Genomic DNA, 137,997 nt, shown 5'->3' with positions numbered 1-137,997 from the left:
TAGGAAAGGAAACATCACCATGCAGCCTGGAAGCAGCAGCCCAGGAGTGCCCCTGCCCTACCATCATCACCAAAGGAGGACTATAGCATGCTCTGAGTCCTGCCTGATGTAAGAAGGAAATAAGAAGTCCTGGAGAAGAGAGAACTCCACTGAAGGCTGCACAGAGGAGAGAAAACCTCTCCCCTCCTCTGGCTGGAGACACCACACACTGGAACAACACAGGACTCAGCAACACCTTCAGACAATACAAGCTGGAAAAGGCTTGGACTCTGGGGCCTGTAATATAATTCCTTACCTGCTCTCCCCACCTCTTTCTACATTTGTTTCTCTCTCCCCCTCTCTCCTTCTCTCTCTCCCCCCCTTTCCCCCTTCCTCTGTTTGCTTTATGCTTTAATAAATAGGCTCACTTTTTATATTTGGCCTTGTTTGTGCCTTAATTTTACAACATGGGAATGTTTAAAAAGAATGTAAGTCTCTCTCCTCCTCTGGACCAAGACAGGCACATGTCCAAACTAATTCAAGGATAAGAAAGGACAGGAGGATTCATTAGAATCATGAGCTCCTTCATAACCTGACTTACAGAAGAAAGCAAAAAAAAACCTTAGATCATATAAAAGATTTGCAGACATCCTGGAATGAAGTCCAAAAAAGGTAAGCATGATGTGAAAATCAAGAGCTGGTCTAAGTATATGGATACTGGAAGAGAGACTAAAAATAAAGTTAGTCTGTTCTCAATGGAGGAGAAATCTTTATTTCTTCAGGTACCAGATTCTTTGTGTTCATCAAGAAAGAACTGAGTTGCTTCAGTGAGGGTCAAATCACACCAGTCTCCTCCACAGACAGGTTAACAGGCTGAGTGGCTGGAAAAGATGCACGCCATACATACCAGGTCTCTCAGTTTCTAACATAATTTTATGTAGTGCTTTCATGTCACAGAAAGAGAAACCTGCTCTGGATTAAACTACTGTATGTTTGGTGCACATCTGGTTGAGAAACCATACTAAGTGGTTGAAAGACACTACAGACTGCAGGGCTCCACACAGGTGAGCCTGAGGACCTCTGGTACTTGATGTTTTCTGCAGTGAGCGGAAGAGAGTGTTCACTCTCTGCATCTAGCTCACTTGAGACTGGAAGGATGCTAAGTCAAGACAATCTTGTGAAACTGGAACATTGGTCCAACATAAATAGGAGGCAATTCAGTAAACACAAACTCAGAATTTTACTCTCAGTCCTACAACACAAACCCAAGGAAATGTGTAAAATACATAATAAAAGCAAGAAGTCTTCTCCGTTTTCATGAGGAAGAACATCTATGACAAGAAGTAATGGGATCATGTCAATCTATGGGACACTCAGGTTAGACATTAGGAAACACTTTTTAAGCAGTATAAGGCCAGTTAAAGAGCAGATTAGGCTGTGTGGGTGGGCTGTGGTATCTCATGGTGATTCTGTAGGTACTGGTTAGACAGCATCTGTTAGGACTGTTTTACTTCCCATTGCTCTCACACTGTTAGTGCCAAGAAGAACTCTCCCATTTTGTCTGTGATCTTACAATGCCAGAGACTGAGCTAAGATAGGAGTGGGATGAGCTATATGCCTGGAAAAGGTCTACCAAGAGCCTAATACTTAATTTATTACTGTTATTTTAATAGTTGATTTTAGCCTCTTAGTCATACCCACAGAATTGTACAATGGTTTGGGATAGATGGGACCTGCAAAGGTCATCTAGTCCAGTCCCCCTGCAGTGAGCAGGGACATCCTCCATTAGAATAGGTTGCTCAAAGCCTTGGCAAGCCTGACCTTGAATGTCCCCAAGGATGGAGCCTCAACTGCCTCCCTGGGCAACCTGTTCCAGTGCTCCACTACCCTTAGAGTAAAGCACTTCCTCCTAACATTCAACCTAAACCTACTCCTCTCTAATTTAAAACCACTCTCTCTTATCCTATGACTGCTAGCCTTTGTAAACAGTCCTTTGCAGCCTTCTTGTAGGCCCACTTCAGGTACTGGAGCAGGTCACACAGGAACACATCTGGGCAGCTTTTGAGTGTCTCCAGTGAAGGAGACTCCACAAAACAACTTGCAAGGACTCACTATAATTTAGTATTAGTGATATAAATATGATTGCAGTCACATGTCACTTGTTTCCCCTCAAATACCACATAAGGAAAAGCTTTTTCACTGTGAGGGTGACAGAACACTGGAACAGGATCCCCAGAGAGGTCATAGAATCAACCAGGTTGGAAGAGACCTCCAAGATCATCCAGTCCAACCTAGCACCCAGCCCTAGCCAGTCAACTACGCCATGGCACTAAGTGCCTCATCCAGTCTGTTCTTGAAGACCCCCAGGGACAGTGCCTCCACCACCTCCCTGGGCAGCCCATTCCAATGCCAATCACTCTCTCTGGGAAGAACTTCTTCCTAATATCCAGCCTAGACCTACCCTGGCACAACTTGAGACTGTATCCCCTTGTTCTATTGCTGGTTACCTGGGAGAAGAGGCCACCCCCCACCTGGCTACAATGTCCCTTCAGGTAGTTGTAGACAGTAATAAGATCACCTCTGAGCCTCCTCTTCTCCAGGCTAAACAGGCCCAGCTCCCTCAGCCTCTCCTCATAGGGTTTGTGCTCCAGGTCCTCACCAGCTTTGTTGCCCTTCTCTGGACATGTTCCAGCACCTCAACATCCTTCTTGAATTGAGGAGCCCAGAACTGGACACAGTACTCAAGGTGTGGCCTGACCAGTGCTGAGTACAGGGGAAGAATAACCTCCCCTGTCCTACTGGCCACACTGCTCCTGATGCAGGCCAGGATGCCATTGGCTCTCTTGGCCACCTGGGCACACTGCTGGCTCATCTTCAGCTACTATCTATCAGTACCCCCAGGTGCCTTTCCTCCTGGCTGCTCTCCAGCCACTCAGTCCCCAGCCTGTAGTGCTGCTTGGGGTTGTTGTGGCCAAAGTGCAGAACCCTGCACTTGGCCTTGTTCAATCTCATCCCATTGGCCTCTGCCCACCCATCCAGCCTGTCCAGGTCCCTCTGCAGGGCTCTCCTACCTTCCAACAGATCAACACCTGCTCCTAGCTTGGTGTCATCTGCAAACTTACTGATGCTGGACTCAATCCCCTCGTCCAGGTCATCAATAAAGATATTGAACAGGAGTGGGCCCAGCACTGGTCATGGAGTCTCCTCTGAGACACTCAAAACCTGTCTGGATGCATTCCTGTGTGACCTACTCTAGATGGTCCTGCTCTGGCAGGAAGGTTGGACTAGGTGGTCTTTTGAGGTTGCTTACAACCCCTGACATTCTGTGATTCTGTGACCACCTGTTCCATTTAAAAAGAATACAACCTGCCTTCTTATTTTCTTTTAAAATGAGGACTTTTGCAGCTCCATGTAGTAAGCTAAACAGGTGAATATCTACTGACATCGAATTTAAATCCACCAGTTTTGTCTGCGTTCAAAGTGAACATCTCTGCCAAGTTGTTGGCAGAGAGAGTGATTGGCATTGGAATGGGCTGCCCAGGGAGGTGGTGGAGTCACCGTCCCTGGAGGTGTTCAAGAAAAGCCTGGCTGAGGCACTTAGTGCCATGGTCTAGTTGACTGGCTAGGGCTGGGTGCTAGGTTGAACTGGATGATCTTGGAGGTCTCTTCCAACCTGGTTAATTCTATGATTCTACGATTCTATGATTAACAGTTATTAATCTTAGTCTATTATTCTGTCTGATATTTGTGATTTAATAAGAAATTGCTGGCATGAGTTTATAATTCCTAACATAGAATAGTTTGCTTTGCTTCCCAGTTACAAAAGATCTAATGGCAGCAACTACACAAAAAAATAATGAAAGGTGTTTAACTTTTTATATCCTTTGAAAATGCTGAACCCATTTGCCCACTTGCTCCAAATGGGCAAGGTCTGGAAGTGGAAAATTATTTTCATTTTTCAACCATTTTGGTTCAGTTGCAGGTGCAAAGTTTTTGTTAGTGTCATGAAAAATCCACCCAGGCCAACTCTGATAAGTGAACCATGTAGCAATTGTGTAAGTCCACACTGTCCACGCCTCCCATGTCCTGGGAGCTGTGTTTTTGGCAGGAGCCACTTCCACCAACCAGTTACATCTATCTGGGCTGTGGGTGGAAGCTCCTAGGTGCTGGCTTTGCACTGGCAATTCTGAGGTCAAGTCAGGACTTCCCTCTTGCTGAATCTCTTGCAGAGGAAGTGACTGGCTGGTCACATAAACACCTTAAATCACATCTGGACACAGCTGTAGAATTGCTGCCCCATGACCTCAGAGGTAAGATTCAGGCAGAAAGAATGAGGAACTAAAAAACAGCCTAAAAACTCTGAATTCCAGGTAAACTCCACATCCTTATCTCTTCATTGTCCAATTCAGATTGTTTCAGTGCTTCAGGAGTTTGCCTGGAAAATCCTCTGTTTAGGTTTCTCTGTGAGCTACCTTTACACATTTTTATCTTAGATTCCAGGTTAGGGCAATGGGAAGAAGTTATCAGAGAAAACCGGGGCGGGTGGGGGAATCATCATCCAAATGGCACAGACTCCAAAGTGATTTTCCTGCATTTTTCACAAGGGATGAGGATATTGCTCACTTTAGGGCAGAATTAACCATCTTACTAAGCACTCTTAGTCATCACCAAAACTGTACCTGGGAGCTTAAGTAATTGGCTGTCACTGTGACATGCCATCCTCTCTCTGTCCATACTCAGTTTTTATTGGTTGTGGTTTTGGTAGGGAAAAGGATAGCAAGATAATAGGGGTCAGGGAGAAAAGATAAAGAAACACAAAGTGGAAGAATGTATTTTGATAAATTAAATGTTAATAAAAATGTCTACTTTTAGCAAAATATATGCAGAAACAGAAAAAAAACATCAAAGCTTGCATCTGCAGAGATCATAGAATCACTGATGGGTTTGGGTTGGGAAGAAGCTTCAAAGATTGTCCAATGCAACCTCCCTTCCATGGTCAGGGACACTTTCCACTAGGTCAGGTTGCTCAAAGGCCCATTCAGTCTGCCTTTGAACACTTTTAGGGGTGGGGCAGATAACAGAGTAGTTCCAAGGTAGCTTCTGTTTTCTGTATCAGGCTGTCTGAAGACTTGCACAACCTTGTGGCTAGACTCAAGTCTCCACCATGAGAGAGAATCAGGGATCTCCAGTGTTGCATTCCTCCCTCTTGCCCTGCAATCTATAACCAAACCAGAAGGACGGTGCTGATGCTCCTCCAAAACAGCTGCTTTTAAAAATGGTGATGCACTTTGGATTTGGCAAGAAAACCATTTTCTTTCTGCAGGTGGTGAACAGAAAGGGCTGATGACAGCACAGGTGTGTAGCTGAATTACAACTCATTTTAACTGCACTAAAAATTAACCCTGTGCAGAGTATGTGCTTCCTCTCTGCTGGCTGGGCAAAGTTAGCTGATATTATTGCAGCTTCTGTAGACACAAAGACCTGTGCTGCTTAGAAGCATGAGTGCTAAGAGCTGCGCTGCATACAAGGAGAGTATGAGTTGGCATATAAATGGCATTACCTTGTGTCACTCTTTGATAGCTCCTGACCAGAGCTACATGTGATCACAGTCACCTGTTTTGGACTAGCTTGTGTCTAGTCAGGGCTGAGGGATGCACGCCCGTTTTGCCCCTAAACAGTTCCCTGCAAGGGAGGGTATCTTCTCCAACTTTAAAAAAGTTGTCCTGTATTCCTGAATCTGCTGCTTCCACTTCTGTATTCTCTACACAAAGAATAGCTTAAAGCTCCATAACATATCTGTCCCCAAAACCAGCCCTCTGACAGAAGAATTACTGACTTAAGCCACAGTTATAGCCTGGCCTCTGCCCTCTTCATCTCTTTGGAAATGACAGCAATTAGCTATGATTTTCCTGTAACCTCTCCAGGGCTCTTCCCTATGGGGAGGGAGAGATCAACCAAGCAGGGGTTGCTGATCCTGGTGCCCTTCTCTGTCTCAGGCAAAGTTATCAATAATCAGGGCAGAGGACAATTTTTTTTCTCAGCTTGTCAGGCATAACATAATGACATGGAGAACAAGGAGTTGGCTTGCTGTAGCCATGAGAAGTTTAACAAAAAGGATGACAGGGCCACGGGGTTCAGCAGTACTGTCTGCTACCCTGTACCACATGGGGGTGGAGAAGCATTGCTGGGGTGGGCAGTGGTACAGTTGCAAATAATTTCATATCACACCTGCTCCTACCTCATCACCCTGTCAGCTGGGACTCTGGGCAACCTGGAGCAAGGAGAGAGCACAGAGGAAGCCGTCAGGATTTTGAGGATCATACCACGGGCAAACTGGGGTAGGAGAGGAGGCAGAGGCATGAAAACTTGCCACTTCCATCTGCAAAACAGATGTCTCAGAGCAGAGAGGCTAGGGGAGGCCATTCCTATCACCTAATTTCCAGCAAGATGAGATTTGCCAGGACACTAACCATAAAATAACACATCTCTACACACATCAAACACATCCTTTCATTTTTTCCTGCCTCCACACTCCCAGAGCTGTGGTCTAGCAATGAACACAGAGGACCAAGATGGGGGGCAATGGTACAAGACAACGAAGGAAGGGTCTGAACCTTGTGGGCCCTGTCCTGAGTCTTCCTCCTTCTCCCAGCCCTGCAGCAAACAGCTGTGGACTTTCCCTTAGCCCAGGACTCCCAATTCCCCATGAGAAATGATGCCAAGAGAAGAGGCTGCAGAGAGATGAGGTAAAGGAGAGGAGAGACTGGCACTGCTCCTGCAAGTCTGCACCTCCTGACACGAGGTGGGCATGCCACAGCCCACTGCACCTTGAACAATTTTCAGTGTCCACAACACACAAACTGCTGTACCCGAGCGCCACTGGGTGGGAGGACACACCCAGGGAGAGATGTGGCTGCAAGCCCAGCCAGCAGCTTTTGTTATTTGCTTAGGGCCAGGGTGACATTCTCTGGGAAATGACTGCTGTCCCTTTCCAGGAGCTGAGGTGTGCGTGTCCAAAACGCACGTGGCAAGAGCTGCTCCGCACAGCTGCCCCTGACCACCCGCGCTGCAGCAGGGCTGACAGCCAGCCAGGGTCTGCAGCAGCATAAGGTGGGGCGACATCAGCATGTCCCTATCACTGTCCCATCACTGCCTGGGCAGCTGGTCTGCAAACCCACTTCCCTGGCTTGCTGCGCCACTAGGGGTTGACTTCCCTGGGAACCAGCCGCTAAAGCAGAGCCAACTCACTGAGTTACTCCTTCCTGAGTAACTGCAGGTTTCATATCTGCCACCATATGCAGGCTTCAAGCTGGGAAGAGTAATCACCCTTCAAGCAGGAGGCAATCCTTAAGTGAGGCTGCAGGAACTGGAGCACGGGACTCCTTAATGAAACACATCTCCACCTGCTCACTGCGGTAACTAAACAGTAACTCTTCAAAGAGAGGTGTGAGGAAAGGTCTGCCCTTGTAAACCTCTCTCTTCGTGCAGTTTCCCTTAGTGAAAATGAAAATGTAAAGCCTGTTGCATTGATACCGACAGAAAAAGCAAAGTCAGTGCCACAAGGCACTGAGTACACTGTGGTCTGTTCCCAAGGACTCCACTGCTCACTCAGGGAATACTTCTTGAAAAATAAAACACACAGTAAGGAAAAAATGACCTGGTGAGAATACAGTTTCTGAAACTCTTTGTGGTTAACATTAACCTAACTTGAGTAATTGCCTTACACCTGCAAGAGTTCCTTAATTTACATAGGTTTGCAAACTGTAAACAGCTTGGTTTGAAAAACAAAACAAAGCAAAAGAGCAGATTTGCGTTTTTTGTGCTGGGCTCTGCAAAGTCCTATGCTGACATCAAGTGGTGACATGTTATTTTTCGTGCTCAAGAGAGAGAGACCTGCCAGATGCACAAGGATATGTTTGTTATCCCAGGAAGGCAAGGACAAGTAAACACAGGCTACAGGGAGACTACAGCAGCAGCCTCATTGCCAAACACTCCCAGGGGGTTGGACAGCCATAATATAGGATGGCAGAAACCATAGAATGTTTTGGGTTGGGAGGGGCATTTAAAAGTTATCTAATTCAACCCTCCTTCAGTGAGCAGGGACATCTTTAACTAGATCAGATGCTCAGAGCCCCATCCAACCCAACCATGACTGTATCCAGGGATGAGACTTCTACTCCCTCTCCAGGCAGCCAGTGCTGGTGTTTCACCACTTTCATTGTAAGACATTTCTGCTTTATATCTAGTCTAAAATCTACCCTCCTTTAGTTTAAAATCATTACCCCTTCCCCTATGACAAAATGCCCCACTAAAAAGACTGCCTTCATCTTTCTTAGAGGCCCCCTTGAAGTACTGAAAGGCCACAATAAGATCTCCCATGGAACTTTCTCTTCTGTGGGCTAAGTCAAGCTCTCTCATCCTTCCTTCATAGGAGAGGTGTTCCACCTCTCCAGTCATGTTTGTGGTCTTGCTCTGGAACTACTCCAACAAGTCCGTGTGTTTCTTGTGCAGAGGGTTACAGAGCTGGACACAATACTCCAGGTGAAGTCTCTCTCCAGAGGAGACAGGCAAAATCACTTCCTTCAACCTGCTGGTCATGCATCTTCTGATGCAGCCCAGGGTATGGTTAGCCTTCCAGTCTGCGAGCCCATGTTGTCAGCTCATGCCTGGCTTTTCATCTACCAGTACCTCCAAGTCCTTGTCGTAGGGCTACACTTAAAGCCTTTGTTGATATCGAGGGTTTCCTCAACCCAGGTGCAGGACCTTGCACTTGGCCTGATGTTTACCTGAGCCCACTTCTCCAGTTTGTGTAGGATGGCATCTGGATGGCATCCCATTCCTCAGGCATGTCAACTGCACCCTCGGTTTGGTGTTTCCAAACCATCTGGGGGTGTACTTGGTCCCACAAGGAGAAGAGAGGAGTACTGAAAAGCAACATGACTGCCACCACGTGCAGCGGGAATTAACGACCTCTGTGAATGATGACTACTCGTTTCTGTATGAATATTAACTGTTGTCATTAATATTCAAAACTCGGGGAAATTCCCTGAGGCTCTTTGGGTTTCCGGCCAACGGGAAGCAATTGCACAGAATTACACAGTTTAAACAGCCAGAACTTGGAAAACAGCAACGCGAAACCAGAAGCATTCTAACTGTGCTCACGGAGTCCTGGCGTTCGCTCCAGCACAGGTACTCACCGTGCCTTTGGTGCCGGAGTCAGTCTGCTGTATGAAAGACGCTTTCAAACTCGTGCTGTGACCCCTGAAATACAAACGTTTCAGGCAGAGGGAAGAAATGCTGCTAAGCCCCTGGTGTGAGCTGCAGCACCTGGCTGCCTGCAACCCGCCGCCAACCAGGAGAGGTGGGAAGGGTGATGCAGACGAAGGCTCCTGTAGAAGGGGTGTGAGGAGGGGGAGGTGTGCAGAAAGGCAGCTGTAGAAAAGTGCGGTTTCTAAATCATCCGCCTTTGTATACTTGATGTGAAAAGCAAACTGGCCAACAGGCACCAGCACCCTTGCTCTGGGCGATGAAGGCAAAGCTTCCTGCCTCCTTTGGCCGCGCAGGCACGGGGAGGGCAGCACAAGGCACCTGACAGGAGGTGCTAAGGCCCCCCAGCCCTCACGGCCTTGCTGGGGTGAAACCCTCATTGTTTGCTCATCTTACTCACTCCCAGACCCACAATAGGAGGAGGAGAGCCAGGGTCAAACCTGCCTGGCAGCACTGATGCGCTACCAGGACACCACGCAAGGCAAGGAGGATGAGGTGAGACTGCAGGAGCTGCTGGGCACACGGTGCGGGCTGTGATCCCCAGCATCCACCAGATGTGACCGCTGGGTTTTAACTCCTCCAGGTGAGCTTCTCGAACAGTATCACTGCAGAGACTGTGCGGGAATGCCCTCCCATGCGGCGGCTGTGTTTGCTGAAGGTGTCGGGTCTGTGATGCGAGCTGTAAGAGCAGCCGCGGGCAGGCAGGGGCTGCCCTTGGCGAGGCATGCCGTCTGCGTCGCCCGCCGCCTCAGCACTCCCTGATGGCTGCTTCAAAGTCTGCCATTGATGGGATGTGAGGTTTTATGTGGGGATTTATCCATGAATCCCCCCATCAGTTGTACTTTATTGAAAGAAATGCAGGCTGATGATTTATGACACGAAAATGCAGAGGGGTCTCTATGGGTCTAACTCAAACAAAGACACCAAATACTGCTCCTCTGGCGAGTTGCTGCTCTGCCTGTAGAAATGGGTTCCTGCACGTCCCAGGAGCCTGCCCGTGCTGGAAGCAAAACAGTTTCCTACAGCACCGTTTCCACTGCACACCAAGCAGTTTATCCTTCTGCTTGTGCTAGGCCAGGCTGGAAGGCCCAGTGCATGACACAGCAGCCCAGGGAGCTGTTCCAGTCTGCTCCATACCTAAACCTCCTCTCACAGACAGTGTGTTACTGTGTGTGACTGGGATGCTGAAGTCAGGAAGGAGTTTCCACGCTGTGCTTCATGGCTGGGCAGTACAAACCTAATAGTGAAAAATCAGGATGCTGTGTTTGTTCAGATGCATCCCTGTGGGGAGAAGTCCCACGGTTACTTGGTTGCTCCATGTGTGGATGAGGCTTTGACTAGTGCAGCTCAGCCTTGGCAAATGTTTTGTATCACAGTATCACACAGTATCACAGTATTATTAGGATTGGAAGAGACCTCACAGATCATCAAGTCCAACCCTCTACCACAGAGCTCAAGGCTAGACCATGGCACCAAGTGCCACGTCCAGTCCTGCCTTGAAGTGCCCCAGGGACGGCGACTCCACCACCTCCCCGGGCAGCCCATTCCAGTGTCCAATGACTCTCTCACTGAAGAGCCTTCTCCTCACCTCGAGCCTAAATCTCCCCTGGCGTAGCTTGAGGCTGTAGGGACAGTGTATGAAAGAGCCACACATTAAAATCGATCCCTGCAGTCATCATCCAGCTTTGCTTTGGTACAAAGAAGTGTTCATACTGTTCCGTCACTGCCCACTCCGTGTTACGTGAAGTGATGGCTGAAGGGTGGAGCAATACCCAAATCTTGGAACAACTCTCAGCAGAGCTGGCAAACCTGCTCCACCTTCAGCCAGTGCCATGAGAGAAGGGACACTGTTGCACTACTAAGCAGTTTTGTTGTGGGGGGTTTGTTAGTTTGCTTTTTTTAAGACTTTCCTTTTTTTTTTTTCCTCATATGTTGACATCGAGGCCAGGCTTTGCCCTTAGAGGTTTTGTTTTCTCATGAGCAGATGGACTTTAAACTTCAACATCACTCATGCAGCCATTTCCCTCAGGAGCTGCGAGAATGCAGGCAGGTGGCCATTAGGCTCCAAGGGCAACAATGGCAAGGTGCTCTTGGACAATATTTCTTCTCTCTGCCCTTTTCCTTCAGACAGAGCAGACAGGTATGGCCTTTGTTTTGTTGTAGCTCTAACTCTGATATGTGCTACTGCTCTTCTGAAAACACCTCTGTTTTGTACCTTGTACAGTGTTTACTTTGCAGCACAGAATGGCATCACTAATCTTCCTGACGTTTCTCCTGTTTATTTCATATTGCTCAGTAAAAACTGTGGTAGGTTGCTGAGGCAATGTAATTTTGCAGTGCCATCATTTACACATTTTGTCTTTTCTTATCATTCTTAAAGAGTTCACCAAATAAGAAGGAGAATTTTGGTTTATATTTCTAACTACTCCTGAAATAATACTAGAAGAGGCTGAGATGCATGCTTGCTTGGGTGTTTCTGTATTAATCCTCCATGATGTGTCAAACATAAGGAGGAGATGAGCAAGGAAGAAAAAGATGATGACCACTTAAGTAGGTCAGAACACCCCTGGTAAAAGTAAGAGTGCACTGCTGGTTATGTTGATCGTGTTAGAACTGCTGCACAACAGAAATGCGGCTTGAGGTGTCAGATAGTATTTTAAAGTGCAAACACAAGCACGAAGCATTTTCTTTTTTAATAACACATGGGAGCCTCTTGCTTTTCAGATATCTTTCAAAAGCATAACTAAACATTTTTAATGCAATATCACCATATTTTTGTTATCTCTTACTTCTTCTGATTTTAATGCTATTGATTATCTCGACTGTTGTGCCTAGCACTGCTGGGCCTCCAGGCACTGTACAAAATAAAATAATATAAAAGAAAAAGAAAAACTCAGTACCTACCTATCTCAGTCCAGAGGACAGAGATTTGTTCTAATACGTTCCTGTGTTGTGGAATTAAGGCACAAGCAGGGCCAAATATCAAAAGTGAGACTATTTATTAAAGGATAAAGTGAACAAAACAGAGAAAGGGGAGGGTGGAGGGGAGGGCGGAGAGAGAGAGGGAGAAGCAAGAGAGAGAGGAGAAGAAGAGCAGGAAAGGAAGTATATTACCCTCACCCAGAGGAGGGGAGAGAGTCTCCAAAGTCCAAGTACTTTTCAATTTGTGTTGTACAGAGGTGTTTCCAGAGAGTGATGTCTTCTTGAGCAGGTATCACTCAGGTCTTTTTATACATTTTTTTAGTCACAGTCTTAGATATGCATCCAGGTATAGCCCCCAGGGAATCTTCCTGTGTATTCTCATGCACTTGCAGGGATCTGGCTCTGGGGAGGGCCTCCACCCCATCCTGTGCCTTTTACCTGTGCATACACCAAGTACACATCCGGGGCTAGTCAGGCTGGGTGGCGAATCTGTTGCATAGTCCAGAAGCCTTTTACACCATCCCCCCTTTCTGGGGTAGCTGATGTGTAGTGATGATCTTGTCTTTGCTGCATACTCCAGAGGGTCTCCTACCACACCCTCCCAGGGTAGTCATTTGTCTGGTGTGTAGGTCTTATCCTTTGTTGGAACATATCTCAGTTCCTGATACAAATCACATGGTGATTTGCATCCAGACAGAATTCCTACACTACCCTGTGGGTTCCCTTTCCAAGCACAGCCAAATACTGCGTAGTGTCAAAGACAGTGGGTTCTACCAAGGCATCAGCCATCCAGCTGGCAGGCAGGTTTTTTTGTGGGCATGTCCTGTTTTCAGTTGGGATAGAGTTAATTTTTTTCCTAGTAGCTGATGCAGTGGTGTGTTTTGGATTTACTGTGAGAATGATGTTGGTAATAGGCTGATGTTTTAGTTGTTGCTAAGCAGTGTTTATACTAAGTCAAGGACTTTTCAGCTTCTCATACCACCCTGACAGCAAGAAGGCTGGAAGTGCACAAGAACCTGGGAAAGGGACACAGCAAGGACAGCTCACCCAGATTTGCCACAGGAATATTCCATGCCATATGACATCATGCTCAGTTTATAAATGGGGGGAGTTGGTTGGCATGGGTGATTGCTGTTTGAGGACTAGCTGAGCATTGGTCAGCAGGCAGTGAGCAACTGCACTGTGCATCACTCATCTTTCTTGGGTTTTATTTCTCATTTTATCTTCCTTTTCATTTCAACTGTTATTGTCCTTATTACTATTTTTTTAAGCTTATTTTTATTTTGGGTAACCAACTGTTCTTATCTCAACCTATAAGTTTTACTTGTTTTTGATTCTCTCCCCCGTCCCGCTAGGAATGGAGCAAAGTGAGCAAGTGGTGGTGTGGTGTTTAGTTCACCACAACAGAGCATTATTGCAAAGAGGAGTTTTAAGATCTAATAATTCTCATGTCCTTCATCTCATCTCTCTTCCTCTTGACTCAAAAAGATTATGGTATCTTCCACATAAAAGAATGGCATATGATATAGACCTCTTAATTTTTTAGCATTGCTGAGCTCTTATTTATTCTCACTAAAAAAAAGATTTGATTGAGAGCTTCTCAGAAAAAAACAAAACCAAACCAACCAACCAAACAAAAAATCCCAAACCAAAACTTGTGAAGTCAGGGGATAAAACTGATGAATATATACAAAGAAATGAGTCTAAGTACTGACATTAGCATTTTGCCGTACTACATCCCAGTCTTTATATCAGCTGATGATGCAAACAATGTTATCAAGAGACAGCGGCGTGCCAATTCCCTACTTTTGGAGGAGATCCTCCAAGGCAGCTTGGAAAGGGAATGCCTTGAAGAGAGGTGTACTCATGAAGAAGCAAGAGAAGTATTTGAAAATGATGACATGCTTGTAAGTATTTTGTTTTCATTTGTGCATAGTGAAAATTACTGTGTTGGCCCCTTACTATCAAATACAGTTCCACAGCCTGCTTAATTTGTTTAGGTTTCTCTCCCTGTGAAGTCTTTGCACTTTTCTCCTCAGCAGGAAGAAAGCAAGTGTCTTCAGTGGTCAAAATGGAAATGCAGAGGTCAACTCTGGCACTTCTAGAAATCTATGTGACCTGTGCCTTATATTGCAGAAACATGTGGCTGTTGTCTCATCCTGACCACTCACAGAAATACAATTTCAACATCTCTTAGGGACCAGCATGTGCAAGAGGGTGTTGGGATGGAGGGAAGCAATGTACCAGAAAGTATGTGGTAGCTATAGAAAGAGGCTCACTTGGTCAGCAGCTGCAAGTCTCCTTGTACAAAAAGCCCTCCTGACACAACTAGATGCTGTGCTATTTAATGGGAATGTGGCCAGAGATAGTTTTTGAAGGGAAAGAAGAGCCAACAGCCATCAGACTGCCCAAAGATGGTCCCAGTGTTTTGCAGAAAGTTGTTGGTGACACACAGCTCCACTCTGTGCTGACTCCTCTGCTTCCAGCAGCTTCTGCTGAGGCACAAGCAGGACAGGATGGGACAGAATCACTTCCCAGACCACTGCACACCAGAGAGACAATGTCTGGCCCTCTCTTACCTGCAAAATGTTTCTCACAGCTTCTTAAGAAATAATTAAATAAGCAGGATGCAAACCCTTCTCCCATCATGTCACTCAAGTTTTAATGGCAGGGCAGAATTTGTAGTTGTGCACTGGCATAAATATTTAACCATAGTATGTATTATTTCATGCAATATTTTGTTTTATGAAACTATTTATGGATGATTATATTATCTGAGAACTAAAATCTCATTTCTCCCTTCTTTTTTTGTTTTCTTTTTTTTTTTTTTCCCCAGGAAATGTTTTGGGATGTCTACTACGGTAAGCTGGTCTCTTGATTTCACTCCTTCATTGCAGTGTCACTCTAAGAACAGAGTGCAGTGCTGGTTTTCTGAGAGTTTTTAGCTTTATTCTACACAAAACACCCAGTTGCTACTTGTCATGTCTCTAGTAAAGCAGAAGTGTTGGTGTGAAAGGATTAAAAAATTAATAAATAGGGGGAAAAGACTTTAAAGTGAAGAGTTTTCTCATAGGAAGCAGGCTGTTTATTTTCTTGAACTTAAGGCTGTTCTGAAACAATCTTGGACCTATGAAAGTCTGCTTTGCTGATGCAGTAGAGCATCACAGCTTTAGCAGCAAATCTCCCAGATACAAACCTAACACTTAAACCTGGGTGGTGGTGATTCATTTCTGTCTTATGGCATTTCTTCAGGTGGTAGGAAGTGCTCATCGAGCCCCTGCCAGCACAACGGTGTGTGTGAGGACAACATTCGAGGCTACACCTGCACCTGTGCTGAGGGCTATGAGGGAGAGAACTGTGCTTTGGGTAAGACATCACTCACTTCTGAGAAGCTCTACCCTCGTAGGGGGCCCTCAGGCATAACAGCAATCTTCTTGTGACCAGTTACTATATTTTGGGTTAAAACACAGTTCTTGACAAAGCAAGGGTGATACATGCTGCCCTCTACCAGAACATGCTGGCATCCTGAGGTTACATAGGCTGTCTCAGCCCCCTGAACCTCTCGTCTCTGAGGATGCAGCAAACGGGCTGAAGCAGGCTTTCCCCACAGATGGGCACCGAAGGCAGCCCTGCCACTGCTACCTGCACTCCCTGGATGTATGTCCTGCTGTCGTTCTAAGCAGCAGCAGCACATGGTCTGAAGAGCTAGGGCTGTGGTTCCAGGGTGCTTGGAGAGGCTCCGAGGCACACACCCACAAGACAGTCCCTCAGGGCAGCAGGACTCTAGAAAACAAATTGTTTTCAGTGGAAGTGAAAAAAGACATAAAGCAAAACATACTTTCTGGCATGTAAAACACCCCGGGCTGGATCCTCTGTGTTTACATGTGCCAGGTTCTACTTTCCAGCCCTTACATCAGTATTCCTACTGACTTGGAGATCCCCTGGGGTGGGAGACGCCCTGGCTGCCACAAGGCAGGGTCATTTTTTTGTATAAGGGGTATGACTGAGCAGCTTCTGGAGGAGCACAAAAGGTGACATAGCTTAAAACAGTGCTGGGAGCTGGATCTGCTCAGCATGAGCCTTATAGAGCCATACTATGTGAGGGGTTTTGCTACTTCTCCATCTGTGCGCTAGAACCACCCTCAAATTGCCATTCCTTGTGTCACTTTGTGCTGAAGCTTAAGTGTTTGCTCACCTACGGGAAGTTGCCTGAGCATGTTGCAAATGCAGTTAATAGTCACTTCCTTTTTTTTTTAAATCTTGGACAGTTACTAATTTTCTTAGCACAAGCATGCTAGGAAGCTTCAGGCACAGTACAAGTTATGCATTTCTTTCTGCTTGAAATCAGAAAGCTTTAGCCTGCTTCCATAAGCGATGCCTGCCCACTTAGCATGTGCAACAGCTCCTTCCACTGCGATTGGTCACGTGCTGTAAGACAGCAGAAAGAAAACCTCTGACATCCTTCCACAGGTTCACATGGAAAGCCTGATTTGACCCTTTGCTTAATGCTCCCCAAAACTTGGAGGAGCTGACAGTTTGGTGCAAGGAGGTACAGGGTGACCACAGTTTGCAAGGAGAAGTGGGTAGTGCAGAGACCCATCTGTTTCAGATTTCTGCTTAACAAGGGGAAAAGCAATGTGGTAGGAAATACTACCTGCCCAGAGCCTATCCACCTCCACAAAAAGCAAGTAAAAACTTAAAGCTCAGTGAACAGGACTCAGGCTGTGCAAGAATACTCCAGCTGAACTGCTCCCAATGCTTTTTCTCTGCTTGTTCTTGTTTAGCTAAAAACGAATGCCACCACCAAGCAAAGGAAGGTTGTCACCACTTCTGCTACCCAGGAAGTAATTCCTACCGTTGTTCCTGTGCTGAAGGCTATGAGCTTGGGAAGGACAAGAAACAGTGCATTGCATTAGGTAGGTGTGAGCACGTGCTGAGTTCTGGGGGTGGGCAGAGCACCATCTGATATTCAGATGCAGTTGTTCTACTTGGAGATTGAAGTGATGGGAATATTACTGGGAAGAAAAGGGAGGAATTTGACCTGAACATTTAAACATGGATCTGCAGAGACGACTTGCATCATCCTACCTATCATTTGCAGACAGGTTTTCCACTCCTGTGCATAGTAAAGAGCACTGCACCAACGACTTTTGTTTGGGAAGGAGATTTAATTCTATCCAGTTGGGCACCCGATGGTCTGATAAACAAGTGGTAACATTTGCTAACATATGAATTAGTTTGAGGCAGTAGCCCTCTTCATTTTTTTCAATCTCATCTGGTAAAAACACAGTAGTATACTTAGGCCCTTGTCCATATTAGCAAGTAGGATAGCTGAGGAGTTGAGCTGTGGAGTCATGCTTTTGGTGTTGACAGCTTGACAGCTATAAGCCTTTCAAATTTCAGGTTGGCCATTACTTTAGATTAGCTCTACTTTGGTTCTGTAGACTAAGCACTCATTAGCTATAACTGTACATTACGTATGCTCCTAGCAAGTGTCTTCTGGTTTAGCTTCACCTAAACAGAGCCCAGTTTGTGTGACTCAAGACCATGCCTCAAGGTGAAAAGAAAGTGTGATAAATGCAGGTAACTGGGAGATCCACTTGAAAAGCAGGTGTCCTGTTTGAGGGCTGTGCATCCCTAGAGCTTTAATAAGGAAAACCCAGCATTTACCTTATCCACACTGTACCACACCTGTGAAATATTTGGTGCAATTTGGATACAGGAAGATGAGGATGCAAGCTGTGCTGATGGTTGGCTGGGAGGGAAGCCAAATTTCATTAGTTACAGACACAGTGAAATCTGCTCACCACAAGTCCTAAACCATTCCGCACCGTCACTAAGCTATTAAACTACAGGTGCCAACCAAATTACTCCAGTGAGAAAGAAAAGGCAGCTAAGAAACTACTCTTCTTTTGCTTGGTACAAAACCAAAACCCCAAAGTCAAGGTGGAAGCAATATAGTATTTGTCTGGAAACAATACAGCATGAGGTTTTGATTTTTTAATATTCATTTGCTAGATCAATGTGCATGTGGCAGACTTCGAGACAGCAATAATCTGTTACGTGAAGCCAGGAAGAAACGTGATGAGGGATTTCCTTGGCAGGTATTTCTAACAATTCATTAAGTCCACCACTCAAGCTCACGGGGACAGCTGTCTACTGTCTTTTTGCATTGTCGTAGGTCCTGCTGCTCAACTCAGAAGGGAAGGGCTTCTGTGGAGGAGTGCTGCTAAAAAGTAACTTTGTGTTGACTACAGCAGAGTGTGCCCTTCTGCACAGCCAGTTTGAAATCAGGGTTGGTGCGGGTAGGTGTTCAAACACCCTTTTCTCTTCTTGCAGCAGAGTTTAGTATAGACTAGCTAATTGGGGGGGCAGAAGGAGCTTACTAAAATTTCTGCTGCATAAAAAAAAAATGTTAAAGGAATCAAATCTGCTATCTTCTAAGTATCTGGAGTTAATTTTACACTTGCCTCAAATTCCCCTGCAAATCCAAGCAGAGAGACAACTGCCTCTTGAATGCAGTGCAGAATTCAGCACCTAGGGATAAAATAAACCAGGTGTGTTTAGAGGTGGCATTTGTATCATACCAAAATCCAGTGTTCATATTGGGTAAATTTGGCCTTCTCCATGAAACTATTCATGCTTCTACACAGTATTAAAAAATGTTCCTGCAGTGGTCTCAAGAACACCTTTAGTTTCTCTATGATAATTTATTCCTGAAAGCACTGAAATGTCTTTGCTTCACAGGGTCTAATGGAACAAATGGAACTGTGAAGACAATGCAAGTTAGTGAGAAACACATACATATCCGGTATGATGAAGACACTGGTGAGAACAACATTGCATTACTACAACTCCAAGAGCATGCTGATTGCAACAAACACCAGCTTCCTGTTTGCACCCCTGAAAGAGACTTTGCAGAACATGTTCTAATTCCAAAATTTACTGGTACAGTCAGTGGCTGGAGAATGGAAGGTGATGACTTGCAAGGGGAGGAGCTGCAGGTTTCATACCTTCCTGTTGAGGACTGCAAGCAAATACTCAATATGAGCTTCACAAATAGGCAGTTTTGTGGACACCTCCAGAAGACCATGGGAAAAAAACTGGCTGGAGGAAGCTTTTTAGCTACTGAATATAAGGGCACGTGGTTTCTGACTGGCATCTTGGGATCCTGGCCACTAGAAGACACTGACTGGGAAACACTTCTGTTCACTAACACTGCGAGGTATACAGTATGGTTTAAACAAAAAATTAAGTGAGACACAAACACAACCAACCATACAGCACCAAACTGCTGCCAAACACACTGCAAGGAAATGTTTGGATGCAGCCATTACACTCATCTGACACACTGTGATTTGCAGCAATGGAAGCTGTAACAATGATAAACAGGTAACTCCAACGCATACAGAAAGCTTGGTTTTCCTTCTGCTGATATGCAGTAATGTGAAAGTCACAATGTAGTAAACTGAGCTGGTTTACCAAAGATTGACTGAATTTTAAGTTTCCTAGAACTGTTCATTCTAAAACTAAAAAAGCTTGGTATTTGGTATTTTTCTGGGATTGCAAATGTTGCTAGAAAGAAATCAGTCTTTTTAGTTCTTGCTGTCCTGAGGTTTGACTCTGGAAATTCATATTCCTACAAGTAAAACTTCTAAAGAGCAGGGGAACTCCAAGCTTTTAAATACCCGTGTTGATGTAGGACTTGACATTTTCACCACTAAAAAATGCTTCCCTTCATATATGGTACCTGCATTTTCCCTTATGAATCATGTTCACATCAATCAGTGGATAAAATAAACCCCAACTCTTGAGGAGGGAAAAAAAAAAGGTGGTTTATTTCCTTTAAAAATAATCAGAAAACCCCCAAACTACCATCTTGTCACTACAAAGTTATGTTGGATCACCCACAAAGAAACAAAACTCCTAAGGAAGTAACACCTAAAACTATTGGATCCAATGGAGTGTTTCCCAGAAGCAGAATAAACCAGAATATGGATCAGTTACTTAGATAAGCTTTTGTTCATCATAACAAAAATGAAACAAACCCCCACAAACTCTTTCGTGGGCATCAACAGAAAAAATCCCACATTTATTGGAATCCATAAGTATCATTGACACATTTTGGTGTCAAGCACTTCTCTGTTTTTTAGAGAAAGCTTGAAAAGAGTATTTAATACCAGCAAAATTATTGAAGAGACAAAAACCCATGGAAACCATGAAAGAAAACATCACTGCCACTCTGAAGAATGGATGAATACAATAACAAAGGATGGATACTTGTTCTCTCTGAAAGATAAATGCAAGAATAGTAACACAAACTAGTTTATAAAAGCTTTAAAATAAAACTGGAAGGATTTTGGAATGCTTTTCTTTATTTCCTCATTAAGTACTTTGAATGGTCTGAAAGCCTGTGAAACTATCACTCAAAAGTTAGCATTTCAATCCAATGCACTTTGTAACACCAGCAGCCTTGGTCATTCCGGGAAAGGAGCCACAAACAGTTCCTGGTATTCCAGTCCTGGACATGAACCAGGTCATCTGCAATATTCCCAGAGTGATCAGAAGCAGCTCCACTGGGCAAGCTGAGTATCTGAAAAGTACTTCCATGGAGAAGATGCAATACTCAACACACAGTTGACAGTGGAGGAAACGGGTTCTGCTTACTGACTACAAGCTTTTGATGCTGATGTGATATATAGCCTTTAATGTGACCCTGGCAAAGGGAGAAAAAGACAGCATTAGTACTGGAAGCTGATAATACAATGCCTATAATCTCAGCTGTCTTCAGGCTACATCAAGCAAAGCTACATGTGTATACTCAGTCACCACTGTATTTAGTATCTGTAAGAATCCATTTTTTTGTAAGTAGGTCAACTCCCAGAGGAATCTGAGTTGGAACCCTAACTGTGTGCGTGTGTATATCACGGTGCTGTTAGACTGAGAGCCCGTTGCTACGGCCCCCTACTGGGCTGCTTACATTGCCTTGAAAAGACAGAGCTCTACAGAGTGTGTCTGAATTCTTTCTTGCTCACTTCAAAATGAGGATATTAATGACTGTTTCATACATAATAAACTAAATGACACAGTACTTCCTTTTCTGATGTAGTGCTGTAACACTGAAAGAAATCTTCCAGGGACCAATTTTTGTTACTCCTACACCACACCAAACAATCTGCTTCAGAAAAGAAGTGGTTTGTTTTCTTGCTGGCATTGCAATGCTGCTTCAACACCTCTGATGTACTGGAAATCTCCAGATTACAAGTATTTATCTGCTCATGAGTAGTTGAGATCCACTTAAGAGAAATATAAAATGTGAAACAAAACCACAGAATTCTAGTTTGATTTTTTCTAATATTAGAATGATAAGGATCTCCTCAAATGCATTTAAAACTTTTGCATTTTTAACTCAGTTATTTTTGCATATTTAGATCTGCCAGAAGTGGATTTTTAATGTAAAATTCAACTTCAGTTTTACCTGATATCTGCAAGAGAGGCAGGAGATAGAAAGGGCCCTTAGGGCCAATGAAAACATTTAATTTTGGTACAAATATATATATACATATATATGTAACATAAGAAAATTTGGGATTATGGATATATGTTTTCTAATAATCTTTTATTCTCTACCTAATCTTTTTTACTATCTGAAGTCTAGAAGGACTAGACAAAAAGTGGTCAGCACATACCATGTATATAAGGTTAGCTAAAATGCACTGGACTTCATCGATATCAACATCATCAACTTGCATGAATTTCAGAGCAATCAGAAAGGCATCTAGAGATAGCTGATGGGTTTTCAGTAGTAAATACCTGAAAGAAACAACAGGGTAAAGAAATCTGCTACTGAAAAAAAAACCAATTACTTAAAAACTGTGGTCATCAGAAAAATGGCATTTCCACAATAAATTCACTAATTCAGTTCTCTCAGAGAGAACTAAGGGCTATGTGTGTTCGTATCACAATCCTAGGTGAAAACACATTAAATATGCTTTTAAGAAAATACAGGGTTTGTTATGCTTACACTTTCTTAAAGAGATTTCTGTACGTGATGATTTTCAGCTTCTCAAGGATAAGATTCCACATCGAATAAAGAAAGTCTCATGCTTCGTCAAAGCCTCATTCAGTAGGAGGAGATTGCCTTCACTGCAAGGATGAAGAAATAAAAACCTGAGTAGGTCTCACCCAAACAAGAAAAGAAAATGCCTCACTTGGTAGGAATACTCTCCCCTGCCTCCCTCAATCATCCCAAATCAGTACACAGTATCACCAAGGTTGGAAGAGACCTCATAGATCATCAAGTCCAACCCTTTACCACAGAGCTCAAGGCTAGACCATGGCACCAAGTGCCACGTCCAACCTTGCCTTGAACAGCTCCAGGGACGGCGACTCCACCACCTCCCCGGGCAGCCCATTCCAGTGTCCAATGACTCTCTCAGTGAAGAACTTTCTCCTCACCTCCAGCCTAAATCTCCCCTGGCACAGCTTGAGGCTGTGTCCTCTCGTTCTGGTGCTGGCTGCCTGAGAGAAGAGAGCAACCTCCTCCTGGCTACAACCTCCCCTCAGGTAGTTGTAGACAGCAATAAGGTCTCCCCTAAGCCTCCTCTTCTCCAGGCTAAACAACCCCAGCTCCCTCAGCCTCTCCTCGTAGGGCTGTGCTCAAGGCCTCTCCCCAGCCTCGTCGCCCTTCTCTGGACATGCTCAAGCATCTCAATGTCCCTCCTAAACTGGGGGGCCCAGAACTGAACACAGCACTCAAGGTGAGGTCTAACCAGTGCAGAGTACAGGGGCAGAATGACCTCCCTGCTCCTGCTGACCACACCATTCCTGATGCAGGCCAGGATGCCACTGGCTCCCTTTTACTTAAGACTTTTTGAACTAACATGGAATGCAATAAAACAATCGTCATACCTCACAGCCTTTCTTACTTCAGCAAACTGCATAAGGTCATACTTTTTTAAAAGCTGAATTGTTGGCATATGGCCCTGAAAAATAAACAGTTTCCGAGTTTTCCAGAGTAAAGACAAATGCATTTCAGGTGTGATCTAGCAAGCTATAAAAACATTTGTTAAAGGCAAATATTTAACCACAATTTATTTTCTATGAAGAGGTGAATAAAAGTATTTGTAAGACAAGTCCCCTTTCCCTATCAAACACCTTGCAGCTCAAGTCATCATAACCTATTTGTCATTGTTTAAGGAGTCTTAATATACCTTAATGTTGGGGAACAGTGAACAAATTCTAAAACCAGGATCCTGTGACATGAGGTTTGGGCAGATCTAAATTTTACATTATGGCTGTATGATCTAAACTGCAAACAGAAAAAGCAGAAGAATCCAAAGCATTACTAACATTACAAGCAATGCTTCAGCCCTGTCAAATGCTAGCTCGGTCTGTGCTACATTTTTTCCTTCACTACACCTTCAAGCAGAAATAAAAAATGTTCTCCCAAGAAAACCCCAAAACAAAACAACAAAAAAAGAAAGTCTAAATTTAAAGAAACAAAATTAATTCTTATTGCTAGATCAGGTAAGACAGAACACCTACCCTAACAAAAAGAAATTTTGGGTTTTACCTCCCTGCACAGCAGAGATCAGATTGCATACTGACTTGGGTCACACTTTAAATTTAGTTACCATCATGCTATGCTGTTGGTAACTCCTTTCCTGGTTGGAGGATTAGCTGAGGGCAGAACTCAGCTACATGTTTACTGAGAGCTGCTGGAAATAAAAAAAGACCATCCAAGCTATTTTAGTGCAGTTTAAGGTTAGTGTTAATGTTTAGGCTCTGATTTAAAAAAAGCAACTGTGAAAACAATGACCTTTATCTAGTTTCTCTAGTGCTGCTTGTACACTAGAACTGCTCCAGATAACTTTCTTACAGAAGTAACCTTAGGTTGCATCTTTAGGAGGGGTATAAGGAAAGGTAGGGTAAAAGAAGGGTGAAATTTCTAGTTGGGTGGGTTTTTTTCCCACCTTCTCCTTTCCTATGTGCCATAAATGACAATTCAGTATTTTTTGCCCTCACAAAACAAGGTGAGCATATGCTGGCTCCCATGGGGCAGTCATGCACAGATAGCAAATCAATTCCAATAAGGAAAGAAACAAGAACAATACTGAGCAATGATTTGGTTCTCTGCCTCCAAAGATTTATTTAGAAAAGTAGTATCTGCTCACCAGCAACATTTTTACTGGCAGCAGGTAGATCAAAATCATTCTTTTGTTCTTCTGGCTTGAGCGGTGGCAGTGCTCAAAGGCAAATGACAGATACTCCTCAGCTGCAGGAACAAATGAAAATGCCAGTAACATAAGTCAACAGCAAAAATGGGGTTAAGCTGTAACCCAAATTCTGTGTTCAATGTCCCTCTCTAGCTTGAAAACATCATATTTGAAATTAAGGAAAAACAAAAATCATCACACCAATCAAAATAAATTCAGAAAAATGCTGTAAAAATTATTGAAGATTCATATAAAATACAAAGTAGTGCCAGAAAAATAAGTCCTCCTTCAGAAAGTCAAAGACAATTTGTCAAGGTTGAGATGTCACAGATAAGTTATCAGCAATATTGACATTTTCAGCTCATTCCAGCAATACTGTTGTGCTGCTATTAGAGGAGGGGAAAATCCCAAGAAGCACTGATGAAAACAGAGCCCTGCATTCTAAATTCAATTAGGTTCTTGAATGGCATGAGCTGCATGCAATGCACACATCTGTTGAGCTGCAAAAGCATGCTAGTGAAATCACAAAGCATGACAATGTGAAAATCTCTCAGCAGTTTTCACTGAGAGAAAAATGACAAGCCAGACAGGCAGAAGACACTGTTTAGAGTAACAAAACTGGCTCCCGAATATTGGCCAGAGGCTTCAGTTAGCAATGCAAGTTGTACACCCTAGCTCTAGAAGTATTTCTATTAGTGAATCTACTGGAAATTTCAGAAATGGGGTTTCTGCATCTTCCAAAATCAATGCATCAAGAATCTAGTTCTGCAGTACAGCTTGCTGAAGTTTTCCTATATGGCACACAGTACATTTAAGAGGACAAGTGAGTCACAAAGCCTCTTTTGTGAAACATTAAAAAAAACCCTATTGTTTTGGATGCCCATACATTTTATTAAGCACACATATGATGCAAAAGACTAGGGAGAGCTTTGCTGACAGAAACATTTTAAAACTGCTGGACTTAGAAGTGTCATGTAATCTCATCTCTGATCTGATTCAGTCTGTGTGCCTTTGATCTTTCAGCATGACTGTTCCTTCCATCAGTGCAAACACAACTGCACTTTCTACACACAGTTTGAGTCCAACACACAGGATATCAGCCAGATTTCACACCAAGCAGCAAGAAGTTACATCTGTCTTGCTGGTGCACAGTACCTTGTTTAAAGTCACTGTCAAACATGGCTTTGCGCCCCACATAGTATCTGTATGTAACTCGCTGGGCCATGCTATATTCATCCTTCAGATTTGAGCTGTCGATTGCTCTAATTAAGGGCTTACACAGATGGAGCTTGTTGATCTGTTAAAAAGATAAATTAGATGCATTGATTTTACCCAGTGGGCGAACAGATAGTAGCACATAAAAAGGAGTGGACTTGACTTAGAATACAAAACACAGAACAGAGCTTACCAGACCTGAACCCTACCTTAAAATAAATTTTGAACAGCTGATTCACAAGAAACAACATGCCCCACTTCTTGGAATCCTCAATGCCTGCTCGGCTGTCATATGAAAAGTAAGAAGAAAAAAAACTGTCTAGTAATGATCACTGTAAAAGAATTAGGACTTTGTCTTTCTGGTAAATTCCCTCCATAGCTATTGTATAGATTTTTAGGGTAGAAATAGGTGTCTGAAATAAAAGTCAAGGCCAAACTTCTCTTAAACCACACCAACACCATCAAAACAAAACGTGTTCCTATTTTACATTTTAACAGCTCTGCCACATTTCTTTTCCACCAAATGAAAAGATGTCATGCAATGTATTATTAATCTGTATCAGGGTCTTTACTCCAATCTGTAGGTAACACATCTACTAGGATAGCAGTTTCTTATAATATTCACAGTGAAAAAAAAAAGGAACCAAAAAAAAAAAGTATTTTCTTCACTTAGCAATTTTAACACTTCCAGAGACTGGAAAACAGAAAGTCATCTCTTTTACATCTAATCATAATGAAGCAAACTTCACAACTGAACAGGGGACAAAAATGAGAAACAGTGACATAATCAATCCCTCCCAACAACATCTGCTAGGAATGTTAAACCTGAAAGGAAAGCCTCTCCAGCTGTATTTAATAGTCGAGAACAGGCTGTAAATGAGAGGAAACCAGCCTCAGAAGCGTTCACTTTTACCCTAATATGGTCTTAGTAAGTGGAAAAATCTTATGTAAAGTTCATTAAGTTCTTAACAATAGTGCAAGTTCTGTAGAGAGTCTTTCACTTACGTGTCGCTGGCACAGACTCGAAAACAGCTCATCAGGAGTTCTGCTGCTTTTTCCAACATGTCACCAACTTTGCCTTTCCCCTTCTTCACTAACTGTTGATCTGCCTATTATTACACAGCAAGAAACAATACATGATTCTGTATCCCGCTCTGCTGGGTTGCAAACAGTTTAGTTCCTTAACACAGCATTTTATAAAGTATTACAGCAATAGACTTTTTATGCCTGCTCCTCCCCAAATCTAAAAGGCAGCCAAGCTCAGAGAGCTTCAGCCTCCTGAATGGATACCAAACATAATGCACAGGGGGACAGTCTTTTGAAAATAGCACTGACTGCTATTATCTTTAGTACCACTAAGTTTAATGCAGCTCTCAGGATCACCTGATAGCTGACTTGGAGCATCAACACTTCAACTCAAGTTTTCAAAGACCAAGAGTCTGGGAAAAAATATCTTTTGAACATAGGCAAAGTAAAATGATTTCTCTTATACAGTTTTGAGTTTTAGCATTTATAATTAAGCCTCCCTCCAAAGCCACAAAGGCTAAGGTTTATTTCTAAACTATATTCAACACTTTCTGGTAGTAATACACACTGAGGCTTTCAGGAGAATTGGAAAACATGTTACCTATGATATAGCTGCAAGAGAAAAAAAACTTAGTTGCCAATAGGCACTGATTAATGCAGAGCTTAATGAAGAAGAGCAGAGGTTAAAAAATAGTGAGTAGATATTTACTATGTTTTTGCTAAAAAGATTTATTATAATGCTTGTATTGTCACTAGCTGAAAAGTAAGGAAAAAAAATGGAAACACATCCTTTGCTGCAGAAGTCTTCTTTGTACCCCCATCCTCTGAATATACCAAGGTTAGAAGAGTTCAAACACTGCCAGCATGACTGATCCCACTTCCCCCTTTCTTACACACCTCAGATACATGAATTTGCCTCAACCTGGCTGAGAATCGAGACTTGTTAGAGCAGGCACATACACAAAATATTATCTGTGCAATCACGCCAAACATGTTGTTCTGTAGGTGGCTGTGCTAAAGGGGCAAACACTGAAAATACATCAACCTAATTTGAACTCCAGCTTCACTCCTTCAGGTAAAACAAAGAAGAACAAGATCACAGTCCTGCCGCTCACCTTGGCCTGGCAGTTCTTGATAGATTCCTACACAAGCTACTTCAATTCACTAGTGTAACAAAATAATGTAAACTTGGTGGTATTTTGCATGTCAGCTGTTGTGTGGGCTTAGCAGAAGATCTAACAAGCATCAAAAGCCATACACATAGCTGGAAGAGGGTAAAGGTGGCAGAAACCTTCTCCTTCCTATGTGGTGAGTGGTTACGTTAGCTCAGTTGTGTGGGATAGCTCCACTCATATAAAAATCTCCATAAAGTCACAAAGGTAACACATGGAAATAGTGAATTAAGCCACCATGCTACTCTGCAAAGACACTTAATCACTTCACATGCTCTGAGCAATTTCTGTGAATTGCACACAGGTCCTCAGAACCTCTCTAGTTAAAGCTGCAAATAGGGGACAGGCTAAAAAACCCCCAAACTTTAGTTTTTCAACAAAGCTGGATGAATTCAGAGCATCAATAAAATCCTCAAAAAAAAAGTTAAACAGTAGAGAGAAGAATTGGGCTACGTAGTACAGTCTGAAATATTTCCACCATGGAAACTCCCAACAGTGAAAAGTAACGAGGCTGCTAATCACATCTACTTACATTGTTAGCAAAAATCCGAAGATCAAGGGCTACAGCATACATAATAGGTAAAGCCCTGGAAAAGCAAAACAATATACTCAGTATAAGCAAATCTTGCAGTAAGACAGGAGAAACAAGCATATTTATTTTTTTTTCTATTGGGTCACAAAACTAGAGAAGTATTAATTACAGTTAAATAAAGTTGGAGTAACTTTTTTAAAGGAAAGGCCTTCAGGATCTCAGCATTTCAGAAATCCTACACTAGAGGAAGAATTAATTCAGGAACCCTTTTTATCGTGGCTTCCATAAAATACGATCTAACCTTGAACAAATTGTTTGGGTGTTTTTACTTACAGATCATTCTACATAATTAAGCTCAGATGTTTGGTTTTCACACTTTTGGGCTTAAAAACTCAAACAGGCAGGGAAATCAAATTGGCTCCATTTAATTATCACTGGGGATAAATAAAAAATAAAGGCATAACTTTAGTATGACTGCTATGGCATTATACTAGGGAAAGGTGAGAGTTTAGTTTCTGGCAGCTCTCTCTGATGTACTCACCAGTTTTCTTCTTTATGTGCCTGAAATGCTCGCAGGAAAGATGTATCCTATTTAGGACAATTTAAAACGTTGTGAAATGAAGCACAGATTTAAAAAACATCTCTGAATGCTACCCTATGTTACTACATGAAAGAGCAGAAACAAAAAAGGAGCAAGTAGATGAGGAGTTAAGATGCAAAGACACAACAAGGATACCATATATTACAACATGAACCCTAGAACAAGGGGACACAGTCTCAAGTTGTGCCAGGGTAGGTATAGGCTGGATATTAGGAGGAAGTTCTTGCCAGAGAGAGTGATTTGCCATTGGAATGGGCTGCCCAGGGAAGTGGTGGAGGCACTGTCCCTGGGGGTCTTCAAGAAAAGACTGGATGAGGCACTTAGTGCCATGGTCTACTTGATTGGATAGGGCTGGGTGATAGGTTGGACTGGATGATCTTGGAGATCTCTTCCAACCTGGTTGATTCTATGATTCTATGATTCTATGAAAGAGCAGAAACAAAAAAGAAGCAAGTAGACAAGGAGTTAAGATGCAAAGACACAAGGATACCGTATATTACTACATGAAAGAGCAGAAACAAAAAAGGAGCAAGTTGATGAAGAGTTAAGATGCAAAGACACAGCAAGGAAGAACATAAGCAAAGTAATACAATCTTTGGTGTGCCACTCGGAGGTAAGATAGCAGTTCTCTTTACCAGCATCTTCCCCTTTAGCCAAGTACAAACTGGGAGATACATTAATGATTTGAGCACCTTCTATACTCTGTGAGAAATTATTGTTTAATTTTAAAGCAAACTGTCAGATTCCCTCTTAGTCCTACAGAAAGCTGAAAGGAAGAAAGTGTACCTCACTTAAGAACCTAAACTAGCTGAAGAAGACCACATTCCACTTATTTTAAAAGGGGTAAAGAGATGTTGTTCTACAAGAATATATACAGTTAAACTGAAAATGATGCACATGCTTTATGGAAAAGGATATTGGACAATAACTGTTTGGCATTTGTATGCTTCTATAAAGTCATGGTTTCCAACAGCATATGTACACCTGTGAAAGAAAAGATGCATTAGTGTAAATACCATAAATGTAAAGACAAATATTTACTTTTGCCTCTTAGCAAGCACAGAACTTAAGTTTGTCTAAGAGATACTGAAATATTAGAACTGTTTCTAACAACATTGGACAAAAATGTTTTAACAAGTGTTTTAACACAGCACTGAGCTTGATAACTGTAGAAAACTGATTCATCAAGATAAATGAGCATTTGTTTCTGCAGTATGTTCAGTAACAACTGTCACACGTTGATGCTTAATGAAACCAAGATGAGCATGGATAAGAAAAATTCAGTGACTGTTGGAAGTGAACTAAAGACCAGGTGAATGCAGAATTTTGTAAAATGAAAACTTCACAGGATGACTTAGGTCCTAAAATTGTCTTAAGAGTACTTTTTATGACTAAAATTTCCTTTTAAAAAGAATTATTTCCCTTACTTATTTCACTCTAAATTCTGGTACAGCTAGTAAATGCAGAGCAAAAGAAACAGTGCACATCACAACCAAAGCTCTGCCAGACAACTGCTAGGCATGGAAAGCAAACATTACCTGTAGAGGGTCTTTATTTCCTGTGGTTCTAGCATTATTTATAAATACCAAGCTTTCAGATGCAAGACCTTTAAAATAAGTAAGTAAACTTAAGGATCCAGCAGGGATGGGGAAGTTGTATCTCACAACTGACTTTACGTTCCTGGCCCATCTTTACCTTAAGTGGGCTGCAAACATTTCATCATACGGTGGTTCCAAAACTTGTTGGCACTTCTCCTCTGGAGATGGAAGCTAAGTAGAACACAAATCAAGGATGCATTAAAGGAACATCCAATGCACAATAAACATCGAGTGGATATCGTGCCTTGGCAGTTTTATACATACATGCCTTTGCTATCTACCAGAACCTTAAGTAATCATCACATCCAGGGTAGTGAATTCATAGAATCATTGAAAGGCTTGAATTGGAAGAAACCTTAAAAGTCATTGAGTTCCAACCTCCATACCATGAACAGGTACATGTCCCACTACACTAGACCAGGTTGCTCAAAGCCTCATCCAGCCTCGTCTTAAACATTTCCAGGGATGAAGCATCCACAACTTCTCTGGGCAAATTATTCCAGTGTCTCTTCACCCTTGTAGTAAAGAAAATCTTCCTAATGCTTAATCCAAATCTACTCTGTTCTAGTGTAAAACCACTGTCCCTTGTCCTATCACCACTGTGGCACTGCTGGTGTGAATTCTCTCTCCAGAATCTGATTAGAGCTGACTTTAAATAAAAGCATCCCCAGCCTACTCGCTGGTGGGGTGAAAAGGTGAAAAGTCCACAACTTTCTGTAAACACAAGAAAGATGCCCTGGGCAGCATTAACTCTAGCTTGGCCAAAACAAATACAACTGCTTAGCAACAACTGGAACATCACACTCTTCTAATCCTAAATCCAAAATGCAGCACTGCACCAGCTACTGAGAAGAACACTGTCTCAGCTGAAACACAGCACAAACACCGGACTCTTGCTATCCTCTGTTCTTCTCTTTATGGTTACTTTGATGTGCAATGTTACCAATGCAGACCTGGCCAGAAGAGACTTTATATACCCATCCAGAAAACAATACAAACTGGAATACAAAAAGCCATCCAGGGGAAAAAAAGACAAGGAAAAAAAAGAGAGAAAATACATAATATCCTCATAAGAAGAAAAGGGAAGCAAACCTACATGAAGATCCTCCTCTGGCCTGAGGAGGAGGTTTATCTCCAATGGAAAGGAACACATAAGAGAGAGAGCTATGAAAGCTGGGCAGAACAAAAGAAATCAAAATCAGATCTCACCTGTAGCCTTGGGTTTGCAACATGTGGATGTTTAAATGATACCAATTCTGCACAAAACTGTCCATCTCTGCTGTCAATGGCTTCTTGTACCTACAAAAAAACCCAGCCACATTACAGAATAAAATGCAGCTGCATTCATACAAAACATTTACATAGGACTTCTTGCCACCTTCTTGCTACCACTGTTCATCCATATCAATATTACCAACTTAAATGTGAGGGTTTTTTAACTTTAAAACTGAATGAATCAACATTGCACTTCACTACACCTGTTTTTCAGATTTATACCAGGGATAAGGTAGGCTAAACACTACTGTGTTGTTTAACTTATTTGCAGGATATGACCAAACCAGACAGTTCCCCATGCACTTACATGGATTTAGCATTGTAAAATAGCAGTTGTGAGAGATAGGTTTGGTTAAGCTTATTTTAAATTCACATTGAATTTATGGGCATCCAAACATATATGTAAAGGCATAAACAATCTTTGAGCAGTGCTTAGAAATGAAGACAGGTGCATTAAACACATAGCTGTTATTAGTCTGATATAAGACTAGCATCTGGATAGAATACTTCTAAAACCTGCCAAGATTGTAAATACTATATTCTGTGGGAGAAGAGTTTAATTCTGCTTCCTACTAAATATAATTCCTGGTAAAAAAAATTGTCTTGTGCACCTTTTTGTGGCATCAAGCTACAAATTTCTTCAATCTACTTGTGGAAGTAGCTTTAAGTATTATGTCTTAAGAGATCACAGAATGACAGAATGTTAGGTGCTGGAAGGGACCTTGAAAGATCATCCAGTCAAACCCCCCCTGCCAGAGCAGGATCACCTGTAGCAGATCACACATCCAGGTGGGTCTTGAATATCCCCAGAGAGGCAGACTCCACAACCCCCCCGGGGCAGCCTGTTCCAGATCTTTTCCTACTGCTTGTTTTTTTCATATTTTTGTGCTCATACAAAAATCTTTTTGCTGTGTGGAATGATCATGCCAAGTAGAAAAAATCAGACTAAAACTGCAAGGGAAGCATCAGAGAAGGAAAATCAGCAGCTTAAACACTTCCAGAGATTCGGGGGGAAGGGAGTATATGATGTTTCTCAAGTAAATAAGAATTAATTATTTTGTTTGGAAGCATTTTTTCTTATTAAATGTTAAAAAGGCTGTCAAGTGGACAAGATACTGACTTTTCAGAGCAGACCACTGCCATGAGAGACCTCAGCTGCACCATTTTTGAGACTAAAATCCAAAGTTACTTTTTGTGCCCTTCAAACATCCCGATTGATCTTGACTGAAGTGAGATGATAAGAGCAACAAAAATATAATGATTCAGAAAGAAGCAGTAAGAGTGATCACACTTGAAGCATTACACTGAGGGTTCAGTCCAGCAGGTATCCTTGTGACCCTGCTCCTGTGTGTCTGTTTTCTGTATGTGTTCTCCACATTTTTGCACCTCTTGAATTCTTGAGCTGCATTTGTTAATACACACACACAAAATCCTACCACATCAGTCCTTAGAAATAACTTACTTTGATATCCATTGTATCAGTAACCATCACACTTTTCAGAAATTCCTGATATCCATCCTTGGAACACAACTGGTATTTTTAAATTAGACTCAAATATGTTTCATTACCAGAATACAAATTCTGGGTTGATTTATTTCTTAAATTAGGCAGCATATTTACAGCAGCATCCATATAATCTGTGTCCATAAGTACGAAAAAAAACAAACAAACAAAGAAAACCCAACTGGCTTACTTGTTGCAAATACTGATTTATAGTGATGTGTGCCATTAAAACATAGGTAGAAGTGCCAGGAGTCTCGAATAAAGCGCACTTGTGTCACATCCTGCAAAAGGAACAGGAGCCTAAGAGAAAAGCAAAGTGAGAGCATCCCACACAGATTCCCTCTTCCTTCCAAGGAAACACAGGATGACCTTACTGAATTTGACTGCTGCCAACCTACGGGTACGGGGAAGGCAGAGCAGAGAACAAACGCGCTGCCTGCCGAGAGGAAGCGTGCGGGGAGAAGGAGCCCTGGCACAAAGGCCCCAAGGAGGGCGGAGCGTCCCGGAACGCTGGGCAGCCGTTAAGGCGCGTGGCGGGACGTGTCCCCGCTCGTACACAGCTGCGCACCGAGACACCCACTCGTCCTCCCCGCGCCTTCCCCGCATCCCCAGCACGCCTTCGGTAGCCGCTCCAGACCTTACCCTCTACCCCAGCAGCCCTATCCGGTCCTACCGCGTCGCAAGACCCCCCTCAAGCCACGGCACGGCATGGCACGGCACTTCCGACAGCCGCTACACTGCTTCCGGCAATTCGCGTAGCACTTCCGGTACCCGGGCAGGCAGTGGGCGCGAAACGGCTGCAAAGCGGCGTACACCTGACAGCCCGAGGGGCCGGAGCGGGGAAACGATCCGCCAAGTCACGTCACACACACCCCCCGCCGGTGCCGATCCGCCCGAGCCGCGGCCGCTCCTGTCCTCCGCCCACCGCAGCGCCCGGGAGGCGTGGCCTTGCCCCAGTAACCAATGAGAAAGAGCGATGGGCAGGCCCGAGGCCGTGCGTCACGATAACCCGCGTGCGCCGGGGTGCGCTGCACGTTCGCGGTCGGGGGTTTGTCGGGGTCTGCTTGCGCTGGAGGTGGCATCGCTATCGCGGGGCGGAATACCTGCTCCTGCTCACGTTTGTTGCTTCACTTCTTAAAGGAGGGGGGCCGTAAACTCTCTGAGCCCGGGGCTCTGCGCTTACGCACAAGTCCCCCGTTACAGGAGTCCCGTGTCACCCCACAGAGTGCCCGAGCTCGGCCGTTCGGCTAGCCTTCCTCGTTGCTTCCCGGCCGGCCGATGGCCTCTGTGCCCAAGAGGTGGTGGGGTGCCCACGTGAACTTCGGTACAAGAAGTTCAGGCATTTAGCTCTTGAAGCCGGTGCAGTAACGTGAGGCTTGCAAAATAAGAGCTCAGACAAGTGTGAGGCTCTGGCATGTTTTCTTTGAGTCAGAGGTTGCCGGTGACAGGGACGCGGGTCCTCTCGGGGCTGATGACTTCGGGGTGAGAAAGCGAGGTCATGCTGGGAAACGTCGGCTTCTCCAGCTGCCCCTTGGCACGGTGCCTTTTTTCGCCAGGTACCAACAAACAGAGCCAGGCGAAGCCGGGTGGAACTAAAGGGCTGCGAGGCGACGAGCCCCCGTGGGCGGCCGCTCGACCCCGTTGGGGACTGCCCCGGCTGCCAGTGGGAACGGGAGCCATCTTGTGAGCGGGCTTGGTGTTGCCTGCGTGCCTGGGTGCCGGGGGCGGCTCAGACGTAGACCTGCACCCGGGCTGGGCGGTGCAGACGGCAAGTCGGCCGCCGACGCGCCCCAGCGGCGGTAGAGGAGGGTAGCTGCCGGTGTGTAGTGGGCCAGCGGTACTTGGCAGCTTACCCGCGGGCAGGGCCGGGGAGGCCGGCACGCTGAGGGAGGGAGGCGGTGGAGGAGGAGGGGAGCGGAGGCGGAGACCAGCTGGCCCCGGCTCAGCCCAGCTCAGCGCCTTGCCCCGGCCGGACGCGGCAGCCGGGGCGGAGATGGCGGACGAGCCCCAGAAGAAGCCGCACTTGTCGGCCTTGGTGGGGCACACCAACGGGCTAACCAAGCCTGCCTCGCTGGCCGCCGCCACTCGCGCCGGGGGAGGAGGAGGCGGAGGAGGGGGAGGCGCGACCGCCGCCTCCAAGAAACTCGTGATCAAGAACTTCAGAGGTGGGTGCGGGCCAGGCCCTCGGTCTCGGCAGATGCTCTCTGTCCACTGCCTGGCCTCGTCCCGTCCTTTGTTTACCGCGGGCCTGGCTGCTCTCCGCCCCTTCTTCGCGGCAGTAGGGCTGGCAGCAGCGGGGCTGGGCCCGCGGCAGGGGGGCCCCACTGCTGTCACCCGCCTTGTCGCCTTATCTGGGCGAGCGGAGGCTGCTGCCGTCCTGATAACCTCCCCGTTACCATCACTATCCCGGTTTAAGGGCTTATGGGGACACGCGTGGGGCTCCGTGCGTGGGCGCAGCGTGAGGAGCAGCGCAGCGTGAGGAGCAGCGCAGCGACGACTTGCGCCCTGCAGGAAGCAGGCAGAAAGCCACCTTAGTGTCAAAACTAATTAAAGCAAGGCGAGGGTTACCTTGCTAAAAGTAACACGGGCGTAAACACTCAAACGAACCTGCGGCCGGAGCGGCCCTGAAACCGTCGGGCTTGAGGTGCCGGCGCTGTCCGCGCTCCGGCCCTGGATTCCCCGGCGTGTACGGAGCAGGCTGGCTGCGGGGTCAAATGCCCCGTGCAAAGGTTTCGTCTCTCCTTTTGCCAGACCTCAACGGCGACACGCAGCATGGCTTGGCAAAACTTAATGCAGCAGGGTGAAGAGGATTGGTAGAGACTGCCATTGGGCGGATAGTTTTCAACTACCTGTCTTCCTTCACAGAAAGGCCCAAATTACCAGATAATTACACTCAGGACACCTGGCAAAAACTTCATGAAGCGGTGGGAGCCATACAGAGTAGCATTTCCATTAAATACAACCTCGAAGAGCTCTACCAGGTGAGGCACGTAGGGGTTTTACCAGTTTACAAGAATGAAATTCGTCTGGTTTGGTACTTTCACAGAGCTGCACATATAGCGTTTTAGTTTGCTAAAAGCTCATTGTATTTTCTGAGCTGTTCTCTCAATGCTCCATTTCTAGTCAGTTTACAGTTTTATATAGCAGCTCTGTGAGAGATAGCAGGATCTGGGCCCATGAAAAAGCAGTTTATGTTTGGAGACATGGAAAGCTGTGCCTGGGCAGGGCTGAGATTTAAGGCTTTGTCTCTTCACTATAGTGCCTACTGAATGTACTGAAAACGAAATATAGGTCTGAGTTAAGCAGATATATATTTTATGATTAATTATTTCTCTTTTGTACATGCTGTGGTCTCTTCTGAATAGTAGCGTTGAAATATTTGTTAGGTAGTAAGTTAGGCTTCAGCATCAGTACCCTTCAGGGAATTAAAGAAGTATCTTGACTGGGCAGATGACAAACTGTCCCTGTACCTGTGTTTCTGATTACTGTTACATTTTCATAACAACCAGGATCTTAATTAAAATGATGGAAAGTATTTCTGGAACGACTGGACTACTGGAGCTGGGGCTGTGAAGGGTAAAAGAAATTACTCATGAGCCATTTCTTTCTACCTTCTCCATTTATATATGGTTTTGTTCTGTATTACTTCACTGTATTTAACTGAGGTAATTAACTGAAGTAGTAATTTTTTTACAGTGGTCATGGACTGTTGTGCTACACAGCTTAAGTTAGTTATGAGCTTTCTGTGGGTGCAGATGCTTGATCTGCAGATCGTTGCCAAATCATCCTGTAACACATTATTATGCTCACCTAGAATTGTTCAGTTATGTTTGTTGTCTGCAATGTGCAGGCTGAGGGAGGAGGAAGGCAGCAGTCAATACTTGGTCCATGCTTAAGAAAATTAGGATGGATTGGAGAGCTGACTGTACTTGTCTCTGTGATTAGCATATGTAATACATGGATCTATGATGGCTGATTATGTAAATGCATATTAATTTAGTATGATTTCTTTAAATAGATAACTGTGATATATTCATCTCAGTACTCGAGTTTGAATTGCATAAAACGTTCTATAGTTTTAAACTCAACATTTGAAAAATCCTGCCTTTTTTTATACCTAGCTAAAAAAAACCCCAACAAACACACAGATGCTTGGAGCATTACCTAACTTGTTTTCAGAAGCTCAGAAATGGGATTGTGGTAATATGGCTCTGAAATCACCAGGGTACAGACTCGAGTTTTGGCAGAAGAGGAGGAGAGAGATTTCAGATAAGCTATGAAGGGAGAGCTGTACTCCTTGCTTTTTCAGTTGGCCTGCTTATTTGTAAAAGCTGCACAAGGGCAGACCAATAATCTGCAAGGCAGCAGTGCAAATCAGCAAGATTTCTGCAGTGAGTGGGGGTGGTTAGTGTGCCTGTGCATACATAGGTACTTGCTCTCCTGCCAGAGGAATAAAAGATGAAGTTCAGCATCCGTTGGAAACCTGATCTTTACTTACAGATGGGTTTAACTGCCTGTTGGTGAGTACCAAGTCATCCACAAGGGAAAACTTCTGTGTGTGCACCATTTCCTAGTATCAGGGCTTGCTTTGTCTTTATCTGACATTATGGGAGGAAGTGAGAGGCCTGCTAGACTTTAGTGTGGTGAGAAGGCTGGTGTACCAGCTTGCCTTTGAACTTTCTGATTTATTTATTTAATTAATTTGGCACAGTGGCTGAGGCAGAATGAAAGAACAATGACAAGGTTTTGTGGGACGCCCTAAGGATACTCCTTTCCAGGCATTAAAGGCAGTCTGGGCTCGGGAATGAAGGTGCTTGGCAGAGACACAGTCAGTGAGCAATGGAAGGGTAGCAGCCAATTTTTTGTGACTAAAATAGAAATGATGTCTGGGATTGGAGGTAGATTGCACAGAGTTTGATAGAAGTAGCTTGTGCTTGATGGGATGAAGTGGGGCATTGCAAAAATTTGCCAAGTGAGGCAACTGAGTGAGAGATAAAAATAATGGAAAAAGAAAATTCCCTCTGCAGCAAGGTCCTACATAATCTGTAATGAGGCAGCACTGCCCTTCTGGAGGACATAGAGTAGAACAGTGTAGTAGTGAAGGCAAAAAAATTAGGAGAGCCCTGACCAGACTCTTGCTTAGATTAATGGATAGATAGGGAGGGCTATGACTTAAGAAACAAAATTAACTATCTGCCAAAATGGTTGAACAGATATAATTTGTTAAATATGTCACTTTACTTATCTGGCTTAAGGCCAAATGAAAAATATAACATAGACTGTTTGATATTTTAATTTTATTTGTTTGCTTGCTGAATGTTGTGTCAAAACTGAAGAAAACCTAGTTGATGTGCGCTTAAATTACAGCAAGGTAGTTTAGAATTACCCCATGGGAGATCTCTGAGAAGGAAATTCACTTTGTGTTTTTGAACCTAAGGAGGAAATCATACAAGAATAATACAGTAATTTGCATACTAAGTGTGTTTTAAAAATGAGAAACAACTAGTGGAGGTAGCACTGAAAGAATACAGCTACAGTTTGAGATAGACGTTAAGTCAGCACTGTTGATCAAAGAAGCAGCCATGCTTCTTTGACCTCTGTCTCAGCCTATGCACTTACTACCCCATATGTTTGGATGATCTTAAGCTGAAACAGTGAGAAACATTTACTAATGATTTGACAAACTGGCACATGCTGGTATTAGGCACCATAGCATTTCATATTACAAAGAAAAAGCTAAAATTTTGGGGAAACCAAGTAAAGCCTAGGCCTGGGAAAACACTGAAACTTTGTCAGAGTTCATTGGTACTATCAGAAAACCAAATGTGATGCTATAAATACTGTGGATCGAAAGAAAATATTCCTGGGTCAGTTTTAATTACATAGGTGAAATAATACTTTAAATCTTAGGTAGTGTTCTCTGCAGTATCACCTCAGCATAGAGGCAGTTGAGAGACAAAGTTACAGGAAGAGACACCTGGATTTTTGTTTCTGAAAATCACATCCAACTCCTTTGGATAATTTTGTCTGAAGCACTGAATGTGCCAAAATACTTACTGCAAACTTTATAGTTCTCACAGAACATTTGGCTGTCTTCATTGTGTTTAATTTCAGATGCTAAAGTCTATTAATAAAGTAATTTATTGAAATGTAGCACTCACTCAAAGTGTGCTTGGAACAAAGTCTAAGTATAGACAATGGTAGGCTACATTTTGGGAGGCAAAAAATGTGAATGTAAGACAACATAGTTACTGAACAGTTGAACAGTGACAGTATTCTAGAGATGGCAAGAGCTATCAGTGTAGTCTGGATCAGCTGCATAACAATCAACTTACATTATTGACTGCAAGAATGTTTAGTTTTGGGCAGAATAGTTCTTGGGTAAGGATAAATACTCAACTAAATCCTATGAGATCTCACTAAATCAAAGTCTTTAATGGTTAAATTGGATTTTTTAAAAAGTTTATCTTTTAAAATATTGTTTTCCCTTCAGTTTACCTCAGAATGAAATATTTAGAAAGAATTAAGTTAATAAGATAACAGGAAGGCTGCTGTATCCATTTACCATTTAGAGTGTTTGAAGTGTCTACCTTAAAGTTATTAAGAAGTGAAAGTATGTGCAATGATGGCATCCCCTCCTAAAATACTCTGTATCTTTGTGTGCTGGGGGATGCACAAAATGAATCTAGAGGAAGAATTCAGCTGCTGAGCTGTATTTGGGGCGGATCTGAAACTGTAGTACACCTGAAATATGACCTAGATGGTGATGGTGGACCTTGTTTGTATGCAAAAAATAACAGTATACAAAGAGACCAAAATCAGAAGGGACTCATGAAGCCTTAATTTTTCTCTTTGTCATTGGCCTTGGTTACGTAGGCCTTATTCATAATTTTTGTTTCATTTTTAGGCTGTTGAAAATCTCTGTTCTTACAAAGTCTCTCCTACACTGTACAAACAGCTGCGACAAGTTTGTGAAGATCACGTGAAAGCACAAATCCTTCAATTTAGAGAATATCCTTTTCTCATGTGCAGAAATGGTTTGAATGGTTAGTTTAACTACCTTTTAAAACAACGTTTTGTAAAAACTATCCCAGGAATTGCCAATGTGTTAAAGAGATTCTTTGCTTGCATATTTTCAAATTGGACATAAGCAACTTTAGCCGTCTGGGTGAATAACTCTTGTGTAGTGCTAAGTAGCATGCTAATTACAGTTTACTTACTATTTTAATAGGAAGGCAAATTTTACACCTAATGTGTAAACGTGCATAAAGCTATGAGATTTGACAGCAGACCTGCATTTTTATGACAGGTGAGTAGTGGAGATGATTACAGCAGCAGTAGTTTAAAGAAAAAAAAATTACTGCAGTAGTTTTCAACAATAGTGTCTTTTGTAAAAGAATTCTCAAGTGTGGAGTATGCTTGATTGACCAGTAACAACTACTGGTCACCAGCAACATGCCACAGAGGCCCTGGGAGAGTTCTAAGTCCAGGAGATGATGTGGCTGTCTTGCAATGCACAGAAACCTGAAGTTTTGCAGTAAATTTCCCCATTGTTTTCTGAAGTTGTGCTGATGAACTTTCATCCTAGATGAACTGGTCACAGAAGTGCCTGTAGAGCTTCTCTGGCCATCTGGGTGCAGGCAGCTCTATTTTCTGAATCCTACCTTGCCTTGCATGCTGAGACTGTGCTTTATGTGGTAGATGTGTTTTGTATTATAGCCAGGGGGCTGAGCTTGTTCAGGTAGAAGGATAAATAAAGTCTATGCCCACTTGGCTGTCCATGCATTTCTGGAGAGTGCCTTAGCGAGCAGATGCTGGAAAGTGCTGTGCTGAACAGATACTACAGTAGTTTGCATGCTAGCAGTGTTTCCCAAGTTTCTGCATGCATTTTATTAGCAGAAAACATTAGTTAAAGTAGAAAAAAGTAAGGGACTGAGGCACATAAAGAGCCTTCTTTTCAGGTGAGTGCCTTAAGTGTGCTGGATTGTGACTCTGAGTTTCTCAGTTCACTGCATTTCTCTTGTAGGTGCCTACGTTCATAAGAAATATTTTTTCCCCTCTGTTAACTAGCTCTATTCCAGCATGGTTTGGGGTTTATTTTTGAGACCTGGTTAAGGAGTCTGACTTCTATAAAAAACAGGTATATAGATCAACACTGTGAATTCACCTCTTATATGGCAGCTGATTTTTTTTCATTACATTTATTTTGATGCATTTAAAATCACATTTTACTAAGAAATTAAACAGTACAGTAGTTTCTTAAACATCACTGATCTCTGAAAACTGAGTATTGCAGTCTGCTTTGAAGGAGTGTACAGTCAACCATTTTGGATTCCCTGCCTTTTCAGACTTAAGATGATCTTCTGAAGAGATGCTTTAAAACCAGTTGTTTAAAACTTTGCCTTCTCACAGAAGGACAGAGTATTTCTGGTTGGAAAAGACCCTGAGGATCATCCAGGCTGGCCTTTGACCTAGCACTTAAGGATGAGCACTAATCCATGTCCCTAAACACCAGGTGCATACACTGCTTTAACATGCACAGGGTTGGTGACTCCACCTCTGCTATGACCAGACCATTCCAGTGTTTGATAACTCTTTCAGTGAACAAATACTTCCCAATATCCAGCTTAATCTTCTCTTGGCACAGCTTGTAACTATTTCTTCTAGTCTGGTTGCTTGTCATCAAGGAGAAGAGGCTGGCCCCCTCCTCACTCCAACTTCCCTTCAGGTATTTGTAGAGAGCAATGAGGTCTCCCCTCAGCCTCCTCTAGACTGAACAACCTCAGATGCTGCTTATAGGTCACGTGCTCTAGGCCCTTCACAAGCTGCATTGCACTTCTCTGGACACACTCCAGCACCTCAATATTCTTTCTGAACTGAACACATTACTCAAGGTGTGGCTTCACCAGTACTGAGTAGAGAGGGATGATCACATCCCTGTTCCTGCTGGCCATCCTTCTAATACAAGCCAGGATACCATTGGCTTTCTTGGGCACACTGCTGACTTACATTCAGTTGACTATCAGTCAATACTCCCAGGTCCCTCCAACCACACATCTCAAAATGTGTAACTTGCTGTGGGGTGGTTAGCACCCAAGTGCAGGACCTGGTATTTGGCCTTGTTGAACTTCATACAGTTAGCCTTGGCCCATTGGTCTAACCTGTCCAGATCCCTCTGTAAAGCTTTGTTATTGATAGCTAACAGTTGGATCTGTTGTGTAATGAAGAAAACACTATGGTTTGCTTAGGGAAACCTGGAGATGTGTATGAAAAGAGTGGTGTTTGGATTTGTTGAGGATTATTTAGAATCGTAACTGCTTTTAAGAGATTAGGGTCATGCCTGTTGTGCACAGTGTGAACTCATTATCCAAAATAGACCTTTGTATCCCTCTCACCTCCATTGGTGAGAAGGTTATTTTTTGACATTGCTAGGATTTCTGGTCTAAATCTATTTCAAAGTTATATAGTGTGGCCACTAGATGGTATTACTGAAGAGCAGTGAGGGTTATTCCTTGAAAACAGAGGGAGGCCTTTTGGAGAAATGCCAGCCCCTCTGCTCTGCCCAAGCTGTGCAGTTAACGATTTATCCCTGGGCAGTCACAGTGACATCAGAATATCCATGGAGCAGCTTTGCTTAATGGGTGACAAAGATCATCTCCAGAATCTGGCCTCAAAATACACCACCAAGCTAGTTTTTCCTTAATAGGTGCTGTACAGATTCCCTGGATAGCCTTTTATTTTTAAAGAAGATAAATAAATGTTGGCAAGATCATTGCAGACAAATGGTAAGTTGAATGCTTGTTTACAGTTGGGATGTGAAATACAGTTGGGATGTGAAATCTGGGAAAACTATTCCAAAATTCAGCACTGATGAAAACAGAATTGAAGTTTATTGTCCTGAGAATTTAATTAAACTGGACCTGTGGTTTTTATGTAAAAAGGCTTTTGCTGTGGACTTTGTTCACTTCAATTACTTTTGAGCATGCATTCTTTCTTTGTTTTTAGCTCCTCAAAGCAACAACCTGTAGCATGTGGTTGCCCATGTCCTGAGTTAGCACTTCTGGTTTTTTAAGAAATAAAAATTCAAACCCAGCCTTGCTGCTGTGTTGCTTTAATGCTCCCTGTCAGAAACTATGTCAACTTGAGAACTGCTTCAGAAGCAGTGAAATCTTTTAGGGGATTAGTAGGTGGACAGCTGAGTATAGAAATTCCTGTATATGGCCTGGGGGTGAGTTGGTTACTGACAACTTGAGTTATGCTATTGCTAAACTAAAAATTAGGTAGTCTTTTTAGTAGAAGAGTTTAAAATGGATTTGGAATGTGGGAGAGTAATAAGCTAAACCCCCACTTTTTCAATTTAAAAAAGAAATTGTATACAAACTTTCCCTTGTTAGAATTAATGTGTCTCTATTTTCCTCGTTACTTTTGGCACTAACTTCCATTACAAAAAGTCCATTGCACAGCTTATTACTGTCTCTGCTTTGAGTTCTTTTTAAAGAGGTGAAACCCATGTCAGCATGCTCTTTCAGGGTGTTTACTGAATGTCATGATTGTATTGCTTGAATGGGTTATGTATCTCAGTGGCAGTAAAACTCACAAGAGGCCACTAAAGCTATTTAGTTGATAGTTAGGAATTTGCAAAATATATTGGATGTACTTGGTGATACAGCTTACTAATAGGATTAACACCAATGAATTCTATACCAGTGGCTTTACAAGTCACTGCAAAAGTTGGAAGTAGATGTCAGTAATTAAGATGCATGTCTCTGTGGTGTAGTTTCTCAGAAGTTGATATGTAATTTAAAATACCATGCAACGGCAAAGAGAAAAACATTTTCTTTATGCATTTTCAGATCATGATCAGAAGCATTTTCTTATTTTTGGATCGTACATATGTGCTTCAGAATTCAATGCTTCCTTCTATATGGTAGGTATCCATCTAAGTATTCCTGAAGTCTTTGGAGTTGTGCATGCTATTGTATTTGCAAAGGTGGAAATTGAGTTTTTTTCATGTGGAATAATTTTTTTTAATCCATGCAATAGGACTTGAAAATGTTGTGTTAATTTATGGCAATAGGTGTGCCAGCATGTGCACATGTTATTTCCTCCTTTCCCAGGAGTATGAATTGTCAAGTGAGAGTAAATGAAGAAAAAGGTCTGCGAACATATGCTTAAAAGTCAAGGCATGCATGTTGCTGTAGTTGTTTACGGCCTGGTTGAGGCTGAATGTGTGAGGAACTTTCTTAGGATGCTACTTCTGCATCTTGGTGCTGGCCTGACTTTATTTCAGGTGCTCCTCATTTTCACAGAATTCACCGCTTTGGAGTAAGTTGGACACTGATAAAGGTGCAGTGTCTTTCCAGCAGTGGCCTCTTGAGAGTAAAGACCTGTGCTTCCAAGTGTTGAGGTGCTGCTGCTGTAACTTTCAGTCACATCTTTGAGCATTCTCTTCTTAAGCATCTCTCCTGAGGGGAATTTTGTGTCATTGCTCAAACAAACCAACCCAGGCTTTGTTGAAAATTCATGGGATCATTACTCCATCTAAAGCAGAAAAATGGGTAGGTGGAATACTGAAGTAAGAGCACAGCTTTTTTTTTCCCCCTGTCTGGCTTCTGTGCTCTGAGGAGTTCCTCAGGCTGTCTGAAGAACCTGGCATCCTTCTCTCAGCCCTGGATTGTCCTATGGATGTCTTTCTTCCCAACATTTGCAGTAGTTTTCTTCCAACTTGTTGTGTTAGGCTTTATTTTAATAAACGTTGAAGAGGTTTCTTCATACTTTGCGTTTTATTTTCCTTACACTGGGAAAATTCCCTCGATTGAAATCCTGATGCATAGGAAGAAGTTGAAGGTAACAAGTTTTATCTAAGATGCTTTTGTTTTCCTTGGCCAAGACAATGTTTTGTAATTGGCTGTGACGTAGCAGAGAAGCACCATTCCTCACCCTCTTAGAATGAAACAATCTGATACAGCTGATCCTAAACATACAGAGAATTCATGCTTGTGAACAAACAAGTTACACAGAGATTGACTGATCCAGGGGATCTTATGTTAATGTGTATGTCCAGCTTTTCAATTATTTTTATGATAGTAATTTTTTTTCAGTAAATAGTGTTGTGTTCTGTTACATGAAGCATAGTGACCAGGTTGGTCAGAATTGTCAGCTGAGGTGTGTGCACCTGGTAGCACGTGGCCTGCTATTTTATGGTAGGCTTTGTAATAAAGTTTTCTTAGTGGGCAGTGTCAAAAAGAATTTACACACTGTTCCTAAATTCTCTTCTTATATAACAGGTATCAACATACACACCATGCATTTTATATGTTCTGATTTTTCTCAAACCAAAGTGGAGATGTATTTGAAAGAATCAACAGTAATTTATTAACATTCAATATTCACACAGGGATATGGGGCTAGAGTTATTTAGAAATCACATCATTAGTGACAAGCAAGTGCAAAACAAGACTATTGATGGAATCCTCCTGCTGATTGAACGAGAGCGAAACGGTGAAGCTGTGGACCGAAGTCTTCTGCGGAGTTTGTTGAGCATGCTGTCTGATCTGCAGGTGAGTACAGCAAACCTTGCTGGTAAAGGCTGTGTTCAGAAACAGTTTGGACTTTTCTCATTTATGTATGGTACAGAAGTAATTTTATTCTTCTAGAAAATGTGGTTCAGAATTCAGCTGTTAGATTGGTAAGATCAACTATTCTTTACCTGCAATAATGTTTTTAAATGAGAATTCCTTTGGCTGTTTTCCTTATCAGAGCTTGTGGCTTGCAGACTCCTAAGTAATAGATTTGCAAATATTTTAGGATGTGCAGTGTTTTGTTTGTGTTAGTCACTTTCTAAGCCTAGTGCAAATTAAATTGGAGTAAAAAAAAAATACCACCTCTGCCACTGTAAATAGGCATCACCTTTTGGAATCCAGATCCTGAGTATCACAAAAACATCACTGTATTGGCAACTTCTTAGCAGAAGTGCCCAGGATAGAAAGCAACGCAAAGTTTAGACAAAGGTTAAACAAGATGAGCTCAAATCTATAATTTACTCGAACTTTCCATTAGCATAGATACTAAGTAACGAAATAGACTGAAAAATGCTCTTCTGACTTTGGCATAGGTTGTCCTCTGGTTGACAGTGTAGCCGTGTGTGATGTGCAGTTAAACCTAGAAGCTGTCTTGGGTTCTTTGCCAGAGACGTATTGGTGGGACTTGACCTCAAGTGAATTGGATGTCATTGCTGTACTGTGGTATTGGGTACTGGTGCTGGGTTGTGCAGCTTAAACAGAAGTCTTTCAGTTTGGGCAGTTTGGGTACTGATGCCCAAAGCATGTTATTTCTGCACTGGGGAGTTAGCTCTGATCTCAGTCTTTCTAAAACCAGTGGGCAGAGAACTTTTGTGTTAACATAATGTTACTCTGACACTTCTGAAGATTTTACTTGCCCTTACTGGGAGCTTAATGTAAGTAACTAAATTAATTTCTTGAGTAGGTTTACAAGGAATCATTTGAACAGAGGTTTCTGGAAGAGACAAATTGCTTATATGCTGCAGAAGGCCAAAGATTAATGCAAGAAAGAGAGGTAGGTGCATGCTTTTATGTTAGTTTTATCTGCCCTCGGATTATATGAGAACTTTTGGTAGTGTTGTGATACATTAAAGTCCAGTAAAGTTTACTGGTAGTCAGGCACACATGCAAACATTCACATATTTTGATGTGGACCATGGTAGTGTGTCAAAGTGAAAAGCAGAGTCCAAATTGCCTTGGTACTTAGAATATATAATTTAGAAACCCAGTGACATTTTGTGTAGCTAAAGTCATACTGCCAGAAACTCATTTCCACATAAAGTTTAAAGGTGTACTGTCCATATTGGTTTTGCCCAAGAGCTGTAAAATACTACACTGGCTGCTTAGTACCTAAGTAAACTGTTTACTTTTCTACTATTTTGTTGTGTTTCTTTTGCTGTTTCATTTCTTTATTGGTTAAATAAACTTAAGATGACAGAAAACAAAGATGTCTCAAGGTAAAATTATGCTCTGCAGCAGGCATGCTACAGGTCTCTGGGTTATGTTTTCAGAGATATGTAGAGAGGCATTTGTGTGTTGGTGGTCCAAAATGCAGAAGACTACTTTTCCTACTTCCATTTTGATACTGAGTCACTCCAGTTTGGCAACCCCTGTTCACATGGCACAGAAATTAGTCCTTGTGTCTAATCCATTTGCTTCATTCCTTGGTTTTTCACTGTGGCCTGAGGCAAAATGCATTGATGCAGATTTTGAGTCCACAGAGCTATAGACACCTAGTAGAAAGCTGTGGAAAACACAAAAGTAGTAAGGCCCCTATCTTACACGGTACAGATGTGCATGTACTTGAATGCATGTGCATGTAATGCATACACATACATGGATGTCTGTGTGCATACATGTACAGACATGCACAGATGCATAACTGTTTTGGTCATTTGCAGCCTGAGTTGTAATTTCATACCTGTGTCTTAATACATGCTGAATGTGTTAACTTTCCCTAGGGACAGACACTATACTGGAGAAACTACCTTTTAAATAATAGAGCTATATAACTCACACCCACACTGAAGATCTGTTCCATGGTACTTTAAGAGTTAGCTTAGCTCAGAATAGTTTTGAGGAAAAAATGACTTCTCTGAAATATTCTCAAATTCCAGTTTTTCTTTCTGTCAGATGTGGTTACAGTACATTTAATACACAGCAACATTGATTTACTAAAAATAGAAACTATGTGGGATATAACAACATTCTGTTGGGATAGTCCTTTCTAATTCATGTTCTCTTTAAATTTGTGGTTTGAAGTAATTGTCATGGAACAAGATGATGTGCCTTGGAAGCGTTCAAGGCTAGGTTGGATGAGGCTTTGAGCAACCTGTTTCAGTGGGAGGTGTCCTTGCCTATGGCGAGGGCTTGGAACTAAATGATCTTTGAGGTCCCTTCCAACCTAAACCATCTTGGGATTCTATGATTTGTACTATTGCAGCTGAACTTGATATTCTCTTGTCTCGCTAGGTCCCAGAATATCTTCACCATGTTAGTAAACGCTTGGAAGAAGAAGGAGACAGAGTAATAACATATTTAGACCATAGCACACAGTGAGTAGAAATGCAACATAAATCAAGCATCCTTCATAAAATTCTGATTGTCCATGGCTGTAGAGAGGCAGAGGTTATTTCTGCATTATCTTAAGGTATCTTGGTGGCAGTGCTTGTGATACAGCTTGGTTGGTTTTAAGACTGTTTTTACCAAAACAGTTTTCTTTAAACTCAAAATATACTTTGAGTAAGGGGAGAAATTGGTCCTGAAAGACTTCACAGTGTGTGTTGAAGTTAACAAAATACTGTGTAAGAACTCAAATTTGCATTATGGAAGTAATTACTTCTATCCATTCATGTACTGATAACAACATTAACCATGAATCCCTTGAGGGCAAGAAAGGATCATTAGGCAAAAAAAGGAAAAAGTTAAATTATGGTGTAAGACAGAGGGCATGAACATCACTCATAAGCAGTCTGGGATGTAAACTTAACAGCAGATCAGCTTTGTTGCAGCTGCTGTCCATGTATGTTGCGAGGCAGCTTGTCCTTTCTTCACTTGGTTTTTGAGTAATAACATGTGTTTTTCTGGGGTAGGAATGTGCATTTAGGAAGTACTTCAGAGTCACTGACACACTAATCCATTGTCCTGCAATAGGCCATTTAATTTTTTTAAAACAAAGAGCATAACTTTTTAATTCCTTTTTTTATTTTTCTGGATTACATATTGGCATTTCAGTGGGTGTTAGAAGGATAACTAAATGAAAATTCTTTTACAGTTGTTTTCGTCAGACTTGTATATAGTCACACATGCATTGCATGTTGTGGCACATACTTGTACTGGAATTTTCTTCCTCTCAATGCTGATAGCCTTTTCTGGCAAAATTGATCATATTAACATATGGGAAATTACGTATAAAGTTAAGGCATATATGTATTTATTTACTGTTTAAGTTAAAAAGTAGGTTGATACAAGGTTTTCAGTCTACATATGCATCAAGTCCTTGCTTTGGATCTCACCTCTAGTTAAGGCTTAGGAACTTGCTTTTGGAAGGCTTCACATTTATTTCCTTTATTTGTATTAAGAAACAGCAGTTCTCAAAATTAGTGCCTTGAGTGGTCCTCAGGTCATACTGCCTCTTTGCATGTGCATGAAAAGAGCAGAAAAGATGTTAAATTTAGTTACTGAGTTTGATCTTGAGATGGATATGATAATTCCAGGACAGAGCCATCATGGGAAACATAATTGAAAATACTGTAAAGCAGATTTGTGCAAAACCCAGAGAGTGCTTTGTTGTAGCTCATAGAGGGACTTGTTCAGCTCATCAGTATGTATCTGTCCAGACATCTGACCAGATAAAGCCTATCTCCTTGTCAGTCAGTAGCTGACTAAATTAAATGACTTTGAGGCTGTACCTGAGAAGGCACATTTAGGCTGGTACCTGGATCACCCCTGTTCTGTTCTCTGAACCTTTCCAAATTCTTATTGAACCTTTTTGAGATGGAGGGACTAAAGCTGTGTATTATATAGGAGGTCAGGAAAGATGCTGATAGATTATTTGAGGAAGGGTGGTGTTTAAGCAAAGGTAGGGACATAAAGTGGATGCCACTACATAAAAGGCTTCCATCAATCCTTTGTTGTGAAAAATCTAAATTGAGAGTTTGAGAACCAGTTCTATAAAATTTAGCTCAGAGAGAAATGTTTGGGTTTTTGTCATATTGTGAGCAGAAGCAGAAATTTAAACACTGAAATTGCCATCCCTTTGCACTTCAGACATTTCTTTGTTCTTCTAGGCTATGAAAAACATGAAGGCAAACTTGCCATTATTTTTCTGTTTGAAGTGACTGTATCAAATAAATATTGATAGTAAAAAGTAGGGAAAATTCAAGGACATGTAAAATACTTTGCAGTTGTGGTTCTAGCTCAGTTTGTGCTTATGTAGGTACGTAGTACAGTTAGATGGATAGTTTGAGTTTTGAGCACCACCAACATGTATTGTGTTGTTTTGCAGCTCAGACCCAGAGAAGTCTGTTTTGTTTTGTTTGTTTGCAAGAAAACATCAATTAGACTTTTTTTACAGAAATGTTTTTGTGCTGATTTTGGGTTTCTCTGTTCTACTGAGAGTACTTGGGTTTTAATATTCAAATGGAATCTATTTTTTTTTTATTGCAGGCATGGTTTTTATTCTTTCTTGATTGATATCACATGCAACGTTTCTCTTAATTTGCAGCTTCTCTTTTAAGCAGGAAATTGTAGATTTGTTTTGTATGATGATGTAATAAATGATTCACAAATGCACTGTGACAGAAAGCAATTTTCTTACATTCTAATACTTACACATTTTTCTTGCCTTGCTTAGGAAACCACTGATTGCTTGTGTGGAGAAACAGCTACTAGGAGAACACTTATCAGCTATTTTGCAAAAAGGTATTTTTAGAAAATGAATTTAATGTGTGATAAGCAACAGGTTCTCTTACCCTTCAATAACTATAAACCCACAGTGGTTTTTCTGAGGAGGTATACTAGCCATGGGAAAAACTTCCACAGATACAGAAAGACATCCTTATGACTGTTACAGCTACTGTGACAGGTAAATTGTATATGGAGAAACAAATATTTAACATCATTTTCCGTATTTTTAAAGGTTGCAAAACCCTCTAAATTTTCTTTCACTTGGGCTTAGGAATTAAACCTTTGGTACTGCTTATTTCCTACAATTACATAAACATCTAATTGAAAGCTGCAGTTACTGTCGTGCCTTCTTTTATGTGATAGTCACACAGTTCAAGTGCAATAGCTTCACATATCCCTGTGGGTCTTACAGTTCAAGAATCAGGAGCTATTCCAACTGACAACATTCCAAGGCAATGAACTTTTATTATAATATTTTTTGTCTCCATTTTAGCTTTTGTCTGGCAATTTCAGAGAAAAGATGCAGTTTTCTGAGGAAGTCCTTATTCAGCCATTAGTGTCTCCACCATCTCTTTGTTCCTCTTAACTTTTAATCTGTCCTTTTTCACTGAATTTCTGGGTTTGCTCAGTAGTCTATGACTTTTCAATACTTTAATCCTTTCGTTTTCTTGCAGAAGCCATATTTCAGGTTTTAAAATACCTAGCAAATTGTTCTTACATCTTTGTTTCACTTACTGCTCCCAAACAGATGTCCATAGTAGTCTTTGAGCTAAATCATATCCATGTTTGTTGATACTTCCAAGTTGTTGCACACGTGTCTTTCACTTTTTTTTTGTCCACTTTAAATATAGACATAAGCTCACAGGTTTCTTTGAACTAATCTGTGAATAGGCTATTTCAGCTTCAGTATATTCATAAAAATAAGCATGGTCACTCCATCTTAGCTATTCTTAAGCTTATCATAAATAGCATAATAGTATTATTGATTGTATTGCTGATACAAGTACTAAATAACTTCTCCAGTGATATGTGTGTTTATCAGCTGGCTTAAAAACGTTACTCATTTTAACCTGAACTCTTTCTTGGGTTATAGTGTATAAGTAAACACAGAGGCATTTGTACATTTTCTTAGTTGCTACATTTTAGGACCATAGTATTGTTGGGTCGACTTTGCATTCTGTCTGCACTGGGGAAAAATGAAGGGAGTGGGTTGGAAATAAAAAGGTAGTATCACTTGACTTGCATACCTTTCTGCTTTCTCTTGATCCAGAGCACATTGTAGTTTGCTTATATCATCCTAGCATTCCATGCAAGTAGAGGAAGATACTTTTTATAAGTTTTGCTTAGGAGAAGGCATATGATGTTTGATATGGGGTGAGGGGAAAGCTTACAGATGCAGAGTCTGTGTAAGGAGCTCTTTCTTGTTTTACTACAACTGTCATTGACTAGGTATGAGTGATTTTTTTTCATTATGAGTATAATAAATTTACCCAAGGTTGTGGCAGTGCTTTCTCAAAGTTGTGAAGGCTTATGGCAGAAGACTTTCCTGTGTGTCTCATTTGTTAAATATGTGATGAAATATTTTTTTCAGAGAGCAAATATGCCAGAGGAAGAAGCAAAGTTAAACTTTATCATCTAGGTCTTTAAATGAATAGAACGTGATGCTCAAATGTGGTGGAATGGGTACTTCTTAATTCCAGGTTCAGTGAGAACCCCAATTTTATGTATTCAAGACTTTGTTGTTTTACATTTAAAGTATGTCCAGTCTTCTGATACCTTAAAAGTTTAGGAAATCTCAAAATAGGAGACTAAAGTTTACCTGACATTATTCTTGAACAGTGGTTGCCTCTCTAAAGCTGTAACTTTATAATAGTTAGTGAAAGTATTTTTAAGATGACACATATAGTAGAAAATGGGATTGAAAATCCTTTGTAATTTAATGCCATTTAAAAGTTGGCATTAATGAAGTGTACTCTGTGTCAGCTACATTGATGGTGTAAATTGTCAAGCTTCCAGGACAGAAAAAAGAAAGCCGTACATCTTTGTGCTGCCCTCCCATATTACTAAAGCTGCTGTCGCCAACACCAGACAGAGTGTCTCTGATTACTTTTGAACTACATTAGCATATTCTCAGATGTAAGAATGTGTACAGAATTGTATGCTTCACATTTTGCCTTAGAGCATCACTTCTCCATTTGTTAGCTTTGGCTTAGCCTCTTGTAGGTTGAATCAAAGCCAAAAGGTGCTTGGAAAGAATTTGAAGTCTTGTGTTATTCCAGCAGTATACATGAAGACAATTTACAGCACATTTTTAATCCAAAAACATGGTCTACAGAAAAAATCTCCAAGTATTTATTTGTACTTTAAATCTGCACTTTGCTTAGCTTACTGTTTTCTAACATTCCTTAGAATGCTAAAACTGTACCCTTCAAATCATGCACTGTTCATAAACGTTCTGCCAGAAGGCTTGTAATCAACACGAAGTTGGCAAAGTACTTCAGTTTAAGCAGTTTAAAATATTACACCATAATTTATTTCAGCCAGTTTAAGCAAGGGGATGTGTTAACCTTGAACATATCACTTAATCATAGATTCATAGAATCAACCAGGTTGGAAGAGACCTCCAAGATCATCCAGGCCAACCTAGCACCCAGCCCTAGCCAGTCAACTAGACCATGGCAGTGAGTGCCTCATCCAGTCTCTTCTTGAACACCGCCAGGGATGGTGATTCCACCACCTCCCTGGGCAGCCCATTCCAATGCCAATCACTCTCTCTGGGAAGAACTTCCTCCTAACATCCAGCCTATACTTTCCCCGGCACAACTTGAGACTGTGTCCCCTTGTTCTATTGCTGATTGCCTGGGAGAAGAGACCAACCCCCACTTGGCTACAACCTCCCTTCAGGTCACCCCTGAGCCTCCTCCAGGCTAAGCAACCCCAGCTCCCTCAGCCTCTTCACATAGGGTTTGTGTTCCAGGCCTTTCACCAGCTTTGTCACCCTTAAATTGCTTTCAGAAATGTAGTCCTAAAAATCTCATACAGCTGTATTCAAATTTTCTTGGTGTTTCTTTTTTTAGGACTTGACAACCTGCTTGATGAAAATAGAATATCAGATTTGACCCAGACTTACCAGCTGTTCAGCCGGGTGAAAGGTGGGCAGCAGATCCTTTTGCAACATTGGAGTGAATACATCAAGGTATTTCAGAGAGCTTTTACTAGAGTCAAAATTTATGCATTTACCATGTATTTCTTCTATCAAAACCAAGAATAATATGTAGGTATATGCATTAAAATTCTGTTTTAAGCAAATATGGAGAGAAATGTTAATGCTTTCTTCCCCCAGTAACAGTCATATGATGAGAAACAGCAACACTGAAGTTTTGGGTTTAATTTTTTTCTTGGAAATTGCTTTCCTTCTAGGTTTGATCATTGTACAATAACTTACTTTGGTTTGCTCTGCTTTTAAATAGAACCACATGTACATGTGTTTGGAGTATGCTAGACTGTACTGTGTTGTGTTTTGCTACAGATAGACCCAACTGTTTGCGTATCAGCAAAATCAGTGAAACATTAGAACATAGCTATTGCACTGCAGATTAGCACTGCTAGATGTAACCAAGCTACAGCAGTGCTGATGAATGCTTAAGCTATTTGGAACAAAATACTTCTCTTGAAAGTAATTTGTCATCAAAGTTGTATTTAGATGCTTCAGGTTGTTTTGTTAGGCATAATGTATGTAGAGTATGCTGCCGCATAGAGCTTGTGCTCTTGCAATATGGAAATCAGAAAAGGCTCACAGAAGACATTTCTCTCTGGAATTGATAATTCTTGATGTGGTGGTTCTCCCTTGAGTCATTCATATGTTCATCAGCCTTCGGGTTGAAGTGCACCACATCAGTTAATTTCAGATGTGCCTTTTTTCTGTGCTTCCATGTTTGGAGTTCAGCATGGTCCATCAGCGTGCAGCCGGTGGGAGTGGGGATAGTTACCTCTCTGCCCTCTCAGGACCAAGGTGGAGTTTGGTCTGTGGGTTGTCCCCATACATAGCCCATGGATCCAGAGGCATGTGGGTTGATTTGAACAGCTTGCCATGGCTGAGAAGGAATGTCTTTTTTCTTCCATGCTCCCACATCATACTCCTGACTTTAAACCCTTGTTCTGCCTGCAGTGCCATAGACTTTGTGATCTGTTTTAATATGGTTCCTGGGCAGGGTTGGTTTTATGCCAGTTTAGTGAGCTGAAGAGGTTAACAGAAAAGTCCATATGCTACCCAAGGAAAGAAGCAGGAGTTTGGGACAGGTAGGAAAATAAGGGGGACGAGAACCTCTCTTTTTGCAGCAGCAAGTTGTTAAGCTTGCTTATCATACCTTATGTCTCCAGAATCAGGCATTTTATGACTTTGTTTTTAAGATTTATTTTTTTTAAAGACTCAAAAAATCTAGAAACAGTTTTCTAGTGTCGGGAAATTTCTTCCTTGCAAACATTCTGAGTGATAGAAAGTGAAGCTCCAAGAACTTCATTTTATGAGCCAGTATAAGAAAACTCATGAATGGTATGCCAAGTTACTGATGTGAACACCTGAGTTCTACTGTAGCCACCTTTTTATAATTTCAGAAGTGCCACTTAGCTTTCTGTATCTCAGTTTGCCATTCACAGAATGAGGGAATGCTCTGCAGTTTATGTACTTAACTGATAGGGGCTGTGAGATGTCCAAATGTTGTATTACAAGGGGGAAATTGTGCTAAGTGTAAGATACGATGGACTAGATGATCTTCAGAGGTCTTTTCCAACCCAAACCATTCTGTGATACACAATTTTGAGCCTAAGGACCTCAGGCAGACTTGAATTTGGCTTCCCTCTGAAATGTTATTTGAGAAAAATCTCAATGAAAGATCACAGTCGGTAGCTAGATATTGAAGTGGAAACTGAGATTTGGGAGGAATTTCCCCATCCCTCTTTGACTGTTGTTGTGGCTTTGTTATATTTGATAAAAATACACTGATTGAATACTGGTTTGCTGTTAAAGTGCAGATGTTCTTCTTTCTCACTTCGGAAAACTGATCATTTTCTCCAGGGTGCTCATCATTGTTACTAAGCAATTGTAGATTGTCCAGTATAGAATGATAGAATGGTTTAGGTTGAAAGTGACCTACAAAAATCATCTAGCCCACCCCACTCTGCAGTGAGCAGGGATATCCTCTGCTAGATCAGATTGCTTGGAGCGCTGTTTAACCTGACACTGAGTATCTCCAAAGATGAGGCCTCAAGTACCTCCCTGGGCAACCTGTTCCAGTGTTCCACCACCCTCATTGTAAAGAACTTGTTCCTAACATCCCATTTGAATCTACTCTTCTCGAATTTCAAACCATTGCCCCTCCTCCTATCACTTAAGGCCTTTGTAAACAGTCCTTCTCCAGCCTTCTCATCTGACCCCTTTTATGTACTAGAAGGCTGCTATTAGGTCTTCCTGGAGTTGAGTCTTCTCCAGGCTGAGCATCCTTCCCTACAGGATTATTTTGGTTCACTAGACAAATGGTGTTAACATCTCTAAATTTAAAATAATATATGTGGGAACAAGAAAAGAAAGTCAAGTCTGTGGCTGCTTTTTTTGTGAATGGGAAAGTTTTGATGTATTGCAAGTCAGCTAGGGTTTTTATTTTGCTTTTCAACCCTTGTTAGAAGAGAAGAATCTTGGAGTGATGAGCAGCAGTTGATTTTTTGTCACTTGTTCCATCAGTAGAGCTTAAGAAAAATAGTGCAAAGTTTTCCATTACACTTAACATTTCTGAGGCAGTTTCCATCTAATTTCTTTTACATGAATCATGTAGTTCTGTATCTAACTGTAAACTTGCACGTCATACAGTCATGTCTACTGTGTAATTTATTTTAGCTTTTGTCTTAAGTGTATATAATCTTCAAATCAAACACTAATGTTTGAAATCCATTGATGTGTGTCTTAAGTTTTTATTTTAAATTTCAGTGCATCTCATTCTTTGAAAACTTGAACTCACCTCAGTAGCTTTGTAAAAAAATATATATATATATATTCTTTCTGATTATAAATTTTATAAGGGTGAATATGTCTGTTGGGGGAGATAGGCAGCACTCTAAAATATTTTATTATCAAAAGTGTTTGTTTTACAGAACTTTGGGACAACAATAGTGGTTAATCCTGAAAAAGACAAGGATATGGTGCAAGAGCTACTAGATTTTAAGGATAAAGTGGACCATATCATAGAAGTGTGCTTTCAGAAAAATGAAAAATTTATAAACTTGATGAAGGAGTCCTTTGAAACATTTATCAACAAGAGACCAAATAAGCCTGCAGAATTGATAGGTACACAAATATTTTTCTGTAAAATGTTTCACAAATCTGTAGAAAGCATGATAAGATAATGCTGCTGAGTGTGCTAGTGCAATAGTGATGCAGTATGCCTTCTGCTTCAGGAGACTTGTTTTGGGGTACAAGGCAAAAATTAACCTGGGAGTGTTGCAGGTTCAAAATGCTTGGGTGTGCTGTTAGGTGTGCGTGCAGCATCCCGATGGAGCATGCCAACTCCTGCTGCCCCTGCGCTCTGCTTCTTGCACTGTGCCCGGTGCTAACCACCGCTCAGAGCGCAATGCTGGTGCTACCAGTGGACCAAATAGTTAGGGAATAGCTGTGGTAGTGTAGCAGCTGTTTTTAATTGTGGTAGTAAAGGAGTTCTTTGGATGTTATGGATCTCTCAGAATGGACTACGTGCAGCCCATCTATCTGCCTTAAAGGCTGAAATTGAGAGAAGAATTTTAAAGCTGTCAGATACAAGGAGCTTTACTAGAGAAAAAGATGTTAATATCTTGAAGGGGAAACTGGTGCTCATTGAGATGGGAAAATAATGAAAACATCTTAAAACTACAATTAGTGGGTTTATCCTTGATCTGGCAAATGCTGTTCTGACTGTTTTGCCAGCTGCAAAATGAGCTGCAGTATTTTACACCAAGAGAGGGTCTTGCTCTTTGGTTGGTTGATTTTCCTCTGTACACTCTTGTTTTTATTGAGCCTGTTTTGTGGTTTCTTTCTAAACCCAGCTTTATGTAGGACAAATAGCACGACTTAGCATACAGGTTCAAGTATGGGCTGCTGTCACTTGTGGATTGTGGTGTTTCAGCTCCTGCAAAGGTTTCCTTCTTACACAGAAGGTTGTATAAGTATGCTAATATGGCTTAGTAACTACTTAGCTACACTCACGGTTTAACCTTATTTCTGGCTTTCTGAAGCGACTAACTTGAAAGCATTGCTTCTGTTTAAATAATTTTGGTATGCTTCTACCAAGAAGCATGAGGGACATAGTAATGGTCTACAAAAATAGAGTCCTCTGTGTTGTTTGTTTCTGTTTCTCATAAAATACATTCATATGCATTGTACACCTCCAAAACATTGTCTTTCAACAAGCGTGCTTTCTACAGCTATGATACAAAATGGGGGAATGGTTAATGCATTAATTTTAAACATTGTACTGTATTTTTTTTTCCTTAGTTCCTTTTTGTGATATTTTTTCCATTATGGCAGTAACACAGTAGTATAATTGCAGTGAACATAGGGGATGAGAAAAAAGGGAAAACAGAAAATGTAACACTTATCCTATGTTTTAACATACAGGATTATTTAACATACAGCAATGTTTTGGTTGAATTGATTATTTTTGATACTGCTTTTTTTAAAAACTGTTAAACTGTTTTATTTATAGCAAAATATGTGGATTCCAAGCTAAGAGCTGGTAATAAAGAAGCAACAGATGAAGAGCTGGAAAGAATCCTTGACAAAATCATGATCATATTTAGATTCATTCATGGTAAGAGATAGATATTCACTACTGATGCAATTGGAAGTGTTTTCTTTGCCACTAGCAGAACTGTATACTTCTGGATGTAAGAGATATTTTTTAGCATGAATTTCTAATTTCTGTTCAATTTGGCCATAAAGTCAGGTTGCTTTGCATCTGAAGGAGCACAAAAAACACGTGAGGGAGGACAAACTTGTTCTATGGAGACTGGCAAATTACAAACCTTTTAATCTGCGAATGGAGACCTGAGAATTAGAGCTGTTGCTAGAGATGTTTACACATAAATTTACCACATCTGCACCCATAACCTCTCCTCCTAATTAGAAAGAACAGAAAGGTTAATACAGATTTTTATTTCCCTGCCTTGTTAAGCATGCATAGATACAGAATACATGAAAACCTAGCAACTAGTAACTTCACATCATGGCTGGGAATGAACACAGAGGAGAGCTCAAAATGATGGGAGAAAATGTTATTGCTGTGTTTTACTGCCTTTGAAATGCTTTTCCCTTACGTATGTCCATATCTGAGCCAAACTCTTGAATGTGTTATGAGAATTAATTTCTTTTGGTCAGATGGAATATCATAAAAAGAAGTGGTTGAGCCCAACAGAGAGCATGGTCTCTGTGTTGAGGGAAGTGAGAGATGTAAACTGGTCTGAGGTTGAGTAATCAGGAACTACCCAGTTCTGTATTAGCTTGTTCTGGGATTCATGGGGTTCTTTACTCATAAAATCTAAACCAAGTATGATATAATGGGAAAGCTGAGAAGAAATCAGTCATAAAGTAATACAATTTGCATTACAATTTCTGTCAAATGAAAAGGGTATTGAATGGGAATGGCAAATGAAAATAGTATCACTGGCAGCTTGTCAGCCTGAGATCAATTTCTGTTGATCTGAAACTTTTATCAGCTCTTTCCTAATATGTTTGGTAGTACCCAGTCAGATGTGCACATTTATATTGAACTATGTGGTGTATAAGAGTCCTTTTTTAAGAGGAGGTGATAGGCATGGGACTTGTCAATAGTGTGTTTGAGCTGCTTCAAGAGAGAGGATGGAGAGGGGAGAAGAAAGTCAGAGGAATCACTGTACTGGGAACGTGTTTGCAAGGAATTAGGAGGAACCACTGTAGGCAGCAGAGATAATGCCTTGAGTTGCAGTGTCTTTAAAAAGTGGAGCTGATGCCTTCACACTATCAATAGAAACAAGATAGGGAAGCTCTAGTTTAAGGTGTGAAAGTTTGACTTCTTTTTCTCAAATGACTATTGGCAACCAAGTAAGAAGGTTTATGACAATTTTTTCCACCCTAGGCTTTTAAAGGACATTAATACATATGAAACCTTTTATTAATATATTTATTTATTAATAAATCAGACCACTGGAGGGAAAATGCTCTTCTGGAATCCAGAATCATTTCATGTGATTTCCATCTGATCCAATAGGCAATACAAAGCAGACAAAGTTTCTTTATGGAATAATAAAAAAAAGCGTTATGGAAGTAATTAAAATACTGTGTCAAATGTTAGGCTCCCCAGTGGAGAGCCACAAGGATAACTGGAACACTAGAGCATCTCCCCTGTGGAAAGAGACTGAGAGACCTGGGGCTGTTTAGTCTGAAAAAGAGAAGACTGAAAGAAGATCTGATCAATGTGTACAAATGTCCTAGGGGTGGGTGTAAAGTGGATGAGGCCAATCTTTTTTTGGTGGTGCCCACGGCAATAAGACAAGGAGCAGTGGCTACAAATTGGAAAACAGAAGCTTTCACCTCAACATGAGGAGAAACTTCTTTACAGTGAGGGTAACGGAGCACTGGAACAGGCTGCCCAGAGAAGTTGTGGAGTCTCCTTCTCTGGAGACTTTCAAAACCCACCTGGATGTACTCATGTGCATACTACCCTAGGGGATCCTGCTTTGGCAGGAGGTTGGACTTGATCTCTGAAGGTCCCTCCCAACCTCTAATGTTCTATGATTCTGTGAAAACATGGAAAGAACAAGTTGTCTGTAAGTATGGTTTTTTTTCATGGTTGCTTAGTGAATATTGTTCTGTTGATGAGCATAGCATGAGCAAGGCTTGTGCCACAAACCTGTAGTGCAAATACAATGGTGTATTTAATTTTTGTTTCCATTTCCATACAGGTAAAGATGTGTTTGAGGCATTTTATAAGAAAGACTTGGCCAAAAGACTGCTGGTTGGAAAAAGTGCATCAGTAGATGCTGAGAAGTCCATGTTGTCAAAGCTTAAACATGGTGTGTTCACTTTCTATTACTTTTTACATGAAAACTGAAATCCTTCTTTTCCCGTGCTTTAAGAAGTGACAAGCCAAATTTTAAGTAATAACTGAGCATATTGCAGCTTTCATTGCGTCCAGTGAGAGCTGTTGGGCTGACCTCTTTAAATAACCCAGTCCTGTATCTGAATGTATCTACAGAGGAGCAAAATCATTAAAACATGTACCTGTAACTCAGCAAATCTGGCTCAGCTGTCTCAGGTTAAACTTTTATTGCCTGTTCTGTGGGGTTTTTGTTATAACTGTGTGATCTTTGCTTTTATTCGTGCGTCAGAATGCGGAGCCGCTTTTACCAGCAAATTGGAGGGCATGTTCAAGGACATGGAACTGTCAAAAGATGTCATGGTTCAATTTAAACAGGTACTTAGTTCCTATTTAGTTCCTGGTTGTGTACTAAGTTTTCAGTAGTGGTGGGGAAGCACTTAATGGTGTTATATGTTGGATTAGGCTAAAATTAAAGCCCCAAAAAAGGCTTTTGAGCAGTTCCTGGACATAGTAACAGCATCTACTTATAGTTTGGTTTATAGAACAGAATTTATTCATTCTGAGATAGTCTTATTTTGCAGTTTTATTTGATTCTCTATTGAATAGATCACAATCTAAATATTAGCACATACTTAGTTGTCCAACACCCTTTAAAGTCCATGCACCTTCATTCTGTAAACTGTTGCTGCTGTGATGAATTCTTAGCAAATGACCTACACCAGAAAAAAATACCTGAAGGTTGCAAAGTGCACAGAAACTGTTTATGTCTCAACCTCAAAACTTCTAACCTGCCGGTGACCTAGAGAATGTTTGGAAGAAATCCTGTATATGCTCACTCTGTTGTTGCATTTCTGTCTGGATACCTGTTTTGGGACCTTATTGAAGACACAATACAAGGGTAGAGATCTGAACCTGCTCCTGTAATAAAATACTGTAGTCACTTTTCTGTCTCAGGCTTTGCAGCCTGGCTTGACTGATGCTGTGTTCAAATTCTGTGAAAAGGCTTTGTCTAACAGATATGGAGATCTCAGGAAGATGCTTTTGATCTTTTAGTCCTTGCCCTGGCTTCGGATTGAAAGATTTTCATTTATTTGAATGCAGCTGAAGTTCCTTGACGCTCTTTAAAGACAGTGGTCTGGAATACTTCAGGTCACGTTCTTTTCATTTGACTTCCAGCTGCCTGCTGTGTTTTGTAATTGGGGAAGGAGAGCATCAAATAGTTATTCAAAGTCCTGGTAGAGCATGACTAACCAAGGAAGTGGCCTGTAGAAATTTTTACCATTTTTATACTACTTATAATTTTCTAATTTTATCTATTTTCTAATCTAGCATGCAGGCAGTATACTCAAATAACTTTTATCTTTTCTATTTTATCTCTTCTATTTTAGTATATGCAGAACCAAAGTGACCCAGGAAATATAGACCTGACAGTAAATATACTAACTATGGGCTACTGGCCAACTTACACACCTATGGAAGTTCACTTAAATTCAGAGGTTAGTGTTTGAATTCTTCTTCTAAATGCATTTTACAAAGTGGAATCATAATTGCTGTGAACTAATGCCCTTCATTTCCTGGTTTTCTACAAGATATTTAAGGGGTTTACCTGATTTTAAAGATTCAAAATTTTCAAAAAAGTAAAATGCAGTGGGCAACATCAATCTTTTTTTTTTAACAGATTGTTTCACTTCATGTGAAGTTTTTACCTTTTTAAGAAGAATAATATAAAAACAGTACTAATGTAAAGTCAGTGTCATACATAACACTGCAGTCAAGCACTTAGTAGTTTAAATCTGCTAGTTAATCTTAACTTAGTCAGTCTTTAGCTATGCTGGTTTGGCTTTTTAATATAGCCAATGGTTATGTTCCTGCACATCCTTTTTTTCCCTGTAAGATCCTTCCTCTCTTCCCTGCAATGTGTGACACAAATCTACCCCTGTGTTTAAACGGTGTTTGCCTGAAAGAAAATTGATTCCAAGTTGAGAGATTTTTTTTCAAGGCTCCTATCAGTAACCATTTATGTTGAGCAGTGTGGTTCGAGTCCCTGTTTCCTACGATACCTTGCTTAATCTGAAATGTGGGAGGCACTTCAGAGACCAAAGGTGGCAGCTGCATTCCTGTGGAGTTCACAAGATGTGGATGCTTTTGCGCTCCCGTGACACCTTTTCCTCCATAGCAGACTGCTTTGGAAGGACTCGACCTGAGCAAATAGAGGGGTTAAAAAAGTCTTACATGGAAGTAAGAGGGTATCAAGTACTGGAATTGGACTTAATGCTGTACAAGGCAAACTAAAGAAAAGTGTGAGATGGGTGCATTTTCCTGGTGACTTCTTGGTGATATTAAAAGTCCGGGACAAAAGTAGCATTTAATTTTGAAGTGTAAAACCTTTTACCCTGGGGTTATTTTACTTCTATCAAAAACAATTTTAAAAAGGGAAATCAAAAGCTAATTTTGAATTGAGACTTGGTTTTGAGCATAATAGTACCGGAATTTTGCTCTTGGGATTTAGTTTTTCACACAAAAATACTTACTAAACATTGTTAAAGACAATAAAGCAATTACTTAAATTAAAATCATGTAATGTCATTGCACTGGTATAATGCTCATAAATGGCTTTGTCTCTTTGCTTTACAGATGATAAAGCTTCAAGAGGTATTCAAAACCTTTTATCTGGGAAAGCACAGTGGTCGAAAGCTCCAGTGGCAGACCACTTTAGGGCATGCTGTCCTGAAGGCGGAATTTAAGGAAGTAAGTTTGCTGGTTTAACACTTAGCCTTGGGAATAAAATTTGAGTAAATTATTTGGAATCTAGGCATTTATTGTATTTTTTTATAAAGTTAGTAACAATTTTGTGATGAAACAGTCACAATTCAAGGCTCATTGTGATCTCATTTGAATAGAGTTGTAGTAAAGCAGGGAATCAACAAAAGAAAAGGAATGCAGCATCTTTGTGTTTTTAATATGGAATTAGTTTTATCATAGAAATACTGGTGACACTTCTGGCATGCTTCACTGATACAAAAAGAGACTGAAGGCTATTAGTCGTGTAATGACTGGTTAAAATTTAAATGCTTACTGAATTATTGAAATCTTAACCACATTGTTTCTTAATGTGGTTTTCTTTTGTCTCATGGAAGATCTTGCTTTGCTAATAATGCAGCATCATCAAGACAGAAAAGAAAGCTTGAATTGTTTCACTAATTCATTGTGGATATGAAACTTAGAGATTCAGGCATTACATAACAGCAGGATACATAGGTTTGTAGTCAACAATTGACAGACATTTACAGCTGTATGAAGAGTTTGAGTTACTTAATTTGTTTTCCCTTGCTTGTCTGTAGAAGCATTATGCTGCTGATAACATTGTCACTCTATAGCATAGCAAACCAAAATTATCTTTAGTTTCTTTTGTGTTTGATCCAATGTCAAGTTTTCTTCTGTATTAGTTTGCTCATCTCTGTAAATACAGTTTGAGTGAATTGTGAAGAGATTGACTATTGGTAGTGGCAAAGCCGGAATTTTACATATTGTAATTAAAATTAAGTCCGTGTGAAGTAAATACAAGGCCACTCTAATGAGTTGCTGCTGCATGCTGTGTTGCTACTGTTAGAGAAGCAAAAAAAAGGAGATGTAAAAACTGTCCTGTTTCCTCAGTACTGCATTCAGGCACATTTCTTTTGTGTGTTAGGCATTCTGAACTGCCCATCTCTTCTTCTAGAAATAGAAAAAAAAATGTGTAGTTTCTGAAACTCGCCAGATTTGGGGGATGCAATAGAAAATTATCTGAATATTACTTCTAACTATTTTATACTTCTTTTTTTAGGGAAAGAAAGAATTTCAAGTGTCACTCTTTCAAACCTTAGTGTTGCTTATGTTTAATGAAGGAGACGAATTCAGTTTTGAAGAAATTAAAATGGCCACTGGTGTAGGTAGGAAGACTACTTGCTGATTTTTATATTTATCCATCAAGTGATTGCCAATATAGATTTAGTATACCAAGGCCTGATTTTGAGGAATTTGACGTGATCTGTTGTAGATGCTGCCATTTTGGGGTGATTGTGATTCAAGAGAGTATTTTCAAATTAACTGTTCTGAGACCTTGTCCATCTGTTTTGCATTACTGTTGCCGGAGTGCCCCATTCACAACAGTGTCTGATCTGTTAAGAGAAGTGTCCTGTAGGTTGTATACTTTGTAGCTGTCTCACTCTGCACTTGAAACGTGAAGGAGGAAAGGACAAAGAAAACTGGAAAAGTACAGTTTTATTTTGAACCATCTTGTCTTCTTTTGCTCTTGGGTGGTGTTTGTTGGTTGCATTGTTTTTTGTTGGGTTTGTTTTTTTATTGAGTTTTTTTCTGTTGGTTGAAATCTTATCTGAAACTACTTTTAGAGAGAAAGCTCACTGCGGTAAGCCTGAGCATTTAACCTGTGGAAGATGTGTAAGACCAAGCTTGAGGGATGTGAATTGTTATCTACTTGGAACTTAACATAAACTCAGTAACTTTCAACTGTATTTCTAGACTGATGACATAAAAACTCTTGTTAATGAATGGTTTTGCTTTCTCCCATACTTTGAACTTCTTTACAGAGGACAATGAATTAAGAAGAACCTTACAGTCTTTAGCCTGTGGAAAAGCACGAGTATTGATTAAAAATCCAAAGGGCAAGGATGTAGAAGATGGAGATAAATTCATCTTTAATGGTGATTTCAAGCATAAGTTGTTTAGAATAAAGATCAACCAAATCCAAATGAAAGAAACAGTATGTATTTATTTTTTCAGTTCATTCTGTTTGTGGTAACTGTTTATCCACTTCCTACATGGAGTAGCAGTCTCTACATGCCTCTTACAAGCTTTGCATATGGAGAAAGGAACCAGAAACTTAAAGTTTTTAATAATTTTAATAAAGTTTTTAATTGACTCACAAAGGCAATAAAGATTGTAAAACTCACTGAAATCATAGAATCATAGAATGCACTGGGTTGGAAGGGACCTTTAAAGGTCATCTAGTCCAACTCCTCTCTAGTAAGCAGGCACACTCTTAACTAAATCAGGTTGCTCAGAGCCCTATCAAGCTTGCCTCTGCATGTTTCCAAGGATGGAGGCCCCATCACATCCCTGAGCAACCTGTTCTACTTTTCCACCAGCCTCATAGTAAAGAACTTCTTTCTTATGTCCAACCTAAATCTACCCTTCCCTAGTTTAAAACATTGCCTCTTGGCCTATTGCTTGTAAATAGTCCTTCCCCAGCTTTCTTGTAGGCCCACCTTCAGGTGCTGGGAGGCTATAAGGTTTCCTTGGCTGAACAACCCTGACTCTCTCAGCCTGTCTTTGTATGAAAGGTGTTCAGCCCTCTGAGCATTTTTGTGGCCTGCTGGATGCCACTCCATCAGGCCCATGTCACTGTATCCAACTCAAAGACAAATATACATGAGTTTCATTTCATTGTAAATGTTAACTACAGAAATATACATGGTTTTAAAACAAAAGCAGTAAAATGTGATATGATTTATGGTGCTCTAGGTTGAGGAGCAGGTCAGCACAACTGAAAGAGTGTTTCAAGACAGACAATATCAGATTGATGCTGCTATTGTACGAATAATGAAGATGCGAAAGACTCTTGGACATAATCTCCTTGTTTCTGAATTGTATAATCAACTGAAATTTCCTGTGAAGGTAAATGATTTCCAAACCTTCCTAGAATTATCTAACGATATGTAAAATATTTATCTGCTTAGTTGCTCATAGAATAAGAAATTGGTGTCCAAATCAAAGCCAAAGGTGAAGTTACTAAAATGAGTGTGTGAACAGAAATAAGACAGAGTATCACTAGGAAATTATATTTAGCTATTTACTTTCGTGCATTTTCTTATGTAGCTGTTAGCAGTCCTACTTTTAAAATCTATTCTTAATATCTATTTGTATGTATTTAAGAAAAAATAAATACTTACATTTATATTACTAACTTGGACAAATCACTTCTTTCCTTGTAGCCTGGAGACTTGAAAAAGAGGATTGAATCTCTCATTGACAGAGACTATATGGAGAGAGACAAAGACAACCCCAATCAGTACCACTATGTTGCATAATGAAGAAGAAATGCTTTTATTTAAAACAAACAAACGAAATAATACCAACCAAACCAAAATCATGCACATGTATCTTCAGGACACCAAATACCTATGCTGTTCCAGACTTTTCCTTTTTGCAGATTTCAGGTTGATGTATATTATTCAACCAGCTGCATGCACTGCTGTGGAAAAAGAAGCAAAATGACGTGTTAACTGATCATCCTTGTCGAGACTCCTTACTAATTTTAAATGTCATGGTTTTATTTCTTTTATAACTCTTTTGTTCTTTTGGGTTCTTCAAAAATGAGTTTTACAGTTTTGTTGAACAATGTCATTGAATTGGATGGGAAGGTAATCACCTGTGCGAGAAATACTTCTGAGATGGATGCAAGTCTGGTTTCTTCATTTGTGTGTCCCTAGATGCATCCATAAAGACCCTATATGCTGCATTCTTTAGCTACAGTGACAACTTGGGTAACTTTTTAAAACCCTGTAATTGATGAACGCTTCTGTACAAGCAGTGTGGTTGAAATACACTGCAGTTTTGAAATTATGCACCATGAGAACCCTTCAACATGTGTTCAGTTAGTTTTCTTTCAGATGATTATTAACTTCAGTCTGGTTTGGATAAATCAGGTTTTGAAGTGAGATCCTTGAAGTGCCAAGAGGACAGCTGCGTTCATGTGTGTAGTGAGACGTTGGGTTATTTAGCTAAGATATGGAGACTTACTTTATTACAACTTCTGCTTGGCTTGGGTGGCAAAGATTAGATCTGAGTCAGAGGCCCTACCTCGTTTTAGGGCAACTGGTGTTTATCACTGTTTATGTAATTGCCGTAACGTTTAGTTTTGCCTTGAAAATAACACACAGGGAACCTACTGTACAGTGTGCTCCACTTCCTAAAACAAAACCTTTTTTAAAAAAGAGTTTTATGGTCTTGATATTGTGAAAGCCTAGTTTTTTGTCTTGAAAGACTAAGGATTTTGTGGGTAATTTGTTACATATTGTATATAAGCAGGTTGATCTAAATTAAAGAATGAAAGACACTGTAGATGTTAGGTACTTGGAACTGTAAGGGAAACACCTCTTGTGGTAATACAAGACTGATGATTTTTTGGATTTGCATACCGGTGTGTTTCATTCTGAAAAAGAGCTACCAAAGGAGTTTGGATCATGGTATAAATGAGAATTTAAATGAGCAATATTTTCATGAGAGATACCTTACTAAGTTTATGTAACATGGGGTTTGTGCATTGATTTGAAAGGCCACCACCTCTTCTTTAAGTAAACATTGCAAAGAGTTGATATCTCGTGGATTTACATACTGAAGTCCTTATTTTGTCATCTGGTGTCATTAATTGTACTGCATTCTTCTGAACTATTTTTGTTCCCTTGGTGTTTAGAAACTAAACACATTTAGTTTATTGTATTTAAAGCATATTTAATATTGTAATTTAATGTAGACTTATTTTAATATTTGAATCTTCAATTAATGCAAATAAAATCTTTGATGCATATTAAATACTTCTTAGCCTTTGTGAGAAGGTGGCACTTCAGTTTACTTGTGCAGTTTGTTCTTTAGTGTACTTGTGATGGTTTGGGGGCTACCCCGCCCCCCCACACTTTTGTCTTTGCCCCAGCTAACTCAGACGGACCCTGGGAATATAGATGAAGCAATTTATTTACAGCTAGCAGAATTTACAAGCAGCTATTTACAATATATACAGTTATATACAATTATATACAGAAATATACAAAGGATAAACAATACAAAAGCACAACTCCCCTCCCAGAAACCTGAGTCCCCAGGAGGGGCTCTCAAACCACCCCAACACCTCCCCCCGGCCCTCTCAACCTTACCCCAGTTCTCAGGAAGAAAAGAGGTGCAGCCAAGAGGTTAGGGAGCAAGGTTAGTAGGAGCAGGGTTAATGAGATGTGACCAGGTCTAAGGCAAAAGCAAGAGTGAAACAAAACGGAGAAAAAGTCTTTCTTCTTCCCAGAGTTCTCAGCGTGACTGTGAGAGAAGTAGACACAATTGTTTTTCATTTCACTGCCCGTTATCTAGTTCTTCTACCAAAACATTCCAGCTTGCTTCAAACTAGCACAGTACTAGAGCGTTCTTTACACCATTCACCTTGATTCGCTTTCTGTGCATCTGGAAACTGATCAGCTCCATCTTACTAGACTCAAAGCAAAACAGACTATGTGTCTCACAGCAATGTAATCACCAGAGGCTCTATCCACACAGAAGAATGGGCAATAGCATGCAGTAACTGATACCAAGCAGTGAACGCCTAGACTTCCCTTTCTGAACTCTAAACTTTCCAGTTCAGCGGTTTTAAGCAATAGATTAATAGCAATGGTGTCATCCTAAAGATTACTGAAATGGTTCTGCCTTAGGAAGCAAAGTTAATTAAAAGTGCTATGATGTGCATTTTTTCTTAGTTGTCATAGTGTAGAGGTCTCTGGCCAGATTACTCTGGTATAGTAATTAAAAATCAGTTGTTACAGAAGCAGTGGAAATAATGAAGCCTGTCTTTCTGTGAAGGATGCTCTTGGAGCCCTTACAGTATCATACCCATCAAATAACCTCAAGCTGCAATACTGCCGAGAGATTTTCTGTTCAGTTCTGTATTTTTATGTTAAGCATTGGCTATGTTCTTTATTCAGCTGCTCATCTCCACCCGTCCTCGTACTCCCTCAAACCTGCAGAGAATGTATTGATCTCTGAAGATTTTTTTACTCTTCCAAATCAGTCTGAAGGTGGCTTCAGATGTTCTGAAACTGTGGGAGAGATTGACAGGCCAGGTGACTATGACTCTCTTTTTCTCAGGTCCTCAAATTATTAAAGTACCATTTCCTCAAAAATTTCTACCTGCTATTTATGTACTGACCAAAGAGGTAAGCAGCTTATTAGGCAGCAGGATAATCACTTCTTCATAGCAAACCAGCTGCATTTGAGTGCTTTTTGATAGCTAGTGATAGATGCTGACCATCCAGTCTCAGACAGCTGTTAGTTTGATGCCAGCTATTTGGGTTCACATCCCCACATACCCCCTCCCTACCCTGAGGCTATTTGTGTCTGTAGGGCTGATATTGCTCAGCATTTCTTCCTGTAAAATTGACCAGTGTTGAAGGCAAAATCTCTAGCAAAGTACCAGATTTTCTCTGCAGTACATCCATGTTCAGATGTCATGACACTGTAGTATGCTTGGAACAAATGGTGTAGCAGGTTATGTGGAATGACAAAAATAACATCAGGAGTCTGGGATACAGGCACAGTGTCTCAAATTTTGCCAACATTTTTCAGTTGAACTTGAAACTTTAACTCCATTTAGCTTAAACACTGAGATAAATACACATAACATATGTCTGAATGAGTTAAAAGGCCATGCTTTGTCACCTAGCCCAGCATTTCCAGAGGAAAAGCAAGAGTGACAACTGATGGCTGACTTGCAGGTGCTTCCTGAGCCTAGCAGTTACAGCTCTCCTCATTGGCCTCCAACAACCACCTCCTAGCCTGCTCTTTCTGTCCTGTTTTAGTTCTGTATTTTAGCTTCCCCTGGATTCCTTCACCTGAACTTCAGTTTTTCATTTAACAGACTTGGTCTGCTGCAGCTTCTCTCTTCTTGTCTTTATGAAAGGCATAATTGGAAGAAAAAAAATTAGTAATTTGAGGTATGGATGTTGTGGTTTAACTCCAGCTGACAACTAAGCACCACACAGCTGCTCACTCACTCCCAGTGGGATGAGGAAGGGAATCAGAATGGTACAAGTGAGAAAACTCATGAAATAAAAGACAGTTTAACAGGTAAAGCAGAAGTTGTGCACACAGGCAAAGCAAACCAAGGAATTAACACACTACTGCTCATCAGTGGGCAGGTGTTCAGCCATGTCCAGGAAAGCAGGGCTCCATCACATGTAATGGTTCTTTTGGAAGATAAATGTTTGAACATCACTCCCTTTCTCCTTCCTCAAATTTTATTGCTGAGCACGATGTCATATGTGGTGGGATGTCCCAGCTGTGTCTCCTTCCCTACTTCTTGTTCAACCCCAGCCTGCTCACTGCTGGCATGGTGTGAGAAGTGAAAAAGCACTAATGCTGCGTAAGCAGTGCTCAGCAATAACAAAATAATCCCTTGTGTTATCAACACTCTTTTCTAGCACACATCCAAAACACAGCTCCATATCAGCTACCATAAAGAAAGTTAACTGCCCCAGCCAGGTCCAGCACAATTGATCTGTTACACAGCTGACCCATTTTTCAGTTCATGGTCTTTGGCAGGTGTGTTAGGGAGAGTGGAATGTGTACTATAACCTTGATTATCTGCTCCTACCAAGTCTACTTAGAAAGAAAATGACAGTGTGAGGTCAGGCAATACACAGCAAAAGGCTACAGGAGAAATTAAATACTGTTTTCTGGAAGTTCTTTCCTGAATAAAAATCCCAAACTCAATACTGCCTTCCAAGTTGATACTCTGCCTTGTCTTTGCAGATCAGTGTGTATTATAGTAATGGGTCTTAGATTCTACAGTGAGGGTGGTAAGACACTGAAACAGGTTGCTCAGGGAGGCTGTGGATGCCTCCCCCAGAGGTATTCAAGGCCAGGCTAGATGAAGCCTCGGGCAACCTGGTCTAGTGGAAGGTGTCCCTGCCCATGGTGGGGGGCTGGAACAAGAAGGTCTTTAAGGTCCCTTGCACCCCAAACTATTCTACTAATCTATGAATCTAATCTATTAATTTCAAATAGATCTTTTGAATATTTCCTTTTTTTTTTTTCTTTCCCCATAAGCATCTGTTCTGCATCCATGGCTCTGAAGAGGGACCAGGAGGGGCACCATGGTTAATGTGAAACTGCACATGTTGGTTGGCCAACAGCTCTGTGAAACAACATGTATAGGGTCTGGGTATGAGCTGTTTTCCCTCAGTGAGCAATTTGAATCTCAGGGCTGTTTCTATACCAACTTTTACAGACGCTGTAACTTCATGTTTGTTTATGTCTTATCCCACTATGAAGTTTGACTGACTTGAGCCAACAGATCATTCAACACCGAGGCTGGTGGACATGGTTGCTGTGAAGGTTTGGGTGTTCCCCAGCCCCCCACACACACACTATAGAAATCACTCAGACTAGGCTCAGCCGGATCTGGAAACACGAATGAAGCTTAAATTTACAGCTGGCACAATATACAAGCAGATATTTACAGTATATACAGTTATAGACAGAAATAGACAAGGTAAAAGGTAATACAGAAACACAACTCCCCTCCCAGAAACCTGAGTCCCCAGGAGGGGCTCTCAACCACCCCTGCACCTTCCCCCCGCCCCTCTCAACCTTACCCCAGCCAGTCCTAAAGGAGAATAGAGGTTCAGCCAAGAGGTTAAGAAGCAAAGGTGGGTTAGGCCAAATGGAAGGTGAGATTAGGGATTAAGATGTTGCTCAGCCAGCAGCCCAAGCAAGAGTGAGAAAATGGAGAGAGTGTTATCTAATGTTTTCATTTCTTGTTCAGCAAGACTCTGAGGGAAGTAGACATCACCATTGTTTTCCTTTCACAGCCTATGATCTAGTTCTTCTCACCAAAACATTCTACCCTGCTTCAAACTAGCACAGTTGCATAAGGCTTGTTCCATTAGGAAAACAGGCTAACAAACCCTCTGGTAATACTTCTACTAACAATGACATGGCAATTGGTTATTGTGCAGTCTCTACACCACTATAAAAGGCTTAGTAAACTAATGATCAGCAGTACATAAGATCAACACTTTTATCTGCTGATAGGCTTACATTCTTTACCAATTTTGTGCCACAATATTGCTGCTTGACGCAACTTACATATTGATATTAATTGGTAGTAAGCCAAGCATCTGTGATTTTTCAATTCATAGGCACATGCCTATTTTCCAGTAGAGGGGCAGAGTACTGCACAGCATGTTTAAACATGATGTGGGCCTCCCTCTCTAGTCTATTGTCTGTCAGACTTCAAGTATTTTGCAGACCTCCCTCTACTCCCAGTGTAAGCTCCAAAAGCAGTGATCAAATAAATGAGAACAACCCATGACCCACCTCCATTAACCTCATCTCCTCTGCAGATGACTCATTCAAATACTTGACCAGAGTCAAGTAGTTCATATCCTTTTTCAAGCTGACTTCTTCTTTTGGCAATAGATAGAATAAAGATTGCTAGAAATGCTACAGGGAAAGGCAAACAAATGGAAATAAAATACTTTGGTCTAAAAAACCGCAGAGACACAAATGCAGCATTGAGAAAGAAATGTCTGTTTGTAGCAACAGCATTAAAGAAGAGAGACAGATTCCAAGCCACCCTGATCAAAAACCAAGTAAATTTCTCAAGGACATTTTGGGGAAACAGGAAGAGTAAATGAACTGAGACAAACATCAGGGAAAGGTTATAAAATTTACAGTAGCTAGACTTCAACTTAGCAGCTGGTAGTAGCTAAACTGCGTTTCAAATTGGTTCAAAGTTAAAATGTATGAAGGCAACTTGGGAGCATAAATGATTCTGTTTCAGAGCTGATCAACCTGGAGTACAATCTAATGAAGACAGGGATGATATGGCAGTTATTTTGAGAAAGCAGAAGCTGCTACTGGCACACTTTTCCTACAGTACTAGAAATAGGATTTCAGTAGCAAAATAAGTACTTCTGAGGTTTCATATGAAGGAAGTGTATCCTTAACATCTTAGATAAGAAAGAGCATTGAATTACAAAGTGATCAAATGGCCTGGGCTCCCTATCTTCATTACTATGCTAACACATGAGAATGTTTATAGATGAACTTTGCCTCTTTTTTTCTAGTTTGCTCTAAGAAAAAGAGATTTTTTTTTAATCTTGTTTATAAAAACATCAGAAACTACGTGAAAATGCAAATAATTCTATCTATGCAAGCATGAGTTGTTATCACTCCCTGTTTTGGTTTGGAATACACATGTGGGTCATATTTATACACAGATATACATAGGCACATCACTTTGGAGATAATGGACCATAAACTTTCAGCACTTCTATACACCTGGGACTGAATTAGTTCTGTGCAAGAGAACTGTACTCACCTTAGACTGCCCTTAAACTCAGAAGCAAGAAATGCATCCTGGAGGCAATACAGTTCTGTATTGCAGGTTAATTGCTCATCAAAGCCATTTTTCATCTTCTGTCACCTCCCCTTTAACACAGGGGTGCCTGTGCTGCATTCCCCACTGGGAACCACAGTTAAATGCCTAGAGCTGGTAAGGCTGGCCTGAGCTACGATGTTCTTCAGGGCTCTCATCTGAAACACTCTACAGGGCTAAGATATCTGGCAGTTTGCAGAGTGACCCCAAACCTCTGAATGCCCATTGACAAACACTAGTGAAGCAGGTGAAGGGCTGGGCAGGTGGCCTGTGTCCACAGTTGTAGATGACACCAGGATGGGTCAGAGTGTTGATCTGCCTGAGGGTAGGAAGGCTCTACAGAGAGAGCTAGACAGGCTGCATGTACGGGCTGAGGCCAGTGGCATGAGTTTCAACACGGCCAGGCACTGGATCCTGCATTTGAGTCACAACAATCTCATGCGATGCTACAGGCTTGCTAAGGAGCAGTTGGAAAGCTGCCCAGCAGAAAAAAACCCCAGCACCTGGGGGTGGTGGTTGACAGCTGGCTGAACCAGGACTAGGGAAGTGACTGTCCCCCTGTATCTGGTACTGGTGAGGCTGCACCTTGAATGTGTTTTGGGACCCCCAGTATGAGAAAGATAGAGAAGTGCTGCAGGATGTCCAAAGAAGGGCAGTGAAGCCAGTGAAGCCTCTGGATAAGGAGTGCTAGGAACATCTGAGCAAAACGGGGTTGTTTTGCCTGGAGGGAAAGAGGCTGAGGTGAAACCTTGTTACTTTCTACAACTGTAAGAAGGGAGGTTGTAGTGCAGTGGGTGTTGGTCTATTCTACCACCTGATAGGACAAGAAGAAATGGCCCTAAGGTGTACTAACGTTTAGACGGGACATTAGGTAAAGTTTCTTCACCAAAAGGTTTGTCAAGCACTGAACAGGCTATCCAGGCCAAGTGGTGGATTCAGCACCCCTGGAAGATACGTAGGCAACTTAGCAACATGGCTTAGTGGTGGACTTAGCAGTGGCAGGCAGGTATGGGCAACTGTGAAAGTCCTGCGATGGTATCGATCTACTTCAGGGCTGATGGCGACAGAGGCCTGGCACTGAACCACAGCAGCTTGTGACGCCGCTGTGCTCACGCACGCACCCCTGCATGCAACCACACACAACAGGCCTGCAGCCGCCCCTCACAGTGTGGCGGGGACGCAAACACGCGCACCTGCGCGGAGCACGAGGAGCCACGCACAGCCCCGCGCCCTGTCCACGCACCGCTCTGCTCCCGCACAGCCCCGCGCCCTGTCCACGCACCGCTCTGCTCCCGCACAGCCCCGCGCCCTGCCCACGCACCGCTCTGCTCCCGCACAGCCCCGCGCCCTGCCCACGCACCGCTCCGCTCCCGCCCGCGCGCGCCCGCGCCTTCACTCGCCCCGCGGCGCCTCAGAGGCGGACGTGGGAGCGCGATGGAACCTAAGCCCGGCGCCTGCCCTCGCAACATTTCCCCCTGCCCCTTCCCTCGCAACGCTCTCCCCGCCCTTCCCCTGCCCCTGCCCCTGCCCCTTCCCTCGCAACGCTCTCCCCGCCCTTCCCCTGCCCCTGCCCCTGCCCCTTCCCTCGCAACGCTCTCCCCGCCCTGCCCCTTCCCTCGCAACGCTCTCCCCGCCCTTCCCCTGCCCCTTCCCTCGCAACGCTCTCCCCGCCCTTCCCCTGCCCCTGCCCTCGCAACGCTCTCCCCGCCCTCCGCTGGGGACGCGGGTTGCGCTCAACGCGAGGGTCACGTGGCGGCTCCCGGGCGGTCCCGGTGACGTTACCGGTCATATGATCGGCCGGGGCCGTCGCCAGTCTCCCGAGCGCGGTGTGCCGCCGCCGCCGCTGCTTCCCCCGCCCCCTCCCCGCCGCTGCCCTCGCCCCTTCTCCGCTCTCCTGCCAGTGCCGCCTCCCTCTGCCCCTGCTATGGCTCGTGTCCAGGGCGCGCGGGGGCTACTCGCGGCGGCCACCGTGCTCGGTAAGAAGGGGAACGGAGCGGCCTCGGCCTGTCGCGTCCGGCAGGAGGTAGAACAAGGGGGGCGGGGGGTTGTAGTGGCTTCGGGCGGGCTCGGAGCCGACGGCGGCACCTGCTCGACGGCTGCAGCTGGCAACCTGCCTGCGGGCTTCCACCTGCTGTTGCCATTCCGGGACAGTAGCTCCGACCCTGGAGATCGCAGGCCTCCGTAGGGACGGCGGCACGGCGCTCTGCTGGGCCGCGGCTCGGCTCGGCCTGGCTTGGGGGCAGGCAAAAGCGTCCGACTGCTGGGAGACGGCGGGACCTTTGGGGAGGTCATCTTTTCTCCTCCTTGCACCGGGCCCTTGCGGCGCCCGGGAACGTCTATCAGCTGTGGGATGTAGGAGGATGGTGGGGAGACGGCAGCGACTGCCGCAGCTGTGCTTGGGTGGAAGAGCCTGAGCTTGGGATGCTCTTCAGAGCATCTGCACTGGATCTAGGAGCAGCCATCCGGGAAGGATTCGAAAATACGCCTTTACAAAAGGCTTTGGAGACTCAGGAACAACTGATGTCATTGCTAGGAAGTAGCCTTTTCTATAGGCATGTGATGTCCCCTTACTTAGTGGCTTTGGTTCTGCCGTGTCTTGAGTGAAATCTGAAGTGTCGCTGTAATAGAAAGATTTTAGTGCCATGATGAGAAGATTTTTTAGTGCAGAAAACCTGTTTTTATGAGGAAGTGTGTCAGGTTTGTTTACTGATAACTATTATGCTTTATACTTCTTGCACTGAAAGCCGTAACATGCAACAATATTACATTTCTGAAGTGTGGCTTTGAAGGCAGAAGAAAACTTCTATACCAGCTAGCAAAAAATATTTCCTGAATAAAACAGCAATTGAAGGTGGTTATCTGATGCTGTTTTGGATAGCCTTTGGAACTAGTTTAAATTTCCTTTGGTAGTCAGTGTCATTATCCTGGTTGACCATTTCACTGAATCTGGGAAATATCACTCACAAGGGGCACTGAACACTTCAAAACCTCAACTCTTGCAAGCCAGTCTGGTGAGTATGGTGTCTTACAGTGCTGTCACACTTGCTTTTTAGGATTGGCATAGTCAGTGATGCTGAACTGGTGTTCTATGAGGAAGACTTAGTATAGTATGTTTAATATAGGTATGATTTTAATGAAGAATTGTATTATTTTTTTGCCCTCCCCCTCTCTAATCAGTCTGTAGCTCAAGTGGTACCAGAAATCGTATTTTGTAGGACTGTGCTGCCCCTGCTTAATTAGCAGTTTCAAACAAAATTTAGTGCATTATCTTTGTTACTTTCTGGTATGTAAAATGTGTTAGACTTCTGTAGCTGAGGCAACAGGATAGTTTATTTTACTACAGAGTAATGCTTTACTGATCAAGGTTTTGTACCAGTGTCTAGCTGCTGAGTATTTCTACATAACTTTATCCTACAGTCTCAGGTGAAAACTTTGTGGTACAAATAGAGACCCCTTCTAGGAGTACAAATAGTTTCCACTATCTTCTGGCCAAATGTAGGGCTTGGGTGGTGGTAAGGGGAGAAGACTATGGGAAGGCATGACCTGAATTCTTTAGACCTTTTTATTTCATATGCAGCCTTTTAGTCATCTGAGTGAACGCTGGTGAGTATAAGGTAATGGTTACAGGAGGCTGTCGGATTAGCGTGGGCGGGTCAGATGTGAAAGCTTGTTTGGCAATGCTTTGACTTTGGGACAACAGAAAAAAATTCCTCCAGAATACCTCACCACACCTCACTTAAACAACTTTCAGTTTCCCATTCACACTGAGTGGCAAGCACTAAGCTGAATATTTTGTATGTCAGCATTAAGTATTTCATGACAAATTTCCAAATCACAAATATCAAGCATGCATATGGAATGAAGAGGAGATTTGGATAGTACAGTGATGAATACAGGGAAACAGGGCTACGGGAAGTGAAGTGCTTCCCCTCAAGCTTAGCAACTGCTTTTTTGAGATGCGTAAGAAGATGGTGCATGTGTTGTTGGCGCACAGTGGGTCACCTGGGTTGTGTGCCAAGCCCAACAGACCTGTAGTTTATTTGTTGTGGTGTTTTGTTTTGGGAGTTTTTTCCATGCTGAAACACAAACACATCAGAGGAAACATTGCTGGAAAACTAAACTTAGTCAGACGTGGACTCACTATTAGTGAGTAAATAATGAAGTGTCTGAGATTTAGGGTAGGAAAAAGGAGTGTGACAAGGTAGCGTGAAGCCATTTCAGGGTTATTGACGCATAATCCACGTGTTTCTATTGCACAACTCTAGTCCAAAGGGGAATTTCAGACCTTGCTAGCTGTCTAGGGATACTTGAGAGAAATTTGGATAGTAAATCCCAGTCAGTGAGTAATGAAGATGTTTTCTTCAGTTTTGGCATTGCTAGCTACATGGAACTGAGACTGAGTATAGGTTAGTTTCCACAAAATACTACAGCTTTTGTATTGGGCAATATTGGAAACATTGTTTTGCCAAATATTTCCCTTAACAGCATTCACTTGTTAGATTCTTTGAGTGTGTTGACACAGTCACTTAAGGATCTGAATTTGTGTACTAGTTTCAAGAATGTCACCGTGTCATAGGTTACTCAGTTTTGACTTTGGCAACTTTTCTGACTTGCAGTGTAACTTCTTATTTGCTGCATAAGAGCTCCACAGGCTCCCTGACACAACGTTTTTTTAGACATGCTCTCTAAATTCCTGTTCAGGCTGACTGAGAAGTTTCTTTTTTTTTTTTTTTTTGTGTAACCTACTTCTAGACTGTTCTGCAGTAATTAGTGTATTTTATAATCACTTGCAGATGATAAGCTGAAGAATTGCCTCTCAAGGAGGAGATGGGTATTTTATTGAGAAGTTAACTACTGTTATCTCTGTTAAGCCTTTCTGTGTCTTAAAGATAACTTGTTTCTAGCACTAAGAAGGCACACCTTGCCTTTGCTGATTGCAGCTTAACTGCAACAGTGTCTTTTCAAGTTAGACATGATTATTTAGAAATTTATTGAGGAAGTTTGGTGCCATGACAGAGTTCTTGGTATTTAATCTCTTAAGCTTGATAGGGCACCCTTTGGGTACATGATCAGCAGTAGTACAAAAGCTATTTGAACAGTTCATTGCATAGTCTTAATTCTAATTTCTATATTTAAAAATGCACCCTATGCTTTGGTAAATCAGACTTCCATTTCTTCTTGTATCTGACTTCAAGATGGAGTGTTGTCACTTTCAGTCTAAGGGTTACAGTTTCTTAACCTTCTCTGTCTTTTGACAATGCCACTGACTGTCAGTACTACTTTTTCCACTGTAATTCAACGTGTGAGTGTTAGAGTACAAACTTTCTGATGTAGTTCTGATCTGTAGAGTGGGCATTTGTGTAGCTGTTACCTTTCCAGTGTTCAGATGAGAGAATGGTAGTCCACACTTAATACAGTTCTGTTTTATTAAACTTCAGTGGCTTCTGATGCCTACTAGGGTACAGTTTGGTCTGTGTAATATGGGAGCATTGGTATGTATTTAGTTCCTTTGAGAGAAGTGAGATTTGCGCTATCCTCAGTAGAAGTAGAATGGTTTTAGTCAAGCAGTTAGTTTATTGTCTTTTTCCAGTAGCATCTCCTGTGGGGAGGCTTTTACATTGTCAATACAGTGCTCCTTCCTCCAAAATGTTGTCTGCGACTGCCAGCTACCTTGAAGGATGTGTGTTGCTTGTGCAGTGTTCTACAGCGTCTCTAACCAGAGTAGGTGTGAAATAGACTTCTGTGAGTGCTGAAAAGGGTCCCGACACATCAGTTCAGATCTCCCAGTGGACTCATGTAATCAGCTGCTGTAGACCTACCCCAAGACTTCCTTCTTGTAGATCGGAAACCATAAAGAAGTTTCATGTGACTGAAGTCGATGCAGTTATGCAATTCTCTGGCCAAATGTCAAGTGTACAGCTGCTAATAATGCTTTTGTACCTGTTTTTAAAGATGGAAGTTATTGGTCTGCAAACTTCAATCAAAAAACAAATGTTTACTGCCATGATGGAAATGGCAGTAAAAGCTAACCCGAGATTGCATTAATTTATCTCTTAGTTGGCAAGCATGGGCTAGATTAGAAAGTTGGTATGATCAGGTGCAGCTGACTATCTTCTCCCCTGAAGTACTCTCATCCATCCTTGAATTAAGTTCTGTTCCTCTTTTTGACTACTGTGTATGTGTTTGTGTATTCAACAGCACTTCTCCCCTGAAGTGAGTCCAGCCTTGTCTTTTCTTGCTATGGTTTCCAGGTAGCCAGTGTCAAGTGTTGTGAGTCTGTTGGGGACTTGGGGAATTATAACGCATTATTTTATGAAGGCAATCTAGTCTTGTGCAAAGTGGTTCATGCATCAAGTCTGCCAAGGGATTTTCCTGCATTCAGTTGTTGTAATGTTAGGGTTGGTAAACAGTGTGATCTTTCAAAAAAAAAAAGTTATTTTTAAAGTTCTTGGGGTTTCTGTACTATTCCTATGTAATATAGATCCTGGATCCTAGCATGTGATCTTCTGAGAAAGGGCTTGTACCAGGTGCCCCTCTGGGATTGCTGCTTACATTAGAAGGCAAACAATTAGAGGAGAGAAACACTCCTTGGGATTTTTTACCATACTCTTCTCTGGCATAGATTTAGGAGTCTTTGTTCACAAAATGACACTGAGATGATAGGATCCTTCCAAACAGTCAGAATTAGTAAATTACTGGGTGCTTATTTTCACATGTGCAACAGAAAATAAACCTTTTTTTTAGACAAGAGCCAGCATTTCTCCTTGGATTAATGTCCTGTGTATATCAGCATTGCTGTGTGCATGGTGTCAACATCTGGGCAAAGATGGAGAGCGAGATTCTGTAGCTTAGGCACAGGATGATTGTGTAGTGCTAGCATCACTCAGCTGCTCCATAATCACAAGGTGTCACACCCACTGGGTTGTGGCTGTGATGCTCTGAACCACCGTCATAATGATTAGCTGGGCTATGCTGCAGCCGTGGCTTTCATCACTCAAAGTAACTACAAACAATCTCGTCTACTAGATATCAATCTTGTTTGGACTGCTGATGATACGGAATAGGTGCCCAATAGGTTGCTTGCTGTCCTTTCTTCCAAGAGGGAGGAAGAAAAATAGTAAAGAAGTTTTTACTTATGCAGGAAACAAGACTACAGTAGCAACCCCCAATTTTATGTAAAGTAACTTTTGTGTTTGAGATCCTTTTTGTCCAGGTTTCTAATAAAAATGGGAGACAAAGCAAGTCATTAACTGTAGTAACTAAAGATGGGGTTGCAAGCAGACGGCATGAACAATTGCTGTTAATGTGTATTGCTCTTTTAGAGTACAACAGTCATTCATCTTTCTCCCTCAGTAGGTATCCCTTATGTGGGAGAGTAACCCAAGAGTAGCTGTGCTTGGCTAACAGGATTTCAATTATAGAAAGTTTGAAACCCAAAAGCATCTTTGTGTGGCCAAGAGGTGGGGAATCCAGCCACCTAAGATCCATATTCAAAGGGGCTTAGGTTTTAATTGTCCAAATATGCTAGATTGTTTTGTTTTGTAGTTCGATGTAACTTTTTGAGGTCAGTTTCTTTTGTTTCATACTGTTAATAGTCTCTGCTTGGGTTTTTGGTGTAGCTTTGTTAGCTGTAAGGTAGGATGCTGGATTTAATTCAAGTTATATATCTAGCTGTTACTGCAACAACTCTACCTTCAATCATTTTGTGCATGAGACTAATTTCAGAAATGAGGTATAAAGGAAGTTATTATTTTAGGATTTTAAAATATGCAGTTAGAATAAATCTGTAAGAAGCCCTTTTTGAGGGGGAGAACCTACTGGAATATAAAGGAAGCATCTGAAATAAGTGAAGTTTCTTTGATTCTGGTTTTTTTTTTTTTTTTTTTATGATTCCTCTACTAGGATAGAAATGCTACGTTACAGATATCAAGTGAATAATTAACTTCACAAAATTTGCATTTTGCTATTAAAAAGTTTTAGTTCTTCAGCTTGTGTAAATCTGGAATACCTTGCTTTATTACAAGTAGTTGTCAAATAGGACACTGTAGTTAATACTGAGACAACTATTTGAAGTTAAGAGGCCAGAGATTGTATCAGTTTTTGTGTTGAATAGCAGAAAATTGCTTCGTCGGTAGAAGTACAAGCAACATTATCAATTTGCACAGATGCTGTGATAAAATGTAGCAATACTTTATGTAACGTAGTTAGAAACATTCCCAGGACAGACTGATTCAACATCAGCTTGCTTTTTGATATTCTTGACATTTTGACTGTAGGCTCTTACTATTTGTGGGCTGGTGATGATTCACACATTAATCACTAGTTGACACTGAAGCTGCCTTCACAAACTCTGCAGCTGCTTTCCTGCAAAACCCAGGGAGCTGTTCCTCTGCCTTGAAAGCTGGCTGTAGCGAAGAGTAGGCAGGACATTCTCTCCTTTGGTATCTTGATTTGTTCTTCAGTGGGTGTTTTGCTAATTTTTCATTGCCCTACGTTTCTCTTTATTTCATCTGCATTTCTCCAGGATCACACTCTCTCCAATCACCGTCCTTGTGCACGTCAGCAGACTTGCAGCCCTCTTGTCACGTCATCCAGGACAGCTCAGTGTCTCATGCTGGGTCTGTCTCATCACTGACACTGCAAATCCAGTAACTGCTGAATATTCTTAAAAAGGAATGGGGTCTTGCAGTGTGTTTGTTCCATACTTATGAAATTGGGATTTGTGTCATGGTGTGAACTCAACCTTGCAAAAAACTGAACATTTACAGGGGTAGTATTTTTCACTGTTTGTTCCACACTCCTTGTTCTCTATCATTAGATTTACTGGGAGTGATTTGTCTGCTTTTCATTCCCAGAATCTGCCTTCCATTTAGTGCTTTCTGGTACCTTGGCATTGTCTTTTGTTGTCTTCTGAGTCATCTGTAATGGGCAGCTCTGTCACATTTTCCTTTAGCTCAGCAATATTTTCTTACTTGTTTTTCATCTTTCCCTTGCATTTCTTTCTAGAACTGGGCTTGTGTTTTTTCTTGGGGTTTTTCGTTTGTTTTTGTTTTTGTTTCTTCTGTCATTCTTTTACTCCCAGTTGTGTTTTAGCTCTAAAATCACCAAGATTTTTAATAGCTATCAAACCTGAGAGTCAGGGTGCACACTGAAGGCTGTAATTCTAGCATGTTTTTCATTGGTAGTGTTAGTTCAAGGAGCCATGAACTCTTCTTTCCTGCCTCTGGTGTTTTCTACTCTCTGCTTCAAGAAAGTGTAAGCAGCTTGCTTAGGTAAAATGCAAACAAGATCCAGATTTACATTCAAATTGAAGGAAACTTTGTAAATTGATATTTGCATGTGGAGGGGCATTGACTGCTTCGAGGATTGCTCCAAACTGCAATAAATATTTTTTTTGTGAGTATGTGTTCCTTAATGGAACAATATGAGGTGGACACAAAGACAAAGGTTAACATAGTTTTGCTTTGAAATACCTATTTTCTACACAATTCATTCTTAATACTATTTTTTTCTTCTCTGGCTTGAATTCCAGCTTCAGTTTTGGCACGCTTTGATGCTGGGGGGAGGCTCTGTTGTTGCTAAGGAGTAAGCAAGGAGGGGAAACGGCCTGCAAAATGCCAGAGGAATTGTTTCCAATGTGTTTCTATGACTAAAAGGCCTTCTGCTAAAGTTTATTTGGCAAAAGTCCAAATTTTCCTAATAAATACAGTTGTACACACCATGGTTTTGTAGTGAAAATTTGGAATTGGATTTTTCTGTTTGAAAGCTTCTTGGGGAAGGAAGCTAGCTAATGGATAATCCCTCAGATCTTTTTGTTATATCAGCAGTTGAATGGATTAGCATGTTTGGCTCTTTGAAATTTGCTTGAGATAGCAGCTGCAAGACAAATCACTTTTTTATCAGAATTTCTGCAAGACCAAAGTTGTTGCAAATGCAAGCTGATAAAGTGCATGCTTTCTGCAGTGAGGTTTGTGTGTGGTGACAAATTGAGAATCAGAAAAATAACGTGCTCTATGATGAAGAACTTGGAATACTTTGGTATGATTTGGGATACAGGGGCACTGCCTGGTTAGCCCTTACCTCAAGTGAAGTGTGTGATGACAAACTTTGTCTGTACCCAGCCTGCTGTAACACATCTCCTAGGTGGAGCTTCATTGGCAGTGGATGCTGGTCTAAGTCCATGCTATTGTCAGAAAACGTACATGATCTGTGCTTCTCTCACCACATGTTTTTACCCTGTGTCTAGGTTGAGTTTTAACCTCTTTACACGCTGTTAAGTCAGTACTCGTATGGTCAGTTGTACTAGTCCTGAGTGCTGGGGCTGGAGGGGAGTGAGGTGGGGGGAAAGCTGTGCTTTTGTCAGCAGCTGTTTGTGGTTCAATCAGTCAGGAAAACAACCTCAGTCTCTGTCAAGGTCTTGGCCCCCATCCCTCCTCTCAAGTGCAGGGAGCATGGTGACATTAAAGCTCTCCTGGCAAGGGTGGCATGTCCCATCACACTATTTTTGGCAGTCCCTCCAAAACATCTGCAGTTAATCCAAGCTTTCTAAATGCTGCATTCAGTGCATGTACAGCTGAGTGTCCTGGTACAACGGGAATGGAGACTGCGTGGTGTGCTGCTGGGGGATGGCTGAGCACTGTGGGCACGCAGGGTCAAATATGCTAAGTTGGTTCTGGTTGAAACTTGCTAAAGAGTTGCTATGTAGCGTGAGCATTAAGTAGCTGCCTGGTGTTTGTTGCAAGTTTTTCGTATTCTCTGAGGACCCAGCATGTCAACAGCTTTGATTTGTGTGGCTTTGTCTTCTTATAAATGGGGTGTTAAATTTGTTCTCAGTGTTAGTGGTGCTGAAGCAAATACAGAGGCTGTTGATGCTTAAGTTTCCAAACTCAGCTGCTGCAGGATATACTCCTAAATGCACAGCTGTCCATACTTATATCTTTGGGAATTCTAAATTGAAACTTGTATGACACCAAGTTAACCTCTTGTCATTCTTAACAGGCTTCTTACAGGTTTCCTGTTCATTTGAGTTGAAAGATTCAAGTGGTAAGGCCTGCATAATTGCTGATCTGACAGTAGCCTTCTCGGTGGAATACAAAAGCAATGGACAAAAAGAGGTAAGGAGGTGATCTCTGCTTAGCTCTAACTTGTGTTTATAAAATACAGTATTTCTCCGTGTGTGCTGTCTAGACTTTGATCATGAAAATCTGCTTCAGCACAGATTTCCCCTCTTTCAATCATATTGCATCAACTTTTATTAGTGATGTTTCTTCTAATTAAACAGAGTCAGGGCTGTCTGAAACCACAACAGACAATACATGTGTGAAATCACTTTTGTGACTGAAATTCCACATCAGTCCTAATGGTAGCTAAAATGTCTTTCACTTGAACTATAAAGACAAAAATACTACCAGGTGTCTTTTGTTGAACTTGGTCATACTTACATGGACTAAATCTAAACTGAAATAGCTGTCAGCATGTAGCTTTTAAACATCCCAGAAATCTGTGATCTTCTCAGAGCAAGTCTCTGGTCTGCAGTGTATACAGGTTAGTGAAGTGCATACAAGCTGTTCTGTGTTAACAGCAAAAGCCTGTTAATGGAAAGCTAAAGATTTTTATTCACTCTGCTTATTATTTTTTTGGTAGCTTTGTCAGTGAACAGGAATCATGAATTATTTATCATCTCTTTACAGTTGCCTGTTCTGAGGCACTCTTGAAGTTGTTTTGTAGGGTGGTTTGTGTAATTTTTTTTTTTCTGGTCATCAGTGTAATGTGAGATTTAAAAGTCCTACTGCTTTGCCAGTGGTGTAATTGCTGTGTGTGATTTGAGCTGAGTGTGCCAGTGCATAGTCTGCCTTTTCACTGGTGCTGATGGTATGAAACCCTGCTGATACTGGTGTATAAGTCTGCATGCAGAGTTAATTGTTTTCATAACATGTTTCTGGCTGTTTCTTCTTGTAAGCAGTAAGTTTTAAGCTTTCCTGTAAACAGTGCATTGGTCAACAGGTGCCACATTACTTCTCAATATGTATTAAGGTAGCATAGCCAAACTGTGCTGGGCTGTACCATTTGCTGCTGTTGTTTGTGCTCAATTGTGCTATAAGAAGCAGAGCTGAAATGTTGGTGGTTTTCACATGTCCAGAACATTCCAGATTTAATTCACCTAGTAGAGAAGTACCTGCAAAGGCATAGAAGAGAAAAGTCTAAGAGGTGCTACAAGTGCATATTGTTTTGCTCTCAAATTTCAGAGGGAGCAATAATCTCAGGAATCCAAATGCCAGTAACATGCTATTTGCTGTATTCAGGTGTAGAAGTGAACATCTTGCAGCATGTATGAGTGTCAGCTGTGTGTTCTGTAACAGATACTTAAAAAGCAATAAGGAAAAGCTGTTACATCATCCCATTTACATATATTTTCTTCTCTACCCTACAGTTTGCAAACTTTTTTCTTCCACAAAATGCTGCAGTGGAGCCACAGAGCTCATGTGGTAAAGCTAACACATCTCATCCTATTCTGATACTGGGGTTTGGAGCAGGACATTCACTAAGCCTGAATTTTACAGAAAATGCAGACAAGTACCAAGTTGAAGAAGTAGTTTTCCACTACAATCTGTCAGATGCAACTTTATTCCATAATTCAACCACAGGTAAAAGGAAAACTTCCTGTTCTCATTGTGTAGCCCTTTCAAATGTAATACTAATTAATTTCTGTAAATACCGTTGTATATTAATGCAGTGCAATCTTTACAGGAGAAGTGAAGAAAGCATCACATAAAACTACAATTCAGGCACATGTGGGCACAAAATACAGATGCATCAGCTTCAAGCATGTCAATATGAAGAATGTGAACATTACTTTCAGCAACGTTACTTTGGAAGCCTATCTGACAAATGGCACTTTCAGTACAAACAGTAAGTATCTTGTAGCAGAAAATGTACTCTGTGCACTAATATTTTACAGTAATAGGTTATTTCTTTGTAAGTCCTAATTAACAGATTTAAGAAGGTTCAGACTGGATCCAAAGCTCCCATAGCAGCATTTTTTGAAATGACTGGAACTGCTTTCGGTTTTCAGTGTGTCAGCATCCATAGACTAGAAGTTATGTATTGGGGAACATTTCTTCTGTTCCTGAGTATTTATGAATGTAAACATGGGCTGCAGTAGATCCCCAGGGCTCATGGCCAAAATCCTAGATTAAGAAATATCTGGTAACTGCCAAGTATTATGCCTCTGCCAAAGTAATTTGAACTAGTTACTGTGTGCTCTAGGGAAGATCAGTGATACAATGGCAAACAAGAGCCAGTCTGTAGGGACTAGATACATCTTCGTACAGGAGGCTTTATGCAAACAGTAACAGTGATGTTCTTTCTGTGTCAGGCTCAAACACAAAGTGTATTTTTGTGTCCTGGCTGCATGTATTGAAAAACATTTTGGAATGCCACTGCTGTGATGATTAGAAGGCAGAACTACCTAATGTTTTGTTCGTGTTCTTTATTTTTTTGTGGCAATACTCTTCATATGTGAAGAACCATTTAAGGTGATCAACTATTCCATCTTAAGGAGTAGTAAACCTTTGCCTTACTTGTGGAGCAAGTAAGAAGTGTTCATCTTCCAGGCAACCTGATCTGGCTGAGGATGTCCCTGCTTGCTGCAGAGGGGCTTGGACTACATGACCTTTAGAGATCACTTCCAACCCAAACCATTCTGTAATTCTCTGGGAAATGTAGAACTTTTGTGCTATTAATCCTAAAATCTTAAAATTGGGGTGTTCAGTGCTAGCACGCACTGAACAAGTGCCTTCTACAAATCTATCTCTGACTTGTCCTGTATCTCTGAAAAATATCTTGCCTAATGCATAATAATACTGGCATTGACTTCTTTTATGGTGGCCTTCTGTGGTAGCTTGGACATCAGTGGCTCCTGATCAGTTGTTTCAGTGGACCAGTTTGCAGCAAAGATGTGGACCTAGATTTGTCATTTAAAGAAAATATCTTGCTTCTATTATGACAGTCTTCATAACTATATACTCTTAGTACAACATCTTGAATCCATTATCTTACTGGATGACTACAGTAATTGATCTGTTACCAGTAGGTTTGAATGTTAGCTGTGATATTGGGAACAGAACTTGAGTAAAATGTCCCTGCTGTGTAACACCTTTCCCTGTAAGAACAAATTACAGGTGGTCTTAAAAAGTCCTTTGGCTAAAAATTCAATACTGCATTATTTCTGGAGGGGGGGTTCCTTATGCAACACCAGTTTGTCTGCATTTGCTTTATTTTTCTAGTCCTACGCTTCCTTTTCTTTTAGATTAAATACTTCTATTTGCCATATTAAATACTTCTATTTGCCATGATTACTGCTGCGACGGAGAGGGATGGGGAGGCAGCTTGATGCAAGCTAAGTTCTGACTTTATTAGGCAACATGCAGGATTTATATACTTTGTCAGAAGGCATCAGAAGCCTTAACATTTTTACATATTGATTAGTCATTTTATTACATGCAAAACCGTCTCTTCTTCCAATCTAAATTCTTGTCTGCCACATCAGCTTCCCGGGTAGCAACAGTCAGCATATTCATCAGATAAGAAGGACAGTCTTGGCATATTCATCAGGTAGCAAAGGACCTGTCTCCTTGCTTCTTCTGACATGCAAATTCTCATTCTTTCCTCTTGCACAATATTCAGGTCCACTCTGACTCAGATTGGCCAAGGGCTTGTGTTGCAGCTGGTCCACTGATTGACCATTGTTACATTAATGGCCTGCGATCCCACAGTTTTCTCCATCCTCTGGCATCACTGTCTTGATGAAACTGTTGATCCTCATAAACCTCATGTGATTGCTTACCTGGGATAGACATAGGTCTGAGGTCAAGCTTCTTGGCTTATTCTTTTATTTTTGTTTCCACATACTGCCATGAACAGTTTTTCAGTGTGTTTTTTTTTCTTCTTAAAATTATCATCATCTCTAAGTTTGTTTTTCTGTTGTCTTGGGTCTGCACCCAGATAACTCTTTGTGCAGTAGAGAGGTAAAAAATGTCTTGCTGGGTCTGTTTGGGTTTGTTATGGTTTGGAGGTTTTGTATTTGTTTGGGGGCTTTTGCTTGTTTAGTGGTTGTTTTGTTTTATTCAGACAGCCAAAGAACTTTCACCTTACCCTTTTTTGAATCTTCTTGACCCTGAAACTACACTGTTCTCTGCAGATTCATTCATTTTTTCCATTTTAGCAGGCTTGAAAACATCCCTGTTCTTTCGACAGCTAGTTATTGTAAGGAATTCTCCCTGGACCTTTTCTTTTCCTGTAACTCTTCCAGCAGAGGATCTTTCTGCTGGTGATCTAGACAAACATTCCTGGAGGGAAGAAGAGTCATTATTCAGTGCATGTGTGTATCACTACTAATGGTAAGGTACTCCAATAGTGCTGGAGTACCTTGGAGCCTAGTGACTGAGCTTACAGTAGTGATTGTCTGCAGCTCTGAAAAAAAGCCTTTCACTTTGTGTTGGTAGTTTTGTCACCTGCTTTCCTGTGATGGTCAGAAGATGCCTCAACTTCAGGTCTGTCTGGAGTAGTGACTAGGAGCTATGCTATAACTCAGTTCAAAGAAAATGAATGTATCAAGACTCCACGTAGGACAAACAGTCACTTGAAGTCATTTGGTTGTTTCCATCTCTTCCAGCTTGAGTAAGACTGCTGTATGTGTTAAGGTTTTGCAAACAGAAGGAAATTCCCCTTTGAAGTACCAAGTAAATCTGCTGTTTGGTTTATTCATTAGGAAATTATCACATCGTGGAACCTGACCAGTGTCAGCCTACACTTCTCCATTTGTCTGCTTTGTTTCTGCTTGTTAACTTTTCGGAAGTGGAGTAGCTATAGGAGTGCACTATGTTTGAGTCTGTATGACTTCAGAAGGTGTGATTAGGGTTCCCTTTTCTGATCTGTAATTGAAGGTTAATTTGCTATTTAAGTTCAGAGGCTTTTAACTACATATGTAGTATCTGTAAGACATATTTGGTTTAAATTTTGAAAGTAGGCCCTTTGAGTCAGAATTGACTGTTGCTGTACTTGCTCTTTTTCTTACAACGTTCAGACTTACATCCTGTCCTGTGAAGATGACCTTGTCTGGGAACATGGAAGCCTCTATTACAGTGATGTCTTTGCTCTGACCTTAGGTTTGGCTTAGAAATTCAATGCAAGAACATTCTTGTCTCCCAGATCAAGTTAAGGTTTTGCTACCAGGTGTTCCTGAGTACTCTGGCATAAAAAAAATCACTGTTCTTTCTGTCTTCTTTTGCCTTGGAAGAGCCACAGCACTGCTATGAGGACTCAAGAGGTCCAGTAGTATTTTAATGTTACTGTGGGTATTGCCAAAATAATGACATAGGCTGCTCCCAACCTGTTGGTGTAACTGAAAGAGGAGAACAACACAGCTGCTAGAAGAATACTTTTCACAGTGGGTGAACTGTTCCTCTGCTTCTAGCACATAAGTTTCCATAGTGTCTGAGTGGCCTTGCTGTGAGTATTTGTCAGGAATGCTAGCTCTGTCAGCATGTCAGGATAAAAAAGATGCTGCTTTGACAGCAAAATGAATTGACAGATGTGAATGAAAGCAGATGCAGTTACCATGAACTTCTGCAGATAATAGCAGAGGTGTAGTTTTCACATGCGAGCCTTTAGAAGTGTCTCAAACTTTGCAACAAGAGTTTAGGTAATGCTTTACCCTTATATTTCTTATATTTCTCAGCTTTTATTATCTTCTATTAGGAAAAGCTACTTGAAATTGTATCCTCTTTTCCCTTGAGGATTATAAGAGTAGGTCATCCCACAGCTTCGTTTTGTTTGGCAATGACTGTTTTCCTTTCCCTCCAGTGACAGAATGTGCTGAAGATATGCCCTCTACTACTGCTGTAGTGCCCACAACTCCTAAACAGACTACTAGCCAGGTTCCAGTGACTAGTCCAGCACCAACTGCCTTGCCTCCAAATCCTACAGTTGGTAAATACAACGTGACCGGTGTAAATGGAACCTGTGTGCTCGCCTACATGGGATTACAGCTTAATATCACCTATCTGAAAAAAGATGAAAAGGTACTTTTTTTTCCTTTCTTTGAAGCCTTCACGTTCCTTCTTTGGGAAAGACTTGTTATAGGCTAACATTGCTCTTCTAAAAACATACCAGTTCTTTCTATTGTACATCCATAATTGTCCTGCGTTGCTTCATCTGGACTATACTAGTGGTGATTCCAACAGTTCTCTTTGCTGAACTTTAGGTCATTAAAGACTTTTCCATTCACTAAGAGTACTAAACTTGCCTGTCAAATTCCAGGAGGTGTATACAGTCATTACATAGAAACAGTAAAAATTACAAGGATTATGAGTAGGTGGAATCTTATTATCAAAGGTGCTATCTGAACAAGATTTTCTTAACTGTTAAAGTACAGGAATTTGGCTTGAGGCACCTGAATGATAAAAGTGAATGACTACTAGACGGGAAAATTAGTACTACTGTGAAACTCAACAGGTTCAGTTGTAGTTAACTTGCAAGCTAGCAGCACCAAAGAGGCTTGGGTTTGACTTCATTGTTTAACAGCTACTTAATGGTCGATTTTATCAGCAGAAATGTTACATGTTTGATACAAGATCTAGACCCAGCATAGGTTCTTTATCTTTGTTGATGCAAAACCCAGTTCACCAGCCACATAAATCTGTTGCCCACTAACTGATCAGGCAAAGCTATGAGGTGTAATCCCAAAATGACTGCTGAAGACCCTCAATAGGAAACCATGACCGAGGGTCAGCAAACCTTCCTATTTAGTACAGCCTTGTTCATAAGGACCTTAGTTGACAAGTTGCTTTTTCCTGTCCTGTGGCTTAATCTGACCTAACAAGGACATATACAGGCAAGCAAATTATGGCTGTTTCTCTGCAGGTTTAAGTTGGATCTCGGTGATAAAGCACTTGGTGTGAAGAGGGTGGTATCTGTATAAAATTAGCTGCTTATTCTCTGTGGTGGTGCTAAGGAGTCTATTGCATTTATTTGTGATCATGATAAGTAAGAAGTAAAATCACGAGCACTGGTAGGTGGTTTGTGGCTGTTCAGTAGCTGGTTATGATGGCAACTGTTTTACCTACCTTAATTGCATGAATTTCTCTAAGCTGTGTTCTGTAGACTTACATTCTAGCTCTACCGGAACAACTGATTTCTAATGTAATGACCATGACCAGTGGAGAAGGTGGCATACAGGTTTTCCAAAGTCCCATGAGCACATGAGGATCAGCTAAGAGCTGTTGAAAGGTTTCTGTGTGCTTATTTATTTTGCTTTATTTTGCAAGTGCATTTAACCTACAGCCTTCTGCAAATAAACAACAACAAAATTACATACCATGAGTGTTTTAAATAAGTGACTTGCAAGATGATTGAACTTACAGGTGGTTCCCTTAATGCTGCGGCATAATGGAGAAGCAATCATTTTAGAGCTTATTGCCCCCTGTGTAGTGGTGGTTACTGATATTTTTCTTTATGCTTCTAGGACTAAAGAAGTTTAGTATAGGGGAGGTAGCAGGTTATTTGTTGCAGCTGGCCAGGGCTGCAGAAAGCTTCATTAGGCCTGCAGAGATAGCCTTTGTTCTCTGTGCGAGCCTCATAAATCAGGTGCAGCTTACATCAGCCTGTAACTTGTCTCTGCCCAGTTACCTATAAAATGCAGGCAGATACAGCACTCTGTGTGTGAGTACAAGGAAGCTAAAAGTTGCCTGATTATGTGTTAAGTCTTTTCAAACATCATAACTGATCTTTTTCCCTTATAGATGGGCCTGGATTTGCTAAATTTCATACCACACAACACAACTTCTTCTGGGAGATGTGACAATACATCTGCCACCCTAAATCTGACTTTTGAGAAAACAAGTGTCATCTTCCACTTCACGTTGGTAAGAATCTTTCAACAGTGTGCAGGGTCTGCAGCACTTTTTGCATGGTAATGCTAACTGGGACCAGTACAAGAGAGTAGATGCAACTGCAGAAAGGGGAGAAAATAATTGCTTTGGTCTTAATACTAGGATTTGGAAAGTTTAATACTTGGTAACTGTGAGGGAGGTGCACATGTATACACAGAAACCTATTTTGGAATAGATTCAAAAATCCTACTTTGGAATGGGAATTTCTCTGTAAAGATTCTTGCCCAGACTGGGAACAGCTGGTGACAGGTAGGCATCTCATCTAACTGTATCAGCCTGGAACAGGATTTGAGTTTCCAGTATTCTGTGTACAGCCCAAGGCCTATGTGTACTTGTCTTATGGTTTCTTAAGATGCTTGGAAATTCTGGTTCCCACAGCCCTGCCTTGGTGCTGTAGTAGAGCTGGGTACCCTTGAGGACTGAATCCACTGTGTTTGTCAGAGAGCTTCAAGTCCCTTTTAATAATCATGGGATTGATCAAATGCAATCACCTTGACCTGTTGCTATTAAATGACAGGAGGGTTTCTCCTATGAGGACAGGCTATGAGAGTTGGGGCTCTTCAGCCTGGAGAAGAGAAGGCTTTGAAGGAGATCTTGTAGTGGCCTTCTGGTATCTGAAGGGAGTCTACAGGGAGGCTGAGGAGGGACTATTTACAAGGTGTCATGTAATGACAGGACAAAGAGTAATGGGTTTAAACTGGAAATGGGGAAATTTAAACTAGATGTTAGGAAGAAGTTCTTTACAGTGAGGGTGGTGCAACACTGGAACAGGTTGCCCAGGGAGGTTGTGGATATTCCCTCCCTGGAGGTGTTCAAGGCTATGTTGGATGAGCGACCTGTTCTAGTGAGAGGAGTCCCTGCCTGTGAGCTGGGGTTGGAACTAAACGATCTTTGAGGTTCCTTTCAACATAAACCATTCTATGACTCCACATCTTTGTGGGGTACTGAGCTGGTTGAAAGTTGTACCTGTAGCATAGGTGAGATCATTGCAGTACCTTGGTTAAAGTGTGGGTGGGACTGTGCCTGTGGCATAGAAGTCAACTCATAATTCCGAAGGGTCACAGGACCTCCTTCTCTGCCCCCTTTCCTCCCCCAAGTAGCCTTCCCTAAGGTGCTGCATACCTTCTGTAGTTTTCTTCTGATGAAGCTCTTCCTTTGGATGCTAATTCCAATTGTGGACTATACTTTTAAAACCTTTCTCAAAATACATGCAGACTTGAACTTAAATGTTAACAGGTTCTGCTGTATACTCTTAGCTGAAATGACAACTTACTGGTTTGTTGGTTTTGTTTTTTTAAAGAATGCAACTGCTGAAAAATTCTTCCTGCAAGGTGTGAGTGTAAGCACAACTCTGCCTTCTGAAGCAAAAGGTAAGGACTTTTACAAAGTCTACCTCCAGTGACCACTTCTGTAAATATTAAGTGTTGCTGCATAAAGTAACCTGTTAATGTTGGAGATAAATGTAACAAATTTGTCCTATGAGCTTACAGCTCCTGCTCTTGAGGATTCTCTAATAAGACTTTCTTTTGCACAGTTCCACAGTTTGAAGCATCAAACAACAGCATGAGCGAGCTGAGAGCTACAGTAGGAAACTCCTACAAGTGCAGTGCAGAAGAGAATCTCCAGGTCACGGACAAAGCCCTTGTGAATGTTTTTAATGTTCAGATCCAAGTTTTCAAGATTGATGGAGACAAATTTGGGGCAGGTAAGAGGTTTACATTTTGGGGAAGGAGCCTAAGATGCATGAAGCATACTTTAATATAATAATCTGTAGTTGAACATCAGGTTACAGGTGTTAAATCAGTCTCTGAATGCCTTGCTACAGATATTGAGGGGCTGATTATGTGCCCGAGTTGAGGCTAGTGCAAGAGCGACATAAAAAGCTTTGAAGTAACTAGGGCTTCTTCCCTGTGGTCCAGGGAGGAGTTAAGAAAGAACATTAACTTCCTCTCTGAACTGTGTGCAGACCAGTGTTTGAAAGGAGCAAAGTTCTAGGAAGTTTCTGACTCTTAGCTAACTCTTTGTGATTAAAGCAATATGGCTTAGGGGCAGAGTGACATGATGGCACGATTGTCACAGTTCTACAGAATGAAACGGTTAATGTAAACCTCTATATAATGTACATAGGACTCGCACTAGAAAGGCTTGATCCAGAGCAATCCTAGTTAGCAAGCTTGGTGGTCTTTTGGTTGTTGGCAAGCTAAGGTGGAAGTTATCTCAGGACAGTTTTATCTTACATACTGAAGTCAGAAGCTTGCTGTTTGAGATGTAGCTGTCTGTTGGTGGACTAGTGCCTAACACTGATCTTTTTCTTTCTCTTCAGTGGAAGAATGCCAACTGGATGAAAATAACATGCTGATCCCCATAATAGTTGGTGCAGCCCTTGCTGGTCTTGTTCTAATTGTCTTGATTGCTTACTTAATTGGCAGAAAGAGAAGCCATGCTGGATATCAAACAATTTAATGACTTGCACTAAAATCCAGTGTAGGTGAAAAGCAATTGCAAGAGGCTGGCAGGAGGGAAAACCTCACATATTTCCCCTGAGCTAAGGTTGATATTTTAAGGGAACACCTTTTCTTGCAAATTGCTGCTTCTTTAAAGTCTGCTTTATTAAATGTGAAATCATCTTGCAGCATTTAACTATGCACAAAAAATAACTCTGAAAATCCTGGTGTTTAATTTTGCTAACTAGTTTAAATATTTACCCACTTAGAAAAAAAGCTAAACGTTTTTAAGGGTGCTTTTTTTGGAATTGGCATAAGGTCACATCAGCTCAAGATGCCAGAGAGGGATGTTGCTAATTCACACTGACTTAATTTCAGAACTCATAACAAAGGGAAAAGGTTCGTACCGCTGCCATCCAGTGATGGTAGTTATACTGATGATGCATTGTAAAAAACAACCCTCAGTAGCAAACTGACAAAACTGAAATCTAAAAATCTAAACCCCACCGTGTCTCCTAGGTGTGTATTTTTTACTAAGCTTTAAACTCAATGCCTGGCACATGCAGGGTGTGAACAACGCAATACTCAAACCTTACAGGAACTCTTTATGATTGGACAGCTGCCCTGTTTGATATTTTTGATGCTCTGCCAGCTTGTTAGGAGCTGGTTCTTTTTTAAAATGAGTGTTATTTTTATTTACTTTTTTTGTAAAGTGATTTCAGTCTATTCTGTTGGAAGGTCCAGAGAGATCCTGTTACTGCACATGTGTACAATATAGATCTCAATCTGCTGATTTTCTTGCTTTAAAACTTGGCTGAGGGGTTGTACACTTTAAGGATCAGTTCTTATGTTTGCATTGCCTGTAACAATGCTAATAAAGACACTTTTTTTTTCTGTATGTCTTAGAGTTGTGATCTCTCTTAAAAAAATTTGACCAAGTGCTGAAGTCTTGCTTTTAAGGATCAGGTTCCCTGCCTGGTGAACGTGGGGAAGGCTGTGGATGTAGTCTACCTGAACTTCAGCAAAGCCTTTCACACTGTCTGCCACAAGAAGCTCCTGGCAAAGCTGGCAGCTCAGGGCGTGGACAGGTTCCTCTCAAAGTTGATGGTATGTTGTTGTTTTCCCTGCTGAGGAATGAAAGAAACTGTTTGCACAGCAAGAGATGACCAAAAGGCCTTCCTTGCCGAGGAACAAAGGTGGCTTGGAGCAGTTTGAAAAGTCATGCTGTGTTAAGAGGTGAGGCTTTTCCACGGCAGCAAGGAGCATAAAAGTAGGGCATTTCTGGTCTCTTCAGTTGCCCCTCTGTTATGCAGCAGGAAGGAGACAGAAAGGATTTGGCCACGAGAGGGCTCTGTAAGGACAAGAATTCAAGACAGGAGCTGCTGGCCTGCAGAAGACTGGAAGAGGCCTAGCGGCAGGGAGAGGGCTGCTGCCTTTCTTGTTTCTGAACAGGGGTATTTAGACTTAGCTTGAGCTGCAGCTTTGGAAGTGCCTGCTGTTTCACCCTTCTATGGATGAAGTATTTTTGTGTTCACAGCTTTCTCCAAAATGTTTAGGGACACAAGAGGATATAACACCTATGGTACAACTTCAGTATACCAGCACAAAGTACAGCATCTATTTTTGGCATCCTGTACAAGAGTGAGAAATGCTACTGCCAGATGTTAAAGAAATCATTTAGATATGGTGCATGTGGGATATGGTTTCGGGGTGAACTTTGTAGGCATAGTGATTGATGATCCCAAGTTTTTTTTCTGACCCAAATGGTTCTGTGATGCCATGCAATTATTACCTAATGAGCTAGAAGTAAACCCCCCTGACTGTGCATATGAAAACGTCACTTATAGTCACATACTTTTAAATTAATTGTTGCTTTCTGTAGCCTACACTTACACCTTCCCTGTTGCTTTTACTTGGAAGAGCTATTACACACTGCATTGAGTGACTGCTAGTGAAGACAGTCATCTTGCTTGTTGCTGTCTTGCCCCATACTTTGCTGTATTTGAGTTCCTTAAGTGATAGCAGTGTGGGAAAAGGAACATGCGTGTTCTCTAGCCACCTGCTGGCCGTCAGGAAGGAGAATCAGCTATTTTACTCTTCACATCAAGAAACAGGTTCTGACAAGTTTAATTTATTTTATACAAATGGTAGTGATGTCACAGTTAATACAGCAGGAAGGATTTGTAATTTTATACACCTGTTTTCTTTTAACAGTACAAAATGCCCTGAAAAACACAAGGATGGTGACTGTTTTTAAAAGGAGTGTCCTGACACACTGATCACATTCTACTCTGAAAACACTAAGTCTTTTAAAGAAAAAAACAAACAACCACAGAACCATCAGTTCCAGTTATCAAGTCTGACATACAAAGTATTAACAACACTTACTTGAAAGGCAGGGGAAATTGGTCAAGTGCCAGTTAACTCATGGAAAGCTTAAAGTGTGCTTTAGTCAGTGCAAATAGAGGAATGTGTCAATTGCTGTAGTGTCTGACCACCTGGTTAAAGCTGAGTTATCCCTGAGAAAGCACCTTCTCTCTGCATGTCTCTCGGAGTTTGTTGATTGTTGCCATGGACAAGCTTCCAGGGTCTGTGAATATTTTCTGGGAGCAAAAAGTGAAAAAATCCTTAGTTAAAATGCTGGCTATAGACCACACGGGACTTTTATAATTCTCTTGAAGTGTGAAATCCCTGCTTGGGTATCTGTATAGGGAAAATGCTTACTGCCGTTTGGTCCCCTCCTATATACGCTACTCTGCTGTAAAGATACAGCACTTGTTGTGAGCTGCAGTTTTAACACAAGTTAGACAAAACCAATACTGGAATAGCTAATCTGAATGTGTGTCTGGCTAAAATGACTTTAGAACGCATTTGTCTTGGTGGGTGGCAAGTGTAGTTAGAACACAGTAAGCCATCCTGGGTAATGCTACAAAGCACCAGCAGTGCCAGGGGAAGTTGTTCCAGCTCTGCAACACACATGGTGGAAACAATATGCTATTGGGGTAAAAGCAAGTCTTGTTCTACCTTGATCTACACTTTTGTTACTCTGCTCTGCCAGGTTTTACAGGCCAGTAACATATATGGGTGTAGGAATTTGAGGCATTTCAAATGCTGGCGCAGCTGTAATTATTTTTTTTTCTCTGACTTGTTGCTTGAGGATGATATATTTGTTTCCATTACTTCATCGAAGGCCTCTGACTGAACAAAACTGTGAAGCAAGCTGCAAGCTTATGTGTTAGTCTACAGTTAAGAAGTTTGGGCCCCTCAGTTCTCTGTAGCTACTGGAGATGTTATAAATAAGCCAGTTCTACACAGCATTCTGGGAGAAAAGCCTGCATTGCATTAAAAATTTGTTTGGGGAAAGGGAGGTATAAAATACTCAACTGTCATCACAGCTACTGCTAATAGTGCAGCTACCAGTGAGAAAAAAAATCAAATCCAACCCCAAAATATGTGTTTTAAAGTTAAAAGAACCTAACCATAATTATTTAATTGCCTTCAAAGCACACTCACTACAGTAACCAACATGGTTAAAATGAACTCCCTTATTCAGGGAACTGCAAGAAAGAGATAGTTGATTTTGTAAAAACAGCTTCTGTAAAGTGTAATATAATTGAAGAGAAGAGGAAGGGTGGGGAAAGTCATTCAGAGAAAAGTGTTTATTAGTCTCTGATCTGGTATTCTTGTGACAGTTAACACTGAACAAAACTCTTGGTCTAAACCCGTTATGGAATGGGAAAACTACTCAAGCATCTCCCTTCAACACTAAAGCTGTAGTGGCATTTAAGTTTTCTTTTGCTCTTCCAATTAAAAACTCAAGTTAGTAAGTTAAACTTGATTTTTTGCTCATATAGAAGAAAAATGAACTCTGACATTAATGACATCCTGCTGTGGCAGATCTACACAGAATGCTGACATGTGCCTGGAACTCTTTGGGGGGTAAAAGCCACCTCGTGGGATGTCTTTTACACTTCCATCTTTCACAGTTAAGTCCCAAATCTAATGTTCTCTACAGATTTGGGACCTAATCTAAATCATATACAAGAGTAATTCTTAGTTTGCAGATTGTGATAAGACTTCAACATAAGACTGAAGTTGATTGTCATAACACTCAGTGTTTTTCATTGTTTTGGTTGTTGTCTGGAACTGAGAACTTGGTGCTACCTTTTTGTTCTGAACAGAATATTTTCTGTCACTAAGAAGATTTATCAATGCATCTTTACTGTTCACTTTGTGTCTATTCTACAATAACCTATTACAGGTCACCTGAAAAAAAAAAGTACAGGACAGGCCCCAGTTCACTAAGAGAATGCACTAAATAATTTTCTCATCAAATTTCCTACCTTAACTGGCAAATTTGGCATAAATACTATTTCCCCCCCTGTATAACAGAAATGTGAATTAATCCATAGATAGGGATTTTTAAAACACAGCTTAGAAAGGTTTGACTTTCTTATGTAAGAACATTCATCATCCTCTTGGCAACTCCCACAGATAAGTTTCTTATAATATATCCATCTTTTTAACTGAGCATAAGATTTCAAAGTGAGTCTTGTTCTCAGTCGGTAACAACTAAAAGCTGCGGAGAATTTACCTGCATGAAGCTGTGACACTCTGTTACAAAAGTTCCTTTGGTGATCTGCTTGAATTTATCACAGATGTCAGGGAAATTCGTGGCTTCCAAAATAAAAGCTTGGTGTTGCTTAATTAACGTTAAGGCCACACGGAAGATGATCTTTGACCCTTCATAGAATAAACAATCCCATATTCGGAGCACAGTCTGCAGGAAAGGAGAGAATTCAAACTACAGCTTCTTGATTTCTTTACTGCTAAAGCAGCAGAAATGCAACAATGATAGTGAGCATATATTAAGAGAACTTTGTTACCAATTACCTCTACTGGAAGAATGTCAATGAACAAGCATATAAACCAGCGTGACACCACTAGGGTCCACATGACTCCATGTCTTTCCATGAGCTCTGCCACAGCTGGAACTTTCATTTTCACGAGTTCTCCAAGGACTTCCTGATCAGTTTTCAGGCCCAACATTGCAGGACTGTAATAATCTTGGAGAGAAGAAACCAAAATTCAGAAGTCTGTGGACATGACCTTTCCACAAAACTGAAGAATGCCCTGTGCAGCTGAGTGTAGAGCCCATGTAAATGAAACCACACAATGAAGATGTCTGCATTGTGCTCATATAGCACTGTTTCATCCAAGGTTGATCCCTCTACAGAAACACTTCATTCATGCCTACCAAAGTATCTTCTCTCTCTCTGGGATTTTTTGGCAATTCGTTCTTTGTTGCCAAGGAAGGATAATCTGGGCTGGTTTTAGCTGTGCACTTAAACTACAAAAGTCTTACTAGTATTTACACAGTTCCACCTCCTTTCCGTGTGTGTGGGCTACTCACAACACCCAGACAGGTAACAAAAAAACCCAAGCAGCCCAAAATAACCAGTAGCCTTTAGACTGAGTCCAGCACAAGCAAGAAATGTAACTTTGAGGGTGGCAGCTGTGCAGGGTGCTGGAAACCAAATGACGCTTCTCCCAGGGTGTGACCTAGCCTAAAAGTGTTTATCATCATTTTTTTTTTTGCCTCCAAGCCAAAGAAACCCTGCTTTTCACAGAATAATTCTAAAAGGAAATGAATTACAGATCACTCAGGCATCATCTCTTCCTATGTAATTTATCTGCAAGACAGGGATGGAAGTTAGACCTACATCTCCTGCACTGCTGGTCACTGCACTAAACTGCTAAATCCCAAATTAAGCACAGTGATGCACTACGTAAAAAACAGTCACACTGCACTTGTTACTTAGCAGCCTGTTTGGCAGGGGAAGCATTTTCACTACCAAGGTGCAGGGTGAATAAAAAGCATCTCAGTTCTATAAACAAGTAGCTCTGGGTATACTTAAGGGAGGAAAAAGATTTATTTTAGTTCATAAGAGTTCAGATGGCCCAGGAAGGTGCAGGAATTAATTACACAAATATTTAAGGAATTAATATTGTGAGTTTAGATGTTGGCAGAAATTTTTAAGCTGTATTTGATTCCTCTGGCCCTGGGAAGCAATCTTTGGTGCTTCATTAGCGCTTTGCTGACAAAACCTCTGTTATTAACATTACTTACTAAAAGAACTAACTGGTAGGATAAGCACCTTTGTGTGCATTTCTTGCCTTCAGTGATTCAAAAAGCTGCAATTCAGGTTTCTCTAACTTAGCTGGTTTCTGCCAAGGTTCCCAGACACAAACAGCATAAGCCAGCAGTTCACACAAAGCTGAAGGAATCAGAAGCAGCAGAGTCTGTTTGTCTTAAATATTTTTTTATAAAAGCTACCAATGCCAAAAATAAGTTTAAGAAGCTGTCCAGGTTATGCAAGATATTTATAACCACATTAATTTCTCTAATGACATCACAAGAGCAGTTTATTATCTATTTTTCTGTCACTAAGGCTTTCTTGAACAGGCTTCCCACTCCAGGAGCTATTTGCTCTATATTTGTTCTGTCCCAGATGCAGAACAGGAATTTTTAAGTGGTACTAAGGAGCATCACATTCAACTTTTAGGAATATAGCTTTTTGTCTGTGGTCCTAATTTTCTTTGTTCTCACTGAAGACAGATAAAGTTCCTTTACAGATGTAAAAGTCACTGTCACATTCTTTTAACCACTTGCCTTTCAATTGCTTGTAGGGAAAGCCCTGAGAGCTAAAGCACAAGTAATCCCATGAGAAAATGCACTAAACCCAAATGAAATCACACCATGACTTCAAATGAGGAGAGGCTGAGGGAGCTGGGATTGTTTAGCCTGGAGAAGAGGAGGCTCAGGGGAGACCTTATTGCTGTCTACAACTACCTGAGGGGTGGTTGTAGCCAGGAGGAGGTTGCTCTCTTCTCTCAGGTGGCCAGCACCAGAACGAGAGGACACAGCCTCAGGCTGTGCCAGGGGAAATTTAGGCTCGAGGTGAGGAGAAAGTTCTTCACTGAGAGAGTCATTGGACACTGGAATGGGCTGCCCGGGGAGGTGGTGGAGTCGCCGTCCCTGGGGCTGTTCAAGGCAGGATTGGACGTGGCACTTGGTGCCATGGTCTAGCCTTGAGCTCTGTGGTAAAGGGTTGGACTGGATGATCTGTGAGGTCTCTTCCAGCCTTGGTGATACTGTGATACATATTTTGTGTTAGTGCTGTCCTCATTTGTGAGCTGGAATGAAGGTAAATTGATGTCTAATGGCTAAGTAAACCTTTAAAAAAATACTTTAATGCAAGTGAAGAAGGGAAAAAAAAATACAATCACATTTCTAAACTGAATCCTTTTGCCCTCTCCTGCTCTTCCTCCTCTCATACATCCACAAACCTTTTTTTTTTTTTTTTTGGGCTCCTGAGACATGTGAGTACTTAAAACTTCAGGTTACTACTAGCAAGCGTCCTCAGGAGGAAGGACACAAGCCCACAGGCTCTCTGCTCTGCTGCAATCATCTGATACGCTAAAATGAACAGCAGCTGCTATTTTTAATATCCACAGCAAAGCAAATGTCAGCATCTCATAATGCAACCAGATACCCACCCAGCTTTGTGAGAACTGCCGAGTAAAAGGCTAACAGCCAGGCAACTCCTGAAGCAGCAAGCAGCTGGGAAGCCTTGGTGGACATGAAGATTTCACTTCAGTTTGTTAGATTGTAGCGCTGGACAGAAGCCACTATTCATCTATCTAGGGCAGCCTCCTGCCGTTTCCTTGTGGAGCGGGAGCAGCTCCCATGTGCCCTGCTGGACAAAACTGCAGCGTTCAGCCCAGCACCGCTGCACAACGAGTGCGAGGAGTGATTAACGACTCTATGCAAATGCCAATAACCGAACAGCAGGGGTTTGCCAGCTCACAACAGAAATAACTTACATTAAACTCATCTGCAACCAAGGCATCGTTATATGTGTTTAGAATACAGTCATTCTAATTACTGGGAGCATTCATTATAATTACTACTCACAACAGGTGATTATAATTTAATCTCTAATTCTACTTTATTTTTTTAAATATAGAGATGTATCTAAAATGACCTTCTCAAATTAGGAAAGCCACACTTCCTACCCTTCAGAAACATCCCTGCAGGACCCTGTATTTGTGCAAAACTTGTTCACAGATCATGTACAAGGAACCTAACATCACATTAGCCCAGGGGACAGCACAGACCTAACCTTACAGTCTAATGTCAGTCTTCTGAGGGCAGCATTACCCCTGAAGAGGAACCAGGTCCCCAGGTACGGCCACCTTGGAGCACAGTCTGCAATACCCGCACCAAGTCATAAGATATACACAAGGACAGCGAGAACTGCACAGGTCAGTCAGAAGAGGATCCAGTGTCATGCTCAATCCACCTCTCATGGTCCATGTCCAGTCTCACTAGTGAAGATGATTTTGTAACTGCTTCAGTACTTAAGCAATAGGTAACATTCAGCCCAGATGGTTTTTTTTCCATTCTGTTCTTATTTGCTAGGGGTACCCAGGCCCTGAGCAAGGAAATGTCCCCTCAGCAAAACTCCTGTAGCTCTCCCTTGCTGAGAGCATTTCACTGTATGCTCTATTTTTCCTAATCTTTTACAACTGGTTGCCCTGGATCTCCCCCTAAAGTCAAGATATCTTATTTATAAACAAGCCTACACAAGCCTAACACTTCCCATGCCACAAAGCTGTGTTTCACAAGATACAGTGCAGCAAGTTGTATTCACTCAGCTGCCATCAAAACACATTCATTTTATGTCCCTTCCGTATCTTCAATTACAAATAGTTTGATATTTCTAGATATGCATGGTTCACATTTAATTAGTGTATTAATAGAGAGAGTGATTTGCCATTGGAATGGGCTGCTCAGGGAAGTGGTGGAGTCACCATCCCTGGGGGTCTTCAAGAAAAGCCTGGATGAGGCACTTAGTGCCATGGTCTAGTTGACTGGCTAGGGCTGGGTGCTAGGTTGGCCTGGATGATCTTGGAGGTCTCTTCCAACCTGGTTGATTCTACAATTATTTTTCCCTCTCAAATACTCTGGCAGAAAACCAAGCATTTGATGAACAGACCTCAGTCAGTAACTGCTCCAAATCTGCCACTTCCTAATTAAAAAACAATCAAGTGCAGGCTAATTACACTGTGCAGCTACAGATCTAGGTTGGTTTGCAGGAATGTTCTCTGACTATAAATCACCCCCCTTTCAAAAAAAACCCCAAATCTACATAGCCAGATTGCTTCCCTTTATTCCTCAGGTTTTCAAACAGAATTGATAATATTAACATTTAGGTGATCACACATTGCGTTATTTTCATCGCATCTTTTGGCAGGCAACAAATGAAATACTATATGACAAGTTATCATCATTATAGTATTATTATTAACCTCCAGAAAAATTTCCTTGTATGAAACTCTCCATTTCCAAGCTCTTTTCAAAACTGGTCCTAGGCTTGCCTTACTTTCAGCTTTTCTGTGTCTTTGCTCATCCGTATGTGCTTGCTTTGCCTAGTGTGTTGCTCCTGGTGCCTGCCTATGGATTTTGGATGCCCTGCTAAGTTCAGGAGTGCCCAAGAGCATAGCAGAGGGCAGTGTAGTCAGCGTGCCATGTGTAATTTACCTCATCAAGTGCCCCTTTCTCATCAAAGCCCTTACTCCAAACAGCAGTGCAGACCAGTGGGTCTGTTGGGATTGTTGACCTCACAGAATGGTAGGGGTTGGAAGTGACTGGTGAAGATAACCTAATCCAACTCCCTTGCTAACACAGGTAGGCTTGTCTTTGTCTTGAAGGCAAGTAGCAAAAAGGACAAGACAGCTTCACAAACTGCCAAGTATTTACTGCTACTGTATAAAACCAGATGAAGGCACTTTTTCCTTGTTTTAAAGGGCTCTTTGTTACTCAGACTGCAATGACTGTGGCATGCTGTCACTGAGCTTGAAACCTATTCCAGCTCAGCACAGGACAAAAGATAACTCCTCGGACTACCTTTGACTATCTAGCTATCACAATAATGAGCAACCTCTCTGAATACTACCAAGATGTCCACAGCTAAGACATAACTGTCTGCTTGTGTTCCAGGGCAGTAATGAGATTTGCAGGAATAAGGAAATAAGCTTGTAGGGACTCCACGACCTTGTTCTGGTACAAATAGACTAAGAGGTTCCAAAAATAAAAGTTTAAGAAGGAGTACTCTTATAGCCTTAAATTACCTTTACAAGTCAGAGCTGCAGAAGTTAAAAAAGACTTCTTTACGTCTGTTGTGCATATGTCGGGTTAAATATAAATACTCCTACTGCAAGTAGCACAACATCAATTTCTAGTGTTACAAAAATACCCAAGACAAGACCTCCACTCTGCTGCTTATCTTCCAGCATTTCTAACTATTATTTCAAAAGCCTACATAAGACAGCTTGAGACAGAGTAAGTAATTTGTCCTAGCAATCCAATTTATGTAACCAAACTGAAAATTAAACATTAGATGGTTTAACTTTTCTCAGTCATAAACAAGGTAAAGTAAATTTAATTTTTATAGCAACATACTCTCCTTGCTGTAGATGCACATTTTCATTTGCTACTGGACTTCACTCAAATCCAGAAGGGACAAGCCTCAATGCTGGCAGGCAAAACCAGAGATCGCCATGAGCAGAACTAACTTAGCCTTATGGAAAGCTCAGTTCTACATTTCAAGTCAAACCTGAATCAGGTCCTACCACATGCCCTTGTGGAAAACAAAAATAAAGTCATCCCAGTCATCTTTCATTCTAAAACTTACCTGTTTGCATGCTACTGAACACAGGGGTTATTTTAAATAGCCTTCCTTTCCAAAAAAGATAGGCTATCGTAGCTGAGTTTCTGAACACACATGGAATGAGATTCGTCACTTCACAGAACCACAGAAGCACTCCAGTTGGGAAAGACACTCAGGATCACCAACTCCAACTGATAACCCTATTCTAACAAGGTTCATCCTAAACCACATCCCCAAGTACCATATCGAAACAACTTTTAAACACATCCAGAGTTGGTGATCCCACCACCTCCCTGGGCAGCCCATTCCAATGCCTGACCACTCTTTCTGTGGGAAAAAAAAAATCCTGATGTCCAGTCAGTTACAAAGGGACCAAAAATAGACAGAATCATAGAATAGGATCACTGAGAGCAGTTCTTTCTCACCTCCAGAACATCTGAATACTGGTAGTATTCCTGCATAATTTGACTTATTTTCCCTGTCGGTCACTATAAGCCTGCTTTGTCCAAGAAGGCAGGGCAACGTTGTGCTATTTTATTTCTACCAGGGGATACTCAGAAAAGATGCAATAGGTCTTCTGAGAATCTACACCATGAACCTGGTAAAAAAAAACCTTCAACAACCTATGTTTGCAAGGAAACCAGAAAGTCACAACAGGAAACCCAAGAGTACTGCCAATTGTTTTTACAATATCAGGCCAAAATGACTCCTTGCAGATGCCCTGGCCAAAGTGATATCCTGCAGATACATGTCTAAATGGCAAGGTGAACTCTTAACTATGTTATTTTTAAAACAGAAGTTTCTAATCCTCCAGGGAACTTGAAGAAAAAAAAAACAAATCCCATCCAAAACTAAGACAATAGCAAAGAAACAACAAACCCACAACCCAAACCAGGTTCAATTCGTATTTTCTTTTTCTGTCATCAAATCAAATTGAAACAGGACTCCTGTCCTGGGGTACTGAACTCACACTAGAACCAGCAGTAGCTGTATCATGCACAATTGAAAGTTAGCTTTAAGAAATCATAAGAAAGCCAAATTTTGGATGGTAGGACTATCTTTACCAGAAAAAAGGTCACGTATTTTATGGATGCTTTTGGCTTGTGATGTTGACTTTACACAGACCTTAGTATTGTTACTGCTCCCTTGTTGGATAGTGTTTTTTTCACAGTATCACTGAGCTGACTCGGGTTGCTGAGCACTTGGCTGTTTCCAAACAGCCTGGCCTGCCTCCAGTCACTGCACTTTATGAAGTGTGCCAGTTGAAGGAGTTATGTGCTTTGGAGAAGGCTGCAGCTCACAGGGCTGATGATAGTCCCAGAAGCCATGCTTTTTAATTCACTAAACGCTTGGACAGACTTTTAACACTGGTTTCCTCAAACACAAAGGAAATTAAAGGACAAGCATTGAAGATTACCACAACTGCTTATCATGCCTACAGAGGAAACAAACATTTTTATCTCTTTTAATGAGTTTACAATTGTACAGTCAGTGACTCTAAATGACTGATGACTTCAGCTGAAGAAGGATTCCTGGTTTTATTAATTCCTCTTTGGGATTAGGAAGAATAGCTATTTTTTCAGTTCACCACACCAACAAGATTACTTTTAACAACACAGCATTTATATTCTCTGGCACTTCATATGAACACCAGAATTACCTGGAACACAAATCCTATGAGGAGAGGCTGAGGGAGCTGGGGTTGTTTAGCCTGAAGAAGAGGCTCAGGGGGGACCTCATTGCTGTCTACAACTACCTGAAGGGAGGTTGTAGCCAAGTGGGGGTTGGTCTCTTCTCCCAGGCAACCAGCAACAGAATATGGGGACACAGTCTCAAGTTGTGCCGGGGGAAGTACAGGCTGGATGTTAGGAGGAAGTTCTTCCCAGAGAGAGTGATTGGCATTGGAATGGGCTGCCCAGGGAGGTGGTGGAGTCACCATCCCTGGGGGTCTTCAAGAAAGCCTGGATGAGGCACTCGGTGCCATAGTCTAGTTGACTGGATAGGGCTGGGTGCTAGGTTGGCCTGGATGATCTTGGAGGTCTCTTCCAACCTGGTTGATTCTATGATTCTTCATCTCTTTACAAGAAAGCTACAGTCACACCATGGGAGCTACCAAAAGACATTACCTATGACTGGGACAGAAGCAGAAGGCTTAAAAAAGAGAGCTGGACAAACACATGGTTCTAGCCTAATACTTGCATTGGTTTCTCTCTCCAGCTCTCCAGTATGAAGAGAAGGGGAATGAAAGCCATAATCCTCTTACTTGAAGCTGGAAGGGATGCTAATAATAGAATTAATTTTAATCTTGAAGCAACAGGTTTTGAAACTCTAAGAGGAACAAATGAGACCTCTCCACTAGTTATAAAGTGAAAGTCTAGTAAAGCATTTAAGTTAGAGCATAAAACACATCAAACAGCCAAGGGTGTATATCTCAAATACCTCTGAAATGAAACAGTTCCTTTTTGCACATTTAGGTACATGAGAGTTAGCAGTGTGCACTGCATGATTTCCTTCATTTAATTTCTTTTAATCCCAAAGCACATAATCTTCCACAGACACATTGTTTTGGTAGCCCACTATGTTGCATACACATTATACCATATTTTGAAACAAGATCAAAGCCTGCTGTCAGTGCTTCTTCATACTACGCCATATTAAAAACCAAACCAACAAAACACGAATCCCAAACCCACTATGAAACAACAAACCACGAAAAAAACCTCACCAAACCAAAATAACCACAAACACTCCCAACACAAAGCTGTGAGAACATAGCTGAGCAATTTAAAATAGCCATTTTTGCAGTATCTTAAGTTGTAAATATGCTTACTCCAGAGTAAACACATCTTAGCTCAGAGAAGCTGAAGTAATCCTTGGATGCATTCACCTCTGAAGGAGAATGCCATCTCCATGTACAACACCAGGAAAACTGAGGTTAACAAATGACATCCAACTCTGATACATTTCCAGCGCAGAGCCACAAAAATGATTAAGGAAGTTGAACATCTTCCTTGTGAGGACAGACGGAGGGAGCTGGGGCTTTTTATCTTGGAGAGAAGACTAAGGGATGACCTCATTAATGTTTATAAATATGTGAGGGGCGAGTGCCAGGAGGATGGAGCCAGCCTCTTCTCAGTGATGCCTAGTGACAGGATAAGGGGCAATGGGTGGAAGGTGATGCATAGGAGGTTCCATGTGAACCTGAGGAAGAATTTTTTCACTGTGAGGGTGACAGAGCACTGGAACAGGCTGCCCAGGGAGGTTATGGAGTCTCCCTCTCTGGAGATACTCAAGAACCATCTGGATGTGTTCCAGTGTGATCTGTTCTAGGTGATCCTGCTCTGGCAGGGAGGGTGAAACAGATGATCTTTTGAGGTCACTTCCAACCCCTGACATCCTATGATTTAAGGCATGAAGTCAAAGAATTGGAAAGGAGGTGAAAGAAAGCATTATAAATACTACTCCCGAAGTAATTATTTGTAGAATTTATGCAAGGAAAATGGGAAACAAACTTGACCACTCTGTATTATTTTCAACACTGAAAATAAGAGAATCTTGACTTGGTGGCTACAGTAAGTTAGGACAAGACAAATTCCAAATAAAATATAGCAAACAGTTCTAATGGAGTGATTTATTGCTTGAATACACTACTAGGAGTGATCACAGAAACACAGAAACATTCTGGTTGGAAAAGACCCTTAGGATTGTCAAATCCAACTGTTATCCCTATTCTATAAAGTTCAGATATCCTCAAGCACCACATCCAAATGACTTTTAAATTCATCCAGGGTTGGTGACTCAACCACCTCCCTGGGCAGCCCATTCCAATGCCTGACCACTCTTTTTGTTAAAAAAAGTTTCCTGATGTCCAGTCTAAACCTATCCAGTCACAGCTTGAGGCCATTTGCTCTTGTTCTATCACAATTTACTTGTGAGAAGAGACCAGTAGTAGCTCCTCCACAGCATCCTTTCAGGTAGCTGTAGACAGCAATGAGGTCTCCCCTCTCCCCGGTAAAGTTCTTGTTTTGGACCAAGTTTGGGACCTTTCACAAAGATGAGCTCTAGCCAAAATTATTCTGCTATAGAGGGAATGGGTGGAAATACGACCAATTTCTCAGCTGGCTTCTTCTACAGCAAACCCTGTCACACACCCACTTTTACAAGTCTTGCTATTTAACACAGTTTCTTCAGGCACATGAATACATCTCATGGGAATTTACAAGTTAAAATACAAACGTGTCTATTAGGATCTGCATTGAGCAGCTGTAACCCCATTAAACATTTGCCAGCAATTACATGATGCTTCCTGCTGTTAGAGTGACACAGGGAGGAAGGCTGCATTACTCAAATTGAAAGTGAACATGCAGAGCACTGTCTGACCATTAGAAGGTCAAAAGATAAATAAATCAGGTACTTATTTTGGATGTTCACCATCAGAACTGCATTTTTGATACCACATGTGTATATAGGCACTTTCACAACTAAGCTTAATTAAAAAAACAAAATCACATTAGCTGAATTAAAACAAACAAACCCAAACAAAAAACCAAACCCAACCCTCCAGCGTTGCTACTCCAAGAAAATCTAAAGCCTTGTGCTGCATGATAAGGCTTGGCTACTTTTAAAACACATTCCAATTAATTAATTAATAAAGGAGTATCTCTTCCCTCAGATCCATACTTCTGTGCTTCTACCACTCTACCTACACTTTGCAGCCCTGTACACAATCAGGGAATTCTACCTTAGATCATTCCTTACTGAACTAAGATTTCATTAGAAGTGTTTGTTTTGCTGGTGGCATTTGAATAGGATGAAACTTCTATTTACTGGAGAGGTATAGTACAAAAGTATGTCTGACAGCATTTACATTCTTGTCGTATACAGGAAGCTTCTATTTTAGGTTAAACTGCAGGATTTATACCCAGGTACCTACCTGAAGCACACCTATGAAATACTGAGATTGTGCTTTCATTTATGAGGCTTCTGATTTGTGGGGAGGAAGGGGCACATATAAAATACATACAGGAAATGACTTATTCCAAATGTCTGCACATACACTTCATTTTAAAGAAGAAATAACCTCAGTTACTTCTTGCTTGCTCAAGTCTCCCAAATCCCCTAGCAGTTCAGATTTGTAAGGTATAAGCATTTCAGGCTTATCATGGTTTCTAAACACAGGAACATGATGACTCCTACATTCCATCTTTAGCTCAAGAGGACACTGCACGTTTAATTCCTAGGTAAATATGACTGACCTCTAACATTCAAAGATTAATGCTGGTTAACAGTAGAATATGTTGGAGCCCTGTATTTCAAATTCCTAATTATTCAGCCTACTAGCCCAGCATTCCTCTTTTCTAGTAGTACACATGATGTACTTCAGAGTTGCACATTGCTATGGCCTCACATATGATGGATAACAAAGGAACACTCCACAGATGAGCCAGCTCATGGCCCTGTGGCTAGGTGCTGCCAGAGAAGGAAGATAAGCAAACAACTCAGAACTGACTACTGAATCTACTGATCTACTGAAATTTTCTGGGTTGATGGCGCTATAAAAAACTGCTTGGCAAACATGAGCTCATGCATATTATGCACAGCCTTGCAAGGAACTTTCCACACCAAAGGCACATGCCTATGGTGCCCAAATCTTCTGTCTGAAGGGATAAACTCTTCATCACAAGTTGTTTACAGGCTACAAATTCAGATTAACATTACTACTATTCAGGTCTAGCAGTGTCTTTTACCCAGACAGATGAATAAAAACCTCTATGTGGAACAAAATTCCACACTCTATTGGAGAGGCAGCTCTGGAAGCTTCAGCAAAAGATGCAGCTGCCCAGTCAGCTCCTGCATTCAGAAGTTCTCTGGCAATACCCTATCAGAGTGTTAAAGTAAATTCAGCCACAACAACGAAACAAATACATGCACTGAAAATAAAAGCAAGCAGTCTAAATCGAAGTATTGTAAAGGTAATACAGCATTCTTCATTTCTCAAGTGGCCTTTCCCTTCAAACTTGGAAGTCTGCATGATAGGACTTTAAATGATATTATAACTTTAATCACTCAAAAAAAAGAAAGATGCACAAGCTTGATATGTAACTGTTATTATTTAGCTCAAATATTCACATCTCTTACTATGCCTAATCTCTTATGCAACAGTAACTGCAAGTCTATGGTTTGTATAACTGAGAACCACAGCCAGCTTAAAACAGAAACATGTTAGATATTTATTATCTCAGCATGCAGACATCTGCCTTCACCAGTAGTCACTAAGCTGCCCACTGAAGTGTATCTTTCAATTGCACCTTGTGTCCTTGCAGATAATGCCAGTTACTTCAGTGCAGTTTACTACTCTTGTGACCATTTCATCATTCAAAACTCTGTTCCTAATTATTAATAAACAGCAAGGCAGCACACGTAGGGTAAAAAAAAAATAATTTTAAATTGAAAGGCTAAAATATACCAGGCTGAAGGATGTTAAACTGATCTTTGAAGAATGTTTTTACATTTAATGTGAGATTTTTATTTACAATGTTGGGAAAAAAGAAAAAGCTGTATTTCTTAACAACCAGAAACTGGGAAATACTGTCCCATGTCAATACACAAGGCACAACAGAGTAACCCAGAGAAAAGACTGGAGTAAGAGAGATGATGTTGTTTAAAATAACAAGCACAGGAATGTGCAAATGAAGTTCAACAAAAAGGTGTTATGAATTCCTGTAAGCTGTGGAAAAACCATCTGTTACAGTGAGAGAGGAGCCATGTGTTATTACTGAAACTACAAATCAAACCAGAGTGCCATGAGAAGAAAATTTTAAGAGGCAAACTGTAAGGAGATCCTGGTTTTAACTCTCTCAAATAGAGCATTTTCAGCTATAAGAGAGAGAGATAATTCCACTGCATAAGGCACTAGCAGATTTCCTACTGAAAAACAAACATACAAGGCAACTCCCCTCCCAACTGCCAAAGTACCATTGTGACCAAGTTTAAGTTTAAAAAAAAAGAAGAGGAAAAGCTCAAACTGGATCAAACTCACATCAGGTTAAAATGACTGTTAGGTTAAAACAGAAGCAGAAGAATTTAACGCACAAGGAGAGTTTGACTGAAGCAGCTTAATAATAGAAAAGAATTGTAAAATTAATTGACTGGATCCTACAAAAACATGAAAGTCAAGCACAAAAGAGGGGGAACACTAATTTTTTTTTTCAATCCTCAAAAGTCGGGGCTGGCACAAGAATAACAGGTTATTAAATTTGCCATCAACTGGCTAGTGCAGGAACCATAAGACCACTCTTAGCCACTGGAGGAGCACTCTACAACTGGTTTTCAGCAAAAGCAAATGACTCCAGTGTAACAGTCCAGTAGACAGAGAGTAAAACCTGATAAACACTGCTGCTTTCAGACTGAGAAGTCCTGGAGTGAGGAGTTGGGGAGAAATATTTCACTTTCTGCTACACATAAACACAGCTATCACACTAAAGCGAGTCCAAATTGTCAAGCTTTTCTACCTTTAAACTCACCATCTAATCATAGATGCATAAAACATGCTCCTTAAATTACATGCCAATATTTCCACCTACCTGATGCTTTCTAAAGCAACCTCCCCAATATTTCCTCAACAGAACAGAAAAAAAATTTAAAATCTCAACAAGAGTCAGAGTGATGAACAGAACAGAAACAGTGGAGCTATACAAAATACAAATTTCAGACACAGCCACCCAGAACTCAGATGGAATCCATACCGATTCTTGCAACTGCTCCAATCATCTGTTTTGAATGAATCTGAGAATAAAAGACATTGGTAGCACTCAAAATTTCAGTTAAGTAATTATTTTCCTGCTTGCTGTGTTTAAATGAGATGTGTCTCTAATCTCTCCAAATCCCTGGTTGAGCAGCTGACAGACAACAGGCAGTAGACTATGGGCTTGTCTTGAGCAGAGACAGGATCTCTCTGGCCCTACCCAGTGGTACCCATTAGTGCTGCGTTCAGCCAGGTGACTGGCATATGCACAACCTCACATACCTACAGATTAAACTGTAATCTTTGCTGGTTGACTCTTCTAGTTGTGCTAACTCCACTTGGATGCAAGAGAAAAAAAAATCAGCCAGTAAACCCCTGCTGATAGGGTCCTATTCCCAAGTTGTCCCCTCCCTGTCAGTGAGTGGAGTAGACACACCTTCATTGCATTCCATGGTTCATACCTCCACTCAAAAAAGAGTACAAGTTAAGAGATGAACCATAGCTTAGAATCAGATCATGTCCTGAAGCACCACATCTACATGTTTTTTGAACACTGGGCAGCCTGACTGCTCTTTCAGTAAAGAAATTTTTCTTAATATCCAAATGCTGGGTTCAAATCTGGCTAATGACTGCTACTGAAGTTTCTAATGAAAAATTATCAAGGCCACTCTCTACTGATGGGGGAGAAAATGTAAAGGGGTTGGCAGCAATTTCCCAAATTGGTTTGCTTCCATCATTATCCTTGCCACCAGCTTAAGTAACCTTTCTCTGTCACTTCCCCAGAAAGCTGCCACTAATGCTCCCCTTTTTTCAATCAATGACCCTGATCTGTGGCTGGCTTGGTTCATCTGCTGACCCCAAAAAAATGCTGTCAGCATCATGCTGTTTAGTGTAATTAAATGTGTGTGGGCCAGGGGAAGGAAGCATTCATAGAGACGCTGTAAAGGGCAGAGAAGGGATTTCAGAATTGTCCTAATTTTAACTGGCAATGACAGAATACACTCAAAAATGAGGACATGACCTGGAGGCATTATCTGTTGTAATGAAAGGGGAACACATGTAGATTATAATGCAAGCAGATCAATAAAAGAGCATCAGCAATGAAACTAAAAGGAAAAACGTTGGCTAATCAATCTGTGAACATCCAACAAAAAAATTAATGCTTTTACTTTGGAGAACACAAAATGTTTCTCTACTTCTCCAATAAGCAATTCTAGGACTTTCAACTGGAATATGCTTTGCTTGACACTATTGACAGAAGAGTCTGCTTGTCCAATTCTCTTTCTTACATTTACACCTAGGATATTTCACTGAAATTATGCCAATTATCTTATCTGCCATATTTTGACTTTTATAAGGGTAGAAGTCAAACATGATATAGGAGGGTAGTGGGAATAAAACAGGAGGGAGAAATTAAAAATTTGAGGAAAAAGAAAATGAGCACAAAGCAGAAGTTTTCTTGTATAACTTGTATTGCTTGATACCACTATTTTTACTACATAGAAGATTCATACTACCTAATTTGGTATCTTGTAAGAGGCATCCAAACTGGAAAGAATGCCTCAAGATGTCTTAAAACAGACTGTGGAAGGAAAAGCAGCACACTTGGGTCAGCAATTTTCAGCTATCCCCTTCCCCACTACCAAAGAATCTTAAGCACACATGTTTCTAACTTCAGCACCTCAGATGGGTGACTGTGTTGAACGTACTGAACCCAGGCCAAAGTCTGTCCCAAGACTCCTGTTACAAGGTAGTAAAAATATATCTATAAACAGGGTAGTAAAAATATATATCTATAAATATAACTGAAGTAAATGAACATCTCCTTTACACATAGTAATTGACTTTCATATTATAAGTTTCTTTTCATTCTCAATGCTACTGGTAGAAGATAAATTCAACAACTAAGAGTGAAAAATAACAGCCACTTTTGCCATTTAGGTATGAGCGAAGCGTAAAAGAAGGATATAAAAAAAAACCTCTAGAGGCTTTACAACAAACCTCTACCAAAGACAATGAATACAAAATCCTGAATCTACTTATTTGTTCCAAATAAAAGCATATAAGACCATCAAAAAGATTAACAGCAACACTGCCACATCACTTTGCAGTGAAACTTGCCTTTTACTGAAGTTCTTATCTCTCATTCAATGATGTCAATGGAAAGACATCCACCCATGCCAGCCAGTGGCAAGTCACGTGGCAGACTGCAGCCCTGAAGTCACTTACCTGTTTGCACAGCTTATAGCTTTCAAGGCTGAACAAAAGCAACAAAGACAGTTGATTTCTTCAGACTATTTTTATAGCTTGAAAGTAAACTTAAAGGCTGCAAACCCTCAAATATTTGCAGATTGGTTCAACAAGTGATAGCGCTCCCTGTCTCTCTTTACTCTTTCAATCAGCTGACAAAGTCCAACCACTCTGCTCATATGCACAGAAAACCTGAATTCCTATAGGGTATCTTCAGTGTAAAAGATAATTTCTTACAGTCATCAAAGTAGTAAATGACTCCTAAAGCTTTTTTTTTTTTCCTTTTCTGCAAAGTCTTTCCCTCCTGTTTAGTAAGGAACAAAAAATTATATACTTTTTGTTCAATCTTAAGCAAGAACAGAAAGAAGCAGAAATGAAAGTACCAACTTGACATCTTCAATCAGCACTTAGTTGACACTCTAATACTGAATTCAGCATATGGGATAAAGATCTGGCCAAAACCAAAACTAGGCCAATAGAAAATTTCAAAGCCTCCTTATAGAAAAAAAATTAGTCTTTCATTTTGAGTATGGCTTTACATTAATGGTTTAGCTGTTGGCAGTTCTGTGCCGTGCCAGTGAAAATTCATGACGAAGCCATTCTTCCCTATAATTAAATCTCAAGAAAGAACATCCCCAAATGTATTCTGTAGGGTTATAAAACACAGCTGGGCCCAGCGTCTGCTTTTGGTTTTAAACTACTGCACACATGTGATGAGACTCAGCTTACAAATGGTGCAAAATTGAGGGTGTGAACACCTCCTGCAAACCCAGAGACACAGGCAAGGGAACCTAAAGAGACCAAACATAAAATCTAGTCTACAGCTTAGGGTGTGCTGAATTCCCTCTGGGCTGTATTGACCAGTCTAGATCGCCACTGATTGTAGCAGAGCTTTAACAAGAACTTCACACAGAAACACAGACAGGACTTCAACGTTTGTTTGCTTTGTTGCAAAATCACAATGTGTAAAGTGCCCAAGATATCCTCACTTAGGAGCTGGGAATGCAGCAGAAACTACTATGTCTAACAGAAACCACCACCATCTTGCCAAGTATCTCTGAAGAAAGCTTGCGCTACCTCCACTCAAGCCACTGGGAAATTCCACTTCAGACTCTCTGCTCAGAGTTCACTTCTCCCATCTTTGTTTTGCTCTGCAATTACTGCTTCATCTGTGTGTCATATCATATTCCCTGCAACCAGAAGTGACGAATCTCAGACACCTTCACAAGACCTGTTTCCTAGCATCATACTGATTATAGGAAGACATCTACCTAGGAGGTATAAGTAGGAAGTGAGAAATAAGACTGCAAATTAACACACACATAAACCACTGGGTTTCCAGGACCCTAGAAAAATCTTCAGTCCAAGTAAATCCATTTTAACACCTAAAACCTCTAAAAACAAAGAACAATCCAAAGATTAAAAAGAGACATGTTTTTAACATACCAGGCAATATTCTTCCAATAAGAGCATCTAGCAACCAGAAGGACTCCTCTTCATTCTTTGTAATAAGGATCAGGTATCCAGCTATGAAGTTCATGCCCTGAAATAGAAAGATGGGTTTTAAGATGCATATACTTACTTACAAGTTTCTATATTATTTATTTCAATAAGGGCTAAACTACGACAGTTTACAAAGTAAGCATATTAAGTAAAATTACTAGTAAAAACTAGTAATAAATGCCACTGGTTGAATAAGCTGTTAAACCGGTGTGATGACAGCTAACAAGAACTATTAACAAAGATCAAGAAGAGGAAAATTAAAGGAAAAAGCTTAGTAGTCCATAATTACCCTTTATTTCCTTACATTCTTTTTTTCCTAGATCTCAAAGTCTGTATCAATGTAGCTGAAGACTGCTTTGACCAGAACCAAAACACACCTGTATTGGACATGCAGTACAAACACCACACACCTGTAGGCAGATCTGACATAGACTCTCTAGCAAGAAGTTGCAGCTCATGAAGTTTTTACAAGCTGCTGCTCCTTAACTCAAAGGATTGTACACAAATCATTTGCTTCCATAGTATCTCCAGTGCTCCACGTGCTAGTCAATGACTGGCTAGGATGGCTTGAGCCATTCAACATGCAAACAGAAGGCTCATGTCTGCAGGTGTGGGGGACTGGAAGAGCTGCCAGAAACTCTGTGAAAAGTAGTGAAGTTCTGACTGGCCAAATTCCAGCTGTGCAATTTTCATAACTGTTAGTAACAGACTCTCACTGGCAAAGGAGTATAGCACACAAGACATAGGTCACAAACTGGTACTCCCTATAAACACACTACCTCTCTCAAGTTCTTTTATCATCATAGCACTGCTAGGTTACAGCAACATTATTAAATCACATGCACAGCAGTCTGCCTCCTTCAGCATCTTTTAAATATGTCTCTTCCATCATAAGCAAGCTGACAGCTATTACTATGATACTACACAAAAGCTGCCTCTGAGGTGTAAGCCTCCATAAAGTCTTCCTAAAGTAACAGAAAATTACCTTCAAATATTTACAGACTATGAAGATTGGTGTTAGTTACACTGACTTCTTTGGTTTCACTACTTCCTTTGATTTCTTTTTCCTGTTCTCTCTCCCTCCAACCTGGACTTCTCCAGCAAATCTATTGCCACAGGCAGCACCACTGTCTCTAGGTATCCTGCACTGTGACTATAAGCCAGATAACAACAAAATGAACAACCCTCACAGCCCATGGAAGCTACACCGTCTTCTCTGAACCGAGACCTTATTTCTTGTGCTCAGCAGATTTGGCTCACTTGTCCTTTCCCAGAAGGCCCTGACACACTTTCAGAGCATGGAAATGTTAGGACACTGCACCTTCTCCAATGTTTCCTTTTCACTACAGTGGTTGATACACAAACAGCTTATACAGGCCTTGTGCATCCTAACACAGTGCTTGGCCTTCTACTTAGGAAGGCATCTATTTGTTCTTCTGCTGACAGATGACTTAGTAATTGCATTTATAGTGACAAGAGACTGTTTGGCATTTAACATGGCATGCACAAAACTCTGCTCTGGAGCCTGTGTTTACAGGATGTTAAATTTTTGTGGTTATATCACGGCAGGCAACACCATACCTCTGTTATAATGACAATGCAAAGCCTAATGCTTTGTTCCTACGTGGGACACAGAAATGCCAGTAAGTACCACAAATGCACTAGAATTTTGAAAACACCCCCTGAACAACCTTCAGTCAGTAAAAGCTCCACAAACCACTTTTCTGTACATTTCTAGTGTTCACAAGGTCTCATCATGGAGCAGGTATCACTCTATCTATTCTAATAAACTCTCTTGCTTCACTGGCAGAATAAGGGATTTCCTGAAACTGCTTGATCTACAACATGGCTTGTAAAGTAGATGCTGACCTTTGGTTTGTGTTTTAATTATTTAGCTAGAAAAGGTAACATTCATCCTGTGAGGTGAAAAGAAACCACATAAGACAATGGAGAGGGTCCTAGAGGTGGACCACAAAAGGATCAGAGTTGGAGCATCTCTTTTTTGAAGACACACTTGGAGAGTTTGGGCTGTTCAGCCTGGAGAAAAGGCAGCTACAGTAAGACCTTGTAGCAGCCTTCCAGTAGCTGAAGAAGGCCCATATGAAAGTTGGGGAGAGATTGTTTGTAAGAGCTTGTAGCAATAGGGTGAGTGGCAATGGTTTTAAGCTAGAGAAGGGTAGATTTAGATAGGACATTAGTAGGCAAATTTTTTACTATGACAGCAGTAGAACACTGGAACAGGTTGTCCAAGAAGGTGGTTAGAGTCCCATCACTGGAGACATTCAGCCTTGATGGGGCTCTGAGCACCCTGATCTAGTTTGGAATGCCCCCGTTTATTGCAGGGAGATTGGACTAGATGACCTTTAAAGTTCCCTTCCAAATCAGTGCATTCTATAATTCTATGAAGATTTTTGAGGCATTTTCTTTCATCTCTGGTGTTCACAACACCAAGTTATCATGCAAAGATTGCCCATTAAACAGTACCAGAACTTTTTAGTAAAGATTTGACATATATTTTGGGTATGCCTAAGCTATATATTATGGTTTAGAAGTTGCATATGTTTATAGGTGTAAGTATCTCTATGTATGAGCCTGACACTTGTGAAAGAGAGTATTCATAGTTCTACCTCTTCTGTTATTCTCAAAATACTAAAATTATAAATTAATACATAACACTGAAAATAAAAATAATCTTCTACTCTCATTCTTCAAAGAATTTTTGTACTGAACTACATGAGATACACAATTTTTTTTAGTGACTTCAGTCTAAGTTGCTCTAACTACTCTCCAGATTTCAATAAATGCAATTCATATTCTTTTTACTTTGGAACAGTTGCATTTGCTGTACCAACTTTCTCAGCTAACACAGGGCATAGGTTAGCACAAATCTCCTTGGAGAGGAGAGAGAGAGGAGGACTTAACAGATCTGAAAACACATCTCACTCATGGCAGTTCCCACTTCTTTATGATTCTTAAAGATAACTGTTTTCTTCTTGACTGTCATAAATCAACTTTTATCTTCTTTGCGTCCCACAGAAAACTCTACAGTACCTGGCAGTGATGACAGAAGCTTTTCTGAGCTGCCATCTAAACAATATTAGGTTGAATTTTGTGTAGGGTTAACACTCCAGGGGGAGTAACCCTTAGCCTGACCCTAGATGGTCTTGACCACTCCACAGGGGTGGGTCTGAGTACCACCAGGTGATGGTTAGCCCACTCCCCCTTCCTGTCCCATAAAAGCAGGGGGACCTCCTGCTTCACTCTCTCTCTGCATCTCCCTGCATACCACCATTACCATCTGTTCCTGGGTTCTCTTTGTTTCACCATGTGGCCATCACCCACGAGGCAGACAAAGCCATCACAAGTGAGTTGTATTTATACATTTTGTATTTGCCATTTTTTCCTTCACTATATCCTTTGTAATTTCTCTACCTCAGATATCTTTTAAGTTATTGTTAAACTTTTCTTTTTTTATATAATTTCCAAATCGAGTGAGATTGATTTATTTGGGTGTGCTTACCTTTCCTCTCTCTCTACTTCTAATTCCTTTCTTTTGGGAAAGGAGGAGGAAGAGGGAAGGGCACTCCACAAATTGTTATTGTTTCTATCAAATTTATCTGAGTCTCTGGAAATTTTAAGTAGAACTGAGACAAATTTCAAGTAATTTTTCTATTTATCTGTCTAACTGGGAGATAGCACCAAATAAGTGCAACCACTTTTCCAACTATGTGATGCTGAATGGATGCTGGTCCTTCTCTATTTTGAAAGATGTGACAGTGAAAAACAAGGAAATTGCTATCTCATAATGCCTCACAGATACCAAGAACTCTTGGGCAGGAGGGTGGAAGAGGGAAAGGCAAACTCTCTTTCTCTCCCAAGCAATTAATTATATGGAACCACATGTGATGGAACATTTCGAATGAGAGGACACAGCCTCAAGCTATGCCAGGGGAAATTTAGGCTCGAGGTGAGGAGAAAGTTCTTCACTGAGATAGTCACTGGCTACTGGAATGGGCTGCCCGGGGAGGTGGTGGAGTCGCCGTCCCTGGAGCTGTTCAAGGCAGGATTGGACATGGCACTTGGTGCCATGGTCTAGCCTTGAGCTCTGTGGTAGCGGGTTGGACTTGATGATCTATGAGGTCTCTTCCAACCTTGGTGATACTGTGAAACACGATTAAGCTAGCTACAAAAAAAGAAAAGAAAGAAAAAAAGCCACAGAGAAACGCACAAGGACATTTGAACTTGCCTGAAGCAATTAATTTCCTCCCACCCCAGGTCATTTTAAGAACAGAAACTTTGTGGACCTGCTTCTGAAAACACACGTTCAAAGGGACAAGAACCATCACCCTTGGTGAAAGGCAGCGTTATTGAGAAACCAGTAATTACATACCTGGCAATATCCTACAGCTTTATTGTGATGCCCATACGCTACCAACACGTTGTAGAGCGGGTGCTGCAAACAGGGATCAGCATTTTTACGGAACTTTACATTGTCTGGAAATGTTCTGTTCATGTCTAGACAAAAAGGGGGAAAAGACCAAATTTAAGAGCTGTTCCTTTCTTCACTTTCCAAACAAACTTATACAGCTCTTAGGATGCACAAAAATAAACTTCACTATGGTTCACAAAGCTTTTGTTTAAGTGAGTGAATTTTAAGAAATGGCCCTAGCTCCATTTTGGCCAAAAGGATAATCTATTCCTAGAAAGACTAATCCTATTAAGTGTACAGAAATAAATTCCAAGCAGGACTAAAGACATTCTGCTGCAGACTGGACTCTCTCTCAACATTTGACAGCAAAGGCTTAAGTGAAAGCAAACCTGGCATACAGACAGACAGACAAAACACATACCAAATTTATCTAGCCAGGTGGCATGAATTCAGTTGTGCCTCCAGGAAAGTATATTCTCATCGCAAATCAAATGAGCTTTCAATTGATTTATTCAGTGAACTGAATAAACTCTACCAAACAGTTGCAAGCAGATGAAAAAGGAGTCCTGTTCCTGCACCTGGTGACTTCCGCTTAAAATAACCCTTTAAAAGTTTTTTTAAGTTGCTTTATAATGCAGCCATGAGAGAACTTGTTTCTTCACTGGTCCAAGATTATCAAGAGAGGGAGTATTTTGTTCTGGCTTTTTGGTTTTGTTTGGTTTATTCTTTTTAATTTTTTTTTTTAAATTCAAGCAGCAGAACACATCCTACATGATTCAAGCACAGCCCTAAACCAAGTAAGGCCTATGTAATTACTGATGTTTCAAACACAAATAGCAGGACTCATCTCCCTTCACAAAGGCTTAACAATCAGACATGCAAGTTTGAGCTAGTCACCCAAAACTCCCTTTAGTTGTTGTAAAGAAAAAGGTAAAGTTATTTTTTAGCCTGCTTCACTTTATAACGAGGGAACCCAAGGTCACTAGTCCAGACTTGTGCATCTGATTTTTAGATGTCTAAGTTGTAGAGAAAAATCCTATTCAAAAATCACTTTTAATATTTTCAATAACCAAGGCTTGCTTATAAAACACAAACAGTTGTTCTGGTTAAATATAACAGCAGCAAAAAAATGGGTTAAAGTTGAAAAAAAATACAGTAACAGCACTACTGTGCTGATATCTATGTTCTATGAATTATCACCTCCTATCAGCCTTTTCCTGCATAAAGGAAGTCTGTTACAGCTTTGACACAAATTTGAGCTGTAAACAACTGAAGGAAGAAAGCTTCCCAAAATTCACGAGTAGTGTAATGGATGTAATAAGCATTAAAAAGTTATCACACTAGTCACTATTTCTTCCTTTTAAAGTGAACAAATCATTTACAGAAATGGAAGGGCAGGGAAATATTTCACTTTACCTCTCATATGACTGGAAAGAAAAACAGAAGGAAAAGGATAATATTTGAAAGGACTTGAACAACAGCCAGTTAAAGGATAACTATGTTTATTTCCTCTTGGTAGGAAGAGCAAGATAGTATTTGCACAATCAGAATCTGTTGCTCCTTAAAGAATATGCTGGATGCTACAGAAAAAGTTATTGCTGACATTTCAGTTATGGTTCTTCCCTTCAGCTACACAGAACAAGGATGAGAATGGAGTACAGAAAGTCCATCACATACAGAGCAGAGACTAAAGAGAAGTTCAATTTGAGTAATTTCACAACCTGAGGAAGGTCTGAAGTTGAGAGAATCAGCTCGAATTTGCTGATATAGAAGCATAGGGCTGGGAAGAAAGCCACAGATATAAGACCAGCTACACCATTGCATTAAATTCAGAAAAAGAAGCAACAGCTTTCCTTTCCTGTTGGTTTATCTCTGAGCAGCAATCTCAAGGCCATTGGCTTGTTTCTTCCCTTGCATAGGTCTGCAGTATTTCTACCTCTAATTCAGTAATACAAACACAGGCAGAAAGCCACTTAGTCTCAGTTTATAAAACTGACACCTGTTTTGGTACCTGGAATCACAATTGTTGAAGCTATTTCTGGAGCAAAGAGATGTAAACGTGCAGACCAGAAAATAAATGCATTTGTATCAATCTTGTGTTTTTCATATTTACTTCAAAAGTCAGGCACCTACAAGTTAGCCTTCTCCATCTTAATATCTCATCCTTTCTGTTTTTACCTTCATATCCAGGTGCTTTCCACTCCCATACAATTCCCAGTAAACTATACAAGTATTTTTATGAACTATCATCCTCTACTCCACTTACAGTCACGTGACTCCAGAGGTTAGGTCATCAGTTATAACTTGTAAAAATAATATATTTAAAGGGCATTTTGTTATCTGACGAGATGTGGACAGGATGAAGAGCTGGGCAAAGGTGAATGTTTTGAGGTTCAGTAAGGATAAGCCCTGCATCTGGGGAGGAATAACACCAGGTACCAATACAAACTGGGGGTCATCCTGCTAGAAAGCAGCTACATGGAGAAAGACCTTGAAATCCTAGTGGACAGCAAGTTATTCATGGGACAGGAATGTGCCCTTGTGCACAACAGGGCCAATGGCATCCTGGGATGTATAAAGAGAAGTGCATCCAGCAGGTCTGGGGAGGTCTCCTCCCCCTCTACTGTGTCCTGGAGAGACCACACCTAGAATACTGTGTCCAGTTTTGGGCTTCTCTATTTAAGAGAGACAGGGATTTGCTGGAGAGAGTCCAATGGAGGGCCACAAGGATGACTGCAGGACTTGAACATCTCTCCTATGAAGAAAGATAGAGAGAAGTGAGGCTATTTTGAAAAGAGAAACCTAAGAGAGGATCAACATCTATATCCATGGGGTGGGTGCCAAGATGAAGTTGCTACACTCTTTTTGGCGGTGCCCAGGGGTAGGACAAGGAACAACAGGTCCAAGCTAGAACACAGGAGGTTCCAGTTCAACACATGGAGACATTTTCTTTAACAGCGAGTACTGGAACAGGCCCAGACAGGTTATGGAGACTCCTTCTCTGGAGGCTTTCAAAACCCGTCTGGATGCATTCTTATGTGGCCTGCCTTAGGTGATACTAGTTTAGCAGGGGGGGTCAGACTTGATCACTGGAGGTCTCTTCCAACCCCTAACATTCTGATCTTCAAGCTTTTCTCTGCAACATCTGGAACTGGAAGTTGTTTTGGACATTTAGGGGCTTTTGGTTTGTTTGAGGTTTTGTGAGTTTTTTTGTTGTTGGTGGCAGTTTGTGGGTTTTTGCTTGTTTTGTTTTTGTTTGGGGTTTAGTTGTGGGATTTTTGTTTCATTGGGTTTACTAGGGGTTTTTGTTTGTTTTCGGTTTAAGTTAAGGCCAAATTTGCTATCAACTAAAGCCAGAGAAACTCGCACTCAAACACAGTCCCAAACCTTTCCAGCACATAGTAACAGTTCAATAGTTTGCAGCAATCAAGAAATCAAACAGTTAGGATTTCCAACAAAGGAACAATAATGTCACCGTATAAGTCTGAGAAGCACCCACAAATTCCAGTCCCCTTCATCTTCCAAAAAGTGATATCAGAATTGGAGAAACAGCAGAAAAGAACAGCAACAAGAAAGATTAAAAGTAAGAAATGGCTACCACTCATAGTACAAACCAAGGCGCACCAGAGTGCCTTAGATTGAAAGGAGATGCTTATGACAGCATAAATCTGCAAAATCATGAGGAAGGTAAATGACATGAAAAAGAAGCAACCAAATGTTTGGGTTTTTATTCAGCTAACACCAGATGGGGGGTGGAAATCACAAACATATCACATATGACTCAGGAACTCCCCAAATCACAGATAACTGTAGACCAGGAAAAACATTCTGAGGAGGTATCACTACACACTTTATTTTTCCAATTGTTCCTTTAGCTGTTCTGGTAGATAGAAGAGACAATGTAACCATTTGGATATGTCATGATATGGCTTGCCTTACAGAAAGCCAGACATGCTGGGCCAGAGCTGTTCTCCTTGCTCTTGCATGGATAGATGCCCTCAACTCATGTGAAAATTCTCAACCCTCACTAATAGTTTAATATCATTCAGAGGAGTTTCTTAGTGCTTTGATAGCAAATACTCTCTGTCTCCTGTGAAGTGGAAATAGCTATTGTTAGAATTATTTTCCTGAACTCACCGTAAACTAAACTAAGGCTCTGCAACTACTATCCAATCCATGCTGTCAGATCCTTATTCCAGCAGTCACACAGTGCAGCACAGGCTCAGAGAACTGACCAAAGTATCAGCTCCTGGGTTTCACAGCACCTGCAACTCCTCCTCATGAAATATGGGAGTGGAAATTTGGATATTAGCTGCATGTGCAGACACATACGTTGTTAATCTTCATGAAACTCAATGGCTTTGCCTAAGTGGGCTTACTGAGAAGCAGCTATGTCAACTTGCACCCTAGCCTTTTTGTAACCAGCACATAGCCTTTGCATGAGGACAGCCACTTTTTATCCTGTCAACATTTGTCTTACTAAACTTTACTATAATAGGGCATGAACAAAGCTCAGCAGGAATGCATGTCCTTCTAAATGCGTATGCAAACTAAAGCATGAGAACTTCCATCAAAATGTAGAGACCTGCATTCTTTAAGCTCTTATGTTTAGAGTAAGAGGCCTTCTCTGTCCTACATGTCTCTTTAAAAAGAACAACAAATGTATGTCCCAATCAGCAATAAAGCCCATCAGTTAAAAAAACCCAGCAAATTAAAGGCCAAAAATGCTAAAAAGACAGGGTTTTTCTTTGAAGGTTAGCGCAATACTCTGAGTGTTTCACCTGCACTTTAAAAATCGATTATATTCCAGTAATATCAATACCAAAAATAAGTTCCAAACATCCATGAAGATTGTTTGAAAAAGAAACAGGACATGTTGTGTCTTACACGTCTGAATTTGAAATAAAGTCTTTGGTTGACCTTGTCCTGACCCTCTCTCCCTAAAGGGAAAAAAAAAAGCATGCTGCTGTTCTTTTATTTTAAAACCACAGCATTGTTCTGGGATAAAAAAAAAAACTTTACAATGCAGTTGCCTGAAAATTTTGGAAACTGCAGACAGAAAAAGTGAGCAGCAGCAAGATTCCATGTTTTACTTTAGTTTACTGTTAAAACCAACGACGATGGAAAAACAACAGAAACAGAGCGTCAGACAACAATTCACACTAGAACAGTCCTCAGCTAAAGCCCACTCATCCACAGAAGCACTAAGTTTATTAAACAAAGCTTCCATTCACCTTAAGTACTTTGCTCTTTCCACCCCTCAGATGTTCAGATGTTTTCCTCTCTTTCTGAAGGAAGATTTATCATTCTAGAGTCCAAGGGGCTCTTTTTAGGTTTTTTTTCCCCTTCAGTAAAACCCTTCAGCCCATTTTTCTTTATATCTATTCCCTCACTTGTTAGTTTCTCTTCTGCAGTTTTTCAATCAATGCAGTAGCTCTCCTAAATCTTTATTTCCTCTGTAATTCACAAACAGATCACAGAATTATAGAATTATCCTTATCTTCTTCCACTGTTTTTCCTCCCACACAGAAATATTTTTTATTTCATGATATAACTGTCTGAAAAACCACCTACTGTCACATGACCATTAATTTCATTGCTTAGTACTGGAAAATAAATTGTTTGCAACTCCCTCTTGCAGCAATTATATCCCAACTGGGGATTGGTTTTGGAAAGTCATCTTAGTAGCTTCCCTTTGTATTCACAGTTAGAGCTCTGCTGGTTTTACTTTTGAGCTCAAAGATTTTTGGCTAGCCTTCATATTTGTAGGAACATAAAAGTTTATGCTCCAAAATGCCTTACTAAGGTGTGTAGTCCCAACAGCCCACAGTGCTGCTGCAGGGAGAGGCAAATGAGAAACTCATCATACACAAAAAAAGTACTCAGATGGTTATCCAACTTCACCAGAAGCCCATAAAGCCTCAGTTTTAAGTATCTGGCTTTTTCAAGAGGAAAAAGACAGCATCTTCCATTCTACAAAATATCCTCAACACTTCAAACTTCACTTGCTTGTCCTCCCCTACTGCCTCTTTTAAACATTCAGTCTAATATTCTGTCACCAATACTAGCCACTGACCAGTATTCACAGACAGCACATATGTAACTGGATTAGTAGAAGAGAGGTATTTCTCCTCCCACAAGCTTCTTTCAGGGATTTACTTTTACTGTTTAGCACATCAGGTGGGTTTCCCCACCCCTCAGTTTGTCAAATCTGCTTTTAAACCAATTCATACTTCTGGCCTTAGCAACAGCCTCCAGTAACAAGTGTCACAATCAGCAATATCCTCTTCTAAACCTGCGGCATGGCAAACTTCATTCAGTATCCTTGGTTCTTATGTTACAAGAAACAAATGACAATTGCCCCCCATTCACCCTCTCCACACCATTTATAATTCATAAAGCTCTGTCAGTAGCTTTTCCTCAGTGCTTTTCTTTCCCTCAAGCTGAAATTCTAGCATACTTTACCTGCCTCATATGAGCACTATACCATATCTTTAACCATCTCTGCTGCACTTCCAGTATCCTACTAAGACAGAAGTAAGGAGAAACAGACCCAAAGGCAGGTGTCATAGTAAAGCTGTAACTCTTCAATCACTTAGGAAATGACACAATAATGTTTTCTAGTTTGGTCTCTGTTCCTTCACGAATAATTTTTAATCTTCCTTAATACTTTTGACTCCATGATGAACCTAGAAATATCTGTGCTGTTAAAGAGCTTATGGCTAATCTAATTTACATGTTAATTAGGCACTTAAACCACAACTACAAAAATGTAAGTTTTCCATGACATAATTTGATCTCTAACATTTAAGGCCATAGGATGGATAAACAGTGTTATTAAGACAATAACCTGTTTTGATTGCTTCAACCAGTTTGTCATTCTTCTCTCCTTCAAGCAGTCTGTGGTAATATCCAGGGTTTTGTTCCATGTTAGCTTGAGCCCCACTCACAATCATCCAGACCAATGCACGATGTTCACTGGGGATACCTTTCCTGATGTATCTTTTCACTGCAAAACAAGACATTTGGGGTTGTTTATACATTTAAAAACAAACAAAAAAATTGGCTGTATTTTTCTCTTGGAAATAAGTAACAGAAAGTTAGTAAGTCAAAGGAAAATTTTTGACATGACTATGCTTTCTGTATGCTATTTAGGATAAGCATTTGCTTCTCAGCTACACAGTATATTTTAGACCAGCTCCTAAATTCTTGCCACTCAGACTGCTTACACAGATGCCCAGACAAGTTTTCCTCCCTCCTTATTCCCCAGTTAGAATTTTCAATCATTTCCTCTTCTTCCCTCCTATCTGAATCAAGAACAGTAAATTTTCCCTTCATCTTTGGGCTTTTTCATGCTGACAAGCAGTGACTTTCCACTCCCCCCATTTCCCCCCCTTCATTACCAGTGGCCCCTGTGATGATAGCCCTTTCATTTGCTTGGTTATGCTCTGGCATAAATGACCATGCTAAGATAACCCTAGGGTTTCATCTTAACACCTAACCACTGAAATCATAGCCACAACTGAGAAATATGAAACACTTGGCTACTGTCTAAAATCAGTCTCTGGAAGAACTGGAGATATGAGTGAGCAGCAGATGATTTCTCCTAGAATAACTGAGAAAGTCTTTTTAAATCTAAAGTAGCTCTTATCTCCTTCATCATATTCATCACTAGGGTGTGCTTTGTGGTTTTTTTGAAGCAGATGATTCAGTGTAAATACTAGGATGCAAGATCGCAGGAGGAAGCATCAGGCTAATGACAGCTTCCTCCTGGGGATGGTATGAAAAAATGCTAATAAGGAGCAAATGCTCCTTAATGGTACACAATCCTAAATGAACATTATCCCTTCTGACCCAAAAAGACAAATGAATATTTGAGATCCTTCTGCTTTTCCCAGAGAGAAAAAACCAATACAGAAACCAGATTTTTCTTACTGAATGAATGAGATTGCATCAGCTTCTCCTTCCCAAACTCCATAGGATGCAACTGAGAGTAGAGATTGTTATTCTGTACACACACAGACATATACAAAATACTGTTACCTAATCTGGTTTTATCCAATCACAGAGATCTGTAACAGGGAGTTTTACACCAACTCAGCCAGCTATCTCCTGAATACATTCCAGCTAATTGCAGGTGCCTGTCCTTTAGGAGTCAAGGCTGCTTTCACAGTGTCCACAGAGAGATCCATGCATCTAGAACAGGCAATTCATGCACTTAACAGTCTGATACTTTCTCTCAAAGAAACACCCCTGTCTGCAGTAAACACCTGGTCCTCAGAGTACTTTTTGATGAGGATTTACACTACATACTACAGTCTCTACTGTTTTAGCTGTAAATTTAACTACAGCCTTCTTTTAAACAGACTGAAAATGTCTTAGCTGTTTCCATGGTTGTTTAATAATCCCCATTTTGTCTTTTTTATGAGACTTTGAACTCTAATGCTCATTCTGTAGATGGACACAGCAAACGTAGGAGTGAGTACAATGAATCAGTCGTATTTTGGTTAACAAGAATAAATGTTCGGATGAGCCTGTGAATGTCTCTAGTAGGAAATTTATTGGCTAAATGACTAGATTATCCCATTCTAACATACAGTTCCAATGGTGTTTTTTTTTTTTTTCTGGAACAACTGTCAATTGTAAAAGCATAGCCAACATCCACATCCATCAATATGCATTAAATACAAGAGAAGCAGGGACATGCTTTTGACACCAGCACAAGGGGAAAGCAGCCCTGCAGCACAGCATACACTCATTCCTCAGTGTCATCACTCTCATGGTAATAGACAGCTAGAGGCTTATGCTGCCCCAAATGACTACCTAACCCCTGCTCCCCAACTACCTGAAGAATGGAAAAGCCCTCTGAATCATGCTTTTCTTCCTCATACCACTAGCACACTGGCCAGGATCTGCAATCTAGCACATAAAAGCAACAAAGTAGTTCTGAAAATAAGGACAATTGCAATTTATTGTTTTGGTTGTTTGCTGTTTTTTGAGTTTGTGGTTTGTTTGCTTTTAATATATGTACATTGTCATATTACATAAATTTGTACTATTTTATATAAACACATATTTATTGTTATTTATAGACCCACTTCCACATCATCCAAAGGAATGTCCACAACAGTCCACACCATATCCTCCCACTATAACACTTCAAAAGCTTTCACAGATCAAGCTGGACTGTGTATGTGTCTCAAATAATACATTCAACTCCAGACATAAACCAAGGGCTTGATCTTAAATGTAACACTACTGAATACTGGCAAGTCCTGAGTAACCACATGCAAAGTCACGCCCAGGACGACTACAGGGTACACAACACAGTGTAAGTTTTAAATCGTATGCAGTAAAAAACACCTTTATGTGAAGTTTTTTCCTCTGTTCATTAAAAGAATATGAAACATCAATTTCTAAGTTAACATGGAGTAGTCTTAAAAATTCCATTACATCCGAGACCCAATGACAGCTTCACAGAACCATGGACGCTTTTAGGTTGGAAGGGACTTCTAGATATCTAGTCGAAGCTCCCCTCAGTGAGTAGGGACAACTTCAGCTAGATCAGGTCGTTCATATAACGTGACCTTGAATGTTTCCAGGGATGGAGAATCCATCACCTCTCTGGGCAAACTGTGCCATTGTTTCACCAGCCTTATGGTAAAAAGTTTCTTCCTTTCTGCAGGCTTAGAGTCACATTTTCTTAATGTGTTTTCCTTGTTACAAGAAAAAAAAAAGCTACATCACAGGGTAGTAGCCTAGAAGTGCTGATAAATACTCAAAATAATTTTGACAGAAAAAATATGCAGAAAATAGCATTTTCCAATGCTCTGCACTACTTACAGTAACAAGATTTTAAAATAAAGTAAATCACTCTAAATTTGTCTGTCCCTGACTAATGGTAGAGTATTAGAATTTCGGAGGGTTTTGCTTCTAGATAAAGTTGTATCTGCATTTTCCTCCCTATCAACATTGTGTCATTCTACAACATTGACTTTGTTTATGTAGGAAAAAACTCATTTAAAAAGAAAAAAATAACTTATATACTAGAAGAGTGTGATTTTGAGTAGGACTTGTGTTTTTTACTTACTTTTTCAGTTACTAACAATTACTGTTGAATGCTGAGGAGAGCAACTTGGATTCTAGAGGGAAAACTACAAAGAGCTGAAAAGAGCATGCAACAAAGAAGTCAAAGTTTTATGAGCACATCATAAAAACAAAGCAGATCTGTGCTGTCAATGCTCAAGTGACAATCAAACATGAAAACTGACTTTCTAAAATGCTCCTTTCTTTGCCAAAACTCTGGACTGGGACAGAATTCCTCTTGTTACGACCAGTATTTAGTACCATTACTTTCACGGTATTTAGCCTCAAAGACTTGAAAGCACCTTCTGCTACAGGTCAGTTTTGACAAATCCACATACAGCCACGTTATGTAGCAGGCTTTTTTGGTCACCATCAAACTACTTTGGGCAATTATGTCAGTTTGTTGCCTGCATATAAACAATACATAAAGATGGCAGCTGAATCATACAGTATCACTGAATGGTATGGGTTCAAAAGGACTTTAAAGATCATCTAGTTCCAACCCTCCACCACAGGCAGAGGCACCTTCCACTAGACCAGATGGAACAGAGAAACTCAGTAGTAGAAGAGAGGAGGCAAGTGTCTGAACACTGAAAATCCACACCTGTAAAGGAAAAGGTGAAGATAACAAGAATAGAGGGTGAAAAACAAAATGGAAGAGACTAGAGAAGAGCAAAAAGAACTGTCATCCAAAATTCCCATGACCTACCCTGCTGGAAGGCTGTAATCCAGAACAACAGGATACACTGCTTAATTACTGTTATTAAAACATAGTCTAATTGTTTTTCTTTACAGTAGGACAGAATTATATATATGCATACCACCTGGATGTGAGGCAAACAGCAGCATGTGAACGTATCACATTTCCATACTGGAAAATTAATATAACTCATCACTTCTTCCTGTTCCCTTGGACAGGAATTATGAGCTTCATTATGTGTAAAGATAAATGGGTGTGGAGCTACTGAGAGCTACACGTACAACGTCTCACTCACATCTATTCACAGCAGGAGACATTTTGAAAAGGCCACAGTACAACTCAAAGACACAGGTTCACAGACACAGCTCTTGTGTTTGGGATGAAGAGGAAAATTAAATACTCTTCTCATTTCTAGTTTATGGCTAACTTGTGAATGAGATGTTAATCAGAACCAGTAGCTCCTGAGAAAAGCCTCAGAGCAATGAAGTCAGGTCTTGGAGAAGGAAAAGTAAGTGCATCATCAGGCAGATTTTCTGCCTGTAAGAAATCACGTAGGCTCATCTTGCAGAATAAAGCTCACACCTAAACAACTGCTTGCACAATTCTAAGTGTATACGTCACAGACATCATCTTAATACTGATATAAGAAGAGAAGTATTTTAATACCAGTGATTGTAGAGGGCAACCTGTTGCTCTTCTTCTCTGAGGTATCAATTGAGGATAATGTAGGAGGCTTATTGTAACAACTTGGAATTTACACTCAGACAACATTTCCTAAACATGATTTATTTCAGTCACCCTCTTTAATATTACATATATCTACACGAATGCATAGCCTACAAATCTTCACAGAGAGAGTGATTTGCCATTGGAATGGGCTGCCCAGGGAGGTGGTAGAGTCACCATCCCTGAGGGTGTTCAAGAAAAGTTTGGATGAGGCACTTGGTGCCATGGTCTAGTTGACTGGATAGGGCTGGGTGCTAGGTTGGCCTGGATGATCTTGGAGGTCTCTTCCAACCTGGTTGATTCTGTGAATCTAAGTACCTTTAGCAAAAGTTAGTGATTCAAAGTTGATGCACCAGCCCACAAGGGCTTGCTACAGTCAAGAGTCATTTTCCATGTCCACTCAGGGGACTCATAATTTCCCCATTTTTCACAAAGAGTAGCTTGTTAAAGATGGTTAAAACCATGCTAATGGTTACTGCCATTACATGGATAGTGGGGCAGCATAACAGTTCTGAAGCCTGGTGGACAAGTTGAAAGACACGGTCAAAGTTTTGACCAGTGGCATTTTCAGTGTTTGTATCACAGTAGCATTCTATGTCTAAAATGCTGGAACAGGAAGCACATGAGAAGATGAATGTAACGAACTCATAGAAACTGCTAAATGCTGCCACTATCACAGTTCAACATTTTGAGAGAAGAAGAAGAATCAAACCTTGAGATTATTTTTCCACAACAACTAGAAGACTAAATTCTACAGATTCTCCTCATTTAAAGAACCACAAAGTCATAGCTATATTCAAACTTGACACAGTAAACAAAAGCTACTCTTTTTCTTCCAAATGTAAAGAAGTAGCTACTTCCTGCTTTGTGGCATATGATCTAGAAGGTATAGCTTAAGCTTGCATTTTCTGGGATTCCTCAGCCTCAAAATGGATATCTGGACATCAAATACACTGTTACACTTCAAATTTCTCACTAGTTATCCTATTCTTTGTGTCAAGGAAAACCAAACAAAACAAAGGACCACAAACTCAACAAAACCACCAGAGTTAGAAGCCAAAGCCTGCACCTGAAGCACACTTCAAAATATTCAGCTATGTCAGTCAATGCTTGCTCAGTTTTACTCATATTTTCCGTAACATACTCTGTCTAGTTTTAAAAGACTCCCAAGAGAGAGTAAGCTGAAAAGTGAAAACTTTAGATGCTTACACAGAAAAATAACCCAGAGAAAGAGTGGTAGAAAAACTCCCTAATCTTCTGTTTCACAGGATTCCTTGCCACCTTTTGACTTACTCCCTTTATTTCTCCATATCTCTTTTGCAAAACAAAACATTACTAGAGGTTTTACCACTTTCTGAAGCAACCATTAGCATTTTATCTAGTGTTGCATTAGGTTCTGCTTTAATTTTACTTGTTTCACTTTGTAAGGCATTTAGTACCAGTCCTTAGCACACACCTTTTTGGCTGTAAGGTGCAAGAGAAGCATATGGAGAGACAGAAAAATCTCAATGATCTAAAAAAAACACCAGAGAGAGAGCAAGTGAGAGGCCAAAAATCCTAATCCCTGGGGTTCAATAGAGAACATTATATATAATCTCATCTTTCTAAAGAGAGCACGGAACAGAGTACAATAAATCAAACGGCATCCTGAAGAGCCAGTGGCCATAATCTTTGGGTTACAGATGTAGTAGGATACTATAGCTTATGCTAAAGAAAGATTACTTCTTTGTAAGCTTTAAATCAGATCAATGATCCTACTAAAAACAGCATACTTGCTTATGTATCATTGCTGTTTATACTACTCTTTTTCCTTTGAGGACAAAGTTAATACTCAAAAACACAAACCAATTTAACACAACTTATATTGGTTCTTACATAATGCACCTTTACCTACAAAGGCACATGCAGCTTACCTTTTAAAGTCTTCTGTATACTGTTTTTTCCTTTTAGGAGCTTGGACCATTTTATTGCTCTTCTTGTAAGTACCACAAGATATCTAGAAAAGAATGCTTCATAGGATGCATAATCAAAGTCTTCTGGCCTTTCAAACCCATATGGATCAACCCTACAAAATAAAAACAAGCTATTTCATAAATGTTTCTACATACCCACATCTGAAAAAAAGAAACCAAACAATGCAAGTATGCTTGAGATCACTTCCAGCTGCTATTTCTAAAAGCAGCTCAAAACACCTCCCTCCCAAACTTTACACAAACTGTTACACTCCATTTGGCACTTTGAAACTGTTTAAAGAAAATGAATTCAAATACGTACTGTTCAGTCAGTTTTACAGACTTCACTACTTTTGGAAGCAAGGTGTTTTCAGATCAAAGGCTTCACTGCATACAAAACTGACCCAAATTACGAGCACACAAAAGTCTGAGAGTTATTTTTCTCCACAATACAGACAAACAGCTGAAAAGCATGAAGGTATCTCCTCAAATATAGCCTGCACTCGTTTTTCACACAGCTCTGCATGGGAAACTGACAATAATTATAAGAAATTCCAGATATTACTTTTCAAAGGGGTAACTTCTGAATTTCTGAAATTATCTTCATTGGTTTGGGGAGGGGAGGAGGGAAGCTAACACCGCTGATCCTTGTGCCAATCTTTAACAAGTTTTCAGCATATTATCTAGGGCAACACACCACCGATGGAGTTTCAGAACTGCAAGCTTGATTCTGTTTTAGCTTGACGTATCAACTCACCTTGCTAAACGAGATTTATGGTAACTTCCCAGGATGCTCTACTATCTGTCAACTGAGTACAGAACACTCACAGACTTTGTAGAACTTAAACAGGCTGAAGGGTCTGTCCATGCATAAAAGTTAGCAAAATAGACATCAAGGCTTAACTTTCAAAGCCACTATGCATTTCATTCATGGAGAGAGAACTTGCCCATGGAGCGGCGCAGCCTTGAGTAAACCAGCTCGTGGGTTCATCATGGGTAGTAAAGCATGAATCACAAGAGGAATATTTTAATAATCAGACCACAAATCTGTGTTACCAATTTGAAGAGTCGCCTTTCTAGTCACATACTCTTCAAATCCAACACAAATCTAACACTGAAACTCCCAACACAGATTTTTACGAAGACAGAACGTGAAAACGCTCCAAAAAAATCCCAACAGCTCCATGCACACATCTCAGATGTACGTCTGCGACTATCTAGGCAGTAAAGACTAATTTCGTGCTCCATCGCTGAGGCAGAAAGGGAAAACAGCCAGGAAATACGGGTTTAAGGAAGTTACCGTCCCTAACCTGCCTCCGAGGCAGTGAAGCTTATCATTACTCCTAGGTGCCCTTTATGTTCACAGACTCCTCGGTCGCGGGTTTGCGCTGGGGCTTCCCTTCGGAGAGAAGGCCTCCAGCCCCGCGTCCCCCGGACCTCTCTCAGCCGTTTCCCGCTGGCCCCCAGCGGGAAACCCTTACCTGCCACCGCCCCCTCGTAACTCAAAGCGCCCTGGGAGGAACATCTTGGTCTCCCCCGTTTAAACGGCCCCACATTCACTCTCCACTACAGCTCCTCTCTGCCCCGGCCCGTAGAGTTTCTCGGCACGCTACCAGCAGAAGAAAAGGCTATTTTAAGCGCCTACCAAATAAAAGCCAAACTCCCGCTGAGAACCACCGCTCCTGCTCCCAGCTCTCTCTCCTTCCTTCCCTCCCTCCCTCCCGCAGGCAGCGTGCTACCGATTCACAGGAAAGTTGTAAAAGCGGCATTTCTAAGCGTCATCGCCTCCCACACCACCCCCGCTCCGGGAGAGCCCAGGGGGGAGTGGGAAGGAGGTGGTTGCCGGTCTCAGAACGGGGGCGGGCACGCCGGACCCACCGGGGGCCGTTGCCAGGCGCCCGCCTCAGACCAGGCTCGCCACACGCTCTCGGGCCCTGCACCGCCGCCGGCAGCCCTACCTGTACGCCCAGTCCCGCCCATCCTCTCGCCTCTCCATCGGCCTCCCCTCGGCGGGGAGCGCGGAGCCTGGGGCCGCGGGAGTGGGTGATCCTCACGCCGAGTAGCACCGCAGCCGAGGCCCCATACGGAGCAGCTCGTAAGTTCAACTCTCCTGCCGCCCTCCGAGGGGCGGGGACGGCCGCCAGGTCCCGCCTCCCCTGCTCGGCGCCGGGCGGCAGGCAGGGCTGCCCCGTGCCCGCGGGGCCAGGCGGCGGCGAGGCGACCTTGCCTCTGCCGCGAAGCCGCCTCACCTGCGCGGCCCCCACTCCGCTGGGAGCCGCCTGACGGGGGAGTGCTCAGAGAGGCCTCAGAGGGACCGGGGGGGCGGGCGCCTCGGCAGTCAAATGGATGCTGATCTGATTCTGATACTAGTTTGTGTATTGCACATTTGTGTCGCACCTGGGACAAAC

The 137,997-nt window shown here is 41.2% G+C and overlaps 5 protein-coding genes across 9 annotated transcripts; 3 read left to right on the top strand and 2 right to left on the bottom strand.

Annotated features, from left to right (window-relative positions):
• The first annotated feature begins 11,322 nt into the window (after positions 1–11,322).
• On the top strand, positions 11,323–19,619 carry PROZ (protein Z, vitamin K dependent plasma glycoprotein). Its single transcript, XM_064143704.1, has 8 exons — positions 11,323–11,386; positions 13,912–14,075; positions 15,005–15,029; positions 15,421–15,534; positions 16,953–17,084; positions 18,187–18,272; positions 18,350–18,473; positions 18,916–19,619. The coding sequence occupies exons 1-8, from the start codon at positions 11,323–11,325 to the stop codon at positions 19,425–19,427; spliced, it is 1,221 nt and encodes a 406-aa protein (XP_063999774.1). The 3' UTR covers positions 19,428–19,619.
• A 606-nt stretch (positions 19,620–20,225) lies between these two features.
• PCID2 (PCI domain containing 2) lies at positions 20,226–34,246 on the bottom strand. The gene is given in 16 exon segments (XM_064143702.1): positions 20,226–20,884; positions 21,858–21,981; positions 22,193–22,247; positions 22,250–22,314; positions 23,080–23,153; positions 24,345–24,445; positions 25,542–25,683; positions 25,811–25,886; positions 26,607–26,710; positions 28,332–28,386; positions 28,873–28,914; positions 29,851–29,916; positions 30,628–30,701; positions 31,740–31,829; positions 33,500–33,590; positions 33,952–34,246. Coding segments are annotated over 15 exon segments (1,194 nt in total). The 5' UTR covers positions 33,536–33,590; positions 33,952–34,246; the 3' UTR covers positions 20,226–20,794.
• A 73-nt stretch (positions 34,247–34,319) lies between these two features.
• Positions 34,320–68,464, top strand: CUL4A (cullin 4A). Of its 3 annotated transcripts, none has more exons than XM_064143700.1 (20): positions 34,320–34,865; positions 36,175–36,290; positions 40,217–40,321; positions 43,026–43,094; positions 44,163–44,236; positions 45,707–45,869; positions 46,795–46,884; positions 48,342–48,424; positions 50,725–50,792; positions 53,855–53,973; positions 56,922–57,114; positions 58,505–58,609; positions 60,738–60,848; positions 61,164–61,249; positions 62,263–62,370; positions 63,509–63,622; positions 64,698–64,803; positions 65,461–65,633; positions 66,395–66,547; positions 66,865–68,464. In XM_064143700.1, exons 1-20 carry the CDS (start codon positions 34,808–34,810, stop codon positions 66,958–66,960), a joined length of 2,190 nt encoding a protein of 729 aa, XP_063999770.1. In that variant the 5' UTR covers positions 34,320–34,807; the 3' UTR covers positions 66,961–68,464. The 3 variants fall into 3 exon arrangements, with proteins under 3 accessions (XP_063999770.1, XP_063999769.1, XP_063999771.1); XM_064143699.1 differs by lacking the exon at positions 34,320–34,865 and adding an exon at positions 35,024–35,474; XM_064143701.1 differs by lacking the exons at positions 34,320–34,865; positions 56,922–57,114; positions 60,738–60,848; ... (5 more) ...; positions 66,395–66,547; positions 66,865–68,464 and adding an exon at positions 35,024–35,474 and having other exon boundaries at positions 58,505–58,607.
• A 7,264-nt stretch (positions 68,465–75,728) lies between these two features.
• LAMP1 (lysosomal associated membrane protein 1) lies at positions 75,729–96,361 on the top strand. The gene is made up of 9 exons (XM_064143695.1): positions 75,729–76,045; positions 85,068–85,183; positions 86,500–86,713; positions 86,817–86,978; positions 90,933–91,150; positions 92,870–92,992; positions 94,320–94,389; positions 94,554–94,724; positions 95,343–96,361. Exons 1-9 carry the CDS (start codon positions 75,859–75,861, stop codon positions 95,480–95,482), a joined length of 1,401 nt encoding a protein of 466 aa, XP_063999765.1. The 5' UTR covers positions 75,729–75,858; the 3' UTR covers positions 95,483–96,361.
• A 1,217-nt stretch (positions 96,362–97,578) lies between these two features.
• Positions 97,579–137,712, bottom strand: GRTP1 (growth hormone regulated TBC protein 1). 3 transcript variants are annotated; one of them, XM_064143696.1, is made up of 8 exons: positions 137,548–137,712; positions 135,551–135,702; positions 128,976–129,134; positions 122,087–122,211; positions 117,640–117,736; positions 100,357–100,529; positions 100,058–100,243; positions 97,579–98,066 (listed from the first exon to the last, which is right to left on the bottom strand). In XM_064143696.1, the coding sequence occupies exons 1-8, from the start codon at positions 137,583–137,585 to the stop codon at positions 97,977–97,979; spliced, it is 1,020 nt and encodes a 339-aa protein (XP_063999766.1). In that variant the 5' UTR covers positions 137,586–137,712; the 3' UTR covers positions 97,579–97,976. The 3 variants fall into 3 exon arrangements, with proteins under 3 accessions (XP_063999766.1, XP_063999768.1, XP_063999767.1); XM_064143697.1 differs by lacking the exons at positions 97,579–98,066; positions 137,548–137,712 and adding exons at positions 98,916–99,729; positions 137,071–137,173; XM_064143698.1 differs by lacking the exons at positions 135,551–135,702; positions 137,548–137,712 and adding an exon at positions 130,169–130,188.
• Positions 137,713–137,997: the final 285 nt, after the last annotated feature.

The sequence above is a fragment of the Pogoniulus pusillus genome, chromosome 5, assembly GCF_015220805.1.
Source record: "Pogoniulus pusillus isolate bPogPus1 chromosome 5, bPogPus1.pri, whole genome shotgun sequence".
NCBI lineage: Eukaryota > Metazoa > Chordata > Aves > Piciformes > Lybiidae > Pogoniulus > Pogoniulus pusillus.
This window is presented reverse-complemented; position numbering and strand designations above follow the sequence as displayed.

Coding starts and splice junctions, on each gene's coding strand:
- GRTP1 (XM_064143696.1), bottom strand. CDS start 137,585: ATGGAGAGGCGAGAGGATGGGCGGGACTGGGCGTACAG. Junction 129,135..135,550: donor TATACAGAAGACTTTAAAAG/GTAAGCTGCATG, acceptor CTTGTTTTGCAG/TGAAAAGATACATCAGGAAA. Junction 117,737..122,086: donor AAGCTGTAGGATATTGCCAG/GTATGTAATTAC, acceptor TTTCTATTTCAG/GGCATGAACTTCATAGCTGG.
- LAMP1 (XM_064143695.1), top strand. CDS start 75,859: ATGATCGGCCGGGGCCGTCGCCAGTCTCCCGAGCGCGGTGTGCCGCCG. Junction 94,390..94,553: donor TCTGCCTTCTGAAGCAAAAG/GTAAGGACTTTT, acceptor TCTTTTGCACAG/TTCCACAGTTTGAAGCATCA. Junction 94,725..95,342: donor TGGAGACAAATTTGGGGCAG/GTAAGAGGTTTA, acceptor CTTTCTCTTCAG/TGGAAGAATGCCAACTGGAT.
- CUL4A (XM_064143699.1), top strand. CDS start 35,303: ATGGCGGACGAGCCCCAGAAGAAGCCGCACTTGTCGGCCTTGGTGGGG. Junction 58,610..60,737: donor CATATTTAGATTCATTCATG/GTAAGAGATAGA, acceptor ATTTCCATACAG/GTAAAGATGTGTTTGAGGCA. Junction 65,634..66,394: donor AAATCCAAATGAAAGAAACA/GTATGTATTTAT, acceptor ATGGTGCTCTAG/GTTGAGGAGCAGGTCAGCAC.
- PROZ (XM_064143704.1), top strand. CDS start 11,323: ATGGCAAGGTGCTCTTGGACAATATTTCTTCTCTCTGCCCTTTTCCTT. Junction 17,085..18,186: donor GAAACAGTGCATTGCATTAG/GTAGGTGTGAGC, acceptor TTCATTTGCTAG/ATCAATGTGCATGTGGCAGA. Junction 18,273..18,349: donor ATGAGGGATTTCCTTGGCAG/GTATTTCTAACA, acceptor GCATTGTCGTAG/GTCCTGCTGCTCAACTCAGA.